The sequence below is a fragment of the Oncorhynchus gorbuscha genome, linkage group LG04 (genome assembly GCF_021184085.1).
Source record: "Oncorhynchus gorbuscha isolate QuinsamMale2020 ecotype Even-year linkage group LG04, OgorEven_v1.0, whole genome shotgun sequence".
Taxonomy (NCBI): domain Eukaryota; kingdom Metazoa; phylum Chordata; class Actinopteri; order Salmoniformes; family Salmonidae; genus Oncorhynchus; species Oncorhynchus gorbuscha.
The window spans coordinates 33,635,718-33,779,896 of NC_060176.1; the positions used below are offsets into that span (position 1 = coordinate 33,635,718).

Consider the following 144,179-nt stretch of genomic DNA (forward strand, 5'->3'; position numbering starts at 1 on the left):
CATTTTGTGTGCGCTACGTCATCACACACTGATTTTTATCTGCAACAAGTGAGTTTGGTGAAAACACACCATTCGTGTGTGCACGTGTGTGTGTCATGTTTGGGTTTACCTGTGGGGAGTGGTGGGGGTAGGGAGTTCGTGTTTGGCTTGATGTCAGGCAGGAAAGTGGGCTTGACGTCATGGCCAGGCGACATGTTGGGGACATCACACTGCCTGGGGTTATGGGAGGGGTGGGGTTTCCAAGAAGGGGAGAGCTTGGATAACCAGGCATCACCCTGCCCGGCTGGAACACAAAGAAAATGAGAGCAGGGTTAGGTTGCTGTACTTGGAGGACAAAAAATACTAGCAATGTGTTTTGCTTTGAGATTTTGTCATTCAGAGGCAACGTAGGTCTACATCTCTACACACAAAGACAAGCCTGGTCCCAAATCTGTTTGTGCCGTCTTTCCAACTCGTACAGCCATTGGCAAGACGGCACAAACAGATCTGGGACCATGTCACATCTAAATATAATGAAAGTGGAATGAGTTCTCTCACTCTGTCTCCCATTGACTGCAGCCTGGTTGAAGATGTTGTAAACTCTTGTAAACTCTAGTTCATTGTCCGTTGAACTGCTCCGTCGGAAAGGCAAATCGCACAGCACTGATTTGGACTCTAATTTGGGTATTATTACAGTAGCCAGCCAGGGCATACACACACATAGGAGGAGGGGTGTGAAAACAGTACAGCCCAGCAGGCTGTGCAACAGACAGACAGGAATAGGGTTTCGACAGATATGTTGGACACTAACAAAAAATGACATTACGTTAAACTCAATATAAAGCTCAAGCTTAATAAAATAAATAAAATGTACGTAGGTGTTAACATAGTATTATAATTCACATGGTATATTTTCAACTTATGGCTGTCAGTCTACAAATGGTTTGTATTATAAAATATGTGAAGTCATTCGCTGAGGGAGACTCACTTCAGCGTTGTATGGGCATTTGAGTCCCTGCTGCGGCCTTGTGTGTCCCTGCTGAGCCCTGGGGTAGCCTGGGTGTTGGGGCATCCTCTGGCCCTGAGGGGCCCCATTGACAGTTGTACGGGTCCCCATTGACGGAAAACGAGCAGGACCCATCCCTGCCGGGGACGTACCAGGGGGACCTCGGGGGCCCGGGTGTTGCATGAACTGTGTGTTGTAGCCCACACCGCCACCCATCTGAAAAGTCCTCTAGGTTAGTGTGGGCATGTTATGGCGGGTGAGATAAAGGAAACAGAAGTCACTTTGATGTGATGTTTTCACTGGGTTACATGGTTATAATAACGTATAAATAAGGTCCATATTGAGCAGTGTTGCAAAGTCGAAGAACTTCCCTCTGTTAATTAAACATGACATAAGCCACTCACTCCTATTGCCAGCCGGGGGTGCAGTATCCACTCAGACCCACCGAGGCCACCATTTTGGTTTATTTTTCAGCACAATACATGGGTCTTGCAGGCAACTCCCATAAGGCGTATGTGTCTCAACCCCTGGCTTGCAGTCATCATGAGACCACTGTACTTCTATAGCAGACAATATCCACTACAAAGTAGGATTAAGTTGCCCCTGGACGCTGATCTTGGGTCAACACTTGGGTTGGGCCGTGGCTATATTTATATCTGTCTGTCTGTCTCTCTGATGCTTCAGACCATCATTCATATGTGTTTCTATATAACACATCGGCACCCACCAATAACAAACCCCAGGCTTATATTTGGACCAATAAGACCATAGATGTTCTGCATAATGAACCTATAGGACAAGAAATATGATGATTCTTCTTTGAACTACCTTGTGATCTTGCAGAGCCAAAAGTGTGCATTGGAAATAATAGTCACGGGTGACTATGAGACTGATGCCAACAATAAACATCTCAAACATGGAGCACAGCCACCTGATGAGAGAAAAATACCTCCTCCTTGATGGGAATCATCAACAACTCTCTCTCACACACACACACACAGAGGAGGAATGGGACCAGATAATGATCAAAAATTGACCAGTACATCCAGCATTTCGGGCAGTCTGCCCCTGCACACACACATTCACACAGACACTAACACTGATTCACACAACCCCCATAGGCTTACATGAGAACTTATTTTCTGAGTGACTAGACTTTTATATATTGATAATTGATAGATAGGAACAAATAGAAGTAACCAGGAGAGGATCAAAGAAAACCTACCTTCACGTTTTGTTAAATTGATGCCAATAAGGTAAGAAATGCTTGCTGGTAGGAAAGCCATACCTACAAATCAAACGCAAAACACTGTCAAACAAAGGAAGGACTATTTAATCCATAGTATTTACTGGAAAGAGAAAAAACGTGACGCAAAAACGTACCAAGCAGTCATTTGGGAGAGCACATGGTCTGCATCATCCAGATGGGAAGTGTGGGCTCCAGAATGGCAAGTCCCATGTTGGCGAAGCACAGAGAGCCTGAAACCAAAGCACCAAGGTCAGCTCACTTCTGTTTTACGACTATGCCTGCATCCCAAATGGCAATGTAATCCCTATTTAGTGCACTACTTCACCCATAGGAGCTGGTCAAAAGTAGTGCACTAATAGGGAATAGATTGACATTAGGGACATTTCCTCTGTGTTTAGCCTTACTCTTTGGTTTGTTATTCTGACAGTCAAGTCCCAGACTCACCTGCACAAATGAGAATGTAGGGGTCCTTCAGTAGGGTCAGCAAAGGAGTGCCCTCCACACTCTGTAAGTTAATGTGAAATGTTAAGCTGGAGGAGACAGGAAAAATGTCTTGTTTTTCTAGAGTGAGGGAGGAGACCTCTGAAATGTCAACGTTATAAAATAAGACAACGTGTAATTTAATGCAATGATGGCTTCTGTTCGGTGCATCTTAAACGACACTGATTCGTACACACTCTGGCTCAATCCGAATTTGTATTTCCGCGGTTCCTCACATCCTAGCTCCTCGCCTTCTACTCTATAGTATTGGAAGATTGGAAGGTCCAAAGTCCCTCCCCAGGCCTTCTTCTCTAATGGTTTTGTGAAAGAGGTGGGAGATAGCATTTGAAGACTCAAGGAAAGATGAATTGAGATAAAGCCCCATTTTTTGATTTGATCAAGTCAGTTATGTTCATTTTGTGGCTGGGTTACATTTATTTTTAAAATCTTTTATCTTGAAAGAAAAGGTGAAAAGTATACTCACATCTGGTGAAATCTTTGATGGCAGAGATGTAACGCTGTGTGTTTAGAGAGTCAGTCAGTTGGCATTAAGGAACATTCCTAGAATATACCTTGTCCTCTCCGAACAATACAAACAGCTTGCCTGTCTAAACTGTTTATTCTGACTGGTAGCCACAACAGATAATCTGGTAACACTTGACATTACAGTGTTCTTATTACTGTGTATCATGTAATTACAGTGTAACAACAAGTATAGTAATTTCCCATATTACACTGTACCTAACCATAACCCTAACGTTGGCCTGACCCTAAGCCTAAGTAATGCAAAGTACATTATAAGTACAGACTTTACTGTACAAGTGTAATGATAATTGTTATTGCTCATTATTACACTGCACTGAGTAATTACAATACTTCTTACACTGTAATTACAGGAATAATTACACTGTAATAAGGTCACTGTAATGTAAAATGTAACAGATAAACGGATATACTGAAATACTGCCAGAAAGGCCAAGATCAAGAAAGGAGCAGTCTTCCCCACAAATGAATACATCACACTCTGTCAAAGACATTTTCAAGAAAAAGTCATTGATGATACATGTATTCCACATGATGATTTCACATTGGCATGTGTTAGTGTAAGACACGTTTCATCGTAACCATTTGCTATTTAGCAGATGTTTTTATCCAAAGCATCTTACAGTAGTAATGTGTGCATACAGTACAATTTTGTATGGGTGGCCACAGTGGGAATTGACCGCACAACTTACAAGTGCCATGCTCTACCAACTGAGCCACACAGGACCACCAGGATCTGCTCCTTTCTTAATCTAAGCCTTTCTGGCAGTATTTCACACCGTTACACTGTTGTCTCTAACTTCTTGCCCTTTGTGCTGTTGTCTGTGCCCAATAACGTTTGTACCACATTTTGTGCTGCTACCATGTTGTGTTGCTACCATGCTGTGTTGTCATGTGTTGCTGCCTTGCTATGTTGTTGTCTTAGGTCTCTCTGTATGTAGTGTTGTGTTGTCTCTCTTGTTGTAATGTGTGCATTGTCCTATATTTGTATTGTATTTATTTTTTATTTTAAATCTCAGGCCCCCGTCCCGCCTTTTGGTAATCTGTCATTGGAAATAAGAATTTGCCCTTAACTGATTTGCCTCGTTAAAGAAAGGTCAAATAAAAAATAAAAAAGGGGAGTAAACTCACCGAGAACCCCCATGGCCAGTCCACCCAGTGCGATCCCCATAGCTACGCCTCTCTCCTCATGACTTGTGTACACACTGGCCAACATTCCCAGTCTTACGGGAGAAGACATGCTCGGACAAAATGGTTCATATTCTATTACAACACTGGGGAGTTAGGATATTTTTGTGAAACACAAAACACGGATGAGAAAGAGGAACCAATTCCCTGAAGAGAGCGAGCAAAACAACAACAAGGCGTATGCACATGAGAAGGCAAACACTGACAACCACCAGACACAACCTCCGTTACCACTGTGGTAAGATAAAATCAAATCTAAAGATGACGCAATTGGAGTTGTGTAAGAGTCATGGTATGTATATTAGAGATCACTACCTCAATTATATCTCCTTATCAACTGTGTGTAACAAGTTAGAAGTGTGTGTCAGTGTTAGGCACGCATACTTATTGTTGAAACAAACATGATGATAAAGGCAGCAAACATTGGTATGTGATGTCCAACTCTTGGGGGAAAATATAAGGATAAGATTAGAACCATTGTGTAATTGTATTTAATCATTTTCAATAAATGTGAAGTTGAACACTGTCCTAGCTAGCTGTGATTTTGTCACACACACAAAAACACTTGCTGTGAAGCCAGAACATGAACCTGTTGGTCAGGGGACCCACGAAGGGATTGATCAGAAGCTGTACCAGAGCCTTGGAGGCAAAGAGGAGTCCCACATGAACATTCTCCTTGTCCAAGAAGGCACTGTCCTCCTGGCATGTGCTGCCTTTCACCTGGCTGGAGTTTCTGGAGATGTTGAAGAGGAGGGCCTCAGACAGGTTGCTCTCAGAACAGCTGATGCTGTAGGAAGTGTTGTCGTAGAAGGAGTGGACTGAGGTCAATGTGAAGCCCCCCTCAGAGAGCCTCTGCATGCTGGATGAAGGTGTCCTGTGTAGGGGGATCCAGGGCATATAAAAACATTAGGATGATGGGCACTGCGAGAGAGGAGAGACGACACATTTGGGTTTGTGGGAGACTGTGCACTTTAAAAGGCAGGCGAAAGGAAAGGAGGGAACCCTTTTGTCTCAGTGCCGGGGAGGCACAGTGGATCTACTCCATGAGGGGGAATGTGGTCGCGCTGCTCTCTGTCAACCAGAGTTATTCTCTGTGGGGTCTAGATGTCAGGCCAGGTAAAGGCAAATGCTATGGTCATGCTAGCTGCATTGTTGGCCCTGCAGCTAAATATTAAAATAGGTGACGTGCCTTTTTCAATACAAATATCACTACCCGATCTAAGGTACACAACTACATGCACATTTGAAAGTTTGTGTGTATGTGTGTGCGTGTGTGTGTGGGTTGTCTGGACTCACCGACAACAGTAAGCAGCATGTTATCCAGTAGCAGCCCAACACACACGACCACCAGCACCAACCTGGTGGAGCCTCTGCTCTGTTGTAGCAACTCTCGCCCACACCAAGGGGTTGAATTGTCCCACGTTCCCTGGGACAATAGCTACAGAACAGTTCCCTTTTTTTGGATAAGAAACAGATATCTTGATAATTAAAACATATTTGAAAATATTAACATTTGATAACCAATTTAGTCACAAGAAGGTCTCCACAACTGTGTCTGTATTATCGTTACACCACTACATTTGAGTTTGTCCAAAACTAACTACACACAAACTACACTCTTAGAATAAAGGGTTCCAAAAGGGTTCTTTGGCTGTCCCCATAGGAGCATGCTTTTTTGGTTCCAGGGTCCAGGTAGAACCATTTTGGGTTCCATGTAGAACCCTCTGTGGAAAGGTTTTTTACATGGAACCAGAAAAAGTTCTACCTAGAACCAAAAAGGTTTATTAAAATGGTTTTCCTATGGGGACAGCTGAAGAACCCTTTTAGGTTCTAGATTGCACATTTTATTCTAAGAGTGCTGTCGTAATGTTGTATAGATTAATGTGACGACTGCTGCTCATTGAATGATTAACGGTTTATAATTACGTGATGAAATGAATCAGGTAATTATTAACTCATTAACCTGGTGCACAATGGGAGGGTTTTGGCTTTAAATTGAGTTTCTACTTTCCAAATTAACTCAAAGAATATCAGAATATCGATTTTACAACAGTTGCGAATTAATTAATTTCATTTATAGTCTCAATCTGAACGTCGCATAATTCGGGAATTCGCGAATCTCACTAATTCGCGAGTCTCACTAAATAAGTCAATACCACACCAATTGAGTTGATCATTTATTTACTAACAAGCTAAAATGATAATATAAGATACACATACATAAACACACAGTCTAGGCTATTGATTAGAACTTAGTACAATGAAACAGGTTTCTAACGGGCCAACACAATATGACACGTGTTACAAAACGTGGATTTCAAGAGAGAGAAAGAGAGTGTGCACGAGAGAAAACCGCACTTGGGTACATTTGTCAACTATGCTTATTTGAACCCTAACCTTGCCCCGAACTGCCACTCTAATGGGTCAGAATATAATGATGTAAATAAGTTTTGAACGTCTCTGATGGGGTGTCTCTTCGTGGACCGCGTTCTGACTTCTCCGATGACAGCCCACCTTCGGTTGCCAGGTGTAACTCTCTGTTTGTCCTCACGATGTCAGTGTCCTTACTCCTAGTGGAATGTTTCCTCGTCCTTGCTCTGAAAAAGGTTCTTCAGAGGATGGCTAATCAGCCGTGTAGATGGTTCCAGTGTGGGAATGAAAGTAGTTTAGACACACGATTCCTTGGAGAGTGGTGACCCGGTGGTCCTGCTTGAATTCACCCTCTTAGACACAGTTACTCATCCGTAGCATAGATTGTAAAAAGGTTTGTTGGTCAATTTCTTCAACAGATGATCAGGTCTGTATAATTATCAAACATACATTAGTAATGGAAGGAAAACACAGACTCTTTGTTTAAGTATTATAATACTCCTTTAGTAACACAATTGTAGGCAGAAGTTGGTACAGAGTACAGTACATAATAGCTCTCCCCAGGTTCTGCAAAATTTCTAAGACATCCTGTAACTCATAGAGCCTCTCCCAGTCCTCCTTGTGTGAGTTTCCCTGACAACAACATTTTAATAAATCTAACCTCCCCCCTGACAGCAGCAACCATCTTATCAGCAATTAAAAGCTCAGAGGTGGGTTGACAGAAACTTGACCTTCCATCACAAGTATAGAGTCATAACAAGGTGAACGAGTCCAAGCATCTTCTGACAGGTGTCTGTTTTCATCAGGCTTGCGGCAGCCTTGTGTTTTCAGAACCTCAGATAACCATGGGTCCCAGACAGGAGGAGTATGAACGTACTGTAGGCGGTTTAAGTCTTCTGATAGTGTCTGAAGGGCACAACACTCGAAAACAGGTTTTAACACACACACACACACAGAGTTTATCATAGCACAATATATTAACCCTTTAAAAGGTATGAGGCCTTGGTTTAACCCTCTTCAGGTTCCTTTGTCTTCTTCAACCTTGTGTTGAATTTTGGGTATACAACTAATTCGGACATTGGCTGGAGCTCGTGGTTGCTTAGTCTGCTATATTAGCTCTGAACTCACGTGTTTTTTACCCTCGAGTCAGAAATTGGCGTTTCCACCTTTAGGACAAGTTCTCTGGTCGTAACTAGCTACGATGCAAGGTCTGGATTTTACTCAGATCCAATTTAGACAACTAACTTCACATTACATCTTTACAAATACAATATCTTTGATCTGGACATTTTCCACACAACGTACAGTATGCAAACCTCAAGTACATAGTGTGAAAACTCTTCAAGTTCTAATGTTTTCGTTATAACGTCGTCATTTAACTTTTAATAACATAACAAAAACGACACTCATATCATTTCATATTCCATCTAAATAATAATAATAAATAATAATATATGCCATTTAGCAGACGCTTTTATCCAAAGCGACTTACAGTCATCTGTGCATACATTCTACGTATGGGTGGTTCCGGGGATCGAACCCACTACCCTGGCGTTACAAGCGCCATGCTCTACCAACTGAGCTACAGAAGGACCACCCATCTATTGTCACTACTACCACGAAACATATTGTCCCAAAGTCCATTTATTGCATGTTACTGTTCAGAGGTAGATTCTCCATTGGCCCATCATACATTCCATCCCTCCATACTGAGAGGACAAAGGGGATTTTGTCTGCTGCCTTAAGATTTACAATGGGTGGGAGGTGTAATGAAACCCCCCACCTCCATAACTCTCGATCTCTCCCCCGCTGGTGGGTGTGAGAGATATCGCTGTAGGATTATGGTCTACGGTAACCTGACCCGAACAGGCCAGTCATGACAGTGTACATCAGGTTTACTCTTTTCATCTCAAAATATAAAACTGCAATAGTAACTGATCTGAAGTGGTCTCATCTCTCTGTGTGTACTACCTCTAATGTTACCTTTCCCTGACCTGCAGCTACCACTAATGCACCATCCGTTTCAATTTAATAAGCTGGGATGCCCAGCCAGGGCTACTTTAATTGTGGTAGCTAATGGAGTGAGCTGGTGGCTGGTGCCTGGATGGTCAGGCATGGTATTTCTGAAGAGACATTTGGCTCTGAGGATGGTGTTTTTGTCTCTCAGCAATAGGATTAGACTTCCTCCAGGGCCATCTCAGAGCCCTGCCTGCTGTGTTCTGTTCTGATCAAGGTCAAGTGTAGCCTGCTTGCCTGCCGTGGTGCTCAACTGTAAATAAGGACTGGTCCATACTTCAAACATACGTTTGATCACACAGCTCCGTCCTTTCTCCTTACAGAACATGCTAGTCAACAACAAGTGTGCAAAAGGCTCAGTACACACAGCACCAATTGTCACGCCTACTCCCGCTCCCTCTCTCCAGCGCTAGCGTCACCGGTCTGCTAACCACCTGCCCTGGCAACAATCATTACGCACACCTGGTCATCATTATCTCCTTGATTACTCCCCCTTTATTTAGCCCTCAGTTGAAAGCAGTCACTAGGTAGTATTGGTTTCTCTCACGTTCTGTACACTTCTCACATTTTGTTCATCTGCTTCGATTCATTATTAAACTCACCTTCTGCACCTGCCCCTGACTCCCAGCGTATTACGTTACACCAATCTGTCGCAGCTGGCTGCGACACCGCCCGGGATCAAACCCGGATCTGTAGTGGCGCCTCAAGCAATACAGTGCCTTAGAGTGCTGCACCACTCGGGAGGCCGAGAGCCCAATTTGACCTGAGCCAAGACGTCTTACCTTCAGATGCATCCTGCAGATCCACATTGGGTACAAGTGGTCAACTCACCCTCCTGTTCCTCTATTTAAGTCCTGCTGTAACCTTTTTTCATAAGTTAGCCACTCTACATCTTACCCCTCACCCAAGACACAGCCACCTCACAAACACACACATACACACTCCCTGGCCTGAGCTCGCTCTGTGTCACAAGGGAAAACAATTATCTACATCTGCTGCTCTTTACTGAGAGGGGTGAGGGGCTGTATAACCTAAGGCTGGTGTTGTTCACAATAAGCTTTATCTGCCATCTCACCCAAATGGACCCTTTTCAAACTGTGGAGCAACCTTTTTAGCAGGCCTGTTTACATTTCATCTTTGTCCAATGGGCTCTGTCAACAGATGCCTGTTTGTGCCAGTGTACCAGGAGGAGAGTCTTGTAAACTGTTAACAAAAGGCAGCACATCCACTTCTCACTGTGTACACCTCCGAACCTGCTGCTGGGAAACCTGGAGTCACTGTTTGTTCACTGCCTGACATACAAATGTAATATTATCAAATGGTAAAATTGGTCCAATCAAACCATGTAGGATTTTATGAATTCTGAAATCCACACTCCCCTCTAAAAGTACCATGTGAATCTAAGAGGGATAACTCCTCTATAGCTTGAATTATTTGCTTTGTATAAATGATAGTCATGTACTGTTGCTATATTTCTGTCAGCTTGAAATGTACTTACTACTAGTATAATTAGTGGTGTGTAGGCTTTTATTGGAGTAGGGAGTACAGCCCCCTCTCTATCTTTTCCCCTTATGTTTTGATAGCTGAAATTCACCTGGAACTGAGCAGGTGTCATCTCCTACTAGCTCGAGGGTAGGTTTTTAAAAAGGCAGACCTGAATCAAACAGCCTGGACCAATGCATGTTCACTCTCCCTGTGTGCACATGTATACACATCATGTAAAGAGAGAGAAAGAGAAAAATAAAAATCTAATTGTATTATTCAGAATACAGCATGTGTAGACTTTACCGGAAAATGCTTGCTTACGAGCCTTTCCCAACAAAGTAGATTTTTAAAAAAACAAGGCAACAGTAAACAACATCAGTAAATGCTTGAGAATAGAGACCGATGTACTGAATTTCATGACTTTAGGCCAAGCGGTGTGAGGGGCATGAAATTTAAAAGTTTGCATCTTCAATCACTCATTATAGCGCCTCGTTATAGCGCCTCCATCTGGCCAATCAGATGGAGGCGGTAATTTTGTAAATGCCGTATTACTATTGCAAAATGAAGCATTCACCCTCGTTGAATCAAAATCGGTGCCTGTGCTAACAGAGATATCACATGTGATACATGTACTAACAAACTAACATATAATGGACGGAGACAGATAAACAGTCCCCTCCCCAAATTATTGTGAGGGAAAATAAGATAAGAAAAATGCAAATAGTAACTAACACAAGAGGAACAAAAATGAAGCTGTATACAGGAAGTACCAGTACCATATCACTGTGCAGACTACTAGGTATTTGAGGTAAATATGTACATAAAGGTTGGGTAAAGTGACTAGGCATCAGGATATATAATAATAAGGTATTTGAGGTGGATATGTACATGAAGACAAGGTAAAATAACTAGGCATCAGGATAGATAATAATACGAGTAAAATAAAGAACAGAGTATCAGCAGCATATGATTGTGAAAGTGTGTGTGTGTGTGTGCATGCATGTGTATGGCATGGGTATGCATGTGTGTTATGTGTGTGTGCATATGTAGTGTATGTGAATGTGTGTGGGTTTGTGTGAGAGTATCAGTGTCAGTGTAATGTGTGTGAGTGAGTGTATATACAGTGCATTCGGAAAGGGAAGACCCCCATTAAATGGACAAAAATGAATGGCTACTTATTGGCAGTGGACGATCCATATACACAATCACAAATACCACTCAATTGGGTGGCAATTGGTCAAAAACATATTGCAAGTGGAATATGTCAAATGCCGGGTGAAATAAACCAAAAATCACGAAGGGGGCGAGTGCGCTCCAATGTAAGATTCTATATGGGAAATGATCAGAAAGTCAGGGCTCAAGGGTGAAATCTTCAAAAATCTATTTTTGTTGTTGTCAATTATACCTATGTAGGAAGCGTATGTATATAGATTTGTCTTATTTCATGTGAGCTTGTCCATAAGGCCCTATGTTTGTCCATTTGCCATATATGATAAAAGGAAGTTGGCTTCCGAACCCAAAAGTCAGTGAACCATGTTCAAATGGCATAAGAAATGTCCAAATGGCATATATAAGTATTGCTTGAGGGTAGGGGGCTATACTGGTCTGTACCTGGAGGGCATGGGGCTATACTGGTCTGTACCTGGAGGGTAGGGGGTTATACTGGTCTATATCTGGAGGGTAGGGGGCTATACCTGGAGGGTAGGGGGCTATACTGGTCTGTACTTGGAGGATAGGGGGTTATACTGGTCCCTTATGTATTCAGACTCCTTGACTTCTTCCACATTTTGTTACGTTACAGCCTTATTTTAAAATGGATCAAATTGTTTTTCACCCTCATCAATCTACACACACAATGTCTCATAATGACAAAGCAAAAACAGTTTTTTAGAAATGTTATCTAATTGATAAAAATTCTAAAACAGATATATCACATTTGTATAACTATTCAGACTCTTTACTCAGTACTTTGTTGAAGTACCTGTGATGGAAAACGTTTTGGGGTGCTTTTCTAATAACCATTTCTGTGTTCATGCAAGTGACTGATTGAACGTGCCTGGGAAGAATCCTCGCTATCAGTATCTGCAATTTTGGCAGTACGCCCATAACCGTCTTAAAAACAAAACGTATATCTCAGTTTCAAGGTCTCAGCTTGGTGAGAAGAAGCCTCGTGAGGTATTGCTCGGTCACATGATTGAACCAAACGTTAATGATGAATTAATTATGAATAATGAATAAGCTAAATCATGCAAATATAACTTGTCTTTGTAAGCAGTATATAAGAGAACTAAAGGGACTGCCCTGGCGGAGCTCACTTCAGACCGATGCTATATGCATCTAAATTTGATTGTGACCTGTCCAGCTTGCTTGTTAATATAGAATGATTCATTTAAGATTGACTTCAAGTATCCCCTGTGTAGAATTTCCACAGCACACCTTTGGCCCAAGATGCTCTTGATGGTGCAGGTGTATACATTTTTGAGGATCCAAGGGCCCATGCCAAATCTTGTCAGCCTCCTGAGGTGGAAGAGGCGCTATTGTGCCCTCTTCACAACTGTTTGGGTATGTGTGGACCATGTTAAGTCCTTAGTGATGTGGACACCAAGGAACTTCAATCTCTCAACCCACTCCACTCCAGCTCTGTTGATGTGGAAGGGGGCGTGCTCTTCTTTCTTTTTCCTGCAGTTCAAAATTAGCTCTTTGGTCTTACTGATATTGAGGCTGTTGTCCTGGAACCAAACTGACAAGTTGAATCGTGTCATCAGAAAAGTATGTGGTTGAACGCAGAGGAGTAGTCTACAAACATCATTCTTAAACAGTTATATCCCCTCTTTTTTAAACAGTTATATCCCCTCTTCTCCCTCTTTTTGGGAGAAAGCAGGGTGAAGTGCAATCGAGATTGCATCATCTGTGGATCTGTTGGTGCGGTATGCGAATTGGAGTGGGTCCAGAGTTCCTGGCATGATGGTGTTGATGTGTTTGATGCCAGCCTTTCAAAGCACTTCATAATTACAGATGTGATTGCTATGGGACGATAGTCATTTAGGTAGGTTACCTTGGAGTTCCTGTGAACAGGGACAATGGTGATCAGCATGAAACATGTTGGGATTATAGACTGGGAGAGATTGAAAATGTCCATGAAGTTGCTTGCCAGCTGGTCTGTGCATGTTCTGAGAACGGGCCCTGGTATTCCATCTGCAGCCTTGCAAGTGTTAACCTATTTAAAACTTTTACTCACATCAGCCACGGAGAGTGAAATCACACAATCGTCCGGAACAAAAGAGGCTTTCATGCAAGACTCAGTGTTGTTTTTCTTCAAATCGAGAATGAAAGGCATTTAGCTTGTTTGTGAGTTATGCATCACTGGGCATCTCACAGCTGGGTTTTGCACATCCAACTAGCATTGGAGCCTGTGTAATTGTATTCCACCTTCCATCTATATTGAGATAGAGCATGTTTGGAATGGTACAATCAGGGTAATGGTCTTATGATATGGAAAGCCAGCACAGAAGAAAAATCAATCCTTGCAGAGAAGCACAAGAACTTGAACTTAACTTAAAGTTTTCCCAATTAGCTAACACTATCAATGTTTCCCTTTACAGTGGGAATTGTCATCGAATTAGATCAATATTAGCCACATTCAATGAAGCATACCAAAACTAACTTTGCCAGGCTTGGTATGCAAAACTAACTATGCAAGAGATTTTGTTGCAGGCAGAGCGAATATCCATCCTCTACACATACAAGTGTGCATAACCAATCAGAGCTGCAGTAGGCCATTGACATATATGGATTTGTGCCACTGGACTGTTTTACAGCATGAGCAGTTGTGATTATTATGCGCTTGATTTGAGATCAAAGGGAGAGCTGCATGTAGTCATGTGTGCACATTTGTTCATATTCCTAGTTAATGAGTTATTAGCCCAGTGGTAGATAATTTATAGTCAGCAATGGGGGAGTGGTTGCTTCCTACAAGAGCACAAAAGTGTACATTTCCAGCCATCAAGCAAGTTAGGTAAAGAGCCTTTATTAAGTCTTAAAAGGGCAATGTTGTATCTTTATATAAGCTTGAATAAGCTAAGCAGTCAATAGGCAGACGATCGCATACTTTGTCTGATTCCCTGTAATAATCGCAGGGAATACTAATTCCTTTCATTTTGTAAAGTGGTTTCTTGCATCAAACAACATAACAAAATGTCCAGTCACCTCCTTGTCTGAAGGACAAGTGGATAAATAAGGTTCATGTGAAGGCCTGCATGGAATGTCGGCCTACATTGAGCACTAAATTGGCTGTTACTGTAGGCTGAATGATAGAACCGCTATTTCCATGTTAACATGTTATGCAATTCTTTTTTTCCGTAGTTTTTTAACTGTAAGCCACTCTGGTAGGCCTACATTATGATCAAATAGCAACAGTATCCTACTTGGTCACTGTTAAAACAATAAATGAAAGCAGGTACAGCCTCAGTGTTCTCAGTAAACTCATGCTAGAAGGTGCACAGAAATTTAACAAGGTTTAAGTTTGCTCTCAGCAGATCTGACATTTTCTCAGTGCCAAAAGATATTAGAGGGAACATGGCTCCCGTATCCCATTATATTAGGCTACATGTATTCCCGGCTATATCAGCCGATAGGCTAGACGAAGTTGGAGATACTTGTACTTTAGCTACATTTAATAGCCTACCCTTTAGGAGTGGGACAATAACTGCTTTTCCGGCCATGCATAGGTTATCGCCTACTCTATTTAGCTGAGACCACATGAGCACCTGATCTCTCACTTATGGCTACTGAACATAAATCAGCAAGAATGATAAGAGCGGACACTTGCACTTTCTCTTGAGCTATGTTTTGTAAATAGGATCAGGGGCGGAGCCAGAGGGGTGCCCGGGGTGGCACTGGACCCCCCTGACATCTGATTGGCCACACCGGGTGTCACATCAAAATGAAATTTACTACTGGAAGTTTGATGCTGATTTACATCTAGTTTCACCTCTTGTTGAAAGAAGCATTTATTTTGACATTTTCAAATCGAGGACAAGGAATAGAGAATATTAACGTTGTTTGTAAGATACAGAAGAATAAGAATAAGAAGAACATAAAGAAGATAGAATATTTACACAAGCTCTTTTTGCGATTGGCGAAAGCATCATATTTGAAGTACGTTTTAAGGTTTAGCATCGGATTTAGGTTTCCTGAACAACTTTTAAGAAAGTTGTCTTTGTATAAGTTAACGTTATACCTTTGATAAGAGAGATCGGCTCCCAATTTAGCCTAACATTATTTTTACATCTGTGCAAGCAATACACGCATATACAGTGCAGTGTCGTATGTTACAATATATGAATGTTTAGCTAATGTGGGGTAACTAGTAGGCTACAGCTGTCAGTGTTCAGCAAGTTAACATTCAGCTATTTAAATTCCATGAACTCAGTTAGTTTTTGGTGCTTGAACTCAAAATGAACAATTGTTATTATCAATCTGTTTACGTTACTCAAAAGATTACCACAATTTGCAGATAGCCTGTTTGCTATCGTAAAGGTGTAAGAAATTGTAGCTAGCTAAGTTAATACTGCCGAGTAGGGCTAGCCATGATCTAACTAGTAACTTAGGCTGGTAGCTGATTTTAAGGTACAGTTGTGATAATGGGGATTTGTAATTAAGATTGAGATTGGACTAAAATGTGGGTAATTGGATGCTTAGATGTAACCATAGTGTAACGGCGTTCGTCTGTAGAAAGAGAGTTGGACGTGCGGCGTGGTGGTTACTCATGATCTTTAATGAAAATATGTACGATACATGAAATAACTTAAATAACAAAACAACAAACGAAACGCGAAAACCTATACAGCCTATCTTGTGACAACAAACACAGAGACAGGAACAATCACCCACGAAACACACAGTGAAACCTAGGCTACCTAAATATGGTTCCCAATCAGAGACAATGAGAATCACCTGACTCGGATTGAGAACCGCCTCAGGCAGCTAAGCCTATGCTAGACACCCCTACTCAGCCGCAATCCCAATGCCTATTAAAACCCCAATACGAAACACAACAAAATAAACCCATGTCACACCCTGGACTGACCAAATAAATAAAGAAAACACAAACTACTAAGACCAAGGCTTGACAGAAACCCCCCCCCCCCCCTAAGGTGCGGACTCCCGGACGCACCTCAAAACCATAGGGAGGGTCCGGGTGGGCGTCTGTCCATGGTGGCGGCTCCGGCTCGAGATGTGGACCCCACTCCATAAATGTCATAGTTCCTCCCCTTCGCGTCCTGGGATAGTCCACCCTCGCCGCCGACCATGGCCTAGTAGTCCTCACTCAGAACCCACTGGACTGAGGGGCAGCTCGGGACTGAGGGGCAGCTTGGGACTGAGGGGCAGCTCGGGACGGAGGCAGCTCGGGACTGAGGCAGCTCAGGACTTAGGGGTAGCTCGGGACTGAGGGGAAGCTCGGGACTGAGGGGAAGCTCGGGACTGAGGGGATGCTCGGGACTGAGGGGAAGCTCGGGACTGAGGGGCAGCTCAGCACTGAGGGGAAGCCCAGCACTGAGGGGAAGCCCAGCACTGAGGGGAAGCCCAGCACTGAGACAAAGCTCAGCACTGAGACAAAGCTCAGCACTGAGACAAAGCTCAGCACTGAGAGGAAGCTCAGCACTGAGAGGAAGCTCAGGCAGGTAGTTGGCTCCGGCAGATCCTGGCTGGCTGGCGGATCTGGAAGAGTCTGGCTGACTGGCAGATCTGGAAGAGTCTGGTTGACTGGCAAATCTGGAAGAGTCTGGTTGACTGGCAGATCTGGAAGAGTCTGGTTGACTGGCAGATCTGGGAAGAGTCTGATTGACTGGCAGATCTGGAAGAGTCTGGTTACTGGCAGATCTGGAAGAGTCTGGCTGACTGGCAGATCTGGAAGAGTCTGGCTGACTGGCAGATCTGGAAGAGTCTGGCTGACTGGCGGATCTAGCTGCTCTGGCTGCTCCATGCAGACTGATAGCTCTGGCTGCTCTATGCAGACTGACAGCACTGGCTGCTCTATGAAGACTGGCAGCTCCATGCAGACTGGCAGCTCTGGCTGCTCTATGCAGACTGGCAGCTCTGGCTGCTCCATGCAGACTGGCAGCTCTGGCTGCTCCATGCAACCTGGCAGCTCTGGCTGCTCCATGCAGACTGGCAGCTCTGGCTGCTCCATGCAGACTGGCAGCTCTGGCTGCTCCATGCAGTCTGGCAGCTCAGGCTGCGCTGAACAGGCAGGTGACTCCAGCAACGCTGTAGAGGAGGAAGGCTCTGGAAGCGCTGAACAGGCGGGAGACTCCGGCAGCGCAGGAGAGGAGGAAAGCGCTGGCTGCGCTGAACAGACGGGAGGCTCCGACAGCGCTAGAGAGAAGGAAGGCTCTGGCTGCGCTAAACAGGCGGGAGACTCCGACAGTGCTAAACAGGTGGGATACTCCAACAGCACTGGAGAGGAGAAAGGCTCTGGCTGCTCTGAACAGGCAAGGCGCACTGAAGGCCTGGTGCGTGGTGCTGGAACTGGTGGTACTGGACCGAGGACACGCACAGGAAGCCTGGTGCGGAGAGCTGCCACCGGAGGACTGGTGTGTGAAGGTGGCACAGGATGGACCGGACCGTGAAGGTGTACTGGAGAGCCTGAGAGCAGGGCTGGCACAGGACGTGCGAGGCTAGGTAGGTACACAGGAGGCCTAGTGCGTGAGGCTGGCACAATTTTCACCAGCCGACTAACACGCACCTCAGGACGAGTATGGAGCGCTGACCCAGGTGCCATCAAATCACCGACACGCTCCGTCGGGCGACTATCTTGCATACTACGCCAAATCAAATTCTCTCTCTCTTCACTCTCCTCCAATTCCATTAACAACTCCTCGAGTGTCTCCTCATCTCCCATCTGTTCACTCTCCTCCATTCTGTCCAATAATTCCTCGACCCTCTCAGACTCAGCCCTCAGCTTTGCCGATAGCTCCGATAACATCCATGGCTCCTTACGGTAAACAGGGGGGAGTTGGCTCAGGTCTGAACCCTGACTCTGCCACACTCTCCCTGAGCCCCCCCCCCCCCCCCAATACATTTTTTGGGCTGACTTTTGGGCTTCCTTTTGCGCCGCCGTGCTTGTCTCTCCAACTCCATCCTCCTATAACCCTCTTCGCACTGCTCCAGCGAATCCCAGGCGGGCTCCGGCACTCTCTCTGGGTCGACCGCCCACCTGTCTATTTCCTCCCAAGTAGTGTAGTCCTGATATTGTTGCTCCTGCTGCCGCTGTTGCTTCTCCTCATACCAGCGCCTCTCAGCTCTCAACGCCTCCAGTTCTTCTTTGGGGTTGGCGATGTTCTCCAGGCTGATCCCAGGGTCCTTCTTCGAACAATTCATCCTCCCATGTCCATTCCTCTTTTCGCTGCTTCTGCAGTCGCTGCCTGTCACCACGCTGCTCGGTCCGGGTGTGGTGGGTGATTCTGTAACGGCGTTCGTCTGTAGAAAGAGAGTCGGACCAAAATGCGGTGTGGTGGTTACTCATGATCTTTAATGAAAATATGTACGATACATGAAATAACTTAAATAACAAAACAACAAACGAAACGCGAAAACCTATACAGCCTATCTTGTGACAACAAACACAGAGACAGGAACAATCACCCACTAAACACACAGTGAAACCTAGGCTACCTAAATATGGTTCCCAATCAAAGACAACGAGAATCACCTGACTCTGATTGAGAACCGCCTCAGGCAGCCAAGCTTATGCTAGACACCCCTACTCAGCCGCAATCCCAATGCCTATTAAAACCCCAATACGAAACACAACAAAATAAACCCATGTCACACCCTGGCCTGACCAAATAAATAAAGAAAACACAAACTACTAAGACCAAGGCGTGACACATAGACTGTCTTATTTTTGCATAGGGTCAATTAAACATGAAAAGGAAGGGATATATATCAGACTTCTTTTTAAAGAAGCACAAACAGGCAGATCAGGTGCAAAAGGACCCCAGCCCTTGCATCACCACCAGACCCCGGAGCAGCTCTCTACCTGAGGCAAGTCAGAGTCAGTGTGGTCAGACTTCACAAGGACCCAGTCTACCACCACTAATGGTTGGATTCATGTGTGCTCTTGCTTTGATGGCTGTGGCATTTTTATTTTGATTATACACTAATGGTTCTTGTGTTATTTTAATGTAATAGACATATCAAGGGATGACACAGAGACCTCTGGCTCTGAGCAAGATAGTGAGCCAGAGCTGCCAGGAGATGTCATCGAGCCCTTCCCTCTAAATTACAAATGTTATTTAGCAGCTGTTAGTATCTAATCTTGTGGATCCCTTAATTGGACATTTCCATGGACATAAGACTGTCATGCAGGTGAAAGAGGACCCAAAAGCGACTTGGCGAAAACAGAGTCTTTAATCCAGTAAAGTAAATACAAACAAAAAACACAACTTTCACTCGAAATGACGAGGACAAACTGGAGACTCGATCTTGAACAGCAGGTGAACAGCAGGTTGCCTCGGGAAGGCACTTGAACCAGACAGACTCAGACACCTGCTCACCACGCAGCATCTGAGGAAAACACGACACGACAGGGCGATACACAAACACAGCACGGTGAATTCTAGACAAGGAACCGACAGGACAGGAACGGAACACAAAGGAAGAAATAGGGACTCTAATCAGGGGAAAGGATCGGGAACAGGTGTGGGAAGACTAAATGATTGATTAGGGGAATAGGAACAGCTGGGAGCAGGAACGGAACGATAGAGAGAAGAGAGAGCGAGAGAGTGAGAGAGGGAGGGGGAGAGAGAGGGATAGAAAGAGGGAAAGAACCTAATAAGACCAGCAGAGGGAAACGAATAGAATGGGAAGCACAGGGACAAGACAAGATAATAAATGACAAAACATGACAAAGACACATTATTTAACGTGTATTTCAGACATTTCAAGATCCAGAGAAGGGTCCTGTACAGTCGTGTTTGAAAACATTTCCCAGAACTCAGCATGGTACTAGGTAAAGGGCTTTCAACAGCTCCTGTTATAAGGACAATTCAGGGCTTGAATATTCTGTAAATCAAGATTCAACTTATTGTTTCGCCAGTAGGCATGTTTCTTTACACAATACACCTAAATCTGCCTTCACATTACAGTCAGGTTTTTGTAACTGGAAAAAGGCTCTGTTTAACGATTCTGGGTTTAAGCTCCATTCGAAGGCAGAGCATCATATCAATGCTATGTATGCTTGGAATCAGCATAAAAGGGCTATTGACAGCAACTCATCAATGTTAGATGTCATAAATGACGACCGGAAAAAGAAAGTGGAAGAAAACTCTACTTACATTAAAACAATGGCAGATGTGCTCCTATTAACTGCCACTCAAAATATAGCGCAGAGAGTTCATCGAGAGTCTGATGACTCTCACAACAAGGGTCATTTTTTGACAATATAGAAGAAATAGCAAAGCATGACCCCCTCATAGAGAAAAGGATGAATGCATGTGGCAATTCTAAGTACACAAGCCACCAAATCCAGAACGAAGTTCTTGAGGGCTTAGCTGAGGTGGTACAAAGTCAAAAGAAAGTGATGTTTTTAATGTAATTGCAGATGAAACCAAATATTTAAAGAAAAAATAACAAATGTCTTTAGTTGTGAGGTACTATTACAACAAGGGCCATCCACAAAAGATTTTTACACTTTCAGTCAGCTGAAAGCTTAGATGCAGCAGGTCTCACAAAAATTATAATTGATTGCCTTGAAAAACATGGTCTGGACTACAGAAATAATCTTGTGGGGCTAGGCTATGAGCGGAAAGCATTATGGTGTGTCTGCACAGATTAAAAACAGTGCAAGATTTACATTGGTGGGCATGCAGATACATGGCATGCCGTAATCTGAGGGACAGGCTTCCAGCAATTCTGAGAGTGCTACAGGATATTACACTTGAAAATAGTGGTGATAGATCAGTGGGGCCTTCTTTCTCATATAGATTTACATTTCATAGGGCTTTTGGTTACCTTTTGTAAAGTGCTTTGTGATGCCAAATGTCTTTCTGACATGATCCAATCAAGCTCTCTTGACCTAGCAAGGGCTGTGGATCTAGTAGGTGTCCTACAGACACATTACAGGACTACAGAAGTGAGGGTTACCTTGGAGAACTATGGAAAGAGATTGAAGAGATTGCAGAGCACTGTAAAATTAGTATACAAACAGTGTGTAAAAGACAGCCTTAAAACAATGACAACTCATGGATGATGAGCACTGTAGGACAGAAAAATAGCGACCAAAGGGATGGTGAGGGCTTCCAAAAAGCTTTTTCTGCTTGACAGTCTCACAGCTGAGCTGCTGAGGCATTTTTCAAAGAAGAATTGCGAGATAATGCAAGGGGTCCAGTCTCTCAAACCAAAGAGTACAACATTCTTGAATGAGGAGCCTCGGTTTGCCTTTGCTCAGACCTAAGAGCCAGATTTAGAGGACCTCAAACATGAGGTTCATCAAACCAAGGGGCTTTTTGATAGGAGAGAGAAAAGTGGAAGGGACAGACCGTCTCCTTAACTTTGTTGTGTTTCTAGAACCTTATAAAGATGTCTTCCATGAGCTATTTTAACTTTGTAAGATTTCTGTTGTTACACCAGTCAGCAGTGCTTCTTGCAAGAGAAGCTTCTCAGCTTTAAAACGGATTAAAACACATTTTAGGACAACAATGGTTGATGACAGGTTAAGTCACCTCGGAATTCTCAGTGTGTTGAGTCAAGGAGGGCACTCAACATGGATGAGTTTGTGAAACATTTTGCCAGTTCTCACCAGAACCGCAGAATTATGCTGTTTTAAATCTACCTAGAATAATTGGGCACTTAGGCGGTCCCTCTGGTCATGATTAAAACCTGCACTGTGTACTAACTAGTACACTGACATTCTAAAATGATACATCCAAAGGGTATCATGTCACACAGATTTCATTTGGTCTTGATTAGTCCAATTCCAAAATGTTTCTTTGCTATTAGTTAACACAATATATATGAGCATAAATATGATACTGTAAATTTTAAAGTTTGATGGGAACCAAAATTATTTGTATTTTTCAGGTCTGTTTCTGCTTGATACCTGGTATGTCAAATTGCAGAGAGTTTTTTTGTAAATACATTTTTTTGTAAATAACTATGCAATTTATGTAACACACAAATGCTATCTTGTCTCCTTGGTACTAGAGCTTTATTTTGAGAATTAATTTTGGATGTTCAATACTTATAGACCCAGATGATATATTCATGAAAACAGAGGGACCCAAGTCTCTCGTGTGTGTGTGTGTGTGTGTGTGTGTGTGTGTGTGTGTGTGTGTGTGTGTGTGTGTGTGTGTGTGTGTGTGTGTGTGTGTGTGTGTGTGTGTGTGTGTGTGTGTGTGTGTGTGTGTGTGTGTGTGTGTGTGTGTGTGTGTGTGTGTGTGTGTGTGAGAGAGAGAGAGAGAGAAAGAAATTGAGCGGCAGTTCCGAGGTAGAGACGCTGACTATTTATAGTATGTTAAAAAATTCTAGTGAAGTAACCGTTTTGGGCCACACTATCTGTCACATTGAAGAACTCCGGTTATGTGAATTATCACTTCTACCTCTAATCAGCAATCATAGGATTCATTCCTGCCAGGTTAGGGTTACACACACATTTTCTGTCATGGTCTATGGACCCCCTGAAGTAGCCTTGGCCACCCCCTGGACAACCCATGTATAAAACTCTAGTTCCGCCACTGTATAGGATATAGGCTACCTTTCAGGAGGACGATTTTCAGACAGAGACAAAGTAATAGGTAATAAATATTTATTGAAAATGAAAAGACGCTCGCTCACTCTGTGTGCATTGCACCTTTTCCTTTTCAATGAGGATCAAATGTTTTGATTGCACCTAAACCGACGTTGGTTGGACGCCCTTCACTTCTTTCCATTATCAATACTTATTTACAGACACTGTAGTAGACTATAGTCTAGGTAACTGCCATGTTTTTCTCCTCCCATGCATAGGCAGCCTGCTCTATTTCATTAAGACCACACATATACAAGGTGCACTTGATCTTGCAGGGCCCGACTAGGATAGAAGAGGTAAGCTTATGAGAAAAAAATATTTTAATACAATAGGTAGGATAAGGCATACAAAGCAGAAATATATCCGTTTCCAAATACTCTGCGGGACAACAAGACTATTTTGATTTCTCAATTCTCTGTCTGACCGCCCACTCCCAACAGCAGCATGAAAAATGACGGCCGCGCCGCAATTACTTCTGTCGGGCCCTGAAGGTCCCAATGCAGCCCTCCAGCTCGAGCCATTGAAATATGCTATTTTGGGTGGGGAGAAGATTCCCAATGGGTGCAGTCACAATGACTGTTAATGGGTGATTCAATATATTCATTTAACATCACAAAAAGTAGACTCATAATATCAAAATGGAGAGAATCAACCCCTCATATCAGTCCTCTGATCAATTTATTATTATTACAGGAGTGATGGATAATGAGCTCTGACCATCAAACAGTTGACAATTCTTACATTTACTACATTTCCCCCTATAGCCCACACTAGTCTAGTTCTAAAGAGAGCCGCTTACCATATGTTCCGATTGGCCAGAATGTAGCTCTAATCCATGTCAATTGATGCGTTTTGTTTAAAGAATATTTCTCATTCATTAAACATATGTTTCAAAGGGCCTCTGTGTGTTGGGAGGAGGAATTTGTGTGGATTTTGGTGTGCAATGAACGAAGTAGAAGCTTTATGCTGTGCGGGTGGGCTGGTGTTTTCTTATTTCTTTTGTGGTTTTGTTCTACCTTGAGTTATTTTCTAGTATTACATTTTGATTGATTATTGCATTGTAGGGTTTTGATTTGGCAAGAAAGGCATTTCACTGTACTTGTGCATGTGACATAAATCATTTACATATGAAACTTGAAGGGTTATAAATACTAGGATACACCTGCTCTGCTCAGAGAAAAGTGGGTTCGTCTTCTGTATTAGAGATTTAGCTATTTACAATGGCTGGATATTATGTGTCATTTTGTTTGGTCAACAATGTGGACACCTACGATCGCTTTACTTTTCATGTGTTCTCATTGTCTTGTGCGCAGCCTCGACTCCAATGTAATCGGATCCTCTAAAGAAGTGATGGATCTATTGGAACAGGTGAGAGCACCTGCAGTGGATTGACCAGTGATGCTTAGGCTACGTTTTGCAGCTGTGTGGATTCAAGTGATTCAAGTGCCATTCAAGTGTCTCTTTTTCAGATTGAATTAGGCCAATGCTTTTCTTCGTAAACAGGTGGACCCGCACAGTGGAACGGTGTATGTACAGAATAATGTGAACACACGTTGCAGGGCAGATACATATTCTCCTCGCCATCACAGGCCAGCTTTTCCTGATCAAGAGCACTGCAAGTCAGTATATATATACACACATATATACACATATATACACATATATACACATATATACACATATATACACATATATACACATATATACGTATATACATGTATACGTATATACATGTATACGTATATACATGTATACGTATATACATATATATACGTATATACATATATATACGTATATACATATATATACGTATATACATATATATACGTATATACATGTATATACATATATACGTATATACATATATACGTATATACGTATATACGTATATACATGTATGTATGTATATATACATGTATGTATGTATACATGTATGTATATATACATGTATGTATGTATGTATGTATGTATATACATATGTATGTATGTATGTATATACATATACATGTATGTATGTATGTATATACATATACATGTATGTATATACATATACATGTATATATACATATACATGTATATACATATACATGTATATACATATACATGTATGTATATATATACATGTACATGTATATACATATACATGTATATACATATATACATGTATATACATATATACATGTATATACATATACATGTATATACATATACATGTATATACATATATACATGTATATACATATATACATGTATATACATATATACATGTATATACATATATACATGTATATACATATATACATGTATATACATATATACATGTATATACATATATACATGTATATACATATATACATGTATATACATATATACATGTATATACATATACATGTATATACATATACATGTATATACATATACATGTATATACATATACATGTATATACATATATACATGTATATACATATATACATGTATATACATATATACATGTATATACATATATACATGTATATACATATATACATGTATATACATATATACATGTATATACATATACATGTATATACATATATACATGTATATACATATATACATGTATATACATATATACATGTATATACATATACATGTATATACATATACATGTATATACATATACATGTATATACATATACATGTATATACATATACATGTATATACATATACATGTATATACATATACATGTATATACATATATACATATATACATGTACATACATACATACATACATACATACATACATACATACATACATACATACATACATACATACATACATACATACATACATACATACATACATATATAAAATGTGTGTATATTTCTTTTTTTAACCTTTTTTGCTCCCAATTTCGTGGTATCCAATTGGTGATTACCGGTCTTGTCCTATCACTGCAACTCCCGTACGGACTCGGTAGAGGCGAAAGTCAAGAGCCATGCGTCCTCCAAAACCCAACCCCGCCAAGCGCCAAGCCGCAATACTTCTTGACGCACCGAAAACACCGAAACCAGCCCACCAATGTGTCAGAGGAAACACTGTACAGCTGGCAACCGAAGTCAGTGTAAATGTGCCTGGCTACCACAAGGAGTCGCTAGAGCGCAGTGGGACAAGGACATCCCAGCCGGCCAAACCCTCCCCTATCTCGGACGATGCTGAGTCAATTCTGCGCCGCCTCATGGGTCTTCCGGTTGCGGCCGGTTGCAACACAGCCAGGGATTGAACCTGGATCTGTAGTGACACCTCTAGCACTGCTATACAGTGCCTTAGACCGCTGCGCCAAATGTATAGTTTTAACCATGTTGAGGCTTCACAGTATTTGTTAACAATTACATTGTTTACAAACAACAGAGTAAATAAAACAAGCTTACGTTTTGGGTTCTGATGGGGTATGACAGTTGAACTAAATTCAGGATGCATTTATGTTATATTCTTCAAGCACAGGAGGTTGGTGGCACCTTAATTTGGGAAGACGGGTTTGTGGTAATGGCTGGAGGGGCATTAGTGGAATGGCATCAAACACATGGTTTCTATGTGTGTGATGCCATTCCATTAGCGCCGTTCCAGCTATTATTATGAGCCATCTCCCCCTCAGCAGCCTCCACTGTCTTCAAGAATAAATGATTATATCGTGATTTCAAAAGTCCAAAATGTACAAATCACAGATTGCCCTTTTAAACTGAAATGCTAACATAACATACTTTAATTGTGATGCTGACTGTCATGTGTAAGTGGTAATTTAGTTCCTATATCTATCACAGAGAAATACCTGCAATGGATCTCAGAAAAAGAACCAGAGTAAAGAAATAGTTGCTCATGATGATGACGACAACATAAGGAAAGGTAAGAAAGCTTGGAAAAGGATAGCCTGGTCCTAAACTGTGTGTGCTGCCTCCAACTCTTGCAGCGCTGCATATCTGAGTGTGGTATTAACTGTCCTGTTCCCTCTCCAGTTGCAGAGAAGGCCACATGCGTGCGCTCTGGAGACTGTGAGGCAGGACTGTGCTGCGTCCGCTATTTAAAAGTGAAAAGATGTCAACCCATCCCAAAGGAGGGAGATACCTGCCTCCTGCGAGGAGGACACTCTAAAAAGCGGAGGAATCTTATTCGCTGCAACTGTGCACCCGGGCTAATGTGAAAGCCCCAAAAACCAAGGAGTTTGTCAACCTAAACTGAGAGAGAACAGGAGGAGTGCTAGAGACACTCAGGCAAGAGAGAAGATGTAGATGACTCAAGCCTTTCTTTTACTCAAAACATTTCACACAATAAACTACTTTTGTAATATTCTTTGTTTAAAATGTTAAAGGTTAAAAGCAATGTAGGCTTTTGTAAATGTATATTTCATTCAATACAAGCTCTGGTGGTCTACTCTTTGTTTTTATTTGAGCCCCTCACCTAATCGTATTCATCTTTATAAGACAAATCTGCACATTTCATACCTTCCTTGAATTTAATGGCATCTGGTACCAACTCTCAAATGGTCCAGACCTCATCATCACAATGTCCACTAGTGCCATCTATTGGATGAAGATTATAAGCAACAAATTGACAATAATAATAATATATGCCATTTAGCAGACGCTTTTATCCAAAGCGACTTACAGTCATGTGTGCATACATTCTACGTATGGGTGGTCCCGGGGATCGAACCCACTACCCTGGCGTTACAAGCGCCATGCTCTACCAACTGAGCTACAGAAGGACAATATCTGAAAAGGGCCCAAGGCTAGGGTTTTGTAGCCTGAAATCCACACTGATCATCACCGCTTCAATATTGTTTCATGTTATTGATTCAGTCTGGACCTGCACCAAGAGGGATACTCTGCCATAAATATAAAATAGCCAATCCAGTCAGTGACCGATCAGAATCTAAAAGTGGGGTTTAACACAATACCCCATGTGGCAAAATGCTGCACTTTTAAAGGCCAGTGTCGTGTCTTTGGCATCATTTCAAGTGAAGACTGTTATTTTATCAAATAAATTCTCTGTAATTATTATTACACGACTAAACTAATCACGTAAATGTAATAACTAGGAAGCAGGGGCACCACATAAAATCTTCATATCACAAAATTATAATTTTCCAAATATAAGATATATTAATATCTGAAAAATTAGTCTTCTATTAATGAATTATTCTTTACATCACGTCAGTCTCATTCCAAACAGTGTAAATTGTTGGGTACCTGCACAAACCCAGCCTTTACTATAAATCACCCATACACCAATTGGCTTAATAATTTATTTACTAACTAACTAACTAACTAACTAATCACAGAAATGCACAAACAAACAGTAGATATGTTACTAACAAATGGTAGGGATGATTCCCTAGTGGGCTAAGCCGATATGACGGCTTGGTGGACAAAGGGAAGTGGGTGTGGACTGAGAAAGAGCATGAAAGACAAAAAGGATTACTGCACACAGTTGACAACTATATTAATTGAAATGCTAATCCTTTGCACACGAACGCTCGCTCATTCGGGAATAATTGCAATCAATAACTGTTTACACCCATGTGTCATGATCTTTTCGGTTGGAATCTGGTCCGTCTGCTGGAGAGTTCATCCAAGTCTCTCTCTCTTTCTGTTTCCCTGAATATCAGTATTTTGAAGTATTTTGTGGTTAGAATGGATACTTCAGAGTACCATTCAGAAATGTTCTCATAGAATCGATGTTTCGGCGGAGGTCGGTATTCGCATCCCAGGTTTACATAATTTCTAGCTGCAGACTAGTAATTAGTATCTATGATATGCTCTTACTCTGTAGGGATCGATAGTCTCAGAGTTGAACCATTTCTAGCCGTGTAGCCAATGCTCCATGTGGTATGGTTAGGAATTCAATAACCATTCGCAATCACAGCTCACGCTGTGGGTTTGCTCAGTCTTGGTACTCAAACCTGTGCCACCTCAGCTTGCCCAAAGTATGCAGGGTCTGAAGAGGATTTCCTCAGGTGGGGTTTTATTCATAACAATAGAAAAGGTGGTTCTATGACGCCTGATCATGTCTGTGCTGGCGGGGGCGGGCCAATGACTTAGGATGTTGCTTAGGCATCATCCTAAGTTGATAACAGTTGAAATTGGAAGTTTACATACACTTAGGTTGGAGTCATTAAAACTTGTTTTTCAACCACTCCACAAATGTCTTGTTAACAAACTATAGTTTTGGCAAGTTGGTTAGGGCATCTACTTTGTGCATGACACAAGTCATTTTTCCAACAATTGTTAACAGACAGATTATTTCACTTATAATTCACTGTATCAAAGATCCAGTGGGTCAGAAGTTTACATACACCAAGTTGACTGTGCCTTTAAACAGCTTGGAAAATTGCAGAAAATTATGTCATTGTAGACCTCCACAAGTCTGGTTCATCCTTAGGAGCAATTTCCAAATGCCTGAAGGTACCACGTTCATCTGTACAAACAATAGCACGCAGGTATAAATACCATGGGACTACGCAGCCGTCATACCGCTCAGGAAGGAGACGCGTTCTGTCCCCTAGAGATGAACATACTTTGGTGCAAAAAGTGCAAATCAATCACAGAACAACAGCAAAGGACCTTGTGAAGATGCTTGAGGAAACAGGTACAGAAGTATATATATCCACAGTCAAATGAGTTTGATATCGACATAACCTGAAAGGCCGCTCAGCAAGGAAGAAGCCACTGCTCCAAAGCAGCCATAAAAAAACAGACTATGGTTTGCAACTGCACATGGGGACAAAGATCAAACTTTTTGGAGAAATGTCCTCGTGTCTGATGAAAAGAAAATAGAACTGTTTGGCCATAATGAATTATGATTGGAAGAAAAAGGGGAGGTTTGCAAACCAAAGAACACCATCAAGCACAGGGGTGGCAGCATCATGTTGTAGGGGTGTTTTGATGCAGGAGGGACTGGTGCACTTCACAAAATAGATGGCATCACAAGGAAAGAAAATTATGTGGATATACTGAAGCAACATCTCAAGACATCAGAAAGGAAGATAATGCTTGGTTGCAAATGGGTCTTCCAACTGAACAATGACCCCAGGCATACTTACAAAGTTGTGGCAAAATGGCTTAAGGACAACAAAGTCAAGGTACTGGAGTGGCCATCACAAAGCCCTGACCTCAATCCCATAGAAAATTATTTTGCAGGACTGAACAAGCGTGTGCGAAGAAGGAGGCCTACAAACCTGGCTCAGTTACACCAGCTCTGTCAGGAGGAATGGGCTAAAATTCACCCAACTTATTGTGGGAAGCTTGTGGAAGGCTACCCAAAACGTTTGACCCAAGTTAAACAATTTAAAGGCAATGGTACCAAATTCTACTTGAGTGCATGTAAACTTCTGACCCACTGGGAATGTGATGAAAGAAATAAAAGCTAAAATATATAATTATCCCTACTATTATTCTGATGTTTCACATTCTTAAAATAAAGTGGTGATCCTAACTGACCTAAGGCATGGAATTTTTACTAGGATTACATGCCAGGAATTGTGAAAATCTGAGTTTATATGTAAACTTCTGACTACAACTGCACATCCACATAACCTTCCATCTGTGGTGTGACTGTTAGCTAGCAAGCTACTTACCAGCATGCCAGCAAAAGCACACTGTGTTGTTACTGGATGCCATAGTGTAAACCCCCCCACATTCTGAAATTGCACATTTGTCTCCCCCAGTTTTATATCATTGCACTGTGATACAAAACGCGGTGCCGGTGTGCGTTAGGACCATGCGGATGTCTCAGAGCAGTTGGGTAGGCTGTTTTCCGGTTTCAGCTGGCTGGATTTAGGACTGCATGGACACCACAGAGCTTGCTGACAGGCTGTGTGAAGGCAAAGTTTCTGACAAGCTGGCATATAGGACCAGTATCGGAGAGATGGACAAAAGACAGCTGCTGTCTGTGTTGCGCTTTTTCTCCAAGTTGTAAAAGCAAGCATAGCAGAAACTGGCTACTCATTAGTTGACTGATCTAACTGGCAAGGTAACTGCTGTTTGACAGAAAAAAATGGTCTATTCCCAGTGCTGAGCTAGTAGTAACTGACATATTACGTGAGCCAATGTTTCATCACCTCTCGACTGAAGTGAATGAACTACTAGCAGATCGTTAGCTAGCTAGTAGCTACCACAGCCAGTTCAGCTCTAGCTAGCCTCTCACTATCTCAGGTAGCAGTATCTAACAGGTGTTGTGTGTATGGAAAGGTTTTGTAGCCATTGTTTTTTCCCATTTCAACAGAAGTCATTTGATAATGTATCATTAGCTAGAGCTTGCCAAAAGTTGGCTAACATTAGCTTGCTAGCACAATAACTTTAGCTATTATTTCTGTTCAATCACACTATACCTGAATCAAACGATGAAACCAGTTACCAAAAGATTGAAGACCAATCTTCTGTTTTTTCAGCGCAATGTTAGTTTTTATTAGTCAGTATAGCAATGTAATGTTATTGATCTGACAGTTACCATAGCTAATTTCCTACTTTTCACACTGACATGGTATAAACAGCTCCACAGGCTTCATTGTCATGATGCACATTCAGTATGCTATGCTCATTATGTTTTAGCAGGATAAGATGGCGACAGGTGTCCATGTAGGGTCAGAGAGCCAGGGAAGACCAGTCTGCGGATGTCAGGTGAAATTTGCAGAATATAATAAAAATGAGTGAATGGATACAAAGTTCCACCTTGATTTGATGGGTAGGCTACAGTCTGGGATCTGGAAATAATGGTAATTTCAATTATTGAACCATTGATTCTATTCATGGATAATATCATGTATAAATGTACAGCAAAGGAAATTCTTTGCCATACCTCAGCTGATCAGGATCAGATGGTGACAGGGGTCTCATCAGAGTCAGGCAACCAGGGATGGCCAGTCTGTAACAGCACAGAGGTGAACTTTTGCCGATACAACACTATTCTCCCTGTGCGTCACTGGACAAGCAAGAAGCTTAAAAGATTGAAACTATTTTAAGGCAGTCGATTTCATTTCCAAACTGTATCAAGGGTTGATAGAGGCGAGTCCCGATGACATAAAACATGTAAAAGAAAAATGTGAGGAAGACCTGGGAGACGTTATTGATGATGATGAATGGATACAGATATGTTAGAATGCTCAGTTATGTTCATATACTCTCAGACATAAATTAATGCAGTTTAAAACTTGATTGGGATAAGGGGCAGTATTTTGACATCCGGATTAAAGCGTTCCCAAAGTAAACTGCCTGTTACTCAGGCCCAGAAGCTAGCATATGCATATATTGGTATATTTGCATAGAAAACACTAAAGTTTCTAAAACTGTTCAAATTATGTCTGTGAGTATAACAGAGCTGATATGGCATGTGAAACCCCGAGGACAAACCACCCCCCCCCCCCCAAAATAATTCAGCCTACTACTATTTTCAATGGCTATCACTTTTATTATAAGGCAAAGTCCTCCCAGATTGCAGTTCCTAGGGCTTCCACTAGATGTCAGTCTTTAGAGTTTCAGGCTGGCTTTTGGAAAAATTTGCCAGAAATTGACATGTTTCTAGGTGGCTCCCATTTTGGCTGTAGTGTTTCCAAGCGTGTGAATGAGAGCGCGCTCTTTGGTATTTTTCTCAGGTAAAGACAATAACGACTCTCAGTCTTAAATTTGATAGTTTATTTACGTATTAGGGTACCTAAGGTTTGATTATGAACGTTGTTTGACTTGTTTGTAAAAGTTTATTAGTAACGTTTGCGATGAATTTTGTATGCATTTTGATGGAGGGAAACTGGGTGGATTATTGACTGAAGCGCACCAGCTAAACTGAGTTATGGATATAAAGGACATTATCGTACATAAGGACCATTTGTGATGTTACTGTGACCTTTTGGAGTGCCAACAGAAGAAGGTCAAAAGGTAAGGTATTTATTAAATCGCTATTTATGACTTTTGTGTTGCACCTGCCTGGTTGAGATATGTTTTTGTGTTTGTATGCGGAGCGCTGTCCTCAGATAATCGCATGGTTTGCTTTCACCGTAAAGCCTTTTTGAAATCTGACACAGCGGCTGGATTAACAAGTTAAGCTTTATTTTGATGTATTATACTTGTGATTTTATGAAAGTGAAATATTTATAATACTGTAGTTTGAATTACGCTTTCTGCAATTTCACCGGATTTTGTCGTCCCGCTAACGGCACACCTTTCTCAGAGGTAACTTCATACAATTCTACTCATTTTGCGATGGGGTGAAGATAAATGTTTGCAGTTTTTAAAACATTATCGGAGAGAGATTGGCAAACAAAATTAATGGAGGCTCTCTGGTCTGTAATTGGACCATGATTACTACAAGTTTAGATATCTAAAATAATTTTAGCTGACATGGACTTATTGAGTGACTTTCAGTGACTTACAAAACAAGAGAAAATCTGCTGATGCACAACCAAATGATGAAATTGCACCTAGTATAGTCTACTATTCTAACTCTCAACAGTAATGGGACCCCAAATTACTTACTTAATAATAAATGATCCGGGGGCCTACGAAAGGGAAGCTAGTTTGCCCATACCTGTGCATTTCATTTTTCTGTCATTCTGCAAAGAGCAGGCGGTAGGAAGAATATAATATCTGGATATATATCTGGATCAGGAAGAACCAGACATTTGCAAATTAATTCATATAAAAAAAATTGAACAGAGGACTACATCTGGTTGGTGTGGTCATCTTTTGATTTAGATGGAGCCATATATTTACATGTAGCCATAAAGGTATGGCTTTGGCTCCATAGCTGCTCCAAAGAATTGAGTCTCACAAAGCCTTACAGATTGCCATTTATTCAATTTGCCTACAAGGTTGTTAACCATTGTAATGAATATAATGTCAAACATTTATGCATAAAAATCTGTTAATTTAGAATATAAAAAGACTGAGTAATTGTTTGTGTGCCGGGGTGCTAAATGATCATAGCTTGGAATGGTTATGTAAATGTGGAAATTACATTGCTGTTTTGTCACTGTTGTGCATTGATAAATCACAGTAAAAGGCAGTGAAAATACATATTTATCTTTGAAACACATAGGGCATCCCCTCAATGTATTCATCTTCCATTTATTATTGTAAATTTAAAAAAGTTATTTAATCATACTTTTATGGACATTTCAAACTCACCAAATTCAGTTGGACATAAACTTGCATCACAACTGCATTGAATAAGAAAATGTACATACATTGATAATCCCTTCTAAATGTGATTCTAGTAAGGAAGCATTTAAATACAATTGGATCCTTGGGCAAGAAAGGTAGTAACAAGGGAATGGATGCGGGAATAGTTTACAGATATAAAACAAAATATCACCATAGTTTATAGTCAGACAAGGGACATCAAAGATTCCTCATATTCAAGTGTCTCCTCGACACGCCTACTACCACTGACGGCCATTTTCGGCTCAAGGGGAGCTCTTATATTACAGGAAGTATTTTTTATACCCACATTGTAGGTGGGATACTTCTTGAATGTAGTTTATGTGTCGCAGGGAACCATGGGAGACTGGAGAGGAGAACCCGGGACTCAGTTGTTCTCAAAGAGGGAGAGTAGGTCATCATTGCTGTTGTTCGGTAAATCGGGGGGACCAAGGTAAGACAGTAGCTCATCTGGATTTGTCAATTCAGGAAGTAACTGTAGAGGAGAGAGAGAAAATAGAATCCCTAAAGATGTACGTACAACAACAACAACAACAGGTACTGTGCTCATTAACACATTGTGACTCGCTCATCAATCAATCATTCACAGATCTAAAAATAGTCATCAACATTAGCATATGAGCACTGTCTTGCACATTTCTTTTGTAGCTCAGATTTTTTTTCTTTGGCATAAATGTACATCTGTATATAAATGTATGCACTCACTACTGTAAGTCACTCTGGATATTGTAAATGTAAAACGGTCCGAGACCACTTGTATGCAAATTTCCTTGCAGACAGGGCTCTAAAATTCACTTTTTTCATTGGTAGCACATATATTTGTTTTAATTGATTGAGATCTAGCATACTGGGCGAATATGAATTCTAGCTACTTTTGAAGCATGTTGTGCACATTTACATTTACGTCATTTAGCAGACGCTCTTATCCAGAGCGACTTACAAATTGGACACAAAGAAACTAATATTTAACTCTGTAAAGACATATGTTTTTTATGAAAATTGATACAAAAACCTGTCATTGAAATTACAAAGTCATTTGTGGAATATTAGGTTTCTACATTGTGTAAAAGCTCTACCTATTGAGATGCATTACATTGAAAGTATTTCAAGTTTGTGAGTGAGGACATGCAAGAGATCAGTCCTTCATTCATTGATTTTCTAAAGAAGCCATGTCTTTTCCTTTCTTTCTGTGCCCCCAGATGTTTAGAAGTACTGGTAAAGTTACCAGGTTGTTAACTAGCTGAGGTAACATGACTGATTGTTTGTCCTTTAACCTCTTCGACCTATGGGGGCGCTATGTCATTATTGGATAAAAAGACGTGCCTGTTTTAAGCGCAATATTTTGTCACGAAAAGATGCTCGACTATGCATGGAATTGACAGCCTTGGAAAGACAAAACTCTGACGTTTCCAAAACTGCAAAGATATTATTTGTGAGTGCCCCAGAACTAATGCTACAGGTGAAACCAAGATGAAGTTTCATACTGGAAATGCCCCAGATTCTGAAGGTGCTGTGTTCCAATGTCTCCTTATATGGCCGTCAATGCGCCAGGAATGAGCCTGCCCTTTGTGTCGTTTCTCCAAGTTGTCTGCAGCATTGTGACGTGTTTGTAGGCATATCATTGGAAGATTGACCATAAGAGACTACATTTACCTGGTGTCCCACCCGGTGTCCTGTGTCAAAATGATTGCGTAATCTGTAGGTCCATGCACGTTCCATTTCTTCAGAAGAGAAAGTCAACTGCCACGAAGGATTTTATCGTCGATAGATGTGAAAAACACCTTGAGGATTGATTCTAAACATCGGTTTGCCATGTTTCTGTCGATATTATGGAGTTCATTTGGAAAAAAGTTAGCGTTTTAATTACTTAATATTATTATTTTTTTAATTCTTACCCAAACTTGATGAACAAAACGGAGTGATTCGTCTACACAAATAATATTTTTGTAAAAACGGAACATTTGCTATCTAACTGAGAGTCTCCTCATTGAAAACATCCGAAGTTCTTCAAAGGTAAATGACTTTATTTGAATGCTTTTCTGGTTTTTGTGAAAATGTTGCCTGCTGAATGCTAACGCTAAATGCTACGCTAGCTATCAATACTGTTACACAAATGCTTGTTTTGCAATGGTTGAGAAGCATATTTTGAAAATCTGAGATGACAGTGTTGTTAACAAAAGGCTAAGCTTGAGAGGAAATAGATGAATTTCATTTCATTTGCGATTTTCATGAATAGTTAACGTTGCGTTATGGTAATGAGCTTGAGGCTGTAGTCACGATACCGGATCCGGGATGGCTCGACGCAAGAAGTTAAGAGCAAATTCTTATTTACAAGGATAGCCTACTCCTTCCTCCCCATCTGGGAATTGAACCCCGGTCTCCCTTGTGCACGACACAGGGATTCTTTAGCTAAATAGCCCAGTACTGTAGCCTGCTCCAGACGGTCACGTTGTACAGCTTCATTTTTTCCTTTCTATCCTAACGGAAACTGGGAGTCTCGTGAGTGAAAACATCCGAAGATCAAAGGTAAACGATTAATTTGATTGCTTTTCTGATTTTCGTGACCAAGCTTCCTGCTGCTAGCTGGACATAATGCAATGCTAGGCTATCGATAAACTTACACAAACGCTTGTCTTGCTATCGCTGTAAAGCATAATTTCAAAATCTGAAAGGACAGGGTGATTAACAAAAGGCTAAGCTGTGTTTCGCTATATTTCACATGTGATTTCATGAATATGAATATTTTCTAGTATGATTATTTGACCGTTGCGCTATGCTAATTAGTGTAGTTGCTGACAATTCTCCTGGATCCGGGATGGGTAGTTATACAGACACCATTACCCGTCTTAAATTTGATTGTTTATTTAGATATTAGAGTAGCTGAGGATTAATTAGAAACATCGTTTGACTTGTTTGGACGAACTTTACCGGTAACTTTTTGAATTCGTTTGTATTCACGTTGAACGAGTGGGTTACTAAAATTGATGGTGCCTACTAAACAGACTTTTTGGGATATAAAGAAGGACTTTATCGAACAAAACAACCATTCATTGTGTAGCTGGGACCCTTGGGATTGCAAACAGAGAAGGATCTTCAAAGGTAAGTGATGTATTTTATCGCTATTTGCGATTTTGTGCCACCTGTGCTGGTTTGAAAAAGTATTTTGATGTGGGGCGCTGTCCTCAGATAATCGCATGGTATGCTTTCGCCGTGAAGCCTTTTAAAAATCTGATAACGCGGTTGGATTAACAAGAAGTTAAGCTTTTAAACAATGTAAGACACTTGTATTTTCATGAATGTTTAATAGTATTTTGAATTTCGCGCTCTGCAATTTCACTGGATCTCTGCAATGGATGTTGTCGTAGTGGAACACTAGCGGGACACCGATCCCAAAGAGGTTCTGACTCGCCTAGTTTAATAAAAGGTTCCACTAAGAGCATAACATTTCTACACCCTAATTGTAGTCGAACCAATACCCAAACTGAAATTCAGTGAAAATGAAAATCTCATTGACTTATCAAGACCAGTCCCCCTGCTTCTCAGAGCAGCACAAAATGGTGCTCAAATAGTCGTAGGCTATTGCTTCAAATCCTATTGCTTCGAACTTCAATATGCTCTTTAAAACAGTATAAGATACATGTTTGAGGAATTTTAATTATGAGAATTCTGTTGTTTTGAATTTGGCGCCCTGCACTTTCACTGGCTGTTGTCATATCGATCCCTTTAACGGGATTTCAGCCCTAAGAAGTTAAATAAATAAAAACCTACACCACTTAACAGCACACTCAACACTAGTGAGACTCATGTCGCCTACGGTTGGCCTACAGTATATCGAAAAATATGATATGACTCTCTGCCAATAATTATATTACAAGGCAGGCAATACGCTCGACCTCATCTTTACTAGATGCTGTTCTTCCACTAACCTCATTGCAACTCCCCTCCAAGTCTCCGACCACTACCTTGTATCCTTTTCCCTCTCGCTCTCATCCAACACTTCCCACACTGCCCCTACTCGGATGGTATCGCGCCGTCCCAACCTTCGCTCTCTCTCCCCCGCTACTCTCTCCTCTTCCATCCTATCATCTCTTCCCTCTGCTCAAACCTTCTCCAACCTATCTCCTGATTCTGCCTCCTCAACCCTCCTCTCCTCCCTTTCTGCATCCTTTGACTCTCTATGTCCCCTATCTTCCAGGCCGGCTCGGTCCTCCCCTCCCGCTCCGTGGCTTGACGACTCAATGCGAGCTCACAGAACAGGGCTCCGGAAGGCCGAGCGGAAATGGAGGAAAACTCGCCTCCCTGCGGACCTGGCATCCTTTCACTCCCTCCTCTCTACATTTTCCTCCTCTGTCTCTGCTGCTAAAGCCACTTTCTACCACTCTAAATTCCAAGCATCTGCCTCTAACCCTAGGAAGCTCTTTGCCACATTCTCCTCCCTCCTGAATCCTCCTCCCCCTCCCCCCCTCCTCCCTCTCTGCAGATGACTTCGTCAACCATTTTGAAAAGAAGATCGACGACATCCGATCCTCGTTTGCTAAGTCAAACAACACCGCTGGTTCTGCTCACACTGCCCTACCCTGTGCTCTGACCTCTTTCTCCCCTCTCTCTCCAGATGAAATCTCGCGTCTTGTGACGGCCGGCCGCCCAACAACCTGCCCGCTCGACCCTATCCCCTCCTCTCTTCTCCAGACCATTTCCGGAGACCTTCTCCCTTACCTCACCTCGCTCATCAACTTATCCCTGACCGCTGGCTACGTCCCTTCCGTCTTCAAGAGAGCGAGAGTTGCACCCCTTCTGAAAAAACCTACACTCGATCCCTCCGATGTCAACAACTACAGACCAGTATCCCTTCTTTCTTTTCTCTCCAAAACTCTTGAACGTGCCGTCCTTGGTCAGCTCTCCCGCTATCTCTCTCAGAATGACCTTCTTGATCCAAATCAGTCAGGTTTCAAGACTAGTCATTCAACTGAGACTGCTCTTCTCTGTATCACGGAGGCGCTCCGCACCGCTAAAGCTAACTCTCTCTCCTCTGCTCTCATCCTTCTAGACCTATCGGCTGCCTTCGATACTGTGAACCATCAGATCCTCCTCTCCACCCTCTCCGAGTTGGGCATCTCCGGCGCGGCCCACGCTTGGATTGCGTCCTACCTGACAGGTCGCTCCTACCAGGTGGCGTGGCGAGAATCTGTCTCCTCACCACGCGCTCTCACCACTGGTGTCCCCCAGGGCTCTGTTCTAGGCCCTCTCCTATTCTCGCTATACACCAAGTCACTTGGCTCTGTCATAACCTCACATGGTCTCTCCTATCATTGCTATGCAGACGACACACAATTAATCTTCTCCTTTCCCCCTTCTGATGACCAGGTGGCGAATCGCATCTCTGCATGTCTGGCAGACATATCAGTGTGGATGACGGATCACCACCTCAAGCTGAACTTCGGCAAGACGGAGCTGCTCTTCCTCCCGGGGAAGGACTGCCCGTTCCATGATCTCGCCATCACGGTTGACAACTCCATTGTGTCCTCCTCCCAGAGCACTAAGAACCTTGGCGTGATCCTGGACAACAAACTGTCGTTCTCAACTAATATCAAGGCGGTGGCCCGTTCCTGTAGGTTCATGCTCTACAACATCCGCAGAGTACGACCCTGCCTCACACAGGAAGCGGCGCAGGTCCTAATCCAGGCACTTGTCATCTCCCGTCTGGATTACTGCAACTCGCTGTTGGCTGGGCTCCCTGCCTGTGCCATTACACCCCTACAACTCATCCAGAACGCCGCAGCCCGTCTAGTGTTCAACCTTCCCAAGTTCTCTCACGTCACCCCGCTCCTCCGCTCTCTCCACTGGCTTCCAGTTGAAGCTCGCATCCGCTACAAGACCATGGTGCTTGCCTACGGAGCTGTGAGGGGAACGGCACCTCAGTACCTCCAGGCTCTGATCAGGCCCTACACCCAAATAAGGGCACTGCGTTCATCCACCTCTGGCCTGCTCGCCTCCCTACCACTGAGGAAGTACAGTTCCCGCTCAGCTCAGTCAAAACTGTTCGCTGCTCTGGCTCCCCAATGGTGGAACAAACTCCCTCACGACGCCAGGACAGCGGAGTCAATCACCACCTTCCGGAGACACCTGAAACCCCACCTCTTTAAGGAATACCTAGGATAGGATAAAGTAATCCTTCTCACCCCCCTTAAAATATTTAGATGCACTATTGTAAAGTGGTTGTTCCACTGGATGTCATAAGGTGAATGCACCAATTTGTAAGTCGCTCTGGATAAGAGCGTCTGCTAAATGACTTAAATGTAAATGTAAATGTATATATATAGAGGATTGGAGGACGTGTATAGAACCTGCAACTGTTTGCACTGTGGGAGGCCCCATTCACAAAGATTCAAAATACAGAGAGGTGATGGTAAAGGTATATTGTCCTGCTAATATCCCATAATGGGCTACTATAATACTGTACATGATGTCCAGGTGAGGATAACCAAAACATTTCTTTATAAAATACTATCAAAAATAGCCTTATTTAATTTCATCCAAAGCCATGAATGAGTGAGTCACTCAGCTTTATGTAGGTGCCGGCTATATGACTGTGCCATCAACTTGACAATACATAACGATATTTTGGAGGTTATTTAGTAAAAAAAAAAAAGTAAACGATTGTAATCTGTATAAAGGCCAAAATAATGTTTGTAAAGGCCAAAACATTTATTTCTGTTTTTAGAGGGAGAGAAACACTGGGCCAATTGTGTGATGCCCTATGGGACTCCCAATTCACGGACAGATGTGATACAGAATAATACTTTTTGTGGTATTAAAGTGGTATTTGCGCTTAGTGTTACTCTGTGCTACCCAGTGTGGTGGGGATCCACCTCCCTCCCCCACGCTTTCAATGATTTTACGGAGTGATTTGTTATTCGTCCTTATCTCTGGGACACTAAAAGCCATCCAGGCTGCTCATGTCTGTTGAGGCTCTAAAGATCTTATCACTCTCCTATCTTAGACACATAGGCTGTGAAAACTGGTTAGAACCTGCTTTTGTTTGTTTTAATGCTTTATGAAAGCCAAGTACCCCTTATCTCTCATGTAAGATTGCCTCCCCCTAGCATGGTTAAGCAGCTTTTTGTGTAGATTAAGTATTTAAAGACTGTAATTGTAAAATCTTTGAGATCCTTTCCGGTATATCCTGAGAATTCCTTTCCGGTATATCCTGGAGGTTACTTTCTGGGTTCATCCTGAGAGTGATCTTCCTTCCAATTGCTTGAATAAACCTCTTATTGCTGATAAATGAGTTCTGCCTGATACCTCTGAGTTTTCCTCAACAATTACACATTACGCAGTGCAAAAGTATTATGAATAGTGCAAAACTTAACATACTACGAAATTATTGCCCTATTTATGAACAAGTTGATGAATGAGGGCCATTGTGTAGCAGCTTTGCATAAGTTGGAACCAAGACTGTTCTCAGGGCAGGACAAGTTGATATGTTTGAGTCGCTTCCCGAGTGGCGCAGCAGTCTAAAACAATGCATCGTAGTGCTAGAGGGGTCACTACAAACTTGGGTTCGATCCCAGGCTGTATCACAAATAGTCTGTGATCGGGAGTCCCATAGGGTGGCACACAATTTGTCCAGCATCGTCTGGGTTAGGTCAGGGGGGCTTTACTTGGTTTATCACTCTCTAGCAACTCCTCGTGGTAGGCCGGGTGCCTGCAGGCTGACCTCGGTCATCAGTTGAACTGTGTTTCCTCCGACACATTGCTACGGTTAGCTTCGGGTTAAGCGGGTGGGTGTTGAGAATAGCGGTTTGGCAGGACATGTTTTGGAGGACGCATGACTCCACCTTCGCCTCCCCAGCCCGTTGGAGAGTTGCAGCGATCAGACAAGATGGAAATTGGGGAGAAAGGGGGTAAAATACCCCCTTTTCTCCCCAATTTCATGACATTTAATTGGTAGTTACAGTCTTGTTCCATCGCTGCAACTCCCTTACGGACTCGGGAGAGGCTAAGGTCGAGAGCCATGCATCCTGCCAAGACACACTGTTTCTTGACACACTGCTCGCTTAACCCCGGAAGCCAGCCACCAATGTGTCAGAGGAAACAATGTACAACTGGCAATCATGTCAGCATGCATGCGCCCGGCCTGCCATAGGAGTCGCTAGAGCGCATTGGGACAAGGACATCCTGGCCGGCCAAACCCTCCCCTAATCCAGATGACGCTGGGCCAATTGTGCGTCGCGTTATGGGTCTCCTGGTCTTGGCCAGCTGATACACAGCCTGGCATCGAACCCGGATCTGTAGTGATGATTCAAGCACTGCAGTGCCTTAGACTGCTGCGCCACTCGGAAGGCTCCACGTCTGGAACTATATTTACATTTTACCTAGCCCGTTTCCTAACCTTAAGCTAATACCGAAAAATCACTTCTGCTAGTGCAAACCGGCAGTCCTGCCCTGAAAACAGTCTTGGTTTCCACTGATGCGATACACAAATTGTGTACAGTGTGAATGTAAATGTAGTGTAGCAATGCACTGCGTAGCTAGGTCATGAAGTCAGTGAATTAAAATGTTGCTACTCACATCCAAGGAAGGCTCTGGCACCTCTGAGCAAGCGGGGCCCCCTAACCCAAAGGAGCTTTCTGTGTGTAGTCTGGTGTTTTGGGAGGGATTGCGAGGCTGCATCATGGGTGCCCCTGGTCCCCCGAGGTGTGAGATGCTATGGAGGCCTTGATGCTGCTGATGCTGGAGAGAACTGTGCGAGGAGTCCATGCGGCCAGAATGGGGAATCTGAGGTGAAAAGAATTATAAGTATTATAAGCTCCTGCATAAGACGTCTGTGCCACATCAAAAGTATAATATGCTTTGGTGTGTTAGAAGTAAAATAAAGTTTTATAACAAGCCAATTCAACTCAAATCCAACTACCCTTCCAAAGTGTCATGCTCCTTTCAATTAGAACTCATCATCAATTCTTTACATACTTTACGACTTTGATGGCACCTTTGATTTGTAGAGGAGCCAAGACAACAAAGCAATATATGAAACCATCTTAACCCACACTTAACCTATTCTTTTTAGTTGAACTTAATCAATTTATTATATGGTTCATTCTTTCAGATTAGAGGTCGACCGATTACAATTTCTTAACGCCGATACCGATTATTGGAGGATACCGATTAAATCTGCCATTTTTTAAAATATACAGTGCCTTGCGAAAGTATTCGGCCCCCTTGAACTTTGCGACCTTTTGCCACATTTCAGGCTTCAACCATAAAGATATAAAACTGTATTTTTTTGTGAAGAATCAACAACAAGTGGGACACAATCATGAAGTGGAACGACATTTACTGGATATTTCAAACTTTTTTAACAAATCAAAAACTGAAAAATTGGGAGTGCAAAATTATTCAGCCCCTTTACTTTCAGTGCAGCAAACTCTCTCCAAAGGTTTATTGAGGATCTCTGAATGATCCAATGTTGACCTAAATGACTAATGATGATAAATACAATCCACCTGTGTGTAATCAAGTCTCCGTATAAATGCACCTGCACTGTGATAGTCTCAGAGGTCCGTTAAAAGCGCAGAGAGCATCATGAAGAACAAGGAACACACCAGACAGGTCCGAGATACTGTTGTGAAGAAGTTTAAAGCCGGATTTGGATACAAAAAGATTTCCAAAGCTTTAAACATCCCAAGGAGCACTGTGCAAGCGATAATATTGAAATGGGAGTATCAGACCACTGCAAATCTACCAAGACCTGGCCGTCCCTCTAAACTTTCAGCTCATACAAGGAGAAGACTGATCAGAGATGCAGCCAAGAGGCCCATGATCACTCTGGATGAACTGCAGAGATCTACAGCTGAGGTGGGACACTCTGTCCATAGGACAACAATCAGTCGTATATTGCACAAATCTGGCCTTTATGGAAGAGTGGCAAGAAGAAAGCCATTTCTTAAAGATATCCATAAAAAGTGATGTTTAAAGTTTGCCACAAGCCACCTGGGAGACACACCAAACATGTGGAAGAAGGTGCTCTGGGTCAGATGAAACCAAAATTGAACTTTTTGGCAACAATGCAAAACGTTATGTTTGGCGTAAAAGCAACACAGCCCATCACCCTGAACACACCATCCCCACTGTCAAACATGGTGGTGGCAGCATCATGGTTTGGGCCTGTTTTTCTTCAGCAGGGACAGGGAAGATGGTTCAAATTGATGGGAAGACTGATGGAGCCAAAGACAGGACCATTTTGGAAGAAAACCTGATGGAGTCTGCAAAAGACCTGAGACTGGGACGGAGATTTGTCTTCCAACAAGACAATGATCCAAAACATAAAGCAAAATCTACAATGGAATGGTTCAAAAATAAACATATCCAGGTGTTAGAATAGCCAAGTCAAAGTCCAGACCTGAATCCAATCGAGAATCTGTGGAAAGAACTGAAAACTGCTGTTCAAATGCTCTCCATCCAACCTCACTGAGCTCGAGCTGTTTTGCAAGGAGGAATGGGAAAAAATTTCAGTCTCTCGATGTGCAAAACTGATAGAGACATACCCCAAGCGACTTACAGCTGTAAATCGCAGCAAAAGGTGGCGCTACAAAGTATTAACTTAGGGTGCTGAATAATTTTGCACGCCCAATTTTTCAGTTTTTGAATTGTTAAGTGTTTGAAATATCCAATAAATGTCGTTCCACTTCATGATTGTGTCCCACTTGTTGTTGATTCTTCACAAAAAAATACAGTTTTATATCTTTATGTTTGAAGCCTGAAATGTGGCAAAAGGTCGCAAAGTTCAAGGGGGCCGAATACTTTCGCAAGGCACTGTATATATATATATATGTAATAATGACAATTACAACAATACTGAATGAACACTTATTTTAACTTAATATAATACAGAAAATAAATTTAGTCTCAAACAAATAATGAAACATGTTAAATTTGGTTTTAATAATGCAAAAACAGTGTTGGAGAAGTAAAATTGCAATATGTGCCATGTAAAAAAAGCTAACGTTTAAGTTCCTTGCTCAGAACATGAGAACATATGAAAGCTGGTGGTTCCTTTTAACACGAGCCTTGAATATTCCCAGTTAAGAAGTTTTAGGTTGTAGTTATTATAGGACTATTTCTCTCTATACCATTTCTATTTCACATACCTTTGACTATTGGATGTTCTTATAGGCACTATAGTATTGCCAGCCTAATCTTGGGAGTTGATAGGCTTGAAGTCATAAACAGCGCTGCGCTTCAAGCATTACGTAGAGCTGCTGGCAAATGCAGGAAAGTACTATTTGAATGAATACTTACGAGTATGCTGCTGTCTGCCTTCGCTCAGTCAGACTGCTCTATCAAATCATAGACTTAATTATAATATAATAACACACAGAAATACGCGGCTTTGGTCATAAAGATGGTCAAATCCGGAAACGATCATTTCGAAAACAAAACGTCTATTCTTTCAGTGAAATATGGAACCGTTCCATATTTTATCGAATGGGTGGCAACCCTAAGTCTAAATATTGCTGTTACATTGCACAACCTTCAATGTTATGTCATAATTATGTAAAATTCTGGCTAATTAATTACGGTCTTTGTTAGGAAGAAATGGTCAATACACAGTTCGCAACGAGCCAGGCGGCCCAAACTGCTGCACATACCCTGACTCTGCTTGCACTGAACGCAAGACAAGTCACACGATTTCCCTAGTTAAAATTGCCTGCTAAGATTAAATTATTTTAATTAAATATGCAGGTTTAAAAAAAGATACTTGTGTATTAATTTTAAGAAAGGCATTGATGTTTATGGTTAGGTACATTGGTGCAACGATGGTGCTTTTTTCACAAATGCGCTTTTGTTAAATCATCACCCGTTTGGCGAAGTAGGCTGTGATTCGATGATAAATTAACAGGCACCGCATTGATTATATGCAATACAGGACAAGCTAGTTAAACTAGTAATATCATCAACCATGTGTAGTTAACTAGTGATTATGTTAAGATGTATTGTTCTTTATAAGATAAGTTTAATGCTAGCTAGCAAATTACCATGGCTCTTTGCTGCACTCGCGTAACCGGTGGTCAAGCCTGCAATGCAGTCTCCTCATGGATTGCAATGTAATCGGCGTCCATAAATGCTGATTATCAACTGTTATGAAAACTTGAAATCGGCCCTGCCGATTAATCGGTCGACCTCTAATTCAGATTACATTATGAATTTTATGGATAACTTATCATAATGACATGCACCATCAACACTGATTAGGAAACCAGGACCCACATACAAAAGAAAGACCAGGTCTACAACACTACCCCACAGTTTAGACTCTAAACGAACAAGGGAACTTCAACTTTGTCACCTAGCTGGTTGGATGAAAAGTGAATGATAATACGTAAAAGCACAAACATGATTATTTTGGGGGTGGGGTGGATTTTTTTGTCAAGAGTCCAGACCATTGAGAACAGGAAGAACAAAGCACTCAGCAGGGTTGAGGTTAGTACCTGGGATGACAAGGGATGTCCCATGGGTTTGTCTGAAGTGAGGAGTCCACTTGGCAGGTCAGCCTGGTAGGAGAGGGGGGGGGGTCCCGAGGAGAACTCCCCAACATTAGGGGTGCCAGGGGCATTTGGGAAGTCTGAGAACCCAGGCTGGTTAGGGTATCCCAATCCTGGGCAGAAACAGACATACACTCGTTACTTAGACATTCTCCATCCTTTTAACCATACATTTACATGAGAAGAACGTTAAGTTTTTTTCACAAAGAGCATTTGCTAATTAATAATTTCAAAATGTATTTAGGAAAATACTTTTGTAAAAAATAAGAGTAATGTTTTAGCAGGGAATGGCTATGAGAGGTGATTTTGAAAATTTGGCTAAAACAGTCCAAAACCTTTGTATTTGTACACTAAAGGAAAAACGTCAGAACCATTCTTTACTGAATGAACTATTGGTTGTGTTCATTGGGGTACTCCATAGGAAACTGTGCAAATATTTTGACACAAGAAAACAATAATAAGTACAGACAATATCCTATCGTATCTCAGTCCCTCCGGGATTTCCAGTTTTTTTTTGATGGTGATAGATTCAGAGGGGTGGGTTAAATGCGGAAGACACATTTTGGTTGAATGCATTCAGTTGTGCAACTGACTAGGTATCCCCTTTCCCTACCCAATTTGCAATGATTTTGTACACTTTGTCACGAAAATGCACTAACGGGGAAAAGTTTGTTGACGTGTGGCTTGATTGAATGATTTTATGCTTTAAAAAAGTGCTGCAATTGGTTAAAATTGTTAGCACTCGTTTTGTATTGTGGTAATATTGCAGTGATTTGACTGTTTTATGAGGTAATAGTGCGGAGATGGGTAAAATTTGAAACCATAATAACCGCAGAATCCTAAAGGGACTGGTATATTTATTAGTGTTTTCTTTTCTTCCATTACGTGCCCCCTGGACACGACTGTAGTTTGTTATCCACTAGGAAAGTCATGTCTACTTCCAGCTCCACTTCCGTATAAAGTCCCATACTGTTTTTGACTGTACTTCAAGAATACATAATGGAATTCATGAAAATGCAGTCATTTAAGATACCGTAATTGCTGGACTATTAAGCGCACCTGAATATAAACCGCACCCACTGAATTATTAAAAAATATGTATTTTGTACATAAATAAGCCGCACATGTCTATAAGCCGCAGGTGCCTACCGGTACATTGAAACAAATGAACTTTACACAGCCTTTAAATGAAAAACGGCTTGTAACAAAAAGAAATAGGCTTTTTAACAAAACACGGCTTGTAACAAAAATTAAAACAGTTGCCTATCAAGGAAGTCATTGGTCACCATCTTCCTCCTCCTGTGCACTGAAACCACTGAAGTCATCTCCTTCAGTGTCGGAGTTGAATAGCCTCAGAATTGCTTCATCCGATGTTGGATCGTTTTCATTGTCGCTCTCGTCACTTTCATCCGGAGGCAAATACCCCGCTGAGCTCATGCTGCCCCTTCAACACGCAGCAGTCCAGCCGTTCGAAACCTGTTGATGATAGTGGATTTTTTGACAATGCTCCACGCTGTCAGGACCCACTGGCAGACTTGACCATAAGTTGCTCTTCGCATGCGGCCCGTTTTAGTGAAGGATTTCTCCCCACTTGTCATCCAAGCCTCCCACTGAACACCTTAAATGCATGATTTACACTGATGTCGAGTGGCTGCAAATACTTTGGGTCATCTGCTGTTCTTCCCTCTGAAAGTTTTGTTGTCTTTTTACACTGAGTCAGTTCCTCACGCTGCTGTTTACAATGTCTTATAATCGACTCATTAAGGCCAAGCTCCCATGCAGCAGCTCCATTTCCTTTTCCAACAGCCAGATCGATCGCCTTCAACTTGAAAGCTGCATCATATGCATTTCTCCGTGTCTTTGCCATGATGAGGGTGACAAAATTACTACCGTAATCAGAATGATGGGAAGTTTGAGCGCGCTTGATTTACGTCACATTATGTGACGGTGCTCAGTTTTTTGGCGGCATGAATCTTGTGAAAGCGGGAAAAATCCATAAATTAGCCGGGTCATTGTATAAACCGCAAGGTTCAAAGTGTGGGAATAAAGTAGCGGCTTATAGGCCGGAAATTACGGTACAGTGCATTCGTAAAGTATTCAGACCCCTTGACGTTTTCCACATTTTGTTACATTACAGCCTTTTTCTAAAATGGATGAAATAGTTTTTCCCCTTTTAGCAATCTACACACAATACCCCATAATGACAAAGTAAAAACTAGTTTGATATTTTTGCAAATGTCCTAAAAGTAAACTGAAACATCATATTTACATTAGTATTCAGGCCCTTTTTTACTAAGTACTTTATTGAAGCACCTTTGGCAGCGAATACAGCCGAGTCTTCTGTAGCAGATTATCATCAAGGATCTCTGTACTTTCCTCCGTTCACCTTTACCTTGATCCTCACTAGTCTCCCAGTCCCTGCCACTGAAAAACATCCCCACAGCATGATGCTGCCACCTCCATGCTTCTGTAGGGATGATACCAGGGGGCCTCGGGAGTGGAGCAGTGGTCTAAGGTACTGCATCGCTCTGTCGCAGCCGGCTGTGACCGGGAGCCCCATGTGGCAGTGAACAATTGGACCAGCGCTGTCCGGTTTATGGGAGGGTTTGGCCGACAGTTATGTCCTTGTCCCATCGCACACTAGCGACTCCCATGGCGGGCCGAGTGCAGTGCGCGCTAACATGGTCGCCAGGTGCTTCCTCCGACACATTGGTGCGGCTGGCAGCCGGGTTAAGTGGGCATTGTGTCAAGAAGCAGTGCGGCTTGATTGGGTGTCGGAAGATGCCAGGCTCTACACTTTCTCCTCTCCCGAGTCCGTACGGGAGTTGCAGAGGCGAGACAACATTAACTCCAATTAGATACCATGAAATTGGGGAGAAAAAGGGGTAAACTGTTTTTTTTTTAAGGGATAATGCCAGGTTTCATCGCTTGGCATTCGGGCCAAAGAGTTCAATCTTGGTTTCATCAGATCAGAGAATCTTGTTTCTCATTGTTTGGGAGTCTTTAGGTGCCTATTGGCAAACTCCTAGTGGGCTGCCATGTGCATTTTACTGAGGAGTGGCTTCTGACTGGCCACTCTACCATAAAGGCCTGATTGGTGCTGCAGAGATGATTGTCAATTTCTCACCTTCATTTCTCAGAACAAGAATAGACTAATGAGTTTCATAAGAACGTTATTTGTTTCTAGCCTGTAATCGAACCCACAAATGCTGATGCTCCAGATTCTCAACTAGTCTAAAGAAGGACAGTTTTATTGCTTCTTTAAAATCAGCACAACAGTTTTCAAAATTATTATTATTATAGAATTATATAAAAGCCCATTGTATATGCTGACAGATATATTATTAACCCTGTTATTTTTTCTGAAGTTTACATACACTTAGGTTGGAGTCATTAAAATTCATTTTTCAACCACTCCACAAAATTCTTGTTAACAATTGCTTTTGGCAAGTCGCTTAGGACATCTACTTTGTGCATGATATAGGTCATTTTACCAACAGTTGTTTACAGACAGATTATTTCACTTATAATTCACTGTACATACACTAAGTTGACTGTGCATTTAAACAGATTGGAAAATTACAGAAAATTATGTCATGGCTTTAGAAGCTTCTCATAGGTTATTTGGATTTGGAGGTGTACCTGTGGATGTATTTTAAGGCCTACCTTCAAACTCAGTGCATCTTTGCATGACATCATGGGAAAAATCAAAAGAAATCAGCCGAGACCTCAGAAAAAAACATTGTAGACCTCCACAAGTCTGGTTCATCCTTGGGAGCAATTTCCAAACGCCTGAAGGTACCACGTTCATCTGTACAAACAATAGTACGCAAGTATACACACACCATAGGACCACGCTGCCGTCATACCGCTCAGGAAGGAGACGCGGTCTGTCCCCTAGAGATGAACGTACTTTGGTGCGAAAAGTGCAAATCAATCCCAGAATAACAGCAAAGGACCTTGTGAGGAAACCGGTACAAAAGTATCTATATCCACAGTAAAACCAGTCCTATATCGACATAACCTGAAAGGCCGCTCATCAAGGATGAAGCAACTGCTCCAAAATCGCCATAAATTAAGCCAGACTACGTGTTGCAACTGCACATGGGGACAACGATCGTACTTCAAATGTCCTCTGGTCTGAAGAAACAAAAATAGAACTGTTTAGCCATAATGACCATTGTTATGTTTGGGGGAAAAGGGGGGATGCTTGCAAGCCGAAGAACTCCATCCCAACCGTGAAGCATGGGGGCGGCAGCATCATGTTGTGGGGGTGCTTTGCTGCAGGAGGGACTGGTGCACTTCACAAAATAGATGGCATCATGAGAAAGGAAAATTATGTGGATATATTGAAGCAACATCTCAAGACATCAGTCAGGAAAGCTTGGTTGCAAATGGCTCTTCCAAATGGACAATGACCCCAAGCTTCCAAAGTTGTGGCAAAATGGCTTAAGGACAACAAAGTCAAGGTATTGGAGTGGCCATCACAAAGCCCTGACCTCAATCCCATAGAACATTTGTTGACAGAACTGAAACAGCATGTGCGAGCAAGGAGGCCTACAAACCTGACTCAGTTACACCAGCTCTGTCAGGAGGAATGGGCCAGAATTCACTCAACTTATTGCGGGAAGCTTGTGGAAGGCTACCCAAAATGTTTGACCCAAGTTGTACACTTTAAAGGCAATGCTACCAAATACTAATTGAGTGTATGTATGTAAACTTCTGACCCACTGGAAATGTGATGAAATAAATAAAAGCTTAAATAAATCATTCTCTCTACTATTATTCTGTCATTTCACATTCTTAAAATAAAGTGGTGATATTAACTAATTTGTAAGTCGCTCTGGATAAGAGCGTCTGCTAAATGACTTAAATGTAAATGTAACTGTCCTAAAACAGGCAATGTTTACATTCAATGTCAGGAATTGTGAAAACGGAGTTTAAATCTATTTTGCTACGGTGTAACTTCCGACTTAAACTATATATATTGGACATATTGTTCATGGCTCCCGAGTGGCGCACAATGGGATTGTCTTGCAGTTTTCCAGCTGTTTCCAATGAAAGAGCATGAGGTTCAATACACGAGGGCAGGGGGCACGGGATGGGCCGCAGAGCAGCGCACAGGAGACCAACCTAGCCCATGTTGGCGGAGAGTCACAGCATATTTTTCAATATACTGTAGGCCTACCATATGTGACATGAGTCTCACTAGTATTGAGTAACGTGCTGTTAAAAGTGGTGTAGGTCTTATTTATTTAAAGAGCGTATTGAAGTTACAAGCAATAGCCTACAACTATTTTAGCACTCTTTGCTCTGGAACAAGCATAGGGACTGGTCTCGATAAATCAATGAGATTTTTATTTTTATTTTCACTGAATCTCCATTTGTGTATTGGTTAGACTAGATTTAGAAAAGCAGGGTGTAAAAATTAGGGAGACAGCTGATGCATTGGTCCAGAGCCAGACGCCATTGGCGGAGAGTCAGGGGGGAATGACACGTTGAAGTGGGCGAGGAACGCGATGGAGTCACAATCCATGCCAGGCACACGTGAGCTATGGAACTCCACCTCCAACAGGCAGAGTCAACAAACCTGGCGGGTTCGTCGGGTCGTCAGTTCCATTCCTCTTCTGACAACAGAACTTGACCAACTGTTCACCAGCCATAGCAAGGGCCGTCCAGACCATTGCGCTGTTCTGCTATTCCAAGGAAGTGTAACCGAAGAGAGAGATATCACGAGTGGGCACAGAATACCAACTGGGATAGATCCAGAGACAAATGTGGCTTACCAGTGAACCTCTGTGTGTTCATCATTAATACTGTCTCAGAAGTTTCTGTCCACGACTGATGCAACCAGAAAAGGCATTAAAGAGCGGGTTAACGTGTACTTGAGGTAAAAGAAAAGGTCTGGACATGGCCTGCTCTCCCTTATGTAAGGAATTAGGCACTTTCCTATTTTATTACAGTATGTACTGTAGGCAATTTTTACTTTTTACTGCACAGTAGCCTAATAAACAAATGCAGGTGGCTTATACCTTGCTTTAAATGCTTTACTATCTTTAATGTAAAAGCATACACTGTACAGTAGTTTATTTCTTCATGTCCATCGTTATGCTTTCGTTAATAAAATAATGATGAAAATTCTCTCAAAACACACACGGTCACATTGTACAGCTCCATTATATGGCTATTAAGCAGGGCTATATTTTCACCTTTATGGGCGGCGGCAATTGGCCAAGCGTTTCCCTCCCTCTAAAAACAGAAATAAATGTTTTGGCCTTGACAAATATTATTTTGGCCTTTTTCAGATTACAATAGCTCACTATCGTTTTTTTGAAAACGAAATAACCTCAAATGTCATTATATATTATCATCAAGTTGATGGCAATCATATAGCAGCACCTACAAAAAGCTGAGTGACTCACTCATTCATGGCTTTGGATCAAAAAATAAAAATAATTTCTTATAGTCTTCTTCTTGGTGACAGGGGGCAGTTTTTTCACGTCCGGATGAAATGCATGCCCAAATTCAACGGCCTGCTACTCATCTACGCAATCAACAACAAACTTTTCCCGCCATGACAGGTTTGACATATTCACATCTGAAGGTAACATGACTTACATTCTGATATCTTGCTCTTATTTCTCCTCCTGAGGGCCCAATGATTAAAGGAAGTGCAGTTTTCTTTGATAAAATCCATTTTTATAGCCTAACACGAAACATTTTGTAAACCGCTTGTGTCGTGAATTCCATCTCTATCAACTTTTGACGAAGCATTCAACGTAATTACACACACTAAACAATTGTTTATCTAGTCATGGTTAGTTTCATTACAATCCTCTGGATGTTTGTAACACAGCCATACTTTATTGTTCTTTTTGCGGGGCGTGTTGACCGAAATGAACTGATTTGAAGACAACGAGCAATGACCTCATTGCACACCAATAATATTAGCAAAGTTTTGTTGATTGACTGTATTTCTGCCCAATGACCACTGATCTTCTTGAAATCTAGCTTGGTAGATAGCCAATGAGCTGAGGTAAACGCCAGTATGTGATGGTTATGGGTTGGACCACCATCACTTGTTCATAAAACGCACGCGTGACGAACTTCATTCGTTGAATGGAACAGCACTTCACCTTAGTGACTGTTCCCTCTGCTCTATACAATACATATGTTTATTTTACGTGATGATAAAAGGCTCATACATAAATAGTTCTTTAAATGTTTTCTTTCACAGTGATAGCGACTTCGACTGGGAGCCCCGGTGCCAAGGTGCCCATCCCCCACTGAAGCGGGTTCATCAAGCCGGACCCCTGCTGTCTCCGGCTCCACACCTACCACCGCCCGGCCATCTAGAGGTGTGAAGACAAACAAAGAAGCGGAGGAAGGGAAGTGTGGAACCTGTTGGCAGAGAGGAAGAGGGGCAATGGCACTCTGTGTTGGAGGAGGATGTGGAGCAACGTCCTCCAATATTCAGACCAAAAAGGCCACCAGGACCTCAGCTGGACATGACCTTGAAATACAGACCCATGCAACTTTTTCAACTGTTTTTCACCCCGTCAGTTGATGATTCCCTGGTGTGTAAATACAAACAAATATGGGGCTAAGAAGCAAGCAGGAAAGAAAGAGGCATGGAAGCCCATTTCCATGTCAGACCTTTTCTACTACCTTTCACTGGTAATTTACATGGGAATGGTGAAGTTAAAAACCCTAAAGGATTACTGGAAAACATCCCCACTCTATCAACTGCCTTTCCCTCACACTGTCATGTCCTCTACAAGGTTTCTAAATATCTCACAGGTGCTTCACATCAGTGACCCAGAAGTTGATGAGGAGAATGACAGGAGGAGAGGCATCGCAAGGTTTGACAGGCAACCCCAGCATGGTTGAGGCCTGCAAGACAATTTTCAGCCCACCCAGAACTTGTCCATAGATGAGAAGATGGTAGCCTCAAAGGCCGGAATTGGCCTAAAACAATACATAACAATACATACAAGCGTAACAAACCAACAAAATGGGGTTACAAGCTGTTTGTTTTTGCTGATTGTGTGTGTGCATACACATGCAACTTTTTGGTTTATGAGGGGAAAAGCAGTTTTGCGACTGGTAAGGGACACAGTTACGATTCCGTCATGGAGTTATTGGATTTTCAACTGATGGGGAAGGGCTACAAACTTTGTGGACAACTTTTACACAAGCCCTACCCTGTTTGCAGACCTGAGGAGCTGGAGGTGTGGGCTTGTGGCACCATTCGGACCAACAGAGTGGGCTTTCCGAAGACAAAGGTGAACGACATGCCTAAGCGGGGTACCATGCGATGGATCCGTGAAGATGGCCTGCTGTTTGTGAAGTGGATGGATACCAGAGAGGTGGTGATGTACTCCACTATCCACAAGTCCTTCAGTGGCGATCACGTCGTCAAGCGTGTGAAGGACACTACTGGGGCATGGACCACCAAAAATGTCCCCATTCCTGCAGCTATCAAGGATTACAACAAGGGTATGGGAGGTGTAGACCTATCAGACGCACTGATAGGGTACTACAATGTTCTCCACAAGACAAAGAAATGGTACAATACATTGTTTTACCATTTCATTGACATTGCTGTGGTGAATTCCTTCATCCTGCAGAAGGAAATGGCGAAGAGCTGTGCACAGCCCCCCATCTCACAGCTAGCCTTCAGGGAGCTGCTCATCCAGGAGCTTGCTGGCTATAGCACGAAGTCCACTGCATCACATTCTGCCCCCTCTAACTCTGCCACCTCTACTCCTGCCACCAGTGTGTTCATATGCCAAAGTTCATAACTGCAGGCATGAATGTGCCTCAGGGCCAAAAGGGCACGGGCGTCGTTGTGTTCTTTGTCACATGAAGTCCCCCATCACCTGCACCACTTGTTTGGTTTGCCTCTGCTTTACAGCAGAAAGAGACTGCTATGGGACATGGCACCAGCACCAAAATATTGTGTAGAGGACTGAGGGTCTTCCAAAGGTTCTACCCCTGTTTAAAAAAAAATAAAAAAAAAATCAAATGTATATATTTTAAACATTTTTATATAATTGTTTTTGTGTGTTAGAATTGCTATTTGATATGTTGTATATAGTTATTTGCACTGTTGTATATAGTTATATAGAATTTCACCAATTTGGCCACTTGGGTACATTTGGGCAACTTGTGTGGGACACCTGGGTGACTTCATGCAAAATGTCATGTAGCTCACCCATTCCTGATGTTATCAGTCGAAACTTTGACAACTACAGTTGCCCTCTTGTGTTATCCATCAAAATTATCCCCAGCATCCTATCTGACTGTTTGGCTATTCTAGTACATATGAAAGATGATGCTACAAAAAAGAAAACATATGCTCTTTCTTTCTATTTTCTTCTACCAGATCTATTGTGTTATATTCTCTTACATTCAATTAACATTTCCACAAACTTCAGAATGTTTCCATTCAAATGATTCCAAGAATATGCATATTCTTGCCTCTGGGCCAGAGCTACAGACAGTTAGATTAGGGTATGTCTTCAGGTGGAAATTGAGAAGAAGGGATGCAGCCATAAGAAGCTAAGTAAGAATTTGACAGTAAAGTCTACACACCTGTTGTATTCGGCGCATGTGACAAATACATTTTGATTTGATGCAATGATGATATTTGGTCACAGAATACATTTATGTATAGTTTCCTAGAAACAACAGGTGGCTCAACTAACACTTTGGCTCGACATAGCCAACTCTCCCCTATACCATTCTGTTTGTGCTGACTTTCCACTCTTTTCCAGTCCTTTTAATGCCATACACGTTTGGCAGTGACAGATTCCAAGGAGTGGAATGCTAGCAGAAATCAGGTTCTGGATTTCAGGCTACTCTGGAAGCCCATAAAAAAAATACTTAAAAAAAAGTGGATATGGAAGTGAAAATGGCACCACACTTCCCTACCACATGAGAGGAGTTAGGTCAGTCTACCTTGGCTGGGGTAGTCCGGAGTACTGCCGTTTCCCCCTGCTGGCATGGAGGGGTAGGGCGATGAGGCTGGGCCCAGGGAGGCGATCATCTCCATGACACTGGGCAGGATCATGTGACTGGGGCTCAGGGTGCGGCAGCGCTTCAGTGCCGGACCATCCGGCTCTTCTTTGATGTGAAGGTCGGGTTTGATGGGAACGGGCTTCCAGCTGCACACGGGGTCAATGGTAATCTCCTCATACTCAGAGCTGCGTGCGTGTAAAAATCAGAGATGAACGTTTTAGATACGTGGCTGCAGATGAAATAGCACCGTATTCTTTATATGGTGCACCACTTTTGACCAGATAGGGCTCTGGTCAGAAGTAGTGCACCAAATAGGGAATAATAGGCTGCCTTTCAGGACGCAACTGTGTTTTGGGTTTTGTGAGAGACATATTGTTGAGGGGATTGGGGGGGATAATAGAGAATGGGAGAGGAATATGGGGGAAAGAATATAAATCACAATCAGGTACAAGTCAGAATGACATTGGGGAGTTGGTTCTTACTTCTGAATGTAGATGAGGATCCCCAGCATGTACTGGTCCACCTCTAGACCCTCCAGTAAAGCAGTCTTACTGCAAGGGGGAAAGGACGTAGTAGTGAGCTACAATCTATTTAGGACATAGTAGTGAGCTTCAATCGATTTGAATCCTGCAAGGGAGTTATGTAGTAGTCTACTATTCTAACGTACTTGCACACAGGACAGCGCCAGGTCCCCCTCTCACAGTTCAGCTGCAGGTAGGACTCTAGGTCGAAACACTGAAACCAGGTTGAGAGAGAGAGTAGGATTAGCCGAAAATTCATCCAGAAACAGAAACATAATATTGATCAGTCACTCACAAACCCTCACATGTGACTACCTTGGCACTCAAGAGTTGGGTAGCCTATCTCTAGGGAACAGGTGAAGGATCAGCACTGGTTGTGTCTGAAGTGACACCCTATTCCCTACATAGTACCCTACAAGTAGAGCACTATTTAGGGAATATGGAGCCATTTCAGATGCAGCACTGTTTTTTTCCACTCTGAGGGAGCAGTGTTAGTGGAGCCGATCGGTGTGGTACTGGCAAGGAGTACTGACCTGTATGTGTCTGCAGTCATGGCCTCGCGCTGGCAGCTGGATGCGGCGGAAGGTGATGGGGCACTTGAGGGACACCCTGATAGCAGTCTGCTCTACCCCGTCCTCCCCATTCAGCCCCGGTGTCCCTGGGATGGTGCCGCTGCTGAAGTTCCTCTTGACTGCAGTGGGGAACGGGGGAGACAGTGAATTTAAGGCCTTTTCACACTGCATTTGTCTTAGCCTTGGGCTATCCTTAGCCCCATGCCAAGACTGTCCCTGTGTTAACTTAGCCTGTGTTCACTGAAACCAACTGTCACTTTTCTGGAGTAGAATATTGAAATGAGGTAACAATGGAACGCTGCTAGGCTAGCCCCAAAAAGTTGGCACCAACCCTGCTCCAGAGCAGAGACAGCTAGCCCTGGGCTAAGGCTGGTGCTAACTCACTTGAGAATATGCAAGAGTGAACACTATCTTTGCCCCAGGCTAAAAGCTCCCATAGCTAAGTGCAGTGTGAACAGGGCTTTAGAGACCCATAGGCCATGCGGCGAGTGAAGTCCCCATTGTAGAGATACAGGATGTATTGCTATACTATGATGCCGTAGTGGTCAGTGCCTTATCGTGGGACAGTAGCGTAAAAGGGATGGAGAAATGAATGCACAGGTTTCACAAAGGCTGTGTCGCTCATTTGGTAAAGCATGGCGATGTCAGGATTACGGGTTTGATTCCCGCTGGGGCCCCCAATATGAATAGTTATGCATGTGCTACAGTTAGTAGCTTTTGATAAAATCATCTGCTAAATTGCAGAGTATTTCATATTTTCTAAAATTGATAAAATACATGTTTTCCTCATTAATCTACACACAATACTCCAAAATGACAAAGTGAAAGAAGATTTTTTTTAAATCATTTCTAAATTTATTACAAATAAATAATTATTTACATAGGTATTCAGAACCTTTGCTATGTGACTCAATTGAGCTCAGGTGCATCCTGTTTCCATTGATCATCCTTGAGATTTTGTTACAAATTGATTGTCCAACTGTGGTAAATTGATTGGACGTGATTCAGAAAGGCACACACTTGTCTATATAAGGTCCCACAGTTAACAGTGCATGTCAGAGCAAAAACCAAGCCATGAGGTTGACGGAATTGTCCGTAGAGCTCCAACACAGCATTGTGTTGAGGCATAGATCTGGGGAAGGGTACCAAAAGACGCAGCATTGAAGGTCCCCAAGAACACAGGTGGACTCCATCAATCTTAAATGAAAGAAATTTGGAACCACTAAAACGCTTCCTAGAGTTGGCCGCCCGGCCAAACTGAACAATCGGGGGAGAAGGGCCTTGGTCAGGGAGGTGACCAAGAAGCCGATGGTCACTCTGACAGAGCTCTAGGGTTCTTCTGTGGAGATGGGAGAACCTTCCAGAAGGACAAACATCTCTGCAGCACCACTAAATCAGGCCTATATGATAGTGGCCAGACAGAAGCCACTCCTTAGTAAATAGCACATAAGTGTCTCATTGGAGTTTGTCAAAAGGCACCTAAAGGAGTCTCAAACCATGAGAAACAAGATTATCTGGTCTGATGAAACCAAGATTGAACTCTTTGGCCTGAATGCCAAGAGTCACATCTGAAGGAAACCTGGCACAATTCCTACGGTGAAGCATGGTGGTGGCAGCATCATGCTGTAGGGGTGTTTTCAGCAGCAGGTCTGGGAGAGTCAGGATTGTGGGAAAGTGCAGAGATCCTTGATGAAAATGCTCCAGAGCGCTCAGGACCTCAGACTAGGGCAAAGGTTCACCTTCCAACAGGAAAACTACCCTAAGTACACAGCCAAGACAGGGCTGAATATCCTTGAGCGGCCCAGAACACGATCGAACATAGAGAAATAGCTGTGCAGCGATGCTCCCCATCTAACCTGACAGAGCTAGAGAGGATTTGCAGAGAAGAATGGAAGAAACCCCCCAAATACAGGTGTGCCAAGCTTCTAGCGTCATACCAAAGAATACCTTTTTTATACCATTTTCTAAACACATGCTTTTGCTTTGTCATTATTGGGTAGTGTGTGTAGATTGAGGAAAAATATAATTTAATCAATTTTAGATTAAGGCTGTAACGGAACAAACTATGGAAAAAGTCAAGGGGTCTGAATACTTCTAAAAGCTTATTCAGACTTTGCAATAGTTTTGAGACAACTGAGAATGGCAAATGGTGGTACCAGAGGTAGTCCTAGTTCAAATGCAAGGTTTCCCTTGTTAAATAGATTTTATATCTCAAAGGGAGTTTCCTGATAAATGAAAGGTTCAATAAATAAAATGCCCCACTCACTCTTAGTGACACAGTGCTCTGCTGGCAAAAGCCGTTTCTTCATCAAGCCCTGCAGCACCGAGCGTACTGACGGCCTGTGGACCAGCTGGAGTACAAACAGGTGAGACTGCAGGTAGCAAGACCGAGGGGTAGAGAGGAAAGAGACAGCAAAATAGATGTTTGGGATTAGAGATTATCAGTGCAATAGTGAACACTCTACATAGAGGGAAACAGGTTTGACTGTGCCTCAATTTTAACTGTGACGTGAAACTTGCAGAAGAGTTGATTACAATGGTGAAACTCCATTCAACAGAGTGTAGGTGTGTGCTGCAGGACACTTACACAACAGCAGGCTGTGACCGTGATCTGGATGGTGTTCCTCCCGGGCTGACACACTTGCTTCAGGTACAGGGGCTTGTGGGAAGTCTTGTTGTCGCCACGCTGGATGGTGAGGGGCGTGGCGTTAACGCTCACCTGCACCGACGCCGGCCAGTTAGTGTTCATCTGACGGTCCTCGTGGTGGTAACACTTAAACTGGAGCTCCAAGTCCGGCCTGCGTACGGTACACACACGCACCCACACACGCCAAATCATCTATAACAGCAATATAGTAGTATAGTATAGCATGGTTTAGTTAAGCAAGAAGACCTGAGGAGGTGTGGTACTGCATATGGCCAATATACTACGGCTAAGGGCTGTTCTTGCACGACACAAAGCGGGGCGGCAGCGTAGCCCAGTGGTTAGAGCGTTGGACTAGTAACCGGAAGGTTGCGAGTTCAAACCACCGAGCTGACAATCTGTCGTTCTGCCCCTGAACAGGCAGTTAACCCACTGTTCCCAGGCCGTCATTGAAAATAAGAATATGTTCTTAACTGACTTGCCTGGTTAAATAAAGGTAAAAAAATATATATATATATAATATTGTTATTATAAACTGGCCATATATCACAAAACCCTGAGGTCCTTATTGTTATTATAAACTGGCCATATATCACAAAACCCTGAGGTCCTTATTGTTATTATAAACTGGTTACCAACATAATTAGAGCAGTAAAAATAAATCTTCTGTCATACCCGTGGTATATTTCAGCCAATCAGCATTCAGGGCTCGAACCACCCAGTTTATAATATAGCACAGTACATTGCAGAATAGCAGGGTATAGTATAGCACAGTACAAGTACAATCCAATATATAAAATGAAGAGCAGCAGAGCTCGGACCTCATCATGAGGGTCTTGTAGACGGAGTCGCGCAGCTGGAAGACGTGGTTGCTGACGGCCAAGTTGTGCTCCAGGCGGAAGGGTTCCAGCACCACGCCATCTCGTACGGGGAAGGTCAACCGCAGGTCATCGCTGGGGTTACCTGTTGAGCAAAGCCAGGCGCAATCAATCAGCCACCATGTCTCGTCGTTAGACCGTCTAAACACACACAACAATAGTTTCTCTGTTGGCACAGAGCCTTACTTGCGTAAATGCAGAGAAATTATGAAAACAAAGACTTCATTAACCATGTTTCCATCCACAGTTTTTTTTCGAGTAATGTCATACCATATAAAAATGTGATTGTGATGGAAACAGGAATTTTCGGTACAAATGTATAAATCCCGATAGATAATTTGTTCATTCGACATGGTGGGATCTTTTTGTGTCAGTAAAATGGCGGTGGAAACGCATCGATGCGCAAATAACAAATATTGATATAATAATCATGATATTGAAGTAAACTTGAAATCACACGTTGACGTGGTGTGTGGTCCTCCCACTACGACTCCGGAAAACATGCAGTTTAAATTAGGCTCGAGATGAAAAATTATGAACTTCCCAGGGTGCTGAAAGTGCATGGTATGAGCGTGATGCTCCTTTCCAATAAATGCTGAGGGTCTTATTCTGGTGACATGATGATCAATGCTTGACTGCAGTTTAAAAAAAAAAATCCATAATCTTATCCATAATCTCATAATGTAGACTAGCCTACCCGCACTGTATCTGAGTCATGGCTAGATGGGATCCTGTTTTTTTGCCAAATTAACATCAAAAGTAGATTTTTTTTTGCATTTTAACGTGACGTTAATTAGTCAAAAGCTAGATAACTTCTAGACATTACCCTGTATCTGCGAGCTGCTGGCTAAAGCACACGTGCCAAGACCAGAGTAGGCACTTTTTCTATTTAACGCAACAGTTTTTGTGACAACACATAGAACATTAGGGGGAAAAAAACATAAGCCAAAAATGTACATTGTGTGCACTAAGTCAGCACGCAGAGTCAGTTTGGTGGAAACACACCACTGGTGGGGAAAATTGACTTATTTTCTTTATGTAGATTTTTGAATATTTGCATGAAAATCTGTCGCCAATTGGATGGAAGCCTAGCTGATCGTGGACTTCAGGAAACAACAGAGGGAGCACCCCCCATCCACATCAACGGGACCTCAGTGGAAAAGGTGGAACGCTTCAAGTTCCTTGGCGTACACATCACTGACAAACTGGAATGGTCAACCCACAGACAGTGTGGTGAAGAAGGTGCAACAGCACCTCTTCAACCTCAGGAGGCTGAAGAAATTTGGCTTGTCACCTAAAACCCTCAAACTTTTACAGATGCACAATCGAGAGCATCTTGTCAGGCTGTATCACCGCCTGGTACGGCAACTGCACCACCGCGACCGCAGGGCTCTCCGGAGGGTGGTGCAGTATGCCCAACACATCACCGGGGGCAATCTACCTGCCCTCAAGGACACCTACAGCACCCGATGTCACAGGAAGGCCAAAAAGCTCAATGACAACAACCACAAGAGCCACTGCCTGTTCATCCTGTAATCATCCAGAAGGCGAGCTCAGTACAGGTACGTCAATGCTGGGACCGAGAGACTGAAAAACAGCGTCTATCTCAAGGCAATCAGACTGGCCACTTTAATAAATGGAACTCTAGTCACTTTAATAATGTTAACATATTTTGCATTTACACATCTCATTTGTATATACTGTATCCGATACTATTCTACTGTATCTTATTCTATGCTGCTCTGACATTGCTCGTCCATACATTTTAAAATTCTTAATTCCATTCTTTTACTAGATGTGTATATTGGGTATATATTATGTATATAGTGTAATTTTTTTTAAATTACTGCACTGTCGGAGCTAGAAGCCCAAGCATTTTGCTACACCCACAATAGCATCTGCTAAACACGTGTATGTGACCAATAAATTATAATTTGGCTACTGAGAGACGAGGGATTTCCAAAGCAAATTCTGTGTACGAGTGTGTCATGTTTGAGGGTTACCTGTGGGGAGTGGTGGGGGTAGGGAGTTCGTGTTTGGCTTGATGTCAGGCAGGAAAGAGGGCTTGACATCATGGCCAGGAGACATGTAGGGGGGCACCGCACTGCCTGGGGTTATGGGAGGGGTGGGGTTTCCAAGAAGGGGAGAGCTTGGATAGCCAGGCATCACCCTGCCCGGCTAGGACACAAAGAGAATGAGAGTAAGGTTAGGTTGCTGTACTTGGAGGACTAAAAATAGCAGTAATGTGTTTTGCTTTGAGATTTTGGCATTCAGAGGCAACATAGGTCTACATCTCTACACACAAAGACAAGCCTGGTCCCAAATCGGTTTGTGCCGTCTTTCCAACTCTTACGGCCATTGGCAAGACAGCACAAACAGATCTAAGGACCATGTTACACAAAAACATAATGAAGATGGAATGAGTTCTCACCCCATTGACTACAGTCTGGTTGAAGGTGTTGTAAACTCCACCGACTCCCCCGGCCGCTAGTGCATTTAGTGTGTTCCCCTGTCCATTGAACTGCTCCGACTGAAAGGCAAATCGCACAGCACTGGTTTGTATTCTGGACTCTAGTTTGGGTATTATTACAGTAGCCAGCCAGGGCATACACACACACATAGGAGGAGGGGTGTGAAAACAGTATAGCCCAGCAGACTGTAACAGACAGACAGGAATAGGGGTTCGACAGATCCTGACACTGGATAGTGTTACCTTGTAGTACTGTCCTGGGTGGGCTGGTCCCGAGGGGTACTGGCCCATGTTGCCCTGCTGCATGGGCATCTTGTGGCCTTGATAGGAGGGGGAGGTGGCTGAGCGCTGGGGTCCCAGGCCCCCATGGTACTGCATGGGCTGCCCAGGGTAGGGCCCCTGACCAGGAGCAGGGCCAGCCATGCCTGGACCATACTGCTGCCCAGTAAAGCCCTGAGGGAGACAGAGGGGGCAAAATGGAAACGAGATATGTGTTGACCTCAAAACAAAACTGGGCACACAATCATATTTCTGGTATGATGAGGATACAAACAAATGAAAGCTATAATGTTACTGAGATAAACCTTACCAAATAAGGAAGTTGAGTTTACTTGAATTTTAAGCTCATGAAATTACACTTTGATACCCAGCATTAATTGGAGGCTTTTACTTGCTAAAATGTGAAGTGACACCTGGCTATTATAAGAGAATGGCCCATTTTGGTGAAGTTGGACAGTGTAACCAAAAACAACTACATTAACGGCAAACTCTATCAAGCTTAATAAAATGGATAGACATAGGTGTTAACATAGTATTATAAGTATTATAAGGGCACTACGTTCATCCACCTCTGGCCTGCTCGCCTCCCTACCACTGAGGAAGTACAGTTCCCGCTCAGCCCAGTCAAAACTGTTCGCTGCTCTGGCTCCCCAATGGTGGAACAAACTCCCTCACGACGCCAGGACAGCGGAGTCAATCACCACCTTCCGGAGACACCTGAAACCCCACCTCTTTAAGGAATACCTAGGATAGGATAAAGTAATCCTTCTCACCCCCTCCCCCCCCTTAAAATATTTAGATGCACTATTGTAAAGTGGCTGTTCCACTGGATGTCATAAGGTGAATGCACCAATTTGTAAGTCGCTCTGGATAAGAACGTCTGCTAAATGACTTAAATGTAAATGTAAATAATAAATAACTCCCTCACGTAATCAATTCCGGAGACACCTGAAACCCCACCTCTTTAAGGAATACTTATTAAAGTAATCCTTCTCACCCCCCTCCCCCCTAAAATATTTAGATGCACTATTGTAAGTCTGTTCCACAAATGAATGTTTTTGTAAGTCATAAGAACGTCTGCTAAATGACTTAAATGTATGTAAATGTATAATTCACACGGTATATTTTTTACTTATGGCTGTCAGTCTACAAATGGTTTGCATTAGAAAGTATGTGAAGTCATTCGCCGGGAGAGACTCACCTCAGCATTGTATGGGCGTTTGAGTCCCTGCTGTGGCCTGGGTGGTCCATGCTGAGCCCCGGGGTAGCCTGGGTGCTGGGGCATCCTCTGACCTTGAGGGGCACCGTACATGGGCCCCATGGACGGGGGACGAGCGGGACCCATCCCTGCCGGGGACATGCCAGGGGGACCTCGGGGGCCCGGGTGTTGCATGAACTGTGTGTTGTAGCCCGCACCGCCACCCATCTGAAAAGTCCTCTAGGTTAGTGTGGGCATGTTATGGCGGGTGAGATAAAGGAAACAGAAGTCACTTTGATGTGATGTTTTCACTGGGTTACATGGTTATAATAACGTATAAATAAGGTCCATATTGAGCAGTGTTGCAAAGTCAAAGAACTTCCCTCTGTTAATTAAACATGAAATAAGCCACACACTCCTATAGCCAGCAGGGGGTGCAGTATCCACTCAGACCAACAGAGGCCACCATTTTGGTTGGATGTTTCTGCACAATACAGTCTGACAGGCAACTCCCATAAGGTGTTTGTGTCGCAACCCCTGGCTTGTGGTCATCCGAGACAATAGTAATACTATAGCAGACAGTATGCACTACAGAGTAGGATTAAATTGTCCCTCGACTCTGATCTTGGGTCAGTTTAGCATTTTCCCCTGTAATGATTACGGTTAGGATTTGGGGGAAGGCAAGCTGATCCTAGATCTGTACCCATGGAAAAATTCACTCTAGAGCATGTACTACATTGCCCTCCCTACCTCCTTCCTTACCTGGCCGTAGTTCATCTCCTGGTTCTGTTTCTCCTGGATAGCAGCAACCGTTGCCGTGGCTGTGGCTGTTGCTGTGGCAGCCGCTGCAGCCACCGCCGCCGCCGCCGCCTGGGTGAAGTCGGTTTGAGGGCGGATGCCGTGAGGGGGCATGCCCATAGACCCCCCTCCGTTATTGGGGTAACTGAGGGGACAGAGAAATGGTTGTTTCAAAATAAACCAACCTGGAAATAGTATGACTCCAGTATTTCACACACAGGTACATGTTCCCCCAGTAAAACAGTAACTGTTCCGTATTACCAGAAACCATCATACTCTTGGCTACTATACAAAGACTACAGGAGGACTACTATACAACATGTATGTCTAGCAGCTAATTCATTCTGTTTTGGTTTGGACACTTGTCCGTTGTGCTCGGAGGGAACAGTTCCAGCTGTTCAAAAATGAATGGTGTATTGAGAAGTGTCACCCTGAATATAAATCGATTTAGTTTTGCAGTGCACCACTCAGGATTAAATAGCCTACTAGTCGACTGAATCCACAATGGTATGAGAGGGGATGGCAAAAGGAAACTGCTGTTAATGGGTGAGTCACAGACAGGTCTCACTAAAAGGAAACGGTTGCAGCCAAGAAGATGGACGAGGAGCTCTGACACTATCCAGCCTTCACATACTGGAGTGGGCAGAGGCATATTGCCAACACGGGTATGTGTGTGGGAGATGTTGACTCCCTTAATCTTTGCCTCCAAATCTCTCCTCTCCTTCTCCTCGAGGTAATTCCACATGAATGAGCGGAGATAAAAACACGTGGCCTGGGCTATATCGGTCGGTCTGTCTGTCGCTTACCTGCCCACGTACCCGGGCCCGGCGGGGTAACCCCCATTGCCCCTGCCGTACATGCCCTGCTGCATGTAGCCTTTGTTGGGCTCCGTGTAGCCCTGTTGACCCATAAACTGCTGTCCCATCCCAGGGCTATGGCCGGGCATCATGTTGCCCCCGCCAGAGTTCCCACCTGGACCCATCGGGTTCCCACCCAGGACCTGAGAGGGGGAGGAGAAACAAACAGGAGTGTTTACGAGGTGAATCACTATCAACCTAGTTCTAATATGATTCACCGCAATGATTCTTATACTTTGGAATGTTGGTGTATCGCCTGTGGAGGAAGGGAAGGGAGGGTGACATTATATTGCAGCTGTATGTAGCGTCCCAAATGGGTCCTGGTCAAAAGTAGTGCACTACATAGGGAATAGGGTGCCATTTGGGACACAACCTTAATGTTTGCTTTCGTGAGGTCAAGGGTCTATCCATACCTGGCTGGGTGAAGGATTGGTTACCCCCCACACTGTGGTTACCACAGACAGGGAGCCTGCCGGCTGATTGCTGCCTTGCTGCCAGGACACAGGGTCATAAGGGTAGGAGCCGTCACTGAGGAGGAGGAGAGAGAGAGATTACTGACTGGAGAATTGGGTCGTGGCCAACACTTCCTCTGTGGCCCTTCGGGGACCTCAACCGTGGGTTAAGGCGGATAAGTCCGTGGAGCTTTGAGCGGATGTTGGCGCTTTGCTGAGTCAGGAGAAAAATATGGACATGCATTTATACATGTAAGCAACATGCATGCCTGAAGATTCTGGCTTTGCTATAGCCTGTGCATATTTAAAAATCTGTGCTGGGCATGTGTGCCGCCTGTGCTTTACTCAGTGGATTTGCCTGTGCATGTCAATCACATTATCACACGACACTGCACCATGTCTCCATGGAGACAAAGCCGTCACCTAGATACGGGTAAAAGTAGCAGTGCCAAGACAGAAGTTACGTGTGTGACTCATACTGGATAAAACAGGACTGCTCTAGTTATTCCTGTTTGCTTTCCACAATCAGCCTTGCAGCGTACATCTTGTTGAGTCTGCCAAAGTGGCCACACATGCAGAGCATGGTTTCTGTTATTTTGGCCTATAAAAAAAATGAAAATTCCATAAATAAAACTGTTTTTGGCCAAAATGACTAGGAGATAAAAAAATAAAAAAAAGTCAATCTCATTGCAAAATAATGCTTATATTCATTGATGGAAATACCAGTCGGTGGAAATACATTTGACCATCATGCTCATCAGTCTATAGGTTAATTTGCATAATTTAGTGGAATTAAATTGTCCTGTGTGTATTTTCATTAGTCATCATGCATCTTATTTATCCAACACAACTGTCACACACGCACAGCATGCAGAGCTCATCAGCTGGTTGCTGCTGGAGTAATCATGCTTTTATAAGCCCATTCATTGTGCAACAATTCTAAATGCATGTGTTATACACAGTTTTGCTGATCAGTTGGAACACTAGGGGCAGTATTTCATTTTTGGATGAAAAAACGTTCCCGTTTTAAACAAGATATTTTGTCACGGAAAGATGCTCGACTATGCATATAATTGACAGCTTTGGAAAGAAAACATTCTGACGTTTCCAAAACTGCAAAGATATTATCTGTGAGTGCCACAGAACTGATGCTACAGGCGAAACCAAGATGAAACTTCAAACAGGAAATGAGCAAAATTTGAGGCGCTGTTTTCCATTGTCCCCTTATATGGCTGTGAATGCGTCCTGAACGAGCCTACATGTGCTGCCGTTTCCCCAAGGTGTCTGCAGCATTGTGACGTGTTTGTAGGCATATCATTGAAAGATTGGCCATAAGAGACTACATTTACCAGGTGTCCGCCCGGTGTCCTTTGTCGAAATTGGTGCGTAATCTCCAGCTGCAAGCATTCTTCCATGTGATTCAGAGGATAGAGGAGACTTCCACGAACGATATATCATCGAAGAGATATGCGAAAAACACCTTGAGGATTGATTCTAAACAACGTTTACCATGTTTCAGTCGATATTATGGAGTAAATTTGGAAAAAAGTTTGGCGTTTTGATGACTGAAATTTCGTTTTTCTTTGGTAGCCAAACGTGACGAACAAAACGGAGTGATTTCTCCTACACAAAGAATCTTTCAGGAAAAACTGAACATTTGCTATCAAACTGAGTCTCCTCATTGAAAAGATCCGAAGTTCTTCAAAGGTAAATGATTTTATTTGAATGCTTCTCTTGTTTTTGTGAAAATGTTGCCTGCTGAATGCTAACGCTAAATGCTACGCTAGCTATCAATACTGTTACACAAATGCTTGTTTTGCTATGGTTGAAAAGCAAATTTTGAAAATCTGAGATGACAGTGTTGTTAACAAAAGGCTAAGCTTGAGAGCTAATATATTTATTTCATTTAATTTGCGATTTTCATGAATAGTTAACGTTGTGTTATGCTAATGAGCTTGCGGGATAATTACACTCCAGGATACAGGTTTTTTTCGTAGCTAAACGTGTTGAACAAAACGGAGCGATTTGTCCTAAACAAATAATATTTTTGGAAAAACTGAACATTTGCTATCTAACTGAGAGTCTCCTCATTGAAAACATCTGAAGTTCTTCAAAGGTAAATGATTTTATTTGAATGCTTTTCTTGTTTTTGTGAAAATGTTGCATGCTGAATGCTACGCTAAATGCTACGCTAGCTATCAATAATCTTACACAAATGTTTGTTTTGCTATGGTTGAAAAGCATATTTTGAAAATCTGAGATGACAGTGTTGTTAACAAAAGGCTAAGCTTGAGAGCTAGCATATTTATTTCATTTCATTTGTGATTTTCATGAATAGTTAACGTTAAGTTATGGTAATGAGCTTGAGGCTGTATTCACGATCCCGGATCCGGGTTGGCTAGAATCAAGAGGTAAAAAAAAAAGCTACCTTTTTAAATGTATTTATTTCTCGAACAGGCTATTGAAGCGCGCGCCCATTCACAATTCAAGTGCAGGTAACAGGCTATCATCGCGTCATCCACCACTTTACAATGTGAGCTGGAGGCAGTATGCATTTTAAAAACATTATTGTTTGAAACCTGAATGTTTTATTTAATTTAAATGAGGCATGTCTTACCTTCATTCAAAGTAGCCTATAGGCAAAACCCGACCATTAAAACGTGGAGGCAATTATTTTATAAAGACTTTATAGGCGGCGCGTGAGTTAAGTTTGGAGGAGCTTACAATTTATCCTGCCATTTCTTCCGTTTTCTGTGCCAGTTATGATTTTCATATGCGCGTTTTAATGGAACAATTTAATTGCAATAATAACGTTGTCGTTTCTCAAAATCATTGTCACATGGTTAATAATAAAAATCTGAATTAAAATGATAAAGATCTAAAAGTCAACTAATGCGAAGTCACCAACATATTGATGATACACCTTGATCCATTGGCGCATAAAGAAATGAGCGCATGGAACTAGGCCAATAAGTTCCATTGCTCTTTCACACCGAGGATTGGTGACTAATCAAGGGAGATTGTTGGAAATATTTTTCAAATAGCTTACAGTGAAAAACTATAGTTTTAATATATTATCATTCGCAATGGATATAAAAAAACAACACTTTCCTACATTTCTAAGCAGCAGGCCAGGTACTATGCATGCTCAGGCACGCACGCTCCCTTAGGAGAGAGAAACCAGACACATGCTCATTGTTCACATTGAGCACTCCAAACAAAAATGAATGAAATAAAATGCCAAATCTGGTAAATTATGGTTATGAAAAAACCCAAAAAATACAAAAAATAAAACTCGTTTCTCACAAGTGTAGCAGGTTGTGAACTCCAAGACCTCTCCACTCCAAGAATGAGATCGGTAAATGACAGTAATTAATGCATGCATTTACAGAAATGAATGTAACCAAATGACAAGGATTAACGGTACATTTACTACTGGTGACATATGTAATAGGGAATTGATCAAATAAAATAAAAAGGGCAAACATTTCAAACAATGAATGTGCAAGAATTGGCGGGAGACCGATGAGCCATTCTGTGGGAGACTGGCCTTCACCACTCCGCTTCTTCTCGTCTCAAAATGTTTAAATTATACTCAAGACATTATCTTCACACATATTGTTTATGCTTTTCACTGACAGCTAGGCCTATTGCCACGCGCTGCTCAAATTGAGTGTTTCCCAAATAGGCATAAGCCTATGAGAGCTTCTGATTTGAAACAATTCAAATCAAAATGTGACATTTTTTGTTACTAATGATCATTGTTCCTCTGTGGCTAAGTTATGCTTTCTGATGAAGTATTTTTAATGATTTCATTTATTTCTGTATAGACAGGACTAATTACATAATTTTGTCAAATGTATTTCCATCGCTCTTGCTCTTTTGGTTTTCATATCAACTTTCATTTTTTCCCAGAAGCCAAAAGGTACGTCTTGTTTTGCACGCTTTGTACAAAATTAAATGCAGTACGACAGGATATTTCTGAACATAGCTCTTAATTAGCAAGCTATACCTGGCATGTTCGTGTCTCATACCATGATCAACAGAATATGACCTCACCACCTGGGTGGTCTTAACCAATCATAGGGCAGTATGATACAGCGGTAAAATGCATCCAATTACAATTCAGTATGTTTACACATATGAATTTCTTTTAAAAGACAGTGGCAGTGGTCTCGCTGACCTGTCGAAGTTGTCTCTTTGCACGTTTTTCATGTATTTCTTTGTAGCGGACGACCTCAGGTTGCAGCTGCTGGTTAGTGCTGGGAATGTTTGAGCAAAGTCTGCTGCTCATCAACAACTGGGCTGGTGATTTGAAGTTGTCAACTGGAGTGTTGAGGTATTCAAGGAGACTGAGGTAGGGGTCTATCATCTGCTTTAGCTTTGTCCATGAATGATTTAGCAATCTGCACAGATTTTTCAGCAAGGCCATTCATTTGAGGGTAATGTGGGCTTGTGGTGACATGTGTGAACTCTCATGCTTTTGTGAAGGATTCAAACTCATTTTATTTGTAATAGGGGCCATTGTCGGATATTAAAGTCTCTACAATGCCATGCCTGGCAAGGATTGCTTTCAGCTTGTGTATCACAGCTGCAGATGTGGTGCTGTGAAGCTTGTCGAGTTTGAAGTATCTGCTGTAGTAGTCCACTGTTAAGATGTAGACCTCGTTGTTCCAGGTGATTGGTTGCCACGACCTGCCAGGGTTGGTCTGGGATACAGCGAGGTAACATTGGCTCTGGTGTTTAAGGGGCATCGTTTAAGACATGCGGGGCATTTACTAACAATGTCCTCTGTTTGCACATTCCGTGCCAAAACAAAATGTTCCGTGCTCTCGGTTTGCACTTTTCCATGCCCATGTGTCCAGCATGGATCTTTGTCAAAATCTCTTCTGAGAATGGTAGGAATGATGATTTTCTCTCCTTTGAAGATGATTCCGTTCATCTGTGATAGTTCATCACGATGGTTCCAGAACTCAGAGGGGATTTTCTCCTCTCCTCAGGCCATCCATCCTGCAGGACTCTCCTCAGCTGTATGAGTTGTCCTTTTCTGTTTCTGCTCAGCTCTCCTCCAGTTTTGTGTCACTAACTGGTAAGTTGCTGTACACAGTGTGCACTTGCATGTCCATGCCTTCACTGAGGCTGCTGTCCTTGTAGGTAAGAAACATGGGAATGTGTGTCTGTGACAGGGATGTCTTTGCCTGGACGGTGAGTGATTGCGGCTGCGGCTAGCGGTTTCCTCATGATTGACTCGAGGGGCTTGTGGTCAGATTTCACAATGATCGGTCAGTTCATCTCGACTCTCCCTTGCCGCCTCGACAGATATTCACAGAAAGGATGCATTTCGGGGCCCATATTCACAAATCATCTCGGAGTATGACCAAGGATCAGTTTTGTGTTTTAAATCATAATGAATAAGAGGGGGGGACCTGATCCTAGATCAGCACTCCTACTCTGAGACATGTGAATACAGACCCTGAAAGTAACAGCCATTCTTCTCATCTACAAAACCACAAAGCTTAGAATCATCCTTATCGAATGGAGAGGGAGGAGAGATGGGGGCTGGCTGTCTGGCTGGGTGGGTAGTTGGTACACACCTGTGTGGATTAGGAGGCAGGCCAGGTTTCATGGAGTTCATGGGGTTCATCGGAAGGACGTTGGCAACTCCTCAACCAGCAGACTGCCTGAAAACAAAAGAACACGTGTTTAGACATGAGGCCAACTATTAAGATAGCAGTCTACTGTACCACATTGGAGAATAGACATGACAAATGTTCCTGCAATGTTCCTGTCATTTGCATATTCAGAAAGTCTATAATTATAAGAGGAGAAACTACCGAAACAATGATTGTCAGTGCATGGACTCACTCTGTGTGCAATAACATTGTTTAACATGATTTTTGAAAGAGTTCCTCATCTCTGTACCCCACACATACAACTATCTGTAAGATCACGCAGTAGAGCAGTATTGTATTTTTCTTGTCTATATTGAATATATCATTTACATATTCACGTGTAAGTTGGAAAAAGTATGTGAACCCCTAAACTAATGAGTTTTCCAAAAGCTAAATTGGAGTCAGCTAACTTGGAGTCCAATTAATGAAACAAAATTTGAGATTTTTTTCATTAGATTTGCCCTGCCCTATAAAAAACTCAAAATTTAGAGTTTGCTATTCACATGAAGCATTGCCAGATGTGAACCATGCCTCTAACAAAAGAGATCTCAGAAGACCTAAGATTATGGGCATGGGTCCTCAGATGCTCAAAAGGTTCTACAGCTGAACCAGAGCGCACTGGTTGCATCACTGCCTGGCCTCCGACCGCAAGGCACCACAAAGGGTAGCACGAACGGCCCAGTACATCACTGGGGCCAAGCTTCCTGCCATCTAGGACCTCTATACCAGGCGGCATCTCTTATTCTTATTTCTTTGAAAGTGCATTGTTGGTTAAATAAAGATTATTTTTTTTTGCAGGAGAATGTAACGCCATCTGTCCGCCAATTGAAGCTCAACAGAAGAAGTTGGGTGATGCAACATGACAACGACCCAAAACACAGAAGTAAAATCAACAATAGAATAGCTTCAACAGACAAAAATACGCCTTCTGGAGTGGCCCAGTCAAAGTCCTGACCGCAACCTGATTTAAAATGCTGTGGCATTACCTCAAGCGCTGTTCACACCAGACATCCTAAGAATATTGCTGAACTGAAACAGTTTTGTAAAGATGAATGGTCCAAAATTCCTCCTGACCATTGTGAAGGTCTGATCCGCAACTACAGAAAACGTTGAGTTTATTGCTGCCAAGTGTTCACATACTTTTCCACCCTACACTGTGAATTTTTACAGTGTGTTCAATAAAGACATGAAAATGTATAATTGCTTGTGTTATTAGTTTAAGCAGACTGTGTTTGTCTATTGTTGTGACTTCGATGAAGATCAGATCAAATTTTATGATCATACTTTTTCTTGCCACTGTATTTGTGGATATTTTTTTTGTAAAAAGCAAGACATTGAATATCCTTTTGAGCATGGCAAAGTTATTAATTACACTTTGGATGGTGTATCAACACATCCAGTCACCACAAAGATACAGGAGTCCTTCCTAACTCAGCTGCCGGAGAGGAAGGAAATTGCTCAGGGATTTCACCATTATGCCAATGGTGACTTAAAAACAGTTACAATTTAATGATAGGAGAAAACTGAGGATGGATCAACAACATTGTAGTTACTCCACAATACTAACCGAATTGACAGAGTGAAAAGAAGGAAGCCTCTACAGAATACAAATATTCCAAAACATGCATCCTGTTTGCAACAAGGCACAAAAGTAATACTGCAAAAAATGTGGCAAAGCAATACTTTTTTTTGTCCTGAATACAAAAGTGTTATGTTTGGGGCTAATCCAATACAACATTAGTGGTCAACCAGCTCGAATCTCTTTCATACTGGAAAAACTCCCCAGTCCATAACGATTACAAGCATACCCATAACATGATGCAGCCATCCCTATGCTTGAAATATGGCAAGTGGTACTCAGTTATATTATTAGGCAAAATCATAGAAGAAAACCTAGCTCAATCTGCCTTCCACCAGAAACAATAACCATAAAACACATGGCTAAATCTACACTGGAGTTGCTTACCAAGACGACAGTGAATGCTCCTGAGTAGCCTAGTTACATTTCTGATTTAAATCTGCTTGAAAATCTATTGCAAAACCTGAAAATGGTTGTTTAGCAATGATCAACAACCAATTTGACAGAGCTTGAAGATTTAAAAAAAAAGAATAATGGGAAAATGTTGCACAATCCAGGTGAGGAAAGCACTTGGGAGACTTACCCAGAAAGACTCACAGCTGTAATCGCTGCCAACGGTGCTTCTGCAGATGTAGAATACTTATGTACATTTCTAATACATTTGCAAACATTTGTAAAAACATGATTTCACATTAATTATGGGGTATTGTGTGTAGATGGGTGAAAAAATATATATATTTGACCCATTTTGAATTCAGGCTGTAACAAAATGTGTCATAAATGAAGGGGTATGAATACTTTCTGAAGGCACTGTAGCAGGACAGATGGTCACTAGTTCAGCCTCGGGCAGGTCAGATGGAGAGAAAACGTGGTACATGATCAAAGTCGTGATGTTATTATGATGTACATCATGACAATGGACATCAGGCCAACCAAAACATCCTTAGGGAAACGGGAGAGAGGTTTGGGATGGTCCTAGATGTTGAAGAACCGGTTCTCCACTGAATTTATGATCAGCCAGGAAGTGAGACTGCGTGGTACTGAATGTAATGTTGTTGTTACGTATACCGTGCCTATGTAGCTGAATCTGTGTTTGAAATTCACTGCTCGACTGAGGGACCTTACAGACAATGTGCGGGGTACAAAGATGAGGTAGTGTTATGACCGGCCTTCTCAGGTCAGGTTACCGGGGACCACAATCCAGAGAGATCTTTCACACCCACCAGAGGAGAAGAGATCAAGTGGTATGAAGATGGGGGGGGTTGTGTCACCTCCCACCCATAGGTAAATCTAAGACAGCAGACAAAATTCCTTTCCCCCCTCATTATGGAGAACCGGCCTCAGAACATTAACATGCGATAAATGGACTTTGTGACAATGGGTTTAGTCAGCCACAAGGGTGCTAATGACGATAGATGGAATATGAAAATGAATGTCATTTTTGTTATGTTATTAAAAGTTAAAGGACAACGTTTTAACAAAAACATTGTAACTTTAAGAGTTTTCCTAGTATATGCTTGATGTTTATACATTGTACTTCGGGTGGAAAATGTCCAAATCAAAGAGAATGTTTTGGTAAAGATGAAATGTGAAGTTAGTTGTCTAAATTGGATCTGAGTAAAATCCAGACCTTGCCTCGTAACTTGGTACGCCCAGAGCATTGCGCCAAAGGCGGAAACACCCACTTCCGAGCCGAGGGTATGACATGTGAGTTAAGAATTAACATATCAGACTAAGTGACCCGAGCTGCAGCCAAGATCTGAGTAGTCAACAAACCCAAAACGCAACATGAGGTTGAAGATAAAATAACCTTCTTCTATCCATGCTACGGATGAGTACTTGCGTCTAAGAGGGTGAATTCAAGCAGGACCACCCGGTCACCACTCTCCATCGAATCGTGTATCTACACTGCTTTCGTACCTACGCTGTGAGCCCTGGGCTACAGGGCTGGCTGTCCTCAGAAGACACCTTTCAGAGCAAGGGAGAGGAAACGGACCACTAAGACAAAAGACACTGACATGGTGAGGACAACCAGAGTTACACCAGAGAAGTGCGTCATCCAAGAAGCTGAAACGGTTCACGCAGAGACCCCCATCGTAGACCTTCAACACGAAATGACATCATTATATTCTGACCCATAAGAGCGGTGGTTCGGGCTAGGTTAGGGTTAAAATAAGCATAGCTTACAAATGACCCCAAATGTATATTTCTCTCGTGTACCTTCTCTCTCTCTTGAATCCCCATTTTGGGTAAAACGTATCATAGTGTGTTGGCCCGTTGTACTAATCAATAGCCTAGACTGTGTTTTTGTGTAGGAGTATCTTATATTATCATTTTAACTTGCTAGTAAATAAATAAATCAACTAAATTGGTATGGTACGGACTCATTGGTGGGACTCAGGTTTGTGCAGATTCACAGATTATGCAACGTTCAGAATGAGACTGCAGAGGAAATTCATTAATTAGTGACGGTTGTAAAATCAATATTCTGATATTCTTTGAATTTGGAAAATAGAAACTCAATAAAAAGCAAACTTTCCCATTGTACCCCAGGTTAATGTCTTAATAATTGCCTGATTCATTTTATCACGTAATTATAAACCATTACTCAATTCAATGAGCAGCAGTCGCTACGTTAACCAATACAACGTCACGATAGTAGTCATTCAAAAATCATGTTAAACCCTATTATTGCACACAGAGTGAGTCCATGCAGTTTATTATGTGACTTAACCACATTTTTACTCCTTAACTTATTTAGGTTGGCCATAACAAAGGGGTTGAATACTTGACATTTCAGCTTTTCATGTGTAAATCATTTGTAAACATTTAAATAACATAATTCCACTGACATTGAGGCATTGTGTGTAGGCCAGTGACACAAAATCTCAATTTAATCCATTTTAAAATTCATGCTGTAACACAAAAAAATATGGAAAAAGTCAAGGTGTGTAAATACTTTCTGAACACAGATTGACCAGGTGAACACTATGATCCCTTATTGATGTCACTTGTTAAATTCACGTTTTTTTTTTTTTTTAAATCAGTGTCGATGAAGGGGAGGAGACCGGTTAAAGGATTTTTAAGCCTTGAGACATGGATTGTGTATGTGTGCCATTCAGAGGGTGAATGGGCAAGACAAAATATTTAAGTGCTTTTCCCGGGGTATGGTAGTAGGTGCCCGACGCACCGGTTTGAGTGTGTCAACAATGCAACGCTACTGGGCTTTTCACACTCCATTATTGTGTGGATCAAGAATGGTCAACCACCCAAAGGACCTCCAGCCTACTTGACACAACTGTGGCAACTTTGGAGTCAACATGGGCCAGCATCCCTGTGGAACACTTGACACCTTGTAGTCCATGCCCCAACAAATTGGAAGGTGCTCCTAATGTTTTGTACACTCAGTGTTTACATTTAGTCGGGGGATAGGTGAATTAATTATTCAATATATCAAACTTGGTAGACTAAGACTAGATTCCTTGAAGAACATTGTTAAGATTGGGGGCATTCTGGAAAGCCTGTCAGTCAACCCGGATTGCCTGTTAGAAAATAGGGTCAAAACATTCCAAACAATATAAAAATGACATCTACCCTTCTGTAGCTCAGTTGGTAGAGCATGGCGCTTGTAACGCCAGGGTAGTGGGTTCGATTCCCGGGACCACCCATACGTAGAATGTATGCACACATGACTGTAAGTCGCTTTGGATAAAAGCGTCTGCTAAATGGCATATATTATTATTATTATTATTATAAATAAGGGCATGTCTAAATACATATTTCTGGCTATAGTGCAATTGCAGATTTGGTCCATTACCCCCCCGCAGGCAGTAATTACCAATATTGCCGCTGAAAAATTGGTTAAGAAACCCAAGATAGGTAAATGGTTGGATAGATTTCACCAGGGGTACTCTGCTCCTTCAGAGCAAGCAGATGAAAGTTCACATATTTATTCAGGACTTGTGGTTGGACATGGTAAAGTTGAATTTGTGTGTGGTTCTGCAACAAAGGAGACATAAGCAGGTGATAAGTATGAATCTATTCAAGCAATATATTTCAAATAAGGAAATTAGAAGACATCTTAATGTCATGACTTGAAAATAGGAAACAAACTTACTCTTAACACAACTGGAAAGAAACTGAGGAATGGCTTGACAGAATTTAAATACAAACTAAAAAATGTGTGAATAAGCCAGGGAAGTCCTGATAATTAGTGGCAAGAGTGTGGCATTGAGAGGAGACTCAACAGGTGAAATCAACTTGGTTAATCAAGTTCATTTCAGTAGTATGATGCTCCACTCTGAGGTCTTTTGTACAGCCACCAACCAGCTGCATGGGGCCGTACAGAGTACCACAATGGAGGTGAATATACTTTATTATTACCTTACTGTGAAATGCTTACTTACAAGTCCTTAAACCAACAATGCAGTTCAAGAACTAGAGTTAATAAAAATATTTACTAAATAAACTAAAGTTTATAATTATTATTTAATCTAACAGCCAGTCAGGAAGTTCAGGATCCAGTTGTAGAGGGAGGTGTTTAGTCCCAGGGTCCTTAGCTTAGTGATGAGCTGTGTGTGCACTACGGTGTTGATCGCCGAGCTGTAGTCAATGAACAGCATTCTCACATAGGTGATCCTTTTGTCCAGGTGGGAAAGTGTGGAGTGCAATTGAGATCTTTGGATCAGTTGGGGAGGTATGTGAATTGGAGTGGGTCTAGGGTTTCTGGCATGATGGTGTTTATGTGAGTCATGATCAGCCTTTCAAAGCACTCCATGGCTACCGATGTGAGTGCTCGGGGCAGTGATCATTTAGGCAGGTTACCTTCGCTATCTTGGACACAGGGACTATGGTGGTCTATTTGAAACGTAAGTATTATAGACTCAGCCAGAGAGGTTGAAAATGTCTGAAGACACTTGCCAGTTGGTCCGTGCATGCTTTGAGTACACGTCCTGGTAATCCATCTGGCCCCGCAGCTTTTTTAAAGGTCTTGCTCACATCAGCTACGGAGAGCATGATCACACAATTGTCCACAGGTCTGGGGAAGGGTACCAAAACATTTCTGCAGTATTGAAGGTCCCCAAGAACATAGTGGCCTCCATCATTCTAAAATGGAAGAAGTTAGGAACCAACTAGACTCTTCCTAGAGATGGCTGCCTGGCCAAATTAAGCAATAGGGGGAGAAGCCCTTGGTCAGGGAGATGACCAAGAACCCGATTGTCGCTGACAGAGCTCCAGAGTTTCTCTGTGGAGATGGGAGAACCTTCCAGAAGGACAACCATCTATGCAGCACTCCGCCAATCAGGCCTTTTATGGTAGAGTAGGCAGACGGAAGCCTCAGTAAAATGCACATGACAGCCCCCTTGGAGTTAGCCAAAAAGCACCTGAAAGGACTCTGACCAGATGAAACCACAAATGAACCTGAATGCCAAGCGTCACGTCTGAAGGAAACCTGGCACCATATCTACGGTGAAGCATGGTGGTGGCAGCATCATGCTGTGGGGATGTTTTTCAGCGGCAGGGACTGGAAGACTAGCAGGATCGAGACAAAGATGAGCGGAGCGAAGTATAGAGAGATCCTTGATGGAAACCTGCTCCAGAGCGCTCATGACCTCCATCTGTGGTCGAAGGTTCACCTTCCAACAGGACAACAACACTAAAACACACAGCCAAGACTACGCAGGAGTGGCTTCGGAACAAGTCTCGTAATGTCCTTGTGTGGCCCAGCCAGAACCCGGACTTAAACCTGATAGAACATCTGTGGAGAGACCTGAAAAAATCTGTGCAGTGATGCTCCCCATCCAAACTGACAGAGCTTTAGAAGATTTGCAGAGAAGAATTGGACATTATTAGAGCAGTGGAAATCTGTCCTTTGGTCTGATGAGTCCAAATTTGAGATTTTTGGTTCCAACAGTCACGTCTTTGTGAGATGCAGAGTAGGTGAACAGATGATCTCCACGTGTGTGGTCCCCACCGTGAAGCATGGATGAGGTGGTGTGATGATGCTTTGCTGTTGACACGGTCAGTGATTTATTTTGATTTCAAGGCACACTTAACCAGCATGGCTACCACAGCATTCTGCAGCAATACACCATTCCATCTGGTTTACGCTTAGTGAGATATAATTTGTTTTTCAACAGGACAATGACCCAACACACCTCCAGGCTGTATAAATGCTATTTAACCAAGAAGGAGAGTGATGGAGTGCTGCATCAGATGACCTGGTCTCCACAATCACCCGACCTCAAACCAACTGAGATGGTTTGGGATGAGTTGGACCGCAGAGTGAAGGAAAAGCAGCCAACAAGTGCTCAGCATATGTGGGAACTCCAAGTATGTTGGAAAAGCATTCCCCATGAAGTTGGTTGAGAGAATGCCAAGAGTGTGCAAAGCTGTCATCAAGGCAAAGAGTGGCTACTATGAAGAAACTAGAACATATTATGATTTGTTTAACACTTTTTTGGTTCCGACATGATTCCATGTGTTTTTTAATCATTTTGATGTCTTTACAATTATTCTACACTGAAGAAAAGTTTTTTAAAAATATTTAAAAATTGAATGAGTAGATGTCCAAACATTTGACTGGTACTTGTACATACATACATATACACTCAGTGGACAGTTTATTAGGTTCACGAAAATGGTTTGTTCCTACAGAGTGAGTCATGTGGCCGTAGCTTGCTATATAAAGCAGAAAGACAGGCAGTTACTGTTCGATTGGACAAAAAGTGTGACCTAAGCGACTGAGCGTGGTATGATCGTCGGTGCCAGGTAAGCCGGTTGCAGTATCTCAGAAATGGCTTCCTGGACTTTTAATGCACGACAGTGTCTAGGGTTTACAGAGAATTGTCCAACAAACAAAAATATCCAGTCGAAAGAGAATGGCAAAAACCATACAAGCTAACAGGAGGGCCACAAACAGGTAAATAACGGAGCAGTACAACAGTGGTGTGCAGAATGGCATCTCGAAACGCACAACTCGTTGGTCCTTGTCATGGATGGGCTATTGCAGCAGACGACCAAACCTGGTTCCACTCCTATCAGCTGAAAACAAGAAGCAGCAGCTCCAGTGGGCACGCAATCACCAACACTGGACAATTGAGTGGTTCCTGTTGCATCATGCTGATGGCTGACTCAGGATTTGGCGTAAGCAGCATGAGTCCATGGCCCCATCCTGCCTGGTGTCAACTGTACAGGCTGCACTGTGTGTGTAGCCTGACACAAAAGGATTTAAAAATCTTACCCAAATCCCAGTTCAAGCAAATGTAATTTTCCCCATACAGGCCAAACGTAAGTATCAAAGAAGTATGGTCTAAAGGCCTCGGCATGGTTCCCAACTGAAACAGTTTGTACATATATTATGACTACATTTCGTGACAGTTTTGTCTTTGGCAGGAGTTTTCGGCTGTTCGTGTGCACTTTTGGTAGGAAAACCTAAGTTCGGGAGCCAAAGTCTACGCCCCTTCATCGGTGACTGGTCAACTGTAGGGGTGACGCAAATGTATTCTTCTCGATTCAGCTCCGTAACTCAGTGTGGATTCAACATGGCAAATTACAACTTCGAGCATTGCTTGGCCGGAGGTACAGAAGTAAATAAGACAGAAAGCAACATAACGTCTTCAGAGGATGAGCTATGTTCTTCTATTTTCTATTTTAGTCAAGGAAAAGAGCCATGTTTGCTAACAACAGCTAGCGCTAGCTGACAAAATCAAAGGAGGGAAGAGGAGGCAGCAGAGTATGAGAGAGTTAAGGACACCAACAAGGATAATAAGGGAGAGTGGGCTGGCAAAAGTAGAGATGTATGGGAGGAGAGAGCAATAACTGGAGAGCGGGGAGGGGGAGAGAGAGTTGGAGCATTAATTAGATATAAAAATCACCCAGTCAAGGGTCTCCTGCTGCAGTTTCACCCAAAATAACTCTTGAAACCCTCCACCATCGCTCTCTAGGCCGTATGCCCATATATATCAGTCTCTCCCATATTATATGTCTTGCAAATCTAGTAGGTTCCGGGCAATTCCCGAGTCTCTCTGTGTATGCAATTTGATCAGTCCTTGATTTTATAGGGGCGGCAGGGTAGCCTAGTGGTTAAAAATATTTGTGTTGGACTAGTAACCGAAAGGTAGCAAGTTCGAATCCCCGAGCTGACAAGGTACAAATCTGTCGTTCTGCCCCTGAACAGGCAGTTAACCCACTGTTCCTAGGCAGTCATTGAAAATAAGAATTTGTTCTTAACTGACTTGCCTAGTAAAATAAATATTTTATCTCTTCCTTGTTTGGCCGTAGATGGCTTATTACCAGTTTATCGCCCTCTACTGTCCTGGGGTAATATTGCCACTTTCCCCATTTTTAAGCAAACGTCTTGTTTTTTATTTTATATAACTAGGAAAGTCAGTTAAGGGAGTATGCGAGCGCACTCATTCGCTTTGCCCAGCCGAGTTCAAACCAAAGCATGCTGACGCCTTAATCCTGCTTCAGAGCGCAGTGAAGTGGTATGCTCAGGCATCAGACATCAGAACTAATAGTTAGGCTGAGGCAACACGTGAGGAGGTTGTGCACCTGTGTCCTGTGCAACAGCATGATGCCATGCAGTGCTTGTGTTGTTGCTTTTGGACAATATCACAGCCTCTGTGGCTACTGCTGCACGCCACAGATTCCTCACAGTTGAGAAGAGTTTAGGACTAAAAATAGCAGCAGGATTTGAAAAAGGTGGAAAATGTGATATTGAGAGTGGAAACAGTGTGAATGTCTCTCGCTCTCCGTGGACAAATGGCACACATGCAGAGTACAAAGAGCCGAGCAGTAGCACAGGTGAAGATGTTTCAGAATGAGGAATTTAATTTCCCTTGAGGGGCCTTTGTACAAAGGGTTGTCATCCCCCCTCCAACCCCTCACTATCCCCCATCCCCTCACTCTGGGCCATACCACATAGCCAGGATGAGCACCATTAACTGGCATGCTAATTTGTTGGAATCATTGCCTTTTGTCCCTCCCTCCCTCCACCCCTTTGTGTCCCTCCCTCCCCACCGCACCACCCTTAATTCCTGTCACTGCCTGCTTGCTAGATTTAGGTCAGACAGCCTCCAGCTTGAAAAATACATGTGGAAAGAGGGTGGTGGGGGGAGGGGGGGCAGCGGAGTATGAGAGAGAGAAGGACGCCTACCAGGATAATAAGGGAAAATTGCAGGGAGAGTGGGCCGGGAAAGGTAGAGAGGGAGGGGAGGAGAGAGCAATAACTGGAGAGTGGAAGAGGGAAAGAGATTGTTGGAGCATTCATTTGATATCGCCCAGTCAGATATTTCGCTTTAAAATTTATACCAAACAAAAACCATTGATTTCTAAGTTTAATAAACCATATAACTCTATGCACAAGGACTACTTTTAACAATTTCCCCAGGAAACTTTACAAAAACACATTTACAGGAAGAACTGTGTAGAAACAAAGTTAGGTAACAGAATAAAACGGAAGGACATTTTACTGAAATTCTGTTACCAAATTTTTAATCTGCAGTTTTGTTCCAGTAAATGTTTTACATTTTATGTGTACATTTTTCCAGTAGTCATTGTGCATAGAGTTGTATGGTTTGTTAAACTTAGAAATCAATGTTTGTTTTGCATACATTCTCAAGTGAAAAAAAATGAGTCTCGGTGTAATTCCGTTTCCATGGAAATGCCCTTAACAAATATACTGTGCCGAAGTTTACGCATACCTTTTCAGATGCAAGACAAAGCGGAGGTTAGATCTAAATGAGAAGGACTGTATGGGAGCATTGCTGCTAAGATGAGAACTGTTATTGTGTAGCGCGGCAGACAAGAGTGCGGTGGGTCGCTGCGCACACAGCATTAACACATGGTCCTTTAATCCTCTCAGAGTTTGGCTGAGGACCGACGGCAAGTTAATGTAGACGCCAATCAAGACAAATTACATTCTCCTCAACTGATCGTCATGGCGTCTGGTCTGATGGAGCGAGGTACTGGTTATATGACTAGGAGGATTTGGCTGCATTACACACACATACACACGTAGCTGAGTGAACGGTGGAGGATTCCACGTGGGAAAATGTGTCAGATAGACTAACCGTGTGATCTGTCTCAGATCAATATTCCTGACACGCACACTGTGAATGACTGACTACCCCCCCCCCCACACACACACACTCCACTTAGCTGCCCTGAAACACACTCAGACGCTCTACACCACACAGATCCAGGTCACACAGAGCCCTGCTCCAACCCCCCCAGTATTAGGGACCGGCACAGAACTGTGAACACACACACTCATATAAACCTTTGGGCCCACTTCTTATTCCAACACCCTGGGATTCACAGGATTATCAGCAAAGCATTCCCTAGATCAGCACTCGTACTTAGATGCTTTATGACCATGGGCCCTGCCACTGAAGACCTATTGGTTCCCAAATAAACATTCTTGGGGTGGGGGGGGGTGAGGACAAGACAGAGCTTTATTCTGGTGGTTGCACCTCCAAAACAAACTCAATCACTTCCTCCTGCATTCATTCCATTGTAAAGGTGCCCTCCCTGCGGTGTCATCCTCTCTACAGCACCACTTCAATGGCCAGTTCACCTGAACCTCCAGCTCCAGTCAAAGGCACAACTGTTGAAAAGCTCGGAATAGCTTTGAGCACATATGTACCAAGCATCTCATAGTTGGAATGCTGATCTATGATCAGGTCCCCCTATCCATTCATTATAATAAATAAAAAAATAAAAAAGACCCTAAATCAGCACTTCATGAATACAGGCCTGGTGTCCAGTGTCTTCTGGTTAGCTAGATGACATCTGTCAATTCAACCCACAATCTCAAGTCAAGGCAACATATTAAACAACATCCTTATTATCCAGCCAACCTCAGACAGTCCATCCTGTGTGGCTGTCTCCTGAAACACAAAGACATGGGTGGAACAGCCAGCAGCAGCCCCATTAATTTAGCCTTGCGCCGACGTGATGTGCTCTACAGTGAAAGGAATCAGAAGACCCATTCCAGTATGAGTAGCTAGGACAACAGCACAGAGAGCAAGGCTTACCTCTTCACACAAGCTTGAGAGGCGGTTACTACCTTTCCAAAAGCACCTAGTTGCAACACTTGCCCATCAATGGGTGCCTATCAAGCGGTGTCCACTGTCCAGCACAAGAGCTCCAGCAAACAGGACATTAGTGCTTATCCCCACCACTGCTCAAGCCATTCACCAACACCAAATGGACAGAGGCTGAAGTCAACTAGCTGGTCGGTGTGGGGCCCCTCCCCCAACACGGGCCCTTTGAGGAATGGTTTGCGAAGAGTGCTGGGAAGGAGGGAGCTGAGTGAACAGAGGGGGGCCGGCCCAAGATTAGACATTCCTGAACATCACTACAGTGTCAGACAACACACTTACACTCCCCAAAATCCAACGCAGATTCGTGGAGACCCGGTTGCGCACACAGACATACTTGCTTGGCATCCCTGATGACATAGGCCTTACACATAGAATTGTAATGAATCATCATAGTGATGGCATCAGATATAGTTTCATTGAGCATTCCCCAGCCTCAACCACTAATCTGGGAAACTCAGAGTGCAGCTAGAGAAAAAAAATCCCAGAAATATCAGACACGGTGATGACAGTTAGGAGGCAACACAGAATGCAGTCTCAGAACCACCTGGCTTTCCAAAATGCACCACCTCTAGCTGCCTCTACTGGAACAAGCTAGAGAAGGGACTGAAACCAAAAACTGTTTCAGCCTCTTTGAATAGCAGGGGTGAAAGGTCCCCAAAGGGACAATAGCAATGGATCCCTCACAGAAACAGGATTTTGAGATCCCCTCCCCCGATACCCTTACTGCAGACAATATTCCATCTCCTGAAGAACAGGTAAGGTCAAGTCAATTATTTGGAACCACAGACAGAAGCAAATGGGACAAAACCCAAACTTGTCCAATAAGGAAGGCTCATTTCAGCTGCAAAACAGTTTCCATTGCAAAATCTTGTCTTGGTGTTCTCTGAAGGGTTGCCAACTGTCTCAGACTTTGAAAATTCATTCACTTGAGGTGAACTTAGCATCAGCATTAAAATAACCCTGAAAGAATCTCTTGATGTGATAAGCCTAACCGCCCTTTTCCCTCTACAATTGCTCAAACCGTTTGTCACTTAACCAAATCAAGGCAACAAGACGCAACAGTCAAAATAACTGCATTTAAGTTAACCTTAATGCCACCCTTATTTGTTTAGAGACATAGGTGACACGGATACTGCTTAGAATCCTATTCCCACGACAAGAGATGAAGGGGAGTCTGAGGAGCGGAGTGGCGAAAGAGATTTCAATTCACATTACATCCTTACCTTTCATTTAATTGTGACTGGCAATGTGACATTCTTGGTCCAAAGCTCAAATTGACCAAATTTCACAGTAGCCACTAAGAACCAACTATTTAACAATCCGAGAAACTTTTCATCTAAAAAAATATTACCGTATAGATTAATGCAACCAAACCATATTACACTCCTGAGTAATGCAACCATTCACAAGTATGCAAATACGATTAAATGGTTTCATTTTCTTGTCCGTACACGTTAAATTAGCTGACAATACACACACTAACTCCTGCTAGCTAACAACATCCTTTAGATCAGTGATTCACAAACCTTTTATAGCCCCGTACCCCTTCAAACATTCTACCTCCAGCTACGTACCCCGTCTAGCACCAGGGTCAGCGCGCTCTCAAATGTTGTTTTTTTGCCATCATTGTAAACCTGCCACACACAAACTATACAATACATTTATTAAACATAAGAATGAGTGGGAGTTGTCACAACCCAGCTCGTGGAAAGTGATAAAGAGCACTTATAAGACCAGGACGCAAATAATAATAATCAATAATTTCGCTCTTTATTTAACCATCTTACATATAAAACCTTATTTTGTCATCGAAAATGGTGAACTCACCACAGGTTAATGAGAAGGGTGTGCTTGAAAGGATGCACATAACTCTGAAATGTTGGGTTGTAATTGGAGAGATAGGGGGCAGCATTTTCACTTTTGGATGAATAGCGTGCCCAGAGTGAACTGCCTCCTACTCTGTCCCAGATGCTAATATATGCGTATTATTATTAGTATTGGATAGAAAACACTCTGAAGTTTCTAAAACGGTTTAAATTATGTCTGTGAGTATAACAGAACTCATATGGCAGGCAAAAACCTGAGAAATCTAACCAGGAAGTGTGACTTCTGAGGTTTGTAGTTTTTCAAAGCTTGGCCTACCGAATACACATTGAGATGTGGATTAGGTTGCACATCCTAGGGCTTCCACTAGATGTCAAACATCTTTAAAAACTGGTTTGAGGATTCTACTATAAAGGAGGGGCTCATGAGACCGAGTCAGTGGTCTGGCAGAGAGCCGCTGTTTCATGACTTGCGCCCCCGACAGAGTTACCTCGGTTGCATTAAGGAGAAGTCTCTTTCATTATGTGAATAACACTTGTATCAATGTTTATTATGAGTATTTCTGCAAAATCACCGGATGTTTTGGAATCAAAACATTACTGCACGTAAGGCTCCAAAGTAAACAGATTTTTGGATATAAATATGCACATTACCGGGCAAAACATACATGTATTGTGTAACATGATGTCCTATGAGTGTCATCTGATGAAGATCAAAGGATAGTGATTCATTTTATCTATATTTCTGCTTTTTGTGACTCCTATCTTTGGCTGGGAAAATGGCTGTGTTTTTAGCTATGACCTATCATCATCATATGTTGTGCTTTAGCTGTAAAGCTTTTTTTAAATTTTTTAATCGGACACAATGGGTAGATTAACAAGATGTTTATCTTTCATTTGCTGTATTGGACAATGTGTGAAAGCTACATATTTCTAAAAAATATTTTTGAATTTCGCTCGCTGCCTTTTCAACGGAATGTTGTCGAGGGGTTGCTAGAAAGGTTAAGACATTAACAGCTTACAGACGGTAGGCAATTAAAGTCACAGTTATGAAAACTTAGGACACTAAAGAGGCATCCATCAGTGCTCAGACTGTCCACAATAGGCTGAGAGAGGCTGGACTGAGGGCTTGTAGGCCTGTTGTAAGGCAGGTCCTCACCAGACATCACCGGCACCTAGTCACCTATGGGCACAAACCTCCCGTCGCTTGACCAGACAGAACTGGCAAAAAGTGCTCTTCACTGACAAGTCACAGGTTTGGTCTCACCAGGGGTGATGGTCAGATTCGCGATTATTGTCAAAGGAATGAGCTTTACACCGAGGCCTGTACTCTGGAGTGAAATAAATTTGGAGTTGGAGGGTCCGTCATGATCTGGGGCGATGTGTCACAGCATCATCGAACTGAGCTTGCTGTCATTGCAGGCAATCTCAACTCTGTGCGTTACAGGGAAGACATCCTCCTCCCTCGTGTGGGACCCTTCCTGCAGGCTCATCCTGACATTACCCTCCAGCATGACAATGCCACCAGCCATACTGCTTGTTCTGTGCGAGATTTCCTGCAAGACAACGAATGTATGTGTTCTGCCATGGCCAGCAAAGAGCCCGGATCTCAATCCCATTGAGCACGTCTGGGACCTGTTGGATCGAGGGTGAGGGCTTGTGCCATTCCCCCCATAAATGTCTGGGAACATGTAGGTGCCTTGGTGGAAGAGTGGGGTAACATCTCACAGCAAGAACTGGCAAATCTGGTGCAGTCCACGAGGAGGAGATGCACTGCAGTACTTAATGCAGCTGGTGCCCACACCAGATACTGACGGTTACTGTTACTTTTGATTTTGACCCCCCCTTTGTTCAGGGACACATTATTCCATTTCTGTTAGTTACATGTCTGTGGAACTTGTTCGGTTTATGTCTGGTCATGTTCAAACAAATATTTACAAGTTAAGTTTGCTGAAAATAAACGCAGTTGACAGTGAGAGGACGTTTCTTTTTTTGCTGAGTTTAGTTGCGGAGAGTCCCTGTAATCCTAGATTCAGATCATTAAGGCAAGAAAAAACATCATCCAGATAGGCCAGTCGTGTGAGAGAAACTCGTCATCATGCAGGTGGTCAGACAAGTGAAAATGGTCAGTAAAGAAAACTTTAAGACAGTCTCTCAATTTAAAAAAAATGCGTCAATACTTTGCCCCTTGATAACCAGGGCACTTCTGCATGTTGGAAAAGCGTTGCATGGTCGCTGCCCACATCATTGTATAGTGCAGAAAATACACGAGAGTTCAGGAACCTTGCTTTAACAAAGTTAGCCATTTTCCGAAATGTCTTTCAAGCTGTCAGGCATTCCCTTGGCAGCAACAGCTTCTCGGTGAATGCTGCAGTGTGCCCAAGTGGCGTTGGGAGCAACTTCTTGCAAGCGGGTTACCACTCCACTTTGTTTCCCTGTCATGGCTTTTGTACCATCAATACAGATACCAACATGAGCTGCAGCTACATATGGACCATTACTGGAATTCCTGTGAGAGAGTAACTGTTAATGTGATTGGATGCTAATTATTTGACTAGGCTACCGGTATTTGACATTGTATTTTTACTTCGCTGAACACTAGAAGGTTTAATTTTATTTTTGGCAGTGAAATGAGGCTACTCAGACGAGAAAAAAACCCTCACCCAAATGTATAGCCTGTTGGAAAATATAAATGACTGTTTGAAAATGTGAATCACATTTTTTTTATTGGCGTACCCCCGACGGAATTGCGCGTACCCCAGTTTGGGAATACCTGCTTTAGATCAAGTAACAATCGCATATCAATAATGAACGTTTACCCCTCCCATACGAAAATAAAAGGTACAATAATGTTATCATACAGTGTCATTCATATAATATAGGCTACACAGCTAGGTAACATTAGCTAGCTAAACAAAATCATTTCTGCATCCTCCTCACAACAACATGTTGGCTGTTAGCTGCATGTTGAGGTTTAGCTAACCCATAGCTAGATAGTAGCTCGTAGGCTTACACTAGCGTATTAAAGGTATCTTTAGCGATGGGGGGGGGGGGAAATCAAAGTTATGTCTCAATATTATATTGACATTTGACTCCTAGCTAGTGCTAGTTGGCTGTACCTGCGCCAACACTCATCCTATAGCTTGTTTTCCATCACCTTTTTAAATAGTGAGCCTACATCTTTTCAGCACTTATTTTCCTGACTGATCAAAACTTGTTTCACCTGGATTCACTTTGTCAGTCTGTCATGCAAAGAGCAGGTGTACATAATGTTTGTAAACTTGTGTATTATGATAATAATAATAGTGATAGTAAGCCGTATGGCAGCAGCATACGGGGTGGGTGTATGCATGGTGATGAGTGTCTGTATTAGAGGTCGACCGATTAATCGGAATGGCCGATTAATTAGGGATGAGTTTTCATAACAATCGGAAATCGGTATTTGGCCAATTTTTTTATATATTTTTTTACACCTTTATTTAACTAGGCAAGTCAGTTAACCTCTTGTTCCTACCTGGCACGGAGGCGTCCCATCTAGAGCTCTGGAAATGCAAATGCGCTACGCTAAATGCTAATAGTATTAGTTAAAACTCAAACGTTCATTAAAATACACATGCAGGGTATTGAATTAAAGCTACACTCGTTGTGAATCCAGGCAACAAGTCAGATTTATTAAATGCTTTTCGCCGAAAGCATGAGAAGCTATTATCTGATAGCATGTAACACCCCAAAAGACCCGTAGGGGACGTAAACAAAATAATTAGCATAGTCGGCGCTACACAAACCGCACAAATAAAATATAAAAATTTCATTACCTTTGACCATCTTCTTTGTTGGCACTCCTAGATGTCCCATAATCACTATTGGGTCTTTTTTTCGATTAAATCGGTCCATATATAGCCTAGATATCAATCTATGAAGACTGTGTGATAAACGAAAAAAAATAGCGTCTTATAACGTAACGTCATTTTTTTAAATAAAAAAGTCGACGATAAACTTTCACAAAACACTTTGAAATACTTTTGTAATGCAACTTTAGGTATTAGTAAATGTTAATAAGCGATCAAATTAATCACGAGACGAAGTGTTTTCTATAGGGGTCCGTCTTGAAATAATGTCTGTGTATTTCTCAACCAAAATATCCGGTCGGAGACCTGAAGAAAAAGCCTGTCACTTGTTCGTTTGACCAAGAAACAAACAATTGGCAAATGACAAGACTGTTGACATCGTGTGGAAGCTGTAGGTACTGCAACCTCAGCCCTATTTAATGTCTTTCGCCCATAACAATTGGTTGAAGCGGCGGATGGATATATTTTTCCACTTTCAGTGATCAGATTTTCCTGCACTTTTCAATGAAACGCACGTTCTGTTAAAGTCACAGCCGTGATTTAACCAGTTTTATAAACGTCTGAGTGTTTTCTATCCACACATACTAATCATATGCATATACTATATTCCTGGCATGAGTAGCAGGGCGCTGAAATGTTGCGCGATTTTTAACAGAATGTTCGAAAAAGTAGAGGGTCGACTGAAGAGGTTAAGAACACATTCTTACGTTCAATGATGGCCTAGGAACGGTGGGTTAACTGCCTTGTTCGGGGGCAGGACGACAGATTTTTACCTTGTCAGCTCGGGGAATCAATCTTGCAACCTTACAGTTAACTAACCCATTGCTCTAACCACCTGCCTCTCTTTGCACTCCACGAGAAGCCCGCCTGTTACGTGAATGCATTAAACCAAGGCAAGTTGCTAGCTAGCATTAAACTTATCTTATAAAAAAACAATGAATCAATCATAACTAGTGATTAACTACACATGGTTGATGATATTATTAGTTTATCTAGCGTGTCCTGCGTTGCATATAATCGATGCGGTGCGTATTCGCGAAAAAGGACTGTCCTTGCTCCAATGTGTACCTAACCATAAACATGAATGCCTTTCTTAAAATCAATACACAGAAGTATATATACACTGCTCAAAAAAATTAAGGGAACACAATGTAACTCCAAGTCAATCACACTTCTGTGAAATGAAACTGTCCACTTAGTGGTCCTTCTGTAGCTCAGTTGGTAGAGCATGGCGCTTGTAACGCCAGGGTAGTGGGTTCGATTCCCGAGACCACCCATACGTAGAATGTATGCACACATGACTGTAAGTCGCTTTGGATAAAAGCGTCTGCTAAATGGCATATATTATTATTATTATATAGGAAGCAACACTGATTGACAATAAATTTCACATGCTGTTGTGCAAATGGAATAGACAACAGGTGGAAATTTAGGCATTTAGCAAGACGCCCCCAATAAAGGAGTGGTTCTGCAGGTGGGGACCACAGACCACTTCTCAGGTCCTATGCTTCCTGGCTGATGTTTTGGTCACTTTTGAATGCTGACGGTGCTTTCACACTAGTGGTAGCATGAGACTGAGTCTACAACCCACACAAGTGGCTCAGGTAGTGCAGCTCATCCAGGATGACACATCAATGCGAGATGTGGTAAGAAGGTTTGCTGTGTCTATCAGCATAGTATTCAGAGCATGGAGGTGTTAGCAGGAGACAGGCCAGTACATCAGGAGACGTGGAGGAAGCCGTAGGAGGGCAAGAACCCAGCAGCAGGACCGCTACCTCCGCCTTTGTGCAAGCAGGAGCACTGCCAGAGCCCTGCAAAATTACCTCCAGCAGGCCACAAATGTGCATGTGTCTGCTCAAACGGTCAGAAACAGACTTCATGAGGGTGGTATGAGGGCCCGACGTCCACAGGTGCGGGTTGTGCTTACGGCCCAACACCGTGCAGGACGTTTGGCATTTGCCAGAGAACACTAAGATTGGTAAATTCGCCACTGGCGCCCTGTGCTCGTCACAGATGAAAGCAGGTTCACACTGAGCACATGTGACAGACGTGACAGTCTGGAAACGCCGTGGAGAACGTTCTGATGCCTGCAACATCCTCCAGCATGACCGGTATGGCGGTGGGTCAGTCATGGTGTGGGGTGGCATTTCTTTGGGGGGCCGCACAGCCCTCCATGTGCTCGCCAGAAGTAGACTGACTGCCATTAGGTACCGAGATGAGATCCTCAGACCCCTTGTGAGACAATATGCTGGTGCGGTTGGCCCTGGGTTCCTCCTAATGCAAGACCTCATTTTGCTGGAGTATGTCAGCAGTTCCTGCAAGAGGAAGGCATTGATGCTATGGACTGGCCCGCCCGTTCCCCAGATCTGAATCCAATTGAGCACATCTGGGACATCATGTCTCGCTCCATCCACCAACGGCACGTTGCACCACAGACTGTCCAGGAGTTGGCGGATGCTTTAGTCCAGGTCTGGGAGGAGATCCCTCAGGAGACCATCCGCCACCTCATCAGGAGCATGCCCAGGCGTTGTAGGGAGGTCATACAGGCACGTAGAGGCCACACACACTACTGAGCCTCATTTTGACTTGTTTTAAGGACATTACATCAAAGTTGGATCAGCCTGTAGTGTGGTTTTCGACTTTAATTTTGAGTGTGACTCCAAATCCAGATAAATTTGGTTTCCATTGATGATTTTTGTGTGATTTTGTTGTCAGCACATTTAACTATGTAAAGAAAAAAAAACTATTTAATAAGAATATTTCATTCATTCAGATCTAGGATGTGTTATTTTAGTGTTCCCTTAATTTTTTTGAGCAGTGTATTTAAACCTGCTAAAAGGCAGGTAAAATTTAGCTAAAAGAAATCCAGGTTAGCAGGCAATATTAACCAGGTGAAATTGTGTCACTTCTCTTGCGTTCATTGCACGCAGAGTCAAGGTATATGCAACAGTTTGGGTTGCCTAATTTGCCAGAATTAATTAATTAATAATTTTACCTAATTATGACATAACATTGAAGGTTGTGCAATGTAACAGGAATATTTAGACTTATGGATGCCACCTGTTAGATAAAATACGGAACGGTTCCGTATTTCACTGAAAGAATAAACGTCTCGTTTTCGAGATGATAGTTTCTGGATTCGACCATATTAATGACCTAAGGCTCATATTTCTGTGTGTTATTATATTATAATTAAGTCTATGATTTGATAGAGCAGTCTGACTGAGCGATGGTAGGCACCAGCAGGCTCATAAGCAATCATTCAAACAGCACTTTCCTGCATTTGCCAGCAGCTCTTTGCTGTGCTTCAAGCATTGCGTTTATGACTTCAAGCCCATCAACTCCCGAGATTAGGCTGGTGTAACCGATGTGAAATGGCTAGCTATTTAGCGAGGTGTGCACTAATAGCGTTTCAAAAGTCACTCGCTCTGAGACTTGGAGTAGTTATTCCCCTTGCTCTGCATGGGTAACGCTGCTTCGAGGGTGGCTGTTGTCGATGTGTTCCTGGTTCGAAAGTTATACTGTTACACTGACAATACTAAAGTGCTTATAAGAACATCCAATAGTCAAAGGTATATGAAATACAAATGGTATGGAGAGAAATGGTCCTATAATAACTACAACCTAAAACCTATTACCTGGGAATATTGAAGACTCATGCTAAAAGGAACCACCAGCTTCATATGTTCTCATGTTCTAAGCAAGGAACGTAAACGTTAGCTTTTTTACATGGCACATTTTGCACTTTTACTTTCATCTCCAACACTTTGTTTTTGCATTATTTAAACCAAATTGAACATGTTTTTTATTATTAAGTTAAAATAAGTGTTCATTCAGTATTGTTGTAATTGTCATTATTACACATTTTAAATATTTTAAGTATGAAAAATTCATAGGTATCGGCTTTTTTTGGTCCTCCGATAATCGGTATCAAAGTTAAAATCATAATCGGTCGACCTCTACTAGTAATATCAACCATGTGTAGTTATAACTAGTGATTATAATTGATTATTTTTGTAAGATAAGTTCAATGCTAGCTAGCAACTTACCGTGGCTTACTGCATTCGCGTAACAGGTAGTCTTCTTGTGGAGTGCAACGAGAGAGAGGCAGGTCATTATTGCGTTGGACTAGTTAACTGTAAGGTTGCAATATTGGATCTCCCGAGCTGACAAGGTGAAAATCTGTCGTTCTGCCCCTGAACGAGGCAGTTAACCCACCGTTCCTAGGTTGTAATTGAAAATAAGAATGTGTTCTTAACTGACTTGCCTAGTTAAATAAAAAGGTATAAAAATTATTATTTAAAAAATAAATAGGCAAAAATACCGATTTCCGATTGTTATGAAAACTTGAAATAGGCTCTAATTAAAAATTGGCCATTCCGATTAATCGGTCGACCTCTAATCTATATATCTATACATAGACACACACAGTTGAAAGTGCATGTCAGAGCAAAAACCAATCCATTGGTTTTGTCCATAGAACTCCGAGACAGGATTGTGTCGAGGCACAGAACTGGGGAAGGGTACAAAAACATTTCTGCAGCATTGAAGGTCCCCAAGAACACAGTGGCCTCCATTTTTAAATGGAAGAAGCATGGAACCACCAAGACTCTTCTTAGAGCTGGCCGCCCGGCCAAACTGAGAAATCGGTAGAGAAGCACTTAGTCAGGGAGGTAACCAAGAACCCAATGGGCACTCTGACAGAGCTCCAGAGTTCTGGACATGGGAGAACCTTCCAGAAGGATAATCATCTCTGCAGCACTCCACCAATTAGGCCTATATGGTGGAGTGGCCAGGCAGAAGACATTTCTCAGTAAAAAAGCATGACAGCCCCTTTGGAGTTTGCCAAAAGGCACCTAAAAGGACTCTTACCATGTGAAACAAGATTCTCTAGTCTGATGAAACCAAGATTGAACTCTTTGGCCTGAATGCCAAGCGTCACGTCTGTAAGAACCCTAGCACACTCCCTACGGTGAAGCATGGTGGTGGCGGCATCATGCTGTGGGGATATTTTTCAGCGGCAGGGACTGGGCGACTAGTCAAGATCGAGGGTAAGATGAACAGAGCCAAGTACAGAGAGATCCTTGATGAAAACCTACTCTAGAGTGCTCAGGACCTCAGACTGGGGCAAAGGTTCACCTTCCAACAGAACAACGACCCTAAGCACACAGCCAAGACAACCCAGGAGTCTCTGAATGTACTTGAGTGGCCCAGCCAGAGCCCGGACTTGAACCCGATCTAAAATCTCTGGAGACCTGAAAATAGCTGTGCACTGACACTTCTTATCCAACCTGACAGAGCTTGAGAGGATCTGCAGAGAATGGGAGAAACTCCCCAATTTGAGTGTGCCAAGCATGTAGTGTCATACCCAAGAAGACTCAATGCTGTAAATCGCTGCAAAAATGTCTTAAAACCTGTTTTTGCTTCGTCATTATGGGGTATTGTGTGTAGATTGATGAGGATTTTTTTTTTAAATCAATTTTAGAATAAGGCAGTAACGTAACAAAATTTGGTATAATTCAAGGGTTCTGAATACTTTCCGAATGCACTGTATATTCTTTAAGAATCAATGGATACATTTAATTAATTTATAAGTCCAAAAATGGATGTAGTAACTGCTGATTGCCCATTTAAGATTTGAATGTCTATTTCAGACTCGGGCTCTCGAGTGGCGCAGTGGTCTAAGGCACTGCATCTCAGTGCAAGAGAAGTCACTATAGTCGCTGTTTATTTTATTTCTTAACTGACTTGCCTAGTTTTTTTTTAAATAAACATCCATAACTGTAGTTTTTTCCTCTCTAAAGTAATAATAATTAAAAATTATTGTTTTTGTATTCAGCAAAGACTTTCCTTTGAAATGGCTAACAATGTTTTGACCTAAGACTTACAAACTGAGACTTTTAATAATATGTTGTCTCTCAAAAATCCAATTTCATGTAGCATCCATAACGCGTCTTGCATGCTTTATTTCTTCAACATGCCAATATTTTAAAAGGTCTGCTTTTTGGGGTAAACACTACTATAGACACACGCATCAAAAGTTGTATTTATATTTTGTTTGTCCATTCTGTGAGACATGAAAGTTGTGATTTTGTGTGCAAATGTAATCTCCATAACACTGGAATCTCCCATAATCAACAGGGCAATTGGTTTTCGCCGCCGGCCTACCCCTCTCTCTCCAAATGAGTGCGAGTGAATGTGAAAATGTTGGCTCTGGCTCCGACTGTGGGTCAATCCCAAATGGCACTCTAGTGGGCTCTGGTCAAAAGGAGTGTATTATTTAGGGTATAGGGTTCCATTTGGGGCACATCTACAAGGCTGACTGACTCACTCTACCCAGCTAAGGGACCAGGGGAGTGCAGATGCTTTTACACAAACTACAGAATCAACTAAATTAGTGGCGCAGCATACATAAAAAGACCCCCCTCCTCTCGTTCTCACTAACTAGTACTGTATCTGGCTGGCTGCCTGGTAGTGAGCTCTTGAAGACACTGTCATTACAGGCCACCTTCACAGGTAGAGAAGAGGTAGAGAGGATGGCATCTAGCAAACAACCAGCGCACTACGACAACAAAACTAAAATGTACATACCGATAAACCAAACTCACATGCATAAAGCTTAGGCTAAAAGATTATTTTTAAACAAATTATATGTTTGAGGTAAAAATATAGGTGTATGGCATGATAAGCATGCAATTGTCTCTACATCACACGAGATGTTTAACAAGGAAATTAGTTAGCTGGAGAGACAAAATGTCCCCCAGCACCCCCAAATACCAGGTCAAAGGTTGAGTGATGTCAGCAGAACATGCAGTACTTATGGGAATTTATTTAGAGACGGGCAAGTTAACAACAACAACCACCTTCACCCCAGAAGCATTAGTTACAACTCATTACTCGAGGAAGTCATCAGAATCATAAAGCCATATGGGAATGCCAACAACACGTAATTGGATGACAAGGCAGCAAGACTTTGCCATTGCCTGCCCCCCCCCCCCAAAGAAAATATTATACCTTCATATAAATGAAGAAAAAAACTCTGGTCATTAGTTTACAGTTGGGTGTATTTGAACTGGTATGCCCAGTCATCACAGGTGTGTTCACTTTTAATCCATTCCAAAGTGCACATATTCCTCTCTGTATAAACTTGGGCAGAGAGTGGTTGTACTGTGCCGGCCCTGCTCTCTTTCTCTTCCCTGCTGCACCGTGACTACCCTTGCACACAGTCACTGGCCCCTTCCTACTTCAAAGTTTTTAAAAAACAGCTTGACTGCTGACTGATTGGCCGGCTGATCGGCACAGACAGGAGCAACTCATTGGGAGTCTGCTGCACACACAGACACTGGCTGCCTGCTGCACGGACCCTGTCAAAGTGTGTGTGTGTGTGTGTGTGTGTGGGGGGCGGGGGTGCTCGGCAACAAAGCGAGCGGACCCTCATTCAGAATACATACAAAGACACTTCTCTAGTGAGACATGGGAACATGTATCACTTCAGAGTTAATACTGTTAACAGTCTTTGTGTGTTATGACTTGGGAGGTACGGACCCATCAATAGAGGTGGCTCTCTTCAGTGTCTGTTAATCAGTCCTGATGGACCATCCACTCCATTGCAGGCCAACTGGAATTTATGTCATCCAACCTGTAGCCGCACACATGCTCTGAGGGAGGGAGGTATTTGCAGACGCCTTAAGTACAAATGTTTCCCCACCCACAGGAAGGTCTATCAATGATGTTGCTCTTGCTGCGGGCGATTCCCTGATCCACCTCTTACGCAGACGACACCATTCTATATACTTCCGGCCCGTCCTTGGACACTGTGCTATCTAACCTCCAAACTAGCTTCAATACCATACAACACTCCTTCCGTGGCCTCCAACTGCTCTTAAACGCTAGTAAAACCAAATGCATGCTTTTCAACCGTTCGCTGCCTGCACCCGCACGCATGACCAGCATCACCACCCTGGATGTTTCCAATCTTGAATATGTGGACATCTATAAGTACCCAGGTGTCTGGCTAGACTGTAAACTCTCCTTCCAGACTCATATCAAACATCTCCAATCGAAAATCAAATCAAGAGTCTGCTTTCTATTCCGCAACAAAGCCTCCTTCACTCACGCCGCCAAACTTACCCTAGTAGAACTGACTATCCTACCGATCCTCGACTTCCGCGATGTCATCTACAAAATTGCTTCCAACACTACTCAGCAAACTGGATGCAGTTTATCACTGTGCCATCCGTTTTGTCACTAAAGCACCTTATACCACCCACCACTGCGACTTGTACGCTCTAGTCGGCTGGCCCTCGCTACATATTCGTTGCCAGACCCACTGGCTCCAGGTCATCTACAAGTCCATGCTAGGTAAAGCTCCGCCTTATCTCAGTTCACGATGGCAACACCCATCCGTAGCACGCGCTCCAGCAGGTGTATCTCACTGATCATCCCTAAAGCCAACACCTCATTTGGCCGCCTTTCGTTCCAGTTCTCTGCTGCCTGTGACTGGAACTAATTGCAAAAATCGCTGAAGTTGGAGACTTATCTCCCTCACCAACTTCAAACATCTGCTATCTGAGCAGCTAACCGATCGCTGCAGCTGTACATAGTCCATCGGCAAATAGCCCACCCATTTTTACCTACCTCATCCCCATACGGTTTTTATTTATTTACTTTTCTGCTCTTTTGCACACCAATATCTCTACCTGGACATGACCATCTGATCATTTATCACTCCAGTGTTAATCTGCAAAATTGTAATTATTCACCTACCTCATGCCTTTTTGCACACAATGTATATAGACTCCACTTTTTTTTCTTCCTATTGTGTTATTGACTTGTTAATGGTTTACTCCATGTGTAACTCTGTGTTGTCTGCTCACACTGCTATGCTTTATCTTGGTCAGGTCACAGTTGCAAATGAGAACTTGTTCTCAACTAGCCTACCTGGTTAAATAAAAGGTGAAATAAAAAAATAAAAAATTGGACTGGGACGTGATACAAAGTTCAAATAACAACATTGGTGTATCAGACATACATGTGAGCGAGTGTGTTCATAGTAATAGTATAAAATGTAGCTACTCCTTGGCTTGGTCATGATTCTTGGTCAACAAGGCATCAGCTGGAAAACACTTGCAGTTCCTAGGGGAAACCTCAAACCCCCTACCCATTTGAATACACACACTGCACACACAGGCACACAGCAGAGAACCCTCCCAATTCCCAACCAATTAGTCATATCAACTGCTGCTTACAAGCTTTATTTTTAGTTAAGCCCTCAGTCACTCACCACCGCCAATGTTTCTGAACATAGAGGATGTACAGTTGTGGCCAAAAGTTGAGAATGACACAAATATAAAATTTCACCAAGTCTGCTGCCTCAGTCTGTATGATGGCAATTTGCATATATACTCCAGAATGTTAAGAACAGTGATCAAGTGAATTGCAATTAATTGCAAAGTCCCTCTTTACCATGCAAATGAACTGAATCCCCAAAAAACATTTCCACTGCATTTCAGCCCTGTCCCAAAAGGACCAGCTGACATTTCAGTGATTCTCTCATTAACACAGGTGTGAGTGTTGACGAGGACAAGGCTGGAGATCACTCTGTCATGATGATTGAGTTTGAATAACAGACTGGAAGCTTCAAAAGGAGGGTGGTGCTTGGAATCATTATTCTTCCTCTGTCAACTATGGTTACCTGCAAGGAAACACGTGCCGTCATCATTGTTTTTCACAAAAAGGGCTTCACAGGCAAGGATACTAATGCTAGTGAGATTGCACCTAAAATCAACCAATTATCAGATCATCAAGAACTTCAAGGAGAGCGGTTGAATTGTTGTGAAGAAGGCTTTAGAGCACCCAAGAAAGTTCAGCAAGCACTAGGATCATCTCCTAAAGTTGATTTAGCTGCGGGATCGGGGCACCACCAGTACAGAGCTTGGTTAGGAATGGCAGCAGGCAGTTGTGAGTGCATCTGCACGCACAGTGAGGCGAAGACTTTGAGGGTGGCCTGGTGTCAAGAAGAGCAGCAAAGAAGACATTTCTCTCCTGGAAAAACCCCATGGACAGACTGATATTCTGCAAAAGGTACAGAGATTGGACTGCTGAGGATGGGGGTAAAGTCATTTTCTCTGATGAATCCCCTTTTGCGATTGTTTGGGGCATCCGGAAAAAAGCTTGTCCGGAGAAGACAAGGTGAGCGCTACCATCAGTCCTGTGTCATGCTAACAGTAAAGTATCCTGAGACCATTCATCTGTGGGGTTGCTTCTTAGCCAAGGGAGTGGGCTCACTCACAATTTTGCCTAAGAAAACAGTCATGAATAAAGAATGGTACCAACACATCCTCCGAGAGCAACTCTTCCCAACCATCCAGGAACAGTTTGGTGACGAACAATGCCTTTTCCAGCATGATGGGCATGACCTTGCCATACGGCAAAAGTGATAACTAAGAGGCTCGGGGAACACAACATTGATATTTTGGGTCCATGGCCAAGAAACTCCCCAGACCTTAATCCCATTGAGAACTTGTGGTCAATCGTCAAGAGGCGGGTGGACAAACAAAAACCCACAAATTCTGACAAACTCAAAGCATTGATTATGCAAGAATGGGCTGCCATCAGTCAGGATGTGGCCCAGAAGTTAATTGACAGCCTGCCAGGGCGGATTGCAGAGGTCTTGAAAAAGAAGGGTCAACACTGCGAATATTGACTCTTTGCATCAACTTCATGTAATTGTCAATAAAAGCATGACACTTATGAAATGCTTGTAATTATACTTCAGTATTCCATAGTAACATTGACAAATATATCTAAAGACACTGAAGCAAAACACTTTGTGGAAATTAATGTGTCATTCTCAAAACTTTTGGCCATGACTGTACACAAACGAAAGTGATTCAAAAGACCTTGGAAAGCTGTGCAAAACTGATTAATCTTATTGAATTATATGATAGAGATGAAGGGGGACGTCGACAGAGAGTGAAGAACAAAGGACAAAAAGTGTCTCGATCTTGGGGGCTGCAATTCCCACAGGTCCCGACAGATTATTGCGGCACGGTCTACATTTTTCATTTTGCGGGAGGGAGCGGGCAGTCAGACTGGGATGAAAATATTTTTGTAGTCCTGCAGATTATTTGGAAACATTTTCTTTCTAATTTGTATGCGTTAGCCTACCTATTGTATTAAAAGCACATCTCGGTCTACCCATGTGAGAGACACAGACTCGGTCTCAACATTTAAGTCTTTATTGAAGACTCATCTCGTCAGTAGGTCCTATGATTGAGTGTAGTCTGGCCCAAGAGTGTGAAGGTGAACGGAAAGGCACTGGAGCAACGAACCACCCTTGCCGTCTCTGCCTGGCCGCTTCCGCTCTCTCCACTGGGATTCTTTGCCTCTAAACCTATTACAGGGGCTGAGACACTGGCTTACTGGTGCTCTTCCATGCCGTCCCTAGGAGGGGTGCATCACTTGAGTGGGTTGAGTCACGGACGTGATCTTCATCTTCCTGTCTGGGTTGGCGCCCCAACCCCTGGGTTGTGCCGTGGCGGAGATCTTTGTGGGCTATACTGGGCCTTGTCTCAGGATGGTAAATTGTTGGTTGAAGATATCCCTCTAGTGGTGTGGGGGCTGTGCTTTGGCAAAGATGGGTGGGGTTTTGTGTCTCTCTCTCTCTCTCTCTCTCTCTCTAGGTTAACATTCACAAGGCCGAGGGGCCAGACAGATTAACCAGATGCGGATTGCCAGCAGCTGTTTATGACTTCAAGCCTATCAACTCCCGAGATTAGGCTCGTGTAAACCGATGTGAAATGGCTAGCTAGTTAGCGGGGTGCGCACTAATAGCGTTTCTAACGTCACTCGCTCTGAGACTTGGAGTGGTTGTTCCCCTTGCTCAGCAAGGGCCGCGGCTTTTGTAGAGCGATGGGTAACGCTGCTTCGAGGGTGGCTGTTGTCATTGTGTTCCTGGTTTGAGCCCAGGGAGGAGCGAGGAGAGACAGTCACCCGGAAGCAATAAGTGCCTATAAGAACTTCCAATAGTCAAAGGTTAATGAAATACAAATGGTAGAGAGAAATAGTCCTATAATTCCTATAATAACTACAACCTTAAACTTCTTCCCTGGGAATATTGAAGACTCGTGTTAAAAGGAGCCACCAGCTTCCATATGTTCTCATGTTCAGAGCAAGGAACATAAATGTTAGCTTTTTTAAATGGCACATATTGCACTTTTACTTTTACTTGCATTATTTAAACCAAATTGAACAGGTTCATTATTTGAGGCTAAATTGATTTTATTGATGTATTATATTAAAATAATTGTTCATTCGGTATTGTTGTAATTGTCATTATTACAAATAAAACGTTTTTTTTTCAGCCAATTTATCCGTATTGGCTTTTTTTGGTCCTCCAATAAATCGGTATCGGTGTTGAAAAATCATAATCGGTCAACCTCTATTGTGCACCAATGAAATTGGGTATCGGACTGCTCAGTGACATCCACAGAACACAGCCATGTAGTTTTCCCACTGAAATTAGCCACACTAGCTCGCAATGTTCAATACACATAGTAGTTTAGTTTATTAATTGGACCATTTTAAAAACAAGCACACATAAAATTTGAAAGACACATGTACTTGAGTAAAACCATTGAGGATAGTGGATAATCATTATTGTGGCTAGATTCACATAGGTAGGGACAAACGATTACCAGGGCCTAGTCCAGCAGGAGGAGACAACGTTTGCCAACGTTCAGACAGAAATGTATTATGTATAATAAACATGCCCCTGATTCTAAGGAATCGTGTCAGTTATATTCCTGGCATTTCTATCTGCAACATGCCAAAGTGTTTTTGTACTGAACACAGCAGTGGTACATGGATAAAGTCACCGGGGAAGCCAATCCAGAATGATTTGCCATATTACAGCTAGAGGTCGACTGATTCATATTTGGTTCGATTTCAAGTTTTCATAATAGGTAATCGGCCGTTTTGGACACCAATTACATTGCAATCCATGAGGAAACTGTGGCAGGCTGACCACCTGTTACGCGAGTGCAGCGTCAAAAGGACCTTGTGGCTGCAATGAGCCAAGGTAAGTTGCTAGCTAGAATTAAACTTATCTTACAAAAAAAAACAATCAATCTTCACATAATCACTAGTTAACTACACATGGTTGATGATATTGCTACATTAACTAGCTTGTCCTGCGTTGCATATAATCAATGCGGTGCCTGTTAATTTATCATCGAATCACAGCCTGATTATACTTCGCCGAATGGGTGATTTAACAAAAGCGTAATTTGCAAAAAAAGCACATTCGTTCCACAAATGTACCTAATCATAAACATCAATGCCTTTCTTAAAATCAATACACAGAAGTATATTTTTTTTAACCTGCATATTTAGTTAAAAGAAATGCATGTTACCAGGCAATATTAACTAGGGAAATTGTGTCAGTTCTCTTGCGTTCAGTGCAAGCAGGGTCAGGGTATATGCAACAGTTTGGGTTGCCTTGCTCGATGCGAACTGTGTTTCTTCCTAACAAAGACCGTAATTAATTTGTTAATTATGACATAACATTGAAGGTTGTGCAATGTAACAGCACCCGTTCAACAAAATACGTAATGGTTCCGTATTTCACTGAAAGAAAAAACATTGTTTCCTAAATTATAGTTTCCGTATTTTACCATATAATGACCAATGGCTCGTATTTCTGTGTGTTTATCATAATTAAGTCATGATTTTATATTTCATAGAGCAGTCTGACAGAGCGGTGGTAGGCAGCAGCAGGCTCATAATCATTCATTCAAACAGCACTTTACTGCGTTTGCGAGTAGCTCTTAGCAATGTTTGATGCACAGCATTGTTTATGACTTCAAGCCTATCAACTCCCGAGATTAGGCTGGCAATACTAAAGTGCCTATAAGTCAAAGGTATATGAAATACAAATGGTATAGACAGAAATAGTCAACGTGTTATAATTCCTATAATAACTACAACCTAAAACTTCTTTACGGGGAATATTGAACCACCAGCTTTCATATGTTCTAATGTTCTCAACAAGGAACTTAAAACATTAGCTTTTGTACACAGCACATACTGCACTTTAACTTTCTTCTCCAACACTGGGTTTTTTCATTATTTAAACCAAATTGAACATGTTTCATAATTTATTTGAGACAAAATAGATTTTATCAAGTTAAAATAAAAGCGTTCATTGTTCATTCAGCATTTTTGTAATTGTCATTATTACAAACATATGGGGGAAAATACATTTTTTTAAATAGTCAGATTAATCGGTATCAGCATTGAACAATCATAATCGGTCGACCTCTAATTGTAACCCGTGTGTTCTGATAATTGCGTTGTTTTCTCTATAATCTGTTAGTTCATATGCCTTGCGACCTAAGGCTGAGACAATAAGAAGACACAGTGGCAGAATAAATTCAACCACACATTTGTTTCATTACAACACCGGAGAACAACATCTGTCCTGTGAACTCCACAAAACATAATTGCATTAACTAACAGTGACATGATCTTCAGCATGGGGCGGCAGGGTAGCCTAGTGGTTGGAGCGTTGGACTAGTATCTGAAAGGTTGCAAGTTCAAATCCCCAAGCTGACAAGGTACAAATCTGTCGTTCTGCCCCTGAACAGGCAGTTAACCCACTGTTTCTGGGCAGTCATTGAAAATAAGAATTTGTTCTTAACTGACTTGCCTAGTTAAAGGTAAAAATAAAAAATAAATGGTCGCAAAGAAAACAGGAGCTGCCGCCACTATTCCAGCACCATTTCAATATCATCGAATCACCTATTCTTAGTCTAATAGAGTGGTAACTAAAAGATACCAACATTTTGTCCAATCAATGTCAGCTAAATATGATGTGGCTGTCCATGGTACTGATGTGAATGTGTGTGCACGCAAGTGGAAAAAACGTTGACTCACCCTATGTAGAGAAACGTCAATGCCATCCTCCTCTTTCATGTTGGCTAAACGGTCTATGACTCTGTCATACAGTACATGCTTTTAGTTTTTGTTGTCCTAGGCTACCTGGCTGAAATACTTGCTGGCTAGCCTAACTTCCTTTCATGGGCAACGATACACCACGGCAGCTAGTTAACATTAGTATACTACCTCTAGCTACATGTTGAACTTCCATGCTCTCAGGCCAGGGGCAAAATGTATGAAATGTATGGTTGGATCAGAATTGGCATTATAATCAGTGGTTAGTATGGAGAATTAAGTCAAACCACAAGTCCAAATCCCAATCCATGTCTAATTTAGGAAAGGGACGAGCCACCGGAGGACAACAACAATTCACTTTTTTTTCTGGAAATAATGTAGTTTGGCTTGTTATATGATTGTTCTGACGCCTGGGAGGCGACACCGTTGCTGGCTTCCATTCAATGCTACGGGCTGCAACAATGTCATACTCTTTCTGACTGGACAGCATCAGACAGATACGCTACACATAGTGGGACAGAGGGGCACTGTTCCGTTTGCTCGGATGCTTTCTCCGGTGAAATACATTCAGCCTCTTGCGAATTAGAGAAAATTTATGAAACACAGAAGCTAAAGAATAAAGTATTTGGTGTTTTTTTCCAGGAAGTCTGGCTTCCCTTGGCATCCATGAATAGGTAGCAGGTAGCCTAGTGGTTAGAGCATTGGACTAGTAACCGAAAGGTTGCAAGATTGAATCCCCGAGCTGACAAGTAAAAATCTGTAGTTCTGCCCATGAACAAGGCAGTTAACCCACTGTTCATAGGCCATCATTGAAAACAAGAATTTGTTCTTAACTGACTTGCCTAGTTAGATAAAGGTAAAATTAAAAAATTACACTTTCCCAAAATGGATCCTTTGTTTCCATTCTGCTCCTCCCTTCCTATAGGCAGAAACTCAAACAGGGCTAAGGTCTATTCAACCCTGGTCTGGCCTATCCGAATCCATGCTTCAAGATTGTTTTGATCACGCAAACTGGAATGTGTTCCAGGTTGCCTCTGAGAATAACATTGAGGTATACACTGACACGGTGACTGAGTTCAACATGAAGTATATAGGGAATGTTGTTACCATTGTGACTATTAAAACCTTCCCAAACCCAAAACCACAGATAGATGGCAGCATTCGCACAAAACTGAAAGTGTGAACCAGTGCAAGTGTAAGTCTGCTGTCCTCATTTGCTCCAACATGTCCACCATTGTTCCTATACCCAAGAAAGCAAAGGTAACTGAACTAAATAACTATCGCCCTGTAGTATTCACTCCTGTCATTATGAAGTGCTTTGAGAGGCTGATTAAGGGTCATATCACCACCACCTTACCTGACGCCCTAGACCCACTTCAATTTGCATACCACCCAAATAGATCCACAGACGATGCAATCACTGCATCTGGACAAGAGGAATACCTATGTAAGATCACTGTTCATTGACTACAGCTCAGCCTTCAACACCATAGTACCCTCCTAGCCCAGGCCCTTGGTCTGAACCCTAACCTGTGCAACTGGGTCCTGGACTTCCTGACAGGCCACCCCCAACAACACCTCTACTGCACTGATCCTCAACACCAGGGGCCCCATATGGGTGTATGCTCAGTCCCCTCCTGTACTCCCTGTTCACCCATGACTGGGTGGCCACGCACAACTCCAACATCAAGTTTGCAGACGACACAACAATAGTAGGCCTTATTACCAACAATGACAAGACAGCCTACAGGGAGGAGGTGAAGGCCCTGGCAGAGTGGTGCCTCTCACAGTCAACAAAATGAAGAAGCTGATCATGGACTTCAGGAGACAGCAGAGGGAGCATGCCCCCATCCACATCGATGGGTCCTCAGTTGAGAAGCTGAAAAGCTTCAAGTTCCTTGGCACTGGCAATCTGAAATGGTCCACCCACACAGACAGTGTGGTGTAGGCAGCGCAATAGCACCTCTTCAACCTCAGGTGGCTGAAGAAATTCAGCTTGGCCCCTAAGACACTCACAAACTTTTACAGATGCACCATAGAGAGCATCAACGCCTGGTATGGCAACTGCACCGCCCACAACAGCAGGGCTCTCCAGAGGGGTGTCTCCCCAACGCATTACAGGGGAACACTGTCCACCCTCCAGGACACTTTACAGCACCCAATTTCACTGGAAGGCCAAAAAGATTATCAAAGTCATCAACCACCCGAGTCACAGTCTGTTCACCCCGCTATCATCCAGAAGTCACAGTCAGTACAGATGCATCAAAGCTGGGACAGAGAGATTGAAACAGAGCTTCTATCGCAAGGACATAAGACTTAAATAGCCACTAGTCGGCCTCAACCCAGTACCCTGCCCTAAAATTAGTCACCATCACTAGCCGGATACCACCCGGTTACTCAACCCTGCACCTTAGAGGCTGCAGCCCTATGTACATAGACATGGAATCACTGGTCACTTTAATAATGTTAACATACTGCATACATATGAAATGAGTAAAATACTGTATTCTAGTCAATGCCACTGACATTGATCATCCTAATAATGATATATTTCTTAAATTATTTTACTTTGAGATGCGTGTATTGTTAGATACTATTTCACTTTTAGAGCTAGGAACACAATCAATTCGCTACATCTGCTAAATATGGTGTAGGTGACCAATACAATTGTATTTAATTAAACATATAGCCTATAGCAGGGAGTCTGCAACCTTTGTCATACGAGTGACAATTTACAATTTTAAAAAATCTGAGTGCCAGTTATGATGTTCAAATAAGCATTGTGGGCTATTCAACTGTGCCCAGAAAATGTCTAACTGCCCACAAACTGCATAACCTAATTCTAGCTGGATACTAGACAGAGACGCTGTCTATTCAGCCACACCCCACAGTGCTCCACTATGCCTACCTGTATCAAGGCACTTTCCATTTAGTGGTGCTGAATCACAGGTGCGGCCTTAATGTGTAGATTTTTCTTAATTCCTTGGTCGAGTTTGTTTGTCTTTATGCGTCCTTGGTCGATTGTAGGCCTAAGTAATTCCTTTGACGTATGCCTTTTCTTTCAATGCATGTGTAGGGTTTATCTGGCATAGTTTGAATTCGCAGTCAGCTGTTTTATGCTCCGGTTACTTTCATATTGATGTCGGTATTTGATAGTGTGTAATATACATCTATACATCTATTTCATGTTGCGCTGTTCCACAAGTAGGCTAAATTAGTCAATGTAGCCTATGTATGATGAGGTTGAGTAGTACATTGTACACACCACACCATTCCACAAACCTAATATAGTGGTGATAATGTATTGGGAGGAACATTTGATTTTTTTTGCAGTTCTCCAAATAGCATTTTAGAGTTAAAAATGTGTGTGGAAGTACAGTAAATGAGCTTCAACTGGTGGGTGTATTTCTACACCCTAGGTTTAGATTAACTGATGCCACTGAAAACTCAAGAGTCATAATTCTACAAGCCTCTCGTTCACATGTCCTTCACCATAAGGGGCTTATTGGAGCTGTCATCTGTGACAGACTTGTAAGTGTGCTTTAAACCATCTACATTTGTTGTTTGTTAGGCAAACAAATTAGATATTTTTTGATACAGTTGAAACGAGGTGCATTTGTGGTGGCCGCAACCGGACTAGATTGTGAACGACACTTGGCGGAATGCATCGCTTGACTGCCGTGAGTGATTCGCACAATAGCCTATCGTTCGCGAACTGCAGCACCCAAACGATTCGTTCTCGAGTTCGTTGACCAGAGGCTGTGTGTATGTTTTGGTTCTACAAAGCGGTGTCCATCATACCATTCAATAAATTAATTGCATTCAATGTTGCACCATGCGATCACTGATCCGTTCTAAACATGCAAATAGACAGTTGATGTTCGGGAATACGTCTCCAGCAGGTCAAACGAACGACAAAAATTAACCGAGTCACTCGGAATCATGACAACAACAAAAAACGAATCGTGCGAACTGCACATCACTAGCTACTTCTCATTTGAACGTACGATGAACACAACACAAATTCGCTAACGTTAGCAAAGCTGACCAATGTCGCCCCCCATTCGTAAACAAACACTACTATCGTTATCGTATTCATATTGTAGTGGTACAGTTACGTTATATTTAAATCACAATGATTGGAAAAAATATCAATTGAAGACATTTTGAATGCGGTATAAATAAAGGCAACTGTCAGTGTGACTGTTTACGAAATGGTTGCTAGCCAGCAAACGTTAGCCAACACTTGAGACGAATTTGGATACTTTACGAGACAGTAGTTCAATTCCAAGAAAAAAATCGTAACTACGTAGCCTACTTACGTTAACGTTACTTTCCTAAATCTATGACGAGACGATTGACTAACATGCGAATAATGGTTTGGGCCATTTGTGGCTAACAAGCTAGCTAGCTAGCTCTGTGCCCTGCTAGTTAGTAAACAACTCTGATGTAACAAATATCCTGTACCAAAATGTAGCTCGTTAGTTGGCAAAAGTCAATGATGTGGTAGTACAGTGCTTACCACTAGCTATAGCGAACTAGTTAGATGATGGTTTAGCCTGCTCGCTGTTTAGCTACATGCTAGCTAACGTTAGCTTTACGTGACAATGGAGTGAAGTGGCTGCTGGTGCTGACTTACCTTGCAACTTCAACTGGCCGGGGTTGGTCTGCGTGGCTGCAGTCTGAGCTCCGCGGCAGTAATGCGCAAACCCGTTTTCTGGATGATTGGGACTCGGTTTCATTAAGATAAATTCTACTGACAAAATAACGTAGCCAGCTATCTAACGTTAGCTTTTAGGACAAGTTGCTACTGTAGCTAACTAACGTTAAATGTCGAAACGTTGTCCAGGCTCGTCTACCTAGGAAACTTGTTTAGGCTAACGTTACTTAACCAGCTAACGTTAACTAAGCTACCTTTCGCAGCGCTCGGCACCATCAGTGCTATTTCAATAAAGTACAGATTTAATTCAATTAATTTCAAAACAGTGTAGCGTTGTCCGTCACCCAAGCGTTCTGCTTTGATTGATAACCCTGCCCTACCCTCTCAATAATGTCGCTAACTGGCCTGATAACTGAGGGCAGCCTGGTCTGATTGCCTGCTGTATTGAAGGGCTGCACTTTCCTTGGCTCTGTTCTCCACTAACGTTACAGTGCGAATTCTAGCCACCACAGTTCAGCCAGCTAGCTAGCTAGCTAACAAGCTGCTTCCTTCTGTTGCACAATGGGCTGGTGTAATTTATGCATGAGATCAAGGACTTCTATGACCACACTGTAATATAGTCTGATTAATCAGGCTGTAGTACACAGGTCATTCATTTGTATATAAAGCCTGAAACGAATGCTTCCAAAATCGTGTAAATGTAAACAATGTACTTTTACAAGCCAGAATGTATAATGAAATTACATTTAAACTCTGTTGCTTCAACTGCTCGATTGTTTTTTCTGATTTTTAAAACACATTTTAGTCTAATGTTGGATATTCAGTTCTCTCATCAATAGCTATTGAACCAAGCATGCCATGACAATGAAAATTGTATATTCTGAATGAAGAACCATCAACACTGTTTTTGTGGGAATTTTAGATTTTTCTGAAAATTGAAATCCGAATAAAACATTTTACATTAATTAAAAATTCACCAAAGAAAACGTGTTGATTGTTCACCATCCTCCCCTGATTCAGAATATACAATTATCATGGCATCCTTGGTTCAATAGCTATTCATGAGACAAAACTGGATATCGATATCCAATATAAAAATAATTTTACCTAGGTGCAGAACTGACTCTGAGAAGTCAGGTAAACAATACTTTCCTCAACATACTTTGTCTTAAATTTCGAGCAGATGAAGGACAAACCGGTATAGTAAGTTTAAATGTAATTGTATTCAATATTCTTGCTTGTAAGGAACATTTACAAGATTTTGCAGGCATTCGTTTCAGGCTGTGTGTGTTAGTATGTATAACAATATTAATAACAATAATACATGATCTAATTCATTAATAATAATTCACAAAATAATAGTTGTCTACCTGAATTGTAATTTTACAGATTGAAATGGAGAGCAGTCAATTAATTATTTTAGAACTGTAAGAAAAAGGTATTTAGTCAGCCACCAATTGTGCAAGTTCTCCCACTTAAAAAGATGAGGCCTGTAATTTTCATCATAGGTACACTTCAACTATGACAGACAAAATCAGAAAAGAAAATCACATTGTAGGATTTTTAATGAATTTATTTGCAAATTATGGTGGAAAATAAGTATTTGGACAATAACAAAAGTTTATCTCAGTACTTTGTTATATACCCTTTGGCAATGACAGAGGTCAAACGTTTTCTGTAAGTCTTCACAAGGTTTTCACGCACTGTTGCTGGTATTTTGGCCCATTCCTCCATACAGATCTCCTCTAGAGCAGTGATGTTTTGGGGCTGTTGCTGGGCAACACAGACTTTCAACTCCCTCCAAAGATTTTCTATGGGGTTGAGATCTGAAGACTGGCTAGGCCACTCCAGGACCTTGAAATGCTTCTTACGAAGCCACTCCTTCGTTGCCCGGGCGGTGTGTTTGGGATCATTGCCATGCTGAAAGACCCAGCCACGTTTAATCTTTAATGCCCTTGCTGATGGAAGGAGGTTTTCACTCAAAATCTCACGATACATTGCCCCATTCATTCTTTCCTTTACACGGATAAGTCGTCCTGGTGCCTTTGCAGAAAAACAGCCCCAAAGCATGATGTTTCCACCCCCATGCTTCACAGTAGGTATGGTGTTCTTTGGATGCAACTCAGCATTCTTTGTCCTCCAAACATGACGAGTTGAGTTTTTACCAAAAAGTTATAATTTGGTTTCATCTGACCATTTGACATTCTCCCAATCTTCTTCTGGATCATCCAAATGCTCTCTAGCAAACTTCAGACGGGTCTGGACATGTACTGGATTAAGCAGGGGGACACGTCTGGCACTGCAGGATTTGAGTCCCTGGCAGTGTAGTGTGTTACTGATTGTAGGCTTTGTTACTTTGGTCCCAGCTCTCTGTAGGTCATTCACTAGGTCCCCCCGTATGGTTCTGGGATTTTTGCTCACCGTTCTTGTGATCATTTTGACCCCATGGGGTGAGATCTTGCGTGGAGCCCCAGATCGAGGGAGATTATCAGTGGTCTTGTGTGTCTTCCATTTCCTAATAATTGCTCCCACAGTTGATTTCTTCAAACCAAGCTGCTTACCTATTGCAGATTCAGTCTTCCCAGCCTGGTGCAGGTCTACAATTTTGTTTCTGGTGTCCTTTGACAGCTCTTTGGTCTTGGCCATAGTGGAGTTTGGAGTGTGACTGTTTGAGGTTGTGGACAGGTGTCTTTTATACTGATAACAAGTGGGAGAACCTGCACAATTGGTGGCTGACTAAATACTTTTTTGCCCCACTGTATTTGCCATATGGGCGGTAGTCGGTCAAAGAGAATCAACGTCTTTCAACTTTAGATTATAGTGTCATACCCTGTTTTTGTACTGTAGTATAAATGTGATGTACCCAGAACACATGTTGCAATGACTCCTGTTGACATGAGCTGACAGCAAGTTGTCTGCTTATCAGTCTATTTACAAAAAAGGATCTAAAGCAGACCACAGGTGTCCCTCTGCATAGAGATATTTTGCACATGATTAGTCATAGTATAGGATTTGTTTTGTCATAGCTGCTATCCCCATACGTTCATTCAAGGTCTATATGACTGAGAAATATGTGTTGTCCTGCTCTGTAAATCCCTATCTTTACAGTAGTCCTTCTTGAGATTTGGAGGACTCATTATTTCAGCAAAGTTTGGAGCAACACTAGGTGTAATTACTGTATGATTCACTGCTACCACTGTAAACAATGTAAGCCCGTGAGGTAATAATGTGGTGCTCTTCTCATCATGAATCAGCATGCAAGTGAGCTTATGGAAAAAGTTTTTTCTGTTTTTAGAGGAACATACCGGCACATGGAGATAAGTTCATAATAATATGCTGCCAAACAATAGTTTTCTTGAAAGGGAGTATTAAAGAAACAATACATAATAAGGTCCTTATCAATTGTTTATGACTATGAAAATGTTAATTACATTATAATGGATCTGTTTGTAGCTAATTCTAACACTGTTAAAAGATTAAAGAAACTAAATGTGGGAAGTCATGCAAACATTTTTGGGACAACTTGTAGTCTTTTACAATTGATAACAACAAGTAGACCCATATTCCAGTCTGTGGAATGTAACCTTTTTGTAGTTCTCCCCTCGAGGGCTTCTAGGTCTCCTCGCCTGTGACTGTCACAGCATACCATGAGAATTAACCCGTAGCTGTGCTGAGCCTTGGGGATAGGCTGAAGAGAGATGAACAATTGATCTGGCCTTGATGAGCCCTCACGGTTTAGTGCCAAGTGTAGCATTCTTTAGCCAAAGTGCATGAGGGCATCTATTCAGCATGTTCCCTCTCTCTCACACCGGGAAAACCGGTCAGCTGATCACACTGGATACAAGAAGCTCAAGAGGATGGCTTATAGATGATCACCCAGAGTACGAAAAATACATGTTTAGGAAAACATCATTATTTCAAAATAAATAAACTTAAATGGACACCTTGCTCCAATAGACCAAATATGTCTCTAGGAAACTAATCTGTCTACATTATGTTTTTCCGAGTTAAATGCTTACCTAATTGAAGGTCCAGCCTTTACATTCCTGATATTTTTTGTGGCATCATTCAGTACATGCAGTCTATTTTCCACAGATGAAGGCCATCTTAGTTCAAATGGAGTCTACTGATAAAATATGACTTGTACATAATGATAATGAAAGGAATACCGTGTATAAAGGACCAAAGCTCCAAAACGGAGTGATCCTGTCGTAATTGTTCCTAGAGCGGAGTGAAACCTGAATGCCGTTTCATGTTAGTGGTGCACTACTAGACATATTTCTGGGTTCTGTCTGCCCAAGTGACGAGCCTACAGAACTGTGATCTGCAGATCCTTGTTGCCCTGGAAACAGAAGCTTACATTTTTTTGGCATATTCTCCCTGTTCCTTACAAGTGCCCCCCTCCCTCCCACCTAATTCATCCTGCCGCACAGCCTCCACCCCAACCTGCTGCAGTCATTTACCACTGTCAGAACAACAGGCACACACACTCACAGAGTGTGTTTGGTATCCTATTAAATGGTCAGAGATACACTGCTATTGAATGTATGCTGTGTGACTAAGATATGGGCCATGCTGTGCTATAGTGCAACAATTTCACCCATTGCTGCAGAGGGTAACAAAGAAGCCAATCCAGTAATCCCAAAGGATGTTCTCGCGAAAGATGCACCAAGCCTGCAATGAAAATGGGATCTTATTGAATATTATGATATCAATGTGTGTATATTAGTCAGATAATACTTGCAAGCTATTATAATTTGATCATGCATGCCCAGATTAAGTACTGTATGTCCCATGGTAGCTAACAATAAGATCCCACAGAAATGCCAAGAATGCACTGTATTCTTCCACCTAATAGAGATATGACAAAACACGACATGCCCCTTAGGAGGACTTGAAAACCAAATCCAATTACCACACACTACTGTACTGTGAAATGTCATTACTTTACGTGGGTGAGTGTGCATGGGATTCTTTTTAACCTCTTGGATTCACTCTGCATTCCATCGAGTGACTTTGCTTTTCTGTCCAGAACAGGAACATTTCTTTAAAGTTGCTGACTGTCAATAACAGTTGGGCTACGTCCCAAATGGCACCCGATACCCTACATAGCGCACTACTTTTGGCTAGAGCCCTATAGAACCTGGTCAAAAGTAGTGCGCTATGTGGGGAATAGGGTGTCATTTTGAATGCACACTTTGTCCCAGGATAGTGGAGGGTGGAGGAGGGCGGGGGAAAGTCCACAGAGAGGGCTGCATCCTGCTGTGAGTCCCCTCCAGGAGTATGTTAGTGTAAATATGATTATAATGACACACATAGCTATGGGATTAAAACACTACAAGACCTTAGTTATAGTCATATAGTGATGTGAGGTATGTTAATGTTATTATAAGTACATTGTTATGATTTATAATAATATGTATCTCAAAGGTAATACTTAAATATATACCTAAATATAATCAATCCCACAATGAGTCAACTACATTATAGGCATGGCTGTCGGTTTCTATTATTATGGGTGGTACGATATTGTTGGAGCTGGGTCAAGGTTGGAGCAACGGGTTTTATTATATGGCATTGGTATGGCAATGAGTTTTTTGAGCCAATGGAGGTGAGATGTGGCATACAAGATAATATAGATTGAGCACCTGGCTTCAGCCAATGATGATCGTGTGCGGGGACAGGCTTAAACCATGTGACGGGCCAAAGAGCAGAGAACTTTGCTCCGGGGGGAAGAGCCATCTGACACAATGAGGGAGCCTTTCTCATTTAAAACAAGCTGTTGTTCCTCTCACCAGAGGTGATGACCGCCCGTTGTGGAGGGGCACAGACAGGCACCACGCTGGAGTCTCAGGGGACATAGCGGGGTTGTCATAAATTAAATCTGGGGTTGAAAAACCTGCTCACTAGCAAGCAATAAGGAGCTGCATGTATGGCCAACACCTATCCTGAACATATCTGCCAGTCAACACATAACAGTTAGGTTTTCTCTGTAGAACATATTGGTAACCTCACCAGAAGCTGAATCTGACCAACTGACCAGTACATGTTCTGAATCGCTATTATCTTACACTGGAGACTGATAGCATCCCTGGTCTTATCTTACAATAAGGGAAAATATCCTCTCTGCTAAATCTTAAGGCTCAGACACACCCGGTTGGATTGTCAAAACGTTTGCCTGCCAGAGTGTCGGCTATTGGATCAATATCATGCTAAATGTATTCACAAATGTAAATCACCAACCCACAAACGTAAATCATTTTCCACAAATGTAAATCGCTATCCACAATTGCAATTCACTATCCACAAACAAACACCTTATGATTTGTATTTGTAAATCAATATATTGCATTAGAATTGTTTTATAACTGCAGATATTCAGGTCATTTCCAAGGGCCTTAAGTAAAATGACTGCCATAAAGGTTTGCACATAGGAGAGATATGCATAGGAGAGATTATAATCCATCCGCTTTCTCATGTTGCACAGACAATGAGCAGTAAGGAGACAAGTATTCCAGAGGCCTCTAACCATTTCCCCAGGATAGGCATGCAAAAGGTAGCGTGGAGGTTTAGGATATGGGATCAGACTTTGTCACAGTATTACTTCCGTCCCTCTCCTCGCCCCAACCTGGGTTTAGAACCAGGGACCATCTGCACACATCGACGACAGTCACCCTCGAAGCACTGTTACCCATCGCTCCGCAAAAGCCACAGCCATTGCAGAGCCAGGGAAACTACTTTAAGGTTTCAGAGCGAGTGAAATCACGATTGAAGCGCTACTAGCACGCACTGCTTACTAGCTAGCATTTCACACCGGTTACACTCACCACCTTTGATCTCTTTTTCCAGCAGCAACCAGTGATCAGGTGTTGTGCCGAACCCCCTTCCCCCTATTTGTTTCAAGTGTATTAGTCTATAAATACATCTCTTTACCAAAATTCGTCATCTCTCCCATGTCTTATTCGACTAGTAGTTGTTCTGAAATGTTTATTGCTTGCCTACATTTTACTCCCTCTATTTAATATAACACACATGAATTATTCATTTCGGTTGACTATCCTGACGTGAAGTTTGCTATATAGAAGGTATTTGACTCTGATGTGTGCCACAGAAAGTATTTGACTCTGGCCACGAAATTAAGGAAATTAGAGGGCGGGGGTTGGCAAGGCCATCTTCTTGCCTGCCGAGACCCCCCCCCCCACCTTCTATCTTGAGACTGCAAGTGTAATGAACTGTCACGTTCTGACCTTAGTTCCTTTGTTTTTTCTTTTGTTTTAGTATGGTCAGGGCGTGAGTTGGGTGGGTTGTCTATGTTAGTTTGTCTATGATTTTCTATTTCTGTGTTTGGCCTGGTATGGTTCTCAATCAGAGGCAGCTGTCAATCGTTGTCCCTGATCGAGAACCATATTTAGGTAGCCTGTTTTCCATTGTGTTTTGTGGGTGGTTGTTTCCTGTTTAGTGTTTTTATTTCACCTTTCAGGACTGTTTGTTTGTCGTGTTTGTTGTTTTGTCTAGTGTTGCATATTTAATTAAATAATATGAACACTTACCACGCTGCACCTTGGTCCTCCTCTCCTTCCCCAGACGACAACCGCTACATGAATACTCAGGGAGAAAAAGGTGTAGATTCACGCTCCGTTTGGGTCTTAAAGCACGTCTTCTCCCTACAGGTTCTCCCGCCTGTCCAGCGCTGCCAGAGCCTTCCTCCTGCCCAGTGCTGCCACAGTCTCCCGTCTGTCCTGAGCCGCCAGAGTCTCCCGTCTCTCCTGGGCCGCCATAGTCTCCCGTCTGTCCTGGGCCGCTACGTGTGAAAGTAAACAAGTGCAGGCATCAAATAAGCCATGCAAATATGCTTGCAAGCAGTCCTGCACACATCGAATTAACGCCTACAGCTGCTAAATATACACCTACAGAAACTAATTTAATTAATTATTTAATATGCTAATTTGTCTAGCCAATTTCCCTAGCTCCTCCTTTCAACCAGATTTCACAGTTGAAGGAACTTCCTTTTCCACTGCATTGCAAGCAGAGTTAGAACCTTTGCAAGGTAACAGTTTTGTCTTTTAAAATTGTTGTTACTGAATCATAAAGTTTATCTGCTAGTTTACAGTGGAAGGATCTGTTTCTCATCACTAGCTATAAAATTCAGCAAACATTAATCCAGCACCAGGATCAGCAGTGCTTGGCATAAACTAAATCAGATATTTGCTAGCTAATTTAGCTAATGTCTGTAGTCTCGAACCCCGGCCATATTATATCATATAGTTAGCCTCAAACTGCACGGTCATACTGCTAGCCGCAGTGAACGGTGCCATTGTGTGTTTTATTAAAAGCCCTGCTGAAAAAAAAGATGTCAACTATAACAGCCACGAAAACACATTGGACTATGTTAATACGACCAAGGCAAATTATATACTAGCAAGATTGTTGCTTGAATGCAGGGCCAGGCATACATAGATTATAAAACGGAGATGCTCAACATCCTGGTAGTTCTCGATTTTTGGAGTATTGTCTCTATTTTGCTTTATCGTTGACTAAAGGAAGACAAGCTACCAAAATGCTAATTATTTATATTCCATAGAAGCTTATTAGGGTAAAATAACTTCAGGCATATACCCAGTACTGCTTCAAAGGAATTAGGGTTCCTATTCCTTCTGCTTTATTTCCACACAATTGTGTCTTGCAGAAGGGAACCATGAAGAGGAGCTTGGAGTGGGCAAGGCTGCTTTATCAGCCTTGAAGACCTGATTCTTCAAGTATCAATTCATTCTGGTTATTCTCACCTGGTTGGCATGCACAAAACAAGGTATGCAACATTAAGACCAATCAAATATCCAATGTTATTAAAACATGTATCCCAATTTAAAGTCAATCAACATTTGTCAGTTGTGCTAATGTTATGAACTACAAAGAATCTATGGTTCTTGAAGTCAATTCATCAATTGAAAGTGACTACAATTAAACATTTTAAAACTGCCAGTAAAGATGACAATAAAAAGTAATCTGCTCTTATGGTTCTGTTTACATTTTTTCAGACACTTCAATCCGACACTCTTGTTGTCAGAGTCGTGTGTATCGGTGGCAGGGAAGTCAGGTGCAGGAGAGTCAAACGGAGTCTTTTAATGAATGTCCACATAACATGCTCCATAATACTAATAAGACATTAATATAAACAAACATGGGGTACGAGGACCCGTCGCGCACCTATACAATAAACACAACACTGACAATAAACAATCTCTGACAAAGACATGAGGGGAAACAGAGGGTTAAATACACAACAGGTAATGTGATTGAAAACAGGTGTGTGGGAAGATAAGACAAAACCAATGGAAAACGAAAAATTGATCAATGATGGCTAGAAGACCGGTGACGTCGACCGCCGAGCACCGCCAGAACAAGGAGAGGCAACGACTTCGGTAGAAGTCGTGACACTTGTTAATGTTTAACGTCAGGCAAAACGTCTTCAGCCACCGTAGGACTGAGAGCCGCTGGTTGGCATTTTTGACTGCAGTGTCTGTGTGGGTGTACCAGGAAAGGACATTAGAAGTTAGGTCCCAATGATATCGAAGCTTCTTACCATCTCCACTGCAGCCCAGTCAGTATCAAAAACTGTAACAATAGATATTGTGTAGCACATAGTAGCAAAAATGTAACTGGAACAACTCCAGTTTGCCTATTGTTCCAACAAATGTAAATTTAAATTTTTACATATGTCAGAGTGCATTTTCTTTTATAGCTCTGCTTTCAGCGCCATCCTGACCCACAAACTGGTTAGCAGACTCAGGGCTCTGGGTATAAATCCTGTAGTAACAAATTCGATTTTTTACATTATCACAAGAATGTGTATCTCCAGAATGGACCCGACACTACCATGGTACACCTGATCACCAGTGATCATGAGTAAATGAAGGAGCTGTGGGACCTGACATAATGGTGATAGGACAACAGTCTTAGCGTAAGCAAAACAAAGTAGATGATGATACTTGACAATTCTCCCATCTACTGTACATTGACATGGAGATGATAAGCAGCTTCAAGTTCCTGGGCACCCTGATATCCTTTTCTGCCCTCAGTTACTTCACTTAAAGTCCCACTTGTGCTTCTCCACTACCCTCAAACTTGCTGCACCACATCCTATGTACCATCTACAGTGTCTGTTTTTATTTCCATAACACATGTAAATTAAATGTCCATATTTACTGTAAGATTTATTTATGGTAACATTGCACATATTGTAACATAGTCATTACTTTGCATAATGCTCAGTTTACCTACTCTAAGAAATCATACATTTTTTAAATATTAAAGCTGCATTATGTATTACTGTGTCCAATTGATTCTGGAAGGTTGTAATGTTTTTTTAAACTTTCACTACACAACTTTTTTTTGCTGATGGACAATCCTGTCTGAAACTTTCATAATATCAATTATTTTGGGACACATCAATTAACATTGGCTGCAGTATTCCTGACTTACTAGGTAGTCATGCAATAAACATTTTGGATTATTCCCCTTAAATTAATGATCTTTAAATCAAATCGTATTTATCACATGTGCCGAACACAACAGGTGTTACAGTGAAATGCTTACTTACACGCCCTTCACCAACAATGTAGTTTTTAAAAACTACAGAAAAGAAAAGTACATAATTAAAGAGCATCAGTAAAATAACAATAGCGAGGCTATATACAGGGGATACCGGTACAGAGAATGTGCAGGGGCACCAGTTAGTTGAGTTAATATATACATGTAGGTAGAGATATTAAAGTGACTATGCATAGATAGAGTAGCAGCAAATAGTCTGGGTAACCATTTGATTAGATGTTCAGTAGTCTTATGGCTTCGGGATAGAATCTGTTTAGAAGCATCTTGGACCTAGACTTGGCGCTACGCTTGCCGTGCGGTAGCAGAGAGAACTGTAGCTGTGGCTCCACTGGCAATACCAGCCTAGGAATGCTGAAACCCCCAAAGTGAAAATGAAAACCTTCCCCATGGTTAAAGGGTATGTGTTCCCCCCTGAAAAACGGAAGGGGGGGACATTAAAGTCCATAAGTAACACTTATTGGAGAACACAATACTCTAAGTGAAAGTAGTTTGGGATTTAATTGATCTATTAAATTCTTAGGGGGCCCATGGAAGAATAAGGCTATAAAATGCGTGATGAGGTGATATTTTATTGATGTGGGCCGTGTTACTTCAGTGATCATGGTTTTGCATCTAACCTTCCACCTCCAGAAGCCAGTCCCTCCAGAAACATATGACTCGTTTCTCTATTGCTCTTTGATTGGTGCCAGGCGGGGAGCGCTCTGCTTTGAAGAGAGAAGCTATGTCTTTGGCCAAAAGAGGTTTCTCAGCGTAGATGAAGAGGCTTGAGTGTCTATTCATATAAGGCAGGAGACCTAGACACTTCAGACCCTCTTTGAATCTATAAAATAAAAAAAAGTAAATGAATTTGCCCTGAAGAATTTAACTAAACTTGAGATTAATTAGACATATGGAAACTCACTGCTCAAGAGCATCCCGTATCCTGCTTTCTAAGTAAAACTTTGTGGTTGACTCCACCAGGGCATCCCTCTCTAATGTACGAATGTATTGCACTGGACCTAACATGACCGCTTCCGGTGACAGTTTATGCTAACTGGATTTTAGATTGTTTATTGAACTGTGTTTTAGGACAAATTAGCAAAACAATAAATTGATTATCACTACCCTTAAAAAAGATTGACTGCCAACAAAAGGAAACCAAATCCATGTGGAAAAGTATTCATGAACCAATACCAATTTTTTTTTCAAACTTAGTGCAAATTAACAGTATCATAACATTCATCACAGCATAAAGTACTTACCTTTTCCAACTTCTCTCTGAAGTCATATTCCGCAATTTCTTTCAGTTCTGGCACAGGAGGTTGTTGGCCACACACTTGCCTGTATAGCCTCTGAAAAAATGTGTCTCTACACCCCCATGTACCAGACAGACAGCAATCAAGCGGCCCACCTGCTTGTATACACCATCATAGAGTGCTATCACACAGAAGAAAAACAGTAAATAAAGGACACATTACATACAAAAATCTAATGTCTTACTCAAGTTATATTTATTGCCATAAACAAATGTGTTTTTGTTGGTGTTAAAGTGTAACTCACCTTGAGAGTTGCAAGAAAGGCATTTTTGCCAATCAGGTCCCTCAAATATTGCAGAGGAATGGATAGCACTCATTAGCAGCAGGAGAGGACCACCCTCTCTTGAGGGACCACCCTCAGCTGCCCCTTTTCTGTCAGTATCCCAAAAAACCATGTCTATTTTTGCCTCTGGACTAAAGCGGGCTCTCTTAAAGCCTCTCATTGCAAAATCATAAATGTTGTCAATCATCACGTTAACTTGGTTGGCATCTCATTAACTTCAGCAGTGTTTGGAGGTCAACACAACAAAAAAAAAGACATTCAGAATAGCAAAGCTCAGATACTTCCCACATTTCATCTGTAATAACAAGACATTGAATTATTTACAGGGAGGACTTACTCATTGTCCTCAACATCAACAGAAGAGTGTGGTGAAGGTGGACAATAAGCCTCAGGGAATGGTGGAGGGGAGGCCACAGGAAATGGTATAGGTGGAGGGGGCCACAATAAGTGGTGCAGAAGATGGGGGGGGCACAGGAATAGGTGCTGCCACAAGTGTAGCCTTGTTTGTAGAAGTCGTCTGTTAAATGTCATTTAAACATTTCACAAACATTTCAAGAACATGGAGAAAGCAATAAAGCTGTCAAACATAATGTGATTGCGTTCTAAAAATGATTTACAGAAAATGTAATCAATGTGTAGGTCAAGAAGACATTTTAAGGATGCAATGCATGTAGCTCTATTTTAGATATATAATATTTTCACTATGTATACATTCAACAAGCAGACAGTGTTGTTTTCTCCTCCATGGTCCGTCCTAACTCTGGAGGGAACGCCATATCTGGAAACAGCATTCACGAAGCAATCCATTACTGTACTGCTGCGATTGTTGCTGGAAGCATGGAGAAACAACAAGACCCATCAATTTTTTATTTGACCTTTATTTAACTAGGCAAGTCAGTTAAGAACAAATTCTTATTTTCAATGACGGCCTAGGAACAGTGGGTTAGCTGCCTGTTCAGGGGCAGAACGACAGATTTGTACCTTGTCAGCTCGGGGATATGAACTTGCAACCTTTCGGTTACTAGTCCAATGCTCTAACCACTAGGCTACCCTGTCACCCCCCAATGCCACCATGTATGACTATCCTCCACCTAAATCAGAAAATACAGCACTGGTTGATAGAAAAGCTGAAGACACATTAAATATACAAACATCACCATCCTCCTGTACCGCTTAAATGCTGCATCAGGTTCCTCCAGTATATAACAAAGCAGCAGACCAAATATTACATTCACATCCAAAATGTGGAACAATGTTAATGAACAGTCTACCTCGGATCACAACTATAAGTACTTCCATTAGCCTTTTAAAGGCTACAACAAGGGTTTGTTCTAGACTGTTTCCTGCAGCGGAAGATGTGTGATTACAATACCTACTTCAATTAGGAAAAATAACCACGTTTATATTGATGAGCCAAGAGGACAGACTCTCCTGTTGTTCACACTTACTGTTTTTGCCTCCGTATGTACTCAATATAAGCATGTTTGTTAATTTCATGATGCAGATATTCTATCAATCACAGAAGTAGCAGAAACACAATAAAACAATTATTATCCACATGAGTGACATATGGTATCAGGAGCCATTGCTTACTGAACTGTTAGTTGTTGATGAACAAGTTGTTGATGAACAATTTGAGGTGTTACAATGTACAACTTCTCACCAGTGATATAGATAATTGTTTCTATGACCAAGATATATCTACCTTATCAGTTTGTGGTTTCCATCAAGGTGCCATAACGAGTTTGGTACAGCAACATGGTATGACCTTCTATGCAGCCTCTGCGACATGGCTCTAAGGGAAGCCGCCCTCGGGTTAACACGGAGCATGCTGTCCCTCACTCTGCGTCTCTGCACCCAGAGCTCTTAATTGTGATCGAACAGCCTCCGCTCCACGTTTGTCGTTCCCAGCCACCAGTTCTTAATCTTTTCATCCGGAGCCAAGTCTGACATGTCAGAATATAATGGTGCATGTGACAGATTGAAGTGTCTGGGAAACAAAGTAACAATGGACAGGGATGAGGTAATACATAACATCAGAGTCATTTTAAAGTCCTGTCTTGATTGTAGTCATTCTAAATTGTTTGATTGGTAAGAAACTGGAAACCATGCATCTAAAGTCTGTAGTTTATAGCATTACTCCCAAGCACAACTGACCTTAGACAACGTTTGACTGTCGATCAGGACACATGTAGAATATCTGCCATCTGAGACACACTGAAACCACAGGATATCAGAAACCTCAGTTGCTCTTGAGTGATGGCATAACAAGGTGCACCTCTAGCTCCTCTCCAAGTCCGAGAAGCACAGTAACTGGAACTTGTTGTAAGAATAATACACTGTGTTTAGGGTACTTAATGTATTGTGACACAGCCCACCCCTCTCATTCCAAAAACACTTTTACATTATAGTAACTGTCACAAATTGTGGCCAATTAACATTTTTATAATATTGGATTTTAAATCCAAGACATAAAAAGAACGAATAGAATGGGCAGCAGGAGAGCAAAGAGTGAAAAAATGAAAACAACCGTAAACCCAACCACACCCAACATTTATCTGCCTCCCCATAGCCCACTCAAGGCTCCTCTGCATGGTTTCCATTTTGCAAGACGACAGTTTTTGAAAATAGAGACCATGGATGGGACTGCGATTCCTGTTCAAACAGTGCCATAGTCCTAACGTTAACGTTCCTGGTTTATGTCTGAAGGTGTTCATTTCTACATCATAGGCTTAGATGAAATATTCATATTTCAAGGGGTATTCAAAAGTAATATCTGTGCTGTTGGAAAGCTGATATGTTGTAGATATTAGCAAAGTTTTTACAGGGTTGTCCTAGGACAAATGAGCTTTGTGAGCTTTGAAAATATTTTCATGCGATTTGTGAGCTAGCGCAGCTAAGGCTAGGTAGCATTGAAATTATAGCTAGCCAGCCAGCTTGCCTGAAGTTTTAGACCTTCAGTTGTTGTTGCAAAAACATGTTGTTTTTTTCCCCCTTTTCTCCCCAATTTCGTGGTATCCAATTATTAGTAGTTACTGTCTTGTCTCATCGCTACAACTCCCGTATGGGCTCGGGAGAGACGAAGGTCGAGAGCCATGCGTCCTCTGAAAACACAACCCAACCAAGCCACACTGCTTCTTAACACAGCGCGCATCCAACCCGGAAGCCAGCCGTACACCAACCCAACCAAGCCACACTGCTTCTTAACACAGCGCGCATCCAACCCGGAAGCCAGCCGTACCAATGTGTCGGAGGAAACACCATACACCTAGTGACCTGGTCAGCGTGCACTGCACCCGGCCCGCCACAGGAGTCGCTAGAGCACGATGAGACCAGGATATACCTACAGGCCAAACCCTTCCTAACCCGGACAACGCTCAGCAACTACCTACAGGCAGCTGCTTTATGGAAACAAATCCATTGTGATTGAATTATAATAGCTACCGTGGCCAGATAGCTAGGCTTGGAGGAGGCATTTACAGACTGGTTGAAATGTAAGTAATTATTACCCAGAGGAAAATGGGGGCCGGTCATGGTTTTAAAATGTCACTTAGGGGGAAGGTTTAATATTTTAAAATATTAATCCAGGGGAGGCTCATTTTTTTAAATGTATTTTTCTAGGCAAGTCGGTTAAGAACAAATTCTTATTTACAATGATGGGCTACCCCAGCCAACCCCTAACAACGTTGGGCCAATTGTGCACCTCCTATGGGACTCAAACCGGGACTGTAGTGACACCTCTAGTACTGAGATGCAGTCCCTTAGACCATTGAGACACTCCGGAGCCCGAGTGTAATTTGTTATCGATGAAATGTCAGCATTTGGGAATTTACATACTGAATTTGACTATATGTGTAACTTTCGTGTAGACCCGTTTTCTCTCGCTCTCTCTTACTCTCCTCGCTTAAGCCCGGCTGGGTGGGCACTTTTTACTTTATATTGGCTGTTCGATCAGTCCCTCTTTGTGCTTGGCGTATCCAGAACATGGTGTGTATCTGGTGAATAAAATAGTGCTTGTGGTGATGATGTAGGGAGCTAGCAGAAATGCTGCATTCAGAACAACTGGGAACTCTGAAATATCTGAGTTCCGAGCGTTCAAGACAACTAAGAACTTGAGAAACAAACGAATTCCGACTGTGAAAAACATAACATTTTGAACGTTCATCCAACTGCCACGGTAGAGGAGACTGGGCACCATAGTTAATAAGATATTAGAATTTGTTGCATTTGCCTTATGCTGCATTAGACATGGGACGCAAAACCCGTCATACTAATCGGCATAGCCGGCCAAGAAAGCAATAAAGACAGTGTGGCAAATGCAAGCCAGTGAGAGTTGTGCGGAAGGTTACTATGGTGATTTCAGTAAACAAATAGCGTAAGACATCATCCAGTAGAAAACATTGCTACAGCAGACGACCACATTTGAAATATTTTAACTTGGCGCCAAGTCCCGTCTATTTGTAGCGCTGAATGTAATTTGCCGTCGTTCTCTCACTGAAAACAACGAAATTCGGTTTTATCGTTTACTTCGTGGCATCTGACCGCAGTAGTCATGTGGTCACCATAGCAACGTATACCATCGCGCTGGCTTGCTTTTGCTGTCAAAATTCTTTTGCTTTCTTGTTCCGCTATGCTGACTGATATGACGGTTTTTGCGTCCCTCGTCTAAATGCAGTATAAAATACAGAAACCAAAAGAACTGGGACGTTTTCATTACGCCGAATCTTCTGCAAAACATTTCTTAAACGGAAGCAAATGGAGCGGGACCTACCTGAATTTGTCCAATATAAACTATCGTTTTGTTCTGTTTGCTTCCGGTTGGTTGGGAACGGTAAACGGTTTTCGTAATGAATACGCCCCTGACTGGGAGGAGAGAGAGAGCGCGTGCTATGGTGTGATCAAAATACGATATGATATGAGTAGCCTGCTTATGTACATTTATGGACCTTGTAAACTCTCGAGAATAGACCAATAACTGATCCAAATGGTTGGATAATCAGGCATAAGATGGTAGCTACTCCCTGTGTAAGGCTCCATTCTTGTGTATTTTATTTTATTCCTCGTGTTACTATTTTTTTCTTATACATATGACAAATACAATTTTATTTGTTTTTATGCAATTATTTCAGCATTCAAAAAGGATGCTTGAGCGGTTATTGTCTTGCTCTTCACTGAATCCGAGGGCTAATATCAGTACTATGCATGCCAAGAGAGACGTCTCTCTTGGTAAAAAGTAAAGGTGACTGACTGCAGCACTTTTTGTTTTAATATAAGAAGCAAATGTGTTAAATTCTAAATTGTTTCCATAGTCACAGTACACACACACTTACCCCACCAGCTATGTGTGACATTTTACATATATGTAGTTCTGTCCTTAATCTGTTCTTGTCTATTAATTATGTAATGTTTCATGTTTTGTTTGGACCCAAGGAAGAGTAGCTGCTGCAATCGTCACAGCTAACAGTGATCGTAATAATACATAAAATAAAAAAAATAGCAGATCTTTGCGTGCCCAACTGCTGCAGAGCAGAGGAATGCACAGAACTGCCATTTCATATTTAAACGTTTTTTTCTTGTACATTATCAGGTAAATATTTATAGACCGTAATATTTAGCTAATGAGTGGCCTAATATTTAGCTTGATTTCCTGAAATCCCAGGAAAAACTATAGGCTACAAAATCTATAGGAGATACATTTTTTATAAGAGGCCTAATAGGTTTGCTCTTACTAATAGCTGAATGTAAAATAGGCCTTTAAACCAAATGAACTGTCAGGGAAAGTTACGGAAAGAGTGCATCACTGGCTGCCAGTGGCGATAGCATTGTTGCACTGATGTATTATGGAAATAACTTGCAAGCCACTTGAGCAATGAGGCAAGCAATGACATGATGTAAAAGATGCGCAGGCTAAACAGCGTTTGTTGTTGAATAGCCTATCGACATTTAATTTAAATACAAGTTTCTATATTATATTTATGATTAGGCTACATGTAGCCTATATTGAAGTATGATTTGCAGTTGTCACTATGACAATGACCACACCCTGAAGAACTGAATGGTCTGTGTTACCACCTTAATAATAGGCATATTGGCGTGCAGTAGGACGCTTTGATTAGTTGATTGACAGGTGTAGGCTACTGTTGAACGATAAGCTTTCCTCTAGTGTGGATGCTTGCCAATGTTTTATAGTTATGTATAATGCAGAAACTTAGTAATTAACTACAATGACCATAGTCCATTGCGCCTTATCTACTTTGAAGAACTAGTCAAATGATTTCGTCAGACAACTCTGCAGCATGCTTAGGCATGCTAGCCTAGCTAAATAGGATGCCAAAAGATGGTACAGTATGGGGAGCACAGATATTTATAATGAGGGATATCTGGAGAAAATCAGATCTCTCTGAAATTAAAATGTATGGCCAGTCAAATATATTTTTAGCCAACCCTCCCTAAACGCTTGAAAAAAAACAAGTGACTCTGTAACGGTTTTCATTGGTGGAAGGAGAAGAGCGTGGTAAGTGTCCATGTTAAATTTATTCAATAACTGAACACTGAAACACCCCGTAAACAAAAGCACAACAGAAACAGTCTTGTCTGTTAGAGAGACAGAAAACAACTACACACAACCCATAGTTGAAAAACAGGCTGCCTAAGTATGGTTCTCAATCAGAGACAACGATTGCCAGCTGCCTCTGATTGGGAACCATACCAGGCCAAACACATAGAAATAGAAAACATAGAATGCCCACTCCAACTCATGCCCTGACCAAACTAAAATAGAGACATAAAAAAGGTCAGGACGTGACAGACTCTCCCCTATACCCAAATGAATAATTAAAACATAAAGTGGATAGCAGAGAACATGCCTACAGTTTAACCTAACTCCTAGGACATTCCAGAGCTTTATGATATGCAGTTTTATAAATTATTTTTTGTTTTGAATTCATTACATACAGTGGCAACCCGTCATTCAGGGTGGGTCTGTTCACCTGTTTTGAGCCCCACATGTTTAGCAAAAAATATATACAATACCAGTTTGGACATACCTACTCATTCAAGGGTTTTTCTTTATTTTTACGATTTTCTACATTGTAAAATAATAGTGAAGACATCAAATCTATGAAATAACACATGTGGAATCATGTAGTAACCAAAAAAGTGTTAATCAAAATATATTTTATATTTGAGATTCTTCAAAGTAGTCACCCTTTGCCTTGATGACAGCTTTGCACACTCTGTATTCTCTCAACCATCTTCATGAGGTGTTTGAATGTGTTTCAATTAACAGGTGTGCCTTGTTAAAAGTTGATTGTGGGAATTCTTTCCTTATTGTGTTTGAGCCAATTAGTTGTGTTGTGACAAGGTAGGGTTGACATACAGAGGATAGCCCTATTTGGTAAAAACAGCTCAAATAAGCAAAGAGACATGACAGTCCATCACTACTTTAAGACATGAAGGTCAGTCAATCCAGAAAATTTCAAAAACTTTGAAGGTTTCTTCAAGAGCAGTCACAAAAACCATCAAGCGCTATGATGATACTGGCTCTCATGAGGACTGCCACAGGAAAGGAAGACTCAAGAGTTACCTCTGCTGCAGAGGATAAGTTCATTAGAGTTACCAGCCTCAGAAATTGCAGCCCAAATAAATGCTTCACAGAGTTCAAGTAACAGACACATCTCAACATCAACTCTTAAGAGGAGACTGCATGAATCAGGCTTTCATGGTCAAATTTACAAGCATTACGCTACACCCGCAATAACATCTGTTAAATATGTGTATGGGACCAATACAATTTGATTTGATTATATTATATATTTTTTTATTTGGAATTGCTACAAAGAAACTTTGCTGGTGACATTGTCAGTGATTTATTTAGAATTCAAGGCACACTTAATCAGCATGGCTCCCGCATCATTCTGCAGTGATACGCCATCCCATCTGGGACAATATATTTTTTTTTCAACAATGACCCAACACACCTCTAGGCTGTGTAAGGGATGTTTGACCAATAAGGAGAGTGATGGAGTGCTGCAGTAGATGACCTGTCCTCCACAATCAACCGACCTCAACCCAATTGAGGTGGTTTGGGATGAGTTGGACTGCAGAGTGAAGGAAAAGCAGCCAAAAAGTGCTTAGCATATGTGACTCATTTCAGGAAACTAGGCGTATGTCGCGATGCACTACTTCACAGGGGAGCCAATTAGACCTAAACTTTTATTTTATTTTATTCTAAATACGTTTTTTGGCAGATATTCCTTTTAGAACATGTAAACTTTCATGTGCCTCAATAGCAAACTTGTATGACATCTGTAAATACGATTAAAATTGTTCAATCATGAGACTAGTTGGTTTAGCCACAGAAAAAACAGCAACCTTTCATGATTGATCTGAGTTAATGAGTGGGTTGGATATGACAAGAGATGAGTTCGGATTAGTTTGCCATATAGCCGACTTCTGTCTATTTTAGCTGGTCACTATGTGTAGGTAATCCTGTCGAATGCAGCTTTTAAAAATATATACTGCATATATAGTGTTGCTCTCCACTTTCTGGAGGACAGAGTTTTGAAATCAGTGGAATTATGAGTATTATGAATGATGAATTTTTAGTATGATAGCTAAGAGGATGGAGAAAACACCCTCTGGATAACATAAACACAGCCTAACCAGCTCTGCTAGGGTGAGTAAAATGGTCAGTGAGCTGTTCTCTAATTTGTGGCTGGAAGTAGCTAGCAAGCTAGCCAGTTAGCTTGGATGCTTGACTGCTGTTGTTAGGATAGAAAGCTTCAAGAGATTGGTGGGGCTAAAGCTTAAGAGGGTGTGAATGATGCTGAATGGGTGTAGACAAAGAAGAGCTCTCCAGTAGGTACCAAAATATTCAAAAGCCATTTTCTCAAATCTGAGGTTGAAAGTTTATCAACTTTCAAAGCACAATAGCTTTCCCATTGTTCCGCAAATGCAGTGTATGATATACCATTTTGTAGCTCTGTGCCTCTGCTTTTATCAAATGTAAAAAACACAATTTCAAATGTTGTTACATAAGGCTGAATCAAGCCGGCCGGGCACATATGTGGAAAATCAAGACTGTTGGAAAAGCATTCCAGGTGAAGCTGGTTGAGAGAAGGCCAAGTGTGTACAAAGCTGTCATCAAGGCAAAGGCTGACTGCTTTGAAGCATATCAAATATAAACTATATTTTGATTTTTTTAACAGTTTTTTGGTTACTACATGATTCCATATGTGTTGCTTCATAGTTTTGATGTCTTCGCTATTAGTCTACAATGTAGAAAATAGTAAAAATAAAGAACAATTTGAATGGTGTGTCCAAACTTTTGACTGGTACTGTAGGTATTCATATCCCTGAGTCAATACTTTGTAGAAGCACCTGTGGCGGGTGATTACAGGAGGACAGGTTATCTGATGCAGCACTCCTTCACTCTCCTTCTTGGTCAAATAACTGTTACACAGCCTGTAGGTGTGTTTTGGGTCATTGTCCTTTTGAAAAACAAATAATATACCTACTAAGTGCAAACCAGATGGGATGGCGTGTCGCTAAAGAATGCTGTGGTAGCCATGCTGGTTAAGTGTGACTTGAATTCTAAATAAATCACTGACTGTGTCACGAGCAAAGCCCCCCCACACCATCACACCTCCTCCTCCATGCTTCATGGTGGGAAGCACACATGCGGAGATCATCCGTTCACCAACTCTGCATCTTACAAAGACGCGGCGGTTGGAACCAAAAATCTCAAATTTGGACTCATCAGACCAAATTAGACACCGGTCTAATGTCCATTGCTCGTGTTTCTTGGCCCAAGCAAGTCTCTTTTTATTATTGTTGTCCTTTAGTAGCGGTTTCTTTGCAGCAATTCGACCATGAAGGCCTGATTCACGCAGTCTCCTCTGAACAGTTGATGTTGAGATGCATCTGTTACTTGAACTCTGTGAAGCATTTATTTTGGCTGCAATCTGAGATGCAGTTAACTCTAATGAACTTGTCCTCTTAAGCAGTGGTTACTCTGGGTCTTCCTTTCCTGTGGCAATCCTCATGAGAGCCAGTTTTATCACAGCGCTTGATGGTTTTGCAACTGCACTTGAAGAAACTTTCAGTTCTTGAAATTTTACAAATTGACAGACCTAATTGTCTTAAAGTAATTATGGACTGTCGTTTCTCTTTGCATATTTGAGCTGTTCTTGCCATAATATGATCCAAGATGGCGTAGCAGTCTTGTCCCCTGTAAATATAGTTTTTTTCCCCTCGTCTTTTTTGTATATATTTTGTATATATTTTAATTTCACTTTCCATATACGGACTGAATATACTCTCTTGCACCCCATCTCACCCAATGTGTTGTGGATCTGCTATTTTTATACTTTTGAACCGGAACCCCCATGAGAAGCTAGCCAGCTAACTAGCTACTAGCTAGTAGTCAGTTAGCCACTGCTAGCGGTCTTCCGCGGTTAACTCTGACACCAGCCAGCGTCTGTGACAATACAGAGGCGGATGCAAGATTCAAGCAACGATGGTTTAATGAATACAATTTACAGCAGCAACAGGACAGACAGACTGTACTCAGACGGAATCCGACCCAGAGACTAGGGCGCATCTTCCGGTGATAGCGTGCTGAGAAATCCAGGGGAGAGTGTCCGGATGGGAAGGAAGGAGCACAGCAGATAATCCACACAAGGGCGGCGAGAGATGAGCACTGACACACGACACAACCTCAGGGAAGTAACAACACAACCTCAGGGAAGTAACAACGATCTGACAACAAGAAACACTGGTTACAGAACATATAAAGGGAAGATAAGTGGTTCCAGCTGGCGCAGACAATCAGGCCGAGATTGGGAACCACGCCCACACAAACACGGGAGAGAGAGAGAGAGAGAGAGAGAGAGAGAGAGAGAGAGAGAGAGAGAGAGAAAGAGAAAGAGAGAGGGAGGCAGTGGATTCATGAACCGTGACAGCGTCAGCTCGGTCAATACCTGCCAGTCTGCACAGCGTGATATCAACTCGCTGTGCGACTGCGTCCATTATGGGTCCGCGGTCAAACGACCAACCCTCATCACTGTCAAACGTTCCTCTTGGCGTTCCCAGGCGAATTTACCTGTCGATTGAAATCATCGATAAGGGAGTGATCCAGAATGTCCCTAGCAGGTACCCAACTTCTCTCCTCCGGGCCGTAACTGTCATGTTTTGTCTTATATTGTCTTGTCATTATGCTTTCCCTTCTGTTCGTTTCCCCCTGCTGGTCTTATTAGGTTCGTTCCCTTTTTCTATCCCTCTCTCTCCCCCTCCCTCTCTCTCCTCTCTCTATCGTTCCGTTCCTGCTCCCAGCTGTTCCTCATTCTCCTAACACACTCATTTAGTCTTTTCACACCTGTCCCCTATTTTGTCCTCTGATTAGAGTCCCTATTTCTCCCCTTGTTTTCCGCTTCTGTCCTTGTCGGATCCTTATATGATGTTCGCTGTGCTGTGTCATTGTCTCGCCCTGTCGTGTCTTGTCTCCTTCAGATGCTGCGTGTGAGCAGGTGTCTAAGTCTGCTACGGTCGGTGCCTTCCCGAGGCAACCTGCAGTCAATGGTCGAGTCTCCAGTCTGTCCTCGTCACTACGAGTGGATTTAAGTTTTTTCATGTTTTGTTTTCGTCTTTAATTGTCCAGGAGATTGCTTTTGCCTTTTATTGGAATAAAGACTCTGTTTTCGCCAAGTCGCTTTTGGGTCCTCATTCACCTGCATAACAGAAGGATCCGACCAAGAATGGACCCAGCGACTACGGATTCTCGTAACACTGCCGTCGAGATCCAGGGAGCTATGCTCGGCAGACACGAGCAGGAATTGTCTGCTGCTCGTCATGCCGTTGAGACCCTGGCCGCTCAGGTTTCCGACCTCTCTGGACAGTTCCAGAGTCTTCGTCTCGTGCCACCAGCTACTTCCTGGTCTGCCGAGTCTCCGGAACCTAGGGTTAATAACCCACCTTGTTACTCCGGGCAGCCCACTGAGTGCCGCTCCTTTCTCACACAGTGTGATATTGTGTTCTCTCTCCTACCCAACACATACTGAAGAGAGAGAGCTCGGGTTGCTTACGTCATATCACTCCTTACTGGCCGGGCTCGAGAGTTGGGCACAGCTATCTGGGAGGCAAGGGCTGATTGTTCTAACAATTACCTGAACTTTAAAGAGGAGATGATACGGGTTTTTGATCGTTCAGTTTTTGGTAGGGAGGCGTCTAGGGCCCTGGCTTCCCTATGTCAAGGTGATCGATCCATAACGGATTACTCTATAGAGTTTCGCACTCTTGCTGCCTCTAGTGACTGGAACGAGCCGGCGCTGCTCGCTCGTTTTCTGGAGGGACTCCACGCAGAGGTTAAGGATGAGATTCTCTCCCGGGAGGTTCCTTCCAGTGTGGACTCTTTGATTGCACTCGCCATCCGCATAGAACGACGGGTAGATCTTCGTCACCGAGCTCGTGGAAGAGAGCTCGCGTTAACGGTGTTTCCCCTCTCCGCATCGCAACCATCTCCTTCCTCCGGCTCAGAGACTGAGCCCATGCAGCTGGGAGGTATTCGCATCTCGACTAAGGAGAGGGAATGGAGGATCACCAACCGCCTGTGCCTCTATTGCGGTATTGCTGGACATTTTGTCAATTCATGTCCAGTAAAAGAGAGCTGATCAGTAAGCGGAGGGCTACTGGTGAGCGCTACTACTCAGGTCTCTCCATCAAGATCCTGTACTACTATGTCGGTCCATCTACGCTGGACCGGTTCGGCTGATTCATGCAGTGCCTTGATAGACTCTGGGGCTGAGGGTTGTTTTATGGACGAAGCATGGGCTCGGAAACATGACATTCCTCTCAGACAGTTAGGGAAGCCCACGCCCATGTTCGCCTTAGATGGTAGTCATCTCCCCAGTATCAGATATGAGACACTACCTTTAACCCTCACAGTATCTGGTAACCACAGTGAGACTATTTCCTTTTTGATTTTTCGTTCACCTTTTACACCTGTTGTTTTGGGTCATCCCTGGCTAGTATGTCATAATCCTTCTATTAATTGGTCTAGTAATTCTATCCTATCCTGGAACGTTTCTTGTCATGTGAAGTGTTTAATGTCTGCTATCCCTCCTGTTTCTTCTGTCCCCTCTTCTCAGGAGGAACCTGGTGATTTGACAGGAGTGCCGGAGGAATATCATGATCTGCGCACGGTCTTCAGTCGGTCCAGAGCCAACTCCCTTCCTCCTCACCGGTCGTATGATTGTAGTATTGATCTCCTTCCGGAGACCACTCCCCCTCGGGGTAGACTATACTCTCTGTCGGCTCCCGAACGTAAGGCTCTCGAGGATTATTTGTCTGTTTCTCTTGACGCCGGCACCGTTGTGCCTTCTTCCTCTCCTGCCGGGGCGGGTTTTTTTTTTGTTAAGAAGAAAGACGGTACTCTGCGCCCCTGCGTGGGATTATCGAGGGCTGAATGACATAACGGTTAAGAATCGTTATCCGCTTCCCCTTATGTCATCAGCCTTCGAGATTCTGCAGGGAGCCAGGTTCTTTACTAAGTTGGACCTTCGTAATGCTTACCATCTCGTGCGCATCAGAGAGGGGGATGAGTGGAAAACGGCGTTTAACACTCCGTTAGGGCATTTTGAGTACCGGGTTTTGCCGTTTGGTCTCGCTAATGCTCCAGCTGTTTTTCAGGCATTAGTTAATGATGTACTGAGAGACATGCTGAACATCTTTGTTTTTGTCTACCTTGACGATATCCTGATTTTTTCACCGTCACTCGAGATTCATGTTCAGCACGTTCGACGTGTACTCCAGCGCCTTTTAGAGAATTGTCTCTACGTGAAGGCTGAGAAGTGCGCCTTTCATGTCTCCTCCGTCACTTTTCTCGGTTCTGTTATTTCCGCTGAAGGCATTCAGATGGATCCTGCTAAGGTCCAGGCTGTCAGTGATTGGCCCGTTCCAAGGTCACGTGTCGAGTTGCAGCGCTTTCTAGGTTTCGCTAATTTCTATCGGCGTTTCATTCGGAATTTCGGTCAAGTTGCTGCTCCTCTCACAGCTCTTACTTCTGTCAAGACGTGCTTTATGTGGTCCGGTTCCGCCCAGGGAGCTTTTGATCTCCTCAAGAAGCGTTTTACGTCCGCTCCTATCCTCGTTACTCCTGACGTCACTAAACAATTCATTGTCAAGGTTGACGCTTCAGAGGTGGGCGTGGGAGCCATTCTATCCCAGCGCTTCCAGTCTGACGATAAGGTTCATCCTTGCGCTTATTTTTCTCATCGCCTGTCGCCATCGGAACGCAACTATGATGTGGGTAACCGCGAACTGCGCGCCATCCGCTTAGCCCTAGGCGAATGGCGACAGTGGTTGGAGGGGGCGACCGTTCCTTTTGTCGTTTGGACTGACCATAAGAACCTTGAGTACATCCGTTCTGCCAAACGACTTAATGCACGTCAAGCTCGTTGGGCGTTGTTTTTCGCTCGTTTCGAGTTTGTGATTTCTTATCGCCCGGGTAATAAGAACACCAAGCCTGATGCCTTATCCCGTCTCTTTAGTTCTTCTGTGGCTTCTACTGATCCCGAGGGGATTCTTCCTTATGGGCGTGTTGTCGGGTTGACAGTCTGGGGAATTGAGAGACAGGTTAAGCAAGCACTCACTCACACTGCGTCGCCGCGCGCTTGTCCTAGTAACCTTCTTTTCGTTCCTGTTTCTACTCGTATGGCTGTTCTTCAGTGGGCTCACTCTGCCAAGTTAGCTGGCCATCCCGGCGTTCGAGGTACTCTTGCTTCTATTCGCCAGCGCTTTTGGTGGCCTACTCAGGAGCGTGACACGCGCCGTTTCGTGGCTGCTTGTTCGGACTGCGCGCAGACTAAGTAAGGTAACTCTCCTCCTGCCGGTCGTCTCAGACCGCTTCCCATTCCTTCTCGACCATGGTCTCACATCGCCTTAGACTTCATTACCGGTCTGCCTTCGTCTGCGGGGAAGACTGTGATTCTTACGGTTGTCGATAGGTTCTCTAAAGCGGCACATTTCATTCCCCTCGCTAAGCTTCCTTCCGCTAAGGAGACGGCACAAATCATCATCGAGAATGTGTTCAGAATTCATGGCCTCCCGTTAGACGCCGTTTCAGACAGAGGTCCGCAATTCACGTCACAGTTTTGGAGGGAGTTCTGTCGTTTGATTGGTGCTTCCGTCAGTCTCTCTTCCGGTTTTCATCCCCAGTCTAACGGTCAAGCAGAAAGGGCCAATCAGACGATTGGTCGCATACTACGCAGCCTTTCTTTTAGAAACCCTGCGTCTTGGGCAGAACAGCTCCCCCTGGGCAGAATACGCTCACAACTCGCTTCCTTCGTCTGCTACCGGGCTATCTCCGTTTCAGAATAGTCTGGGTTACCAGCCTCCTCTGTTTACATTTACATTACATTTAAGTCATTTAGCAGACGCTCTTATCCAGAGCGACTTACAAATTGGTGCATTCACCTTATGACATCCAGTGGGACAGTCACTTAACAATAGTGCATCTAAAACTTAGGGGGGGTGGGGTGAGAGGGATTACTTAACCTATCCTAGGTATTCCTTAAAGAGGTGGGGTTTCAGGTGTCTCCGGAAGGTGGTGATTGACTCCGCTGTCCTGGCGTCGTGAGGGAGTTTGTTCCACCATTGGGGGGCCAGAGCAGCGAACAGTTTTGACTGGGCTGAGCGGGAACTGTACTTCCTCAGTGGTAGGGAGGCGAGCAGGCCAGAGGTGGATGAACGCAGTGCCCTTGTTTGGGTGTAGGGCCTGATCAGAGCCTGGAGGTACTGAGGTGCCGTTCCCCTCACAGCTCCGTAGGCAAGCACCATGGTCTTGTAGCGGATGCGAGCTTCAACTGGAAGCCAGTGGAGAGAACGGAGGAGCGGGGTGACGTGAGAGAACTTGGGAAGGTTGAACACCAGACGGGCTGCGGCGTTCTGGATGAGTTGAAGGGGTTTAATGGCACAGGCAGGGAGCCCAGCCAACAGCGAGTTGCAGTAATCCAGACGGGAGATGACAAGTGCCTGGATTAGGACCTGCGCCGCTTCCTGTGTGAGGCAGGGTCGTACTCTGCGGATGTTGTAGAGCATGAACCTACAGGAACGGGCCACCGCCTTGATGTTAGTTGAGAACGACAGGGTGTTGTCCAGGATCACGCCAAGGTTCTTGGCGCTCTGGGAGGAGGACACAATGGAGTTGTCGACCGTGATGGCGAGATCATGGAACGGGCAGTCCTTCCCCGGGAGGAAGAGCAGCTCCGTCTTGCCGAGGTTCAGCTTGAGGTGGTGATCCATCATCCACACTGATATGTCTGCCAGACATGCAGAGATGCGATTCGCCACCTGGTCATCAGAAGGGGGAAAGGAGAAGATTAATTGTGTGTCGTCTGCATAGCAATGATAAGAGAGACCATGTGAGGTTATGACAGAGCCAAGTGACTTGGTGTATAGCGAGAATAGAAGAGGGCCAAGAACAGAGCCCTGGGGACACCAGTGGTGAGAGCGCGTGGTGAGGAGACAGATTCTCGCCACGCCACCTGGTAGGAGCGACCTGTCAGGTAGGACGCAATCCAAGCGTGGGCCGCGCCGGAGATGCCCAACTCGGAGAGGGTGGAGAGGAGGATCTGATGGTTCACAGTATCGAAGGCAGCCGATAGATCTAGAAGGATGAGAGCAGAGGAGAGAGAGTTAGCTTTAGCAGTGCGGAGCGCCTCCGTGATACAGAGGAGAGCAGTCTCAGTTGAATGACTAGTCTTGAAACCTGACTGATTTGGATCAAGAAGGTCATTCAGAGAGATAGCGGGAGAGCTGGCCAAGGACGGCACGTTCAAGAGTTTTGGAGAGAAAAGAAAGAAGGGATACTGGTCTGTAATTGTTGACATCGGAGGGATCGAGTGTAGGTTTTTTCAGAAGGGGTGCAACTCTCGCTCTCTTGAAGACGGAAGGGACGTAGCCAACGGTCAGGGATGAGTTGATGAGCGAGGTGAGGTAAGGGAGAAGGTCTCCGGAAATGGTCTGGAGAAGAGAGGAGGGGATAGGGTCAAGCGGGCAGGTTGTTGGGCGGCCGGCCGTCACAAGACGCGAGATTTCATCTGGAGAGAGAGGGGAGAAAGAGGTCAGAGCACAGGGTAGGGCAGTGTGAGCAGAACCAGCGGTGTCGTTTGACTTAGCAAACGAGGATCGGATGTCGTCGACCTTCTTTTCAAAATGGTTGACGAAGTCATCTGCAGAGAGGGAGGAGGGGGGGGGGGGCGGAGGATTCAGGAGGGAGGAGAAGGTGGCAAAGAGCTTCCTAGGGTTAGAGGCAGATGCTTGGAATTTAGCGTGGTAGAAAGTGGCTTTAGCAGCAGAGACAGAGGAGGAAAATGTAGAGAGGAGGGAGTGAAAGGATGCCAGGTCCGCATGGAGGCGAGTTTTCCTCCATTTCCGCTCGGCTGCCAGGAGCCCTGTTCTGTGAGCTCGCAATGAGTCATCGAGCCACGGAGCGGGAGGGGAGGACCGAGCCGGCCTGGAGGATAGGGGACATAGAGAGTCAAGGGATGCAGAGAGGGAGGAGAGGAGGGTTGAGGAGGCAGAATCAGGAGATAGGTGGGAGAAGGTTTGAGCGGAGGGAAGAGATGATAGGATGGAAGAGGAGAGAGTAGCGGGGGAGAGAGAGCGAAGGTTGGGACGGCGCGATACCATCCGAGTAGGGGCAGTGTGGGAGGTGTTGGATGAGAGCGAGAGGGAAAAGGATACAAGGCAGTGGTCGGAGACTTGGAGGGAGTTGCAGTGAGGTTAGTGGAAGAACAGCATCTAGTAAAGATGAGGTCGAGCGTATTGCCTGCCTTGTGAGTAGGGGGGAAGGTGAGAGGGTGAGGTCAAAAGAGGAGAGGAGTGGAAAGAAGGAGGCAGAGAGGAAAGAGTCAAAGGTAGACGTGGGGAGGTTAAAGTCGCCCAGAACTGTGAGAGGTGAGCCGTCCTCAGGAAAGGAGCTTATCAAGGCATCAAGCTCATTGATGAACTCTCCGAGGGAACCTGGAGGGCGATAAATGATAAGGATGTTAAGCTTGAAAGGGCTAGTAACTGTGACAGCATGGAATTCAAAGGAGGCGATAGACAGATGGGTAAGGGGAGAAAGAGAGAATGACCACTTGGGAGAGATGAGGATCCCGGTGCCACCACCCCGCTGACCAGACGCTCTCGGGGTGTGCGAGAACACGTGGGCGGACGAAGAGAGAGCAGTAGGAGTAGCAGTGTTGTCTGTGGTGATCCATGTTTCCGTCAGTGCCAAGAAGTCGAGGGACTGGAGGGAGGCATAGGCTGAGATGAACTCTGCCTTGTTGACCGCAGATTGGCAGTTCCAGAGGCTACCGGAGACCTGGAACTCCACGTGGGTCGTGCGCGCTGGGACCACCAGAGTAGGGTGGCCGCGGCCACGCGGTGTGGAGCGTTTGTATGGTCTGTGCAGAGAGGAGAGAACAGGGATAAACAGACACATAGTTGACAGGCTACAGAAGAGGCTACGCTAATGCAAAGGAGATTGGAATGACAAGTGGACTACACGTCTCGAATGTTCAGAAAGTTAAGCTACGTAGCAAGAATCTTATTGACTAAAATGATTAAAATGATACAGTACTGCTGAAGTAGGCCAGCTGGCAGTGGGTGCGTTGTTGACACTACACTAATCAAGTCGTTCCGTTGAGTGTAATAGTTTCTGCAGTGTTGCTATTCGGGGCTAGCAGGCTAGCTAGCAGTGTTGTTTACGTTACGTTGCGTTAAAAGAACGACAATAGATGGCTAGCGAACCTAGAAAATCGCTCTAGACTACACAATTATCTTTGATACAAAGACGGCTATGTAGCTAGCTATGTAGCAAGCTACGATCAAACAAATCAAACCGTTGTACTGTAATGAAATGAAGTGAAAAAGTGATACAACCTGTGAATGCGACCGGGTAGTTGAGTTCTATACAGAAGACGTTGGCTAGCGTTGGCTAGCTGTTGGCTAGCTAGCAGAGTTGGCTAGCTAGCAGAGTCACCTACGTTAAGGACGACAAATAGCTGGCTAGCTAACCTCGGTAAGTTAAGATAATCACTCTAAGACTACACACTCTAAACCTAAACAACACAATTATCTTGGAAACGATGATACGAAGACAGCAAAGACAGCTATGTAGGTAGCTAACACTAAACTAATCAAGTCGTTCAGTTGAGTGTAATAGTAATAGTTTCTCAGTGCAGCTAATCAGTGGACGTTAGCTAGCTGGCTAGTGAAGACTACGTTAGGACGGCGAAATACGATAATTACGCAATTATCTTTGATACAAAGACGGCTATGTAGCTAGCTGAGAAGAAATTGCTAAGATAAGACAAATCAAACCGTTGTGATATAATGAAATATAATGAAAAAGTTATACTACCCGTTGGAGCGACGTGCAGATGCGACCACTCGCTCCAACCGGAACCTCTTCCAGCGTTCCCTCCACTCAGGCGTTTGTCTAACGTTGTGAGCGCACCTGGAGGAGGGTGAGGTCTGCACTTTGCCGTTACAGGACGCAGACTGTGAGAGCCGCCAATAAACGTAGGATTAAGAGTCCTAGGTATTGTCGCGGCCAGAGAGTGTGGCTTTCCACTCATAACCTTCCCCTTATGACAGCTTCTCGTAAGTTGACTCCGCGGTTCATTGGTCCGTTCCGTGTCTCCCAGGTCGTCAATCCTGTCGCTGTGCGACTGCTTCTTCCGCGACATCTTCGTCGCGTCCATCCTGTCTTCCATGTCTCCTGTGTCAAGCCCTTTCTTAGCACCCCCGTTCGTCTCCCCCCCCCCCCCCGTCCTTGTCGAGGGCGCACCTATTTACAAGGTACGTAGGATCATGGACATGCGTTCTCGGGGACGTGGTCACCAGTACTTAGTGGATTGGGAGGGTTACGGTCCTGAGGAGAGGAGTTGGGTTCCATCTCGGGACGTGCTGGACCGTTCGCTGATTGATGATTTCCTCCGTTGCCGCCAGGATTCCTCCTCGAGTGCGCCAGGAGACGCTCGGTGAGTGGGGGGGTACTGTCATGTTTTGTCTTATATTGTCTTGTCATTATGCTTTCCCTTCTGTTCGTTTCCCCCTGCTGGTCTTATTAGGTTCGTTCCCTTTTTCTATCCCTCTCTCTCCCCCTCCCTCTCTCTCCTCTCTCTATCGTTCCGTTCCTGCTCCCAGCTGTTCCTCATTCTCCTAACTCACTCATTTAGTCTTTTCACACCTGTCCCCTATTTTGTCCTCTGATTAGAGTCCCTATTTCTCCCCTTGTTTTCCGCTTCTGTCCTTGTCGGATCCTTATATGATGTTCGCTGTGCTGTGTCATTGTCTCGCCCTGTCGTGGCTTGTCTCCTTCAGATGCTGCGTGTGAGCAGGTGTCTAAGTCTGCTACGGTCGGTGCCTTCCCGAGGCAACCTGCAGTCAATGGTCGAGTCTCCAGTCTGTCCTCGTCACTACGAGTGGATTTAAGTTTTTTCATGTTTTGTTTTCGTCTTTAATTGTCCAGGAGATTGCTTTTGCCTTTTATTGGAATAAAGACTCTGTTTTCGCCAAGTCGCTTTTGGGTCCTCATTCACCTGCATAACAGTAACCCTCCCAGTCCACCGGGTACTGGTATCCGCGTCCCCTCCTTCTAGAGTCCAAAATACGATTGACAGAAAAGGTGGGTTCCCCATCAACAAGTCGTGGCGGCGGGGGAACCGGGACCGGCGGGTTAATGCGTGCCTGAAACACAGGTTTTATTTTAGACACATGAAAGGTAGGATGAATTCTCCTATATGCCGGAGGAAGCTTGAGCCGGAC

The 144,179-nt window shown here is 42.9% G+C and overlaps 1 protein-coding gene and 1 long non-coding RNA gene across 6 annotated transcripts; both read right to left on the minus strand.

Annotated features, from left to right (window-relative positions):
• Positions 1-33,914: 33,914 nt before the first annotated feature.
• On the minus strand, positions 33,915-119,192 carry LOC124033984 (zinc finger MIZ domain-containing protein 2-like). 4 transcript variants are annotated; one of them, XM_046346549.1, is made up of 19 exons: positions 118,730-119,192; positions 73,126-73,212; positions 67,493-67,607; positions 67,029-67,222; positions 66,187-66,367; positions 65,428-65,652; positions 64,191-64,400; positions 63,909-64,007; positions 63,481-63,655; positions 61,421-61,562; positions 60,543-60,753; positions 60,222-60,327; positions 57,917-58,074; positions 57,530-57,597; positions 57,345-57,413; positions 56,803-57,047; positions 46,786-46,952; positions 42,869-43,075; positions 33,915-34,772 (listed from the first exon to the last, which is right to left on the minus strand). In XM_046346549.1, the coding sequence occupies exons 2-19, from the start codon at positions 73,173-73,175 to the stop codon at positions 34,665-34,667; spliced, it is 2,730 nt and encodes a 909-aa protein (XP_046202505.1). In that variant the 5' UTR covers positions 73,176-73,212; positions 118,730-119,192; the 3' UTR covers positions 33,915-34,664. The 4 variants fall into 4 exon arrangements, 3 of the variants coding, with proteins under 3 accessions (XP_046202505.1, XP_046202503.1, XP_046202504.1); XM_046346547.1 differs by lacking the exon at positions 118,730-119,192 and adding an exon at positions 111,159-111,753; XM_046346548.1 differs by lacking the exon at positions 118,730-119,192 and adding an exon at positions 109,428-109,449.
• Positions 119,193-122,001: 2,809 nt separating this feature from the next.
• LOC124033196 lies at positions 122,002-128,183 on the minus strand. Of its 2 annotated transcripts, XR_006838331.1 has the most exons (5): positions 128,137-128,183; positions 125,523-125,684; positions 125,071-125,355; positions 123,029-124,194; positions 122,002-122,607 (listed from the first exon to the last, which is right to left on the minus strand). It is a non-coding gene; the product is annotated as an uncharacterized LOC124033196 (long non-coding RNA). The 2 variants fall into 2 exon arrangements; XR_006838330.1 differs by lacking the exons at positions 122,002-122,607; positions 123,029-124,194 and having other exon boundaries at positions 124,206-125,355.
• Positions 128,184-144,179: the final 15,996 nt, after the last annotated feature.

What these genes read in the sequence shown, in the direction of transcription:
- LOC124033984 (XM_046346549.1), bottom strand. Translation starts at nt 73,175, where the DNA reads ATGAACCCCATGAACTCCATGAAACCTGGCCTGCCTCCTAATCCACAC. An exon ending in AACGCCCATACAATGCTGAG is followed by an intron (nt 64,401 to 65,427) that starts GTGAGTCTCTCC and finishes TGTCTCCCTCAG; the next exon opens with GGCTTTACTGGGCAGCAGTA. An exon ending in CGGTCACAGCCTGCTGTTGT is followed by an intron (nt 60,328 to 60,542) that starts GTAAGTGTCCTG and finishes TGCTACCTGCAG; the next exon opens with TCTCACCTGTTTGTACTCCA.